We start from the raw sequence: 105,612 nt of genomic DNA on the forward strand, positions 1-105,612 counted from the left end.
CAAGTGTGTCTTATGCTTGCATTTTGTTTCTGATTATGAAGATAAGTGATTCAGTGAGAATAGCGGTATTTGCTTTTCGATTTATAATAAGAAATATGTTGACTTTTGCTTGGTTACCGTATCGCTCCTAGTTCACGTTTACACGCTACTGTGACACAAGAACACCTCGATCATCTGTCACTTCTTTGGAATGTGTAGATAAAATCCACTGCAACATCAATAATATTCTCGTTACTTATAATTTAGCAATAAGTTAAATTAATTCAGAATATGAACAGTTATGTAACATATTCTGCTGTGAAAATTTTGTAGGAGGACCCAGTGATAATCTTCCAAATAAGTTGAAGTCTATATCTTTGATCAAGTGTCCGCAGTTTACATCAAAATGCCGCTGCCGATGCAGTCAGCTTTGTACCAAGTGAGTGTGGAAGGGGTTGAGAATTGACAGAAAAGAGAAGTTAATTGTTTTGTGAGAAATCTCGAATTTTGTTTTGCTATGCGGCGCCTCGCGAAGTATTTCAGTGACAGCCATGCAAGTATAGTTCGTGATTTTCAATGAAAATCTTAATATGATTTGATAATAATGTGTCGTAACCTCAAGAGGCAGTATGTCATTCGTCTATTTGCATACATTGAATTGTTTTATCAGAGTTGTATCGTCGTTAGTAATTCTTCACGCTTGCGTAGTACAGAAAAGTGCAAAGAGGAATCGATTTGGATATAAGCAGATCTCTAAGGCAGTAAACGCAGAGCTGTAATATAAACACATACTATTAGAGATTGGTGCTGTCAGTGAAATGCGTGTTTTTCTTTCGAAGAGAGATGTTGTTTTTGTTACTATTTGATTTTCTTTGGTCATAATTAGTAAACTCTGTGATCATAACTTTGACCGTGTAGCGTATACTATGAGGTTAATTATCACTCATCGGTGTTGGATAGAGTCTGTTTAATGTTGGGAGTATTTGGTTTTCAGAGTCCTGTTGAGCCAATGCAAGTAGATGCACCTCCGGAGGATAACGATAATAATGAAGAGGAACCATATATTGTGGAAAACCCAACGTTGGTGAGTAGTAATACAGACTGCTGATTTGAAATTACATCATCTATATAAGGGCGTGTATAAAGTATATGGAATATAGCGTATACGGTATTGCTGGTGTGAGTAGAAATGAAAAATCTAAGTTTGATTTTGGTCCAGCTGTTTTATGCTGCCCAGTGGATAAAAAAAGAAAAGACTGGGTAGTATTACTGTAAGGAAGTTGTTCAGAAACATGTTAACCAACACTGGCATTAAATTATACTTTTTAACTGGGTTGTTATCGTTGTCATTAGCTCCTTTATGCAATTGAAGATATGGATGTTCATCTTTGTCCTTTGGCACATTGTTCTCAACAGTACTCTATCTCGGCATAAGACACTCTGTTGAGAGATTTGGCACATGCTCTGCTCATTTGTGATTTGAATGTGAGCTTGTCAAGAACAAGTAAGGTGTTTTCCGATTGAGCCTGTAAGATGTTATTAGTGTTAGATGCTGATATGCAGTTCTACCTGCATTTGTTTACATATTTTGTTGGCCTATGGTTACACAAAGTATCGGAATAGCAGTAAATCTTGAACATACTTTACTTAAATGTATTTTGAAAGTGAACAATGGTTTACAGTGTGTGTGTAATTTCCCAAACATGAAAGCCAAAGTCATGCTGTTGACAGAAATAAATTGTATGGTATATTTGTCCCTTATTCTTGTACCTCAGCAATTACCGATAGTGTAACAGTGATTTTCTTGCCTCAGTTAAAGGTTTTGGAATAAATGCTATTGTGACATCCCAGTGTAGGAGGCAAACAAGCTGTAGTATGTAGTGCAGTAAAGGAAAGTGTGACTTAGATTAGATTTACTTTCATTCCAATTGATCCGTAGTGAGGTGGTCCTCCAGGATGTAGAACATGTCAGAAAAACAACAGTACATGACAAATATTTACAACTCAAACAAATAAGCTAATGTACCATTCCACAGGTCCCAAGTGGAATGATAGTCATTTTTTTATGAACACTATGTGAAAGAATCATTTTACAAATACTAACGCACTGAATTTAAAATATGAAAAGTTTTTATTTAGTTATTTATAAGGTAATAAACGTGTAATACAACTACTATAATATCTGTTTATAATGAACACATTACTGCACTGAAATTCTGCAGAAGTTATATTTCTCCCACGTGGAATGTTTCCCTGTACACACACACACACACACACACACACACACACACACACACACACACACACACACATCAGTTGGTTCTTCTGAGAAATTCATCAATGGAGTAGGAGGAGTTGGCCACCTATAAATCCTTTAGGCTTCTCTTGAACCGAATTTCATCGGTTGTTAAGTTTTTTATGGCTGCTGGCAAGTTATTGAAAATGTGTGTTCCTGAGTAATGCACACCTTTTTGTACAAGGCTAAGTGACTTTAAATCCTTGTGAAGATTATTCTTATTTCTAGTAGCCTATTGATTCCATAAATTGAGCTGTTGGTTTGAAAAAGTAATATATTTTTAATGAGAAATTTCATTAAAGAATAAATATATTGGAAAGCAGTAGTTAGTCTCCATAGTTCCCTAAATAGGCTTCTTCAGGATGTTCTTGAGTTGAAACCACATATAACTCCTACTGCACGTTTTTGTGCCCAGAAAACTTTAGCTCGGCTTGGTGAATTACCCCAAAAAATAATCCCATATGACATTATGCATAGTATGCCAGCTTTTTAATTTTTATACATCCTATGTCTGACACAATTCGCATTGCAAATAGAGATCTGTCAAGACGCTTCAGCAGTTCTGTGGTGTGTTTTTCCCAGTTGAATAATTAAATACACACTTTGATGCTAAAATGATGGTTTCTCGAGCAATCACACATTCACAGTAATTGGGATGAAGAATAGTAGAAATTACAGCATCTATAAAGTAAGGTTAGGGCTATTACTGAATGAGGTGGCACATTAATTCCCTGGAAGATTTAATTGTTCCCTGATTGCCAAAAACTGATTATGGCAAATGCTAGAATGGCTTTTGAAGTTTTAAGAAATAAATGCAACAGGAGACTAACGAATTATCTCACTTACTTACACACAAAATATATAGAATAAAACACTGCTGACACTTTGCATCAAATTATATTTCTGAGTAGATACTCTGTGCAGTGAGGCAACAACCTTAAGTAACAATTTGACCAGTAACTGGTGCTTGTGCAGTATTATTTTTCAATAAAGAGTAAAATAAGTGTTTTAGAATGTAGATATTTCTTTTGTTCAAAGTATCCATGAATAATTTAGTATGAAAATGTCCATTTTTAAAAGTCGTATCCATCCCTGAAAATGAAAGACCAGTAACAAAATCTAGTCTATACAACACGAAGTTATAGTTGAACAGAACAATAGATGTTTCATTAGGCTACATGATAAGGGCATATTAGATCTGAATGTGCACAGAACAAAACATAAAATTTGTAACAAATGTTGTGTAACTGTGTGTGAAACTGTGTAGATGACTGAAAAGGCTTTTCTGACAATTAAGAACATGCAAATCATAATATTAGTACTGGAATCTGGGGACAAATATTGTTATTGTTCTGTGCACATTATATTGTTAGTTATGGACATTGTCTGCAGTCTGCATGCCTATTTTGTTTTTCTGCATGTAGGTACTTTCCGAGGCCACTTACGTACATGAGGTCTCGAAAGTAGACTGCAAAATTTCTGTCCCTTTGATTTGACAGAGCTATGAAAAACCTAAGGCGGAACAAGACACATACAGTATGTGACATTTCCTCAGAATTATTGAGAGACTTGGGAGAAACCATACTTGACAAAACTATTCTTAGTATAACAGATATGAGACAAGTAAAATACCATCCTACTTAAAGGTGAATTTCTTTATCTGAATTCTAAAGAAGACTTGTGCTAACAGTTGAGAGTAGAACTGAACCATCAACTTGATAAGTTATGGTTGCAAAATACTGACACATATTATTCATAAAAGAAGGGGAAGACTGGTAGAAGCAAACTCCAGGGAAGATCAGTTTGGATTCCAGACAGATGCAGCTACACTCGACGCAATACTGACCATATGACTTATTTTAGAACATAAATTGTGAAAGGCCAACATACGTTTATACTATTTGTACATTTAGAACATGATTTTTGACAGTGTTTACTTTAATACACTCTTTGAAATTCTGTAAACAGCAGGCATAAAATACAGGGAGTGATAGGTTATTTACAGATTGTGCTGAAACTAGACTCCAGTTCTAAGAATCAAGGGAAACAAAAGGAAATTACCAGTTAAGCAGGGACAAACAGGATTCATTCTGTACATTGACTTAACAGTAAAAGAAATCGAAGAGAACTTTGGAAAGTTCAACAAGAAGAAATAAAGGCTTGTACTTTGCTGATAGCATTTTGATTACAGTGGACAAAAAAGAGCTTGGAAGATTGGTTCAGTAGCATGAGCAGTGTCTTGACAAGAGGCTATCACATGATTATTGGCTAAGTAAAGTAAGGGTAATGGGATGCAGATGAATTAAATTGAGCAATGCCGAAGAATTAGATTAGGAAATGAGGCCACAAAATTTGCAGACAATTTTTTTTAAATTTTATTTGGGCGGTAAGATGACTGATGGCAGAAATCAAGAGGATATGTTAGTGGAGACTCCCAATAGTTTCCTGAAAAAGTGGTCTTCTGATTAACCAATATATTTCTGATCTTGATATGTACCCATATCATGTTGCCCCTGCCATCTTTTGGCTGTCAACCATACAGCCTCTTCCTTCAGTCCAGTGGCTTCACTACAACAGTTGCGACTGAACGATCTTTGCAACTGGCCAGCTTTAGGTGATATCACTTTCTTGTCACTGCCTGATGAATCAGTTGCCATGTTGTATCTTTCACCTATAGATTGCATTGATGAGGTTGTGGAAGACTTCTCCAATACAGTTGTGCTGCTGGAACTACTATTTCCCTTTCTACAGGCCCACACCACTGCTAGCTGGTGTCGTGATGGACCAGAGACATTGCAACAGCTATTCAGTATTGTTGAAGGGCCCAGCAACGTCTTGAGTGACATCCTTCATGTAGACCTTCATTATCATTAAGCAGCTTTGTGCTAGTTCACACTATCTAATTAAATGTCTCCTCTTTCAGAAGATATGCCACTTCATTCCAAGTGTTGGCCAAGCTCTGTAATCTTCTAACCGGCAAAAATCAGCAACTGCTCCAGATCTCATCCTAATGGTGGTATTTGTACCAGTGTCTGTTCTTGCTAAACACCTTGCAACTCACTATGCAGCAGCACTGACACCAACTTCTTACTCAGCTACCTTTCAAACGCATAGGCAAAAAGTTGAAGAAATCTCCCTACCATTCACCTACCCCACCCCCCTCAGTCTTGCCAAATTACGTAATACACTTTTCGCTGATTGGGTAAATGCTTCAGGCTTCACATGCTACAGCTCCAGGCTGTGGGGTGTGATTCAACTCATAATCAGGAAATACAACTTCTGAATGTTACTTGGAGACTTCATAGATTCATAGATTCATGTTCTTCACCTGTATTTGGCTAGGTGTTTTCCCTTCGCAGTAGCGAGGTAGTATCATAGTCCTAATCATTAAATTACGTAAATCCCCCAACATCCATTCAAAGGTATCGCCATTTACCTCACCAGTATGCTCAGCAAACGGGTTGGAAGGATGGTAGCCTGACAATTACCCTGGGTTCTCAAGTCACAGAGGCTTTCGTTCCACTGTCAGTGTAGTTTCAAAAGGAGGGACGATTTATTACCAGCCACCTGATTAGGAAACAACAATCTGACAAGTGTTTCTAAATGCCAGCACCTCATTGCACTCTTTTTCGACTTACATAATGCAAATGGCAACACATGATGGTATGATATTTTTCTTACCCTCTGTGAATGGGATTTCAAAGCTCGGTAAAGATTTTTGCCAGAGAGCTAGTACATCACTCAGATCCCTACAGGTTCTAGAGAACGGCATGCAGCTGGGCTCTGTACTGAATGTCACACACTTCCTCATGATCAAGGGGCGTGTGACATCCATCAGACAAATTTTCTCTCCTATGTCCTATGTTGGCGATTTTCGCATTTGGTATAGCTCCCAGTCTTTGACATTGGCTGAAGCTCGTAGGTGCCATATATGGGACCTCTTCTTGGACCCTTTCCCCGTGACTTCCACCTTTCTTCCCTAAAAATGCGAGTTGTGCACTACTGGGACTCCTCTTTGCTAAAAAGCTGACTTGACGGCCGCGTATTAGTCAACTAAATACTAGCTGCATGTAAACGTTTAACTCTCTCTCAGCTTCATCTTGGGTTGCGAATCACGCTAGTCTCCTCCATATTTACTGACCCCTGGTCTTGTTCCGATTGGATTATGGTTGTCATGTTTATGGCTCAGTGGCTCCTTCAGCTTTGGAATTGTTGGACCCAGTCCATCATTCCGGAGTAAGACTGTTCACTGATGCCTTCTGGACTAGACCCACAAACAGTATCTCTTCCAAAGCAGAGATCCTCCCTCTTTAGTTCCAGTGATACCAACTCTTGCTCACTTAAGAAATTACCATCTGAGATTTTCCTAATCACCCAATCAATCAAATTCTTTCTGTATACAGTGGGCATAGTCTCCCTGACACCCACCCTCGGGTGGGATTACCAGTGGGAATGTGCCTGGAGGCTGTCTGCCGTGACCTCCGCCTAACTTCCTCAGAAAGTGCTCCACACACTTCCCCACTTGGTTAGTACCCAGACAACATATTAGGACCAACCTACTTCAGGGATCTAAAGTTTATTGCCTCTACGAATATGAGGGTGCTGCTGTAATTTTTGCTGGTGGCTCTAAAACCACAGATTGTACAGGATGTGCTTTTACATTTCCTGCCAGTCAAGAAGAATATTTGTTGCCAGGAACACTTAGTATTTTTACAGCAGAGCTGGTAGCCCCTAACAGAGGCCTATGTTTATTAAACAGATACACCTCATCTGTATTTTAATTTGTAGGGATTCAACAAGCAGTCTTCAATCTGTTGTTTGGTGTTACTCTTGTCCCTGTGATCTCTGCTATTTCTGACTGCCTGACTTTAGCCATACTGCTCAGTTCTCATTTTCTGGGTCCCCAAAACTTGGGTTCCCTAGGGGGTGAACTGGCTGACAATTTGGCTAGAGAAGCAATTCTCACCAGCATTCACTTTGATCATCTTGGGTGTGAATTTGCAGGTGCAAACAAAACCTCTTATCACTCGTAAATGAAACATCTGGTGGTCTACTGCTGCTTCTAATATACTCTGTACTGCCAAGGAGACTGCTGCTGCCTGGCACTCTCCTGCTGGCTGGGACTCACTTCCATTCCTCCTGGAAGGAATCCATTTTCTTACATAACCTCTGCATTGTCATATTAGATTGAGCCATAGTTTCATTTCATGCAATGAACCACACCCTGATTGTGGTTACAGGATGTTATGGACAGTACCTCACAACCTGGTGGAATGTGCCAAACCCGCCCCCTCCCCTCCATTCTCTATGTCAATGCTAAACATAATCTTCAACAAGTGAGGTGGCCGAAGCTTTGCATGGAACTTTCACATGGTCCTAAGGACACAGTTAACCCCACGGCTCTCCGCTGTCACTTCCTTTAGATTCTCGACATGTGCCGGGACCATGAAGTGGTTTACACCAACTGCTCGATGGCTGATGGTCACATTGGCTTCACATATGTTCATGGGGGACGTATTGAACAGCACTCCTTGCCAGATGGCTGCAGTGTTTTCACTGCAGAGCTGGTGGCCATTTCTTGTACTCTTTGATTGCATCCACTCATGCCCTGGTGAGTCATTTCTTCTCTGTACTGATTCCTTCAGCAGTCTACAAGCTATCGACCTGTGCTAACCCCGCCATCCTTTGGTAGTGACCATCCAGGAATCCATCTATGCCCTGGAATGGTCCAGTTGTTCCATGGTGTTTGTGTGGGCCCCAGGCCACATCAGAATCCCAGGAAATGAACTTGCCAACAGGCTACACGGAAACTGCTTCTGGAGACCAGCATCCCCATAACTGACGCATCATTATTATACCACATTTTTCAGATTTGGGAGACGGAATGGCGTAATCTCAGTACGCACAACAATTTGTGACCCATTAAGGAGCCTATGAATGTGCGCCCTCCATGCGGGCCTCTTGCAGGGATTCTGTGGTTCTCTGCCAGCTCCGCATTAGCCATACGTGGCTAACGCGTGGCTACCTACTTTGTCGCCAGGATCCACCTCGGTGTCACTGTGGCTCACATATGACTGTCATCTACACCTTGCCGGACTGCCCACTTTTAGCCCCTCTGCAGTGGGCTTTTAACCTTCCCAGCACCCTACGTTCGGTGTTGGACGACAGTGCCTCAACAGCAGATTTAGTTTTAAGTTTTATTAGTGGGGGGGGGGGGGGGGAGGGGGTGGTTTAATCGTACCATCTAAGGGTGGCCATTTAGCCTTCTCTCAGAGGCCACCACCTTTCTTCCATTTTAACTCTGTCACACTTTCTTTGCATTTGTTTTTCTTGGTGGTTATCTTTTCCTCACATGTATTCATCCTGCCTTGTCTTTATGGGTTGGACATTTTAATGTATTGCAGAGTAGCTGGCTCATCCTCTTTTATTATTGTGATTAGCCAGCCCAGACCATCTGCTCTAGGGTTTTAATACCTTCTTCTACTTTTCCTTGTGGTGTATGTTTTCCCCATTTTCTGTTCATTCAATTTCTTTTTAGGTGTGGTTCCCCATTCCTTTTCTTCCTTTTACTTTCTCAAACCTATTTTGGATGTTTTTGTTCCTTGAGCTTTGCTTGCGTCAGGAAAAAGTGACTGGTGATCCTGTAGTTTGGTCCCTTTATACTCCAAACCAATCTCCCAACTAGAAGGCATTCTATACCTTTAACTGTCTTCCGCCTTAGTCAGGTTGGTGGGGGTTGGATGCTGGTGGGGCTTCTCCTGCCGCACGTGAGCCCTGGGAGACCCCTTGTCTGCTATGACCTGTGTTCTTAAATTATTGCTCAGTTCTGGCATCATTATTGCTTCCAGTACCTTGATTTTATCACTGCTATGTACTTTCATTATTCAATCTGCTTTCTGGTGGATGTCACTAACTTTCGATGAGCTACCTGTTGACCAAGAGACTGATTGCATCTCTGTTTAGTCCCTTAACCCCCAATCAATCAACAGCGACACAGTAAGGTGCATGTGTCCATTGAACCTTTTTGAGAATACAAGGTAACTGCACATATTCCAGGTGTTTGGAACACCCAATTACTTCCAAATTTATGATAAAACCTCCGTTGCTTCGCATTATCTGCACCTATACCATTGAACTTCACTGTTGAGCTCCACAAACATTTCTCCTTGTCCATAATTTTTTTATGGCGTGACCAAAAGAGGAGTTGTTGGTGTTCTTCAGTGAAAACATTTTGAGAGAAAAAAAATTCTGTCATTTCCCAGTTTGCTGCCATTGTAGTCAGTGAACAATTGTATGAGTGCATTTCGAAAGTATTTGGCTGCTTTTCAGCTTGGTAGAGAGAGATTACATTGTAATTCATCAAAAATTTGTCATAATGCTCTTTCTACACTCATTTAATCTTAGTCCTATTTACGCTTTTTAAAAAGAGGAGAGTCTAAAGTATGTGATGATGAAATTCTTTGTCCTCACAGTAACTTTCTACTGTGACCATTGAAGCAAAATGGATCTTTCCCATGTGTCACAACCTTGTTCACTCGTACATGTTTGTGTGTTGTGAGGTGCTTTTGTTGTACTTTTGCCATTTGAGTGTTCACATATTGCAGATTTTGTGATAAATTTTTGATGCTGAATATTTTTTGAATGAAGGAAAACCACATATTATCATTGATGAAGGGTCTTCAAAACACGCGAAAGTTATTTGGGGTGTATGCCAAGCAAATGTTCTTGACTCATAGTTGTTCATGACATGTATTATTGGCAATGTTAAAAATATCACGTACAGTCCGTTTCTGTATTTCAACATGTTAATAACATTGGCTACATTTTATAAGGTTATACATTGTAGAAAAGTGTGGAATAATAGAAGTCATTCTGACTAGACAGACAGACAAATGTAAATAATTTAGGAGCAATGGTAACAACTCGCTGAAAAGTGGAGGCAGTAAGTCTTCCACAGGTTTTGTTATATGCCTTTTGATGACTCCATGCCTCTAATATTAACGAGCTGTTACCCATGCCTGTAAATTATTTACATTTTACCAGGACTTGCCAGCACCATGTGTAATACAAATACTTAAAACTAACAGACTGATCTACTGCAGCCTTTGGTTGGTGGTCCAGCCTGGCTCCTATAGTTCCCACCTTTTTATTCTCTTTTATATTTGCCATTTTTAATGTTTTCTTTCCTAAAATTTTATTGTCTTCTTTCCTAAAATTTTATTGTCTTGTATGAGCTGCTCGTTTTCTTGGGGTAACATAGGGTGAGTAGTACTGGTCAGATGCAGAGGGTGCTTCTCCCATTGCAAACCATATCTGGGTGACTTCCCAACTGCATCCTGGTGGAGCGACTCTCCCACCTTGCTCCCTCTCACTCCTCTCCTACTTCTCCTTGCTTTTACCTCTTTCTTATTATACCTTGGTTGCAATCGGGCTTCTCAGGATTTGCCTTTTTTATGCTTCCTCTGACGATCCGTGGTTCGATATGTATAGGATGAAGGGACTGGTGACCTCGCAGTTTAATCCCTTTAACTCAAAAACACCAGCATACTAATCTTTTGCCAGAATTGAGTCGTCCATTTGTGAGCCTCCAGGTATCTGTATGTAGGTTTGCTTGGATGTTGTTAGTTCTTGAGTTCCTCTTCAAACTGCACCGGAAACAATGGCCGTTCAGATCCAATTGGACTCTGCAGTAACAATAAGCACTCTTTATCTCCCACCAGGCTGATCTCCCAAGCTTCCTGCTCTTCTTAAACTTCCTAGACAGTTCGTTACCTCCTCTTTTGCCTCCTTGGGAATTTTAACACCCATAACCATCTATGGAGTGGTATTGTGACCACTAACTGGGGCAAGACTGTTGAAAACTTGCTGGCAGCAATTGATCTGTGCTTCTTCAACATTGGAGCTCTCCCACACTTTAGTGTGCACACATCACTTTCTTGGCCATTGATCTGCCCATCTGTAGCCCTGGATTCTTCCCATCTGTTCAATGGACAGTTCATGACAGTTTGTGTGACAGCAATCATTTTCCCATCGTCTTATTTTTGTTCAGCATCACTCACCTGGGTGCCTTCCTAGGTGGGCTTTGACTTACCCAGGTGAGCCTTAACTAATACGGATTGAGATACCTTTTCCTCGGCTGCCATCCCAACTGCTCCATCACATGATGGAGTTTGCCAGACACCATCCTTTCGGCAGCTGCTTCAGCATTTCCTTCTTCTTCAGGTTCTCCCCGATAGAAGACTATCCCTTGGTGGACCCCAGAAATTGTTGCAGCTATTAAGAACTGCCATTGTGCCTTTCATCACAACAGACAGCATCCATCTCTCGACCACATCCTGTCCTTTAAATGGGATGCTCAGACCTGTGATTTTCTTAAGTGCGAAGTGGATTTGTTGGGAATGATATGTTGCTGCCATAGGGCAGCATAATCCCTCTTCATGCAGGTATGGTGAAGTATCAGGTCCATTTTCGGCTGCCATCCTCCTACAGGTGTTCCAGGAATTTCCCTGAACACTATTATCCTCACAAGCTTGGACTCGTATTGCTGAGAATTTTACTCAAGATTTCGCCCATGCCTCAGTGTTTGCTATGTGCCTGTATTCCATTATCTCAGATACCATCTGGAATGATTCCCTTTATCACAGACTGCGAGGAGCAATACACAGAGCGCAATCTTTGACTTTCATTCATGGCTTCCATTTTTCAGCTGCCAAGACCAGCATTATGCATTTCTGTCGTTTCTGTACAGTCCATCCCCAACCATATCTGTACCTTGATGGCCAGTCCCTCAATGTGGTGGACTGGTCTTTGATACCCAGTTGACATGGCTTTCCCATCTTCAACTAAAGCAGACGGGTTGGTCACACTTTTGAGATTTTCGATGTGTCTGCAACACCAATTATAGTGTGGACCACTATACTCTGATACTGCTCTACACAGCATTGGCTCAGTCCCATCTATGTTACAGGAGTCTCGCATAGAGCTCGTCACCACCTTTTACATCGCGGGTGCTGGATCTGATACATTACTGTGGGTTACGATCATCAACTGGTGCCTTTTGGACTAGTCCCATGATCAGCCTTCTAATGGACATGAAGGTTCCACCATTGCAGGTTCTGCACCAACAACAGTTGATTGCTTATGCATCTGCTGCTCCCAGGAGCACCCGAACCACTGTCTCCTCTTTCCAGGTACAGAGATCAACTTCCCACAACAGCAGCCCAGGTGTGGGGGTTACAATCACCATCCACATCTTGTCCCTTTTTTCTCTTCCCCCATTCACAGCTCTGTCTTGATCTATCACAAGGTCTGAAAGCCTCAGCTCATTCTGAGGCATTCCACTGCCAATACGTCTCCATTCTTGGTGTGTTTTGGTTGCCAGTCATGCAAGCTTTGCTTACGTTCGTAAGGATTGTAATGAACTCTGCTCCCTGCCAGGTGGCTGCAGTCTTTTCAGTGCAGAGTGGCTAACCATCTCTCGCCCTCTGGATTATATCTGTTCCTGCACCAGTGAGTACTTCCTCATCTTAGCAACTGTTTGATAAGTTTACAAACTCATGAAAAGTTTTACCCTGGCCATCCCTGACCATCCAGGATTCTCTTTTTGCTCTTGAACTGTGAGCCCGCTCAGTGGTGTGTGTGTTGACCCTGAGTCACGTGGGGATCCTGGGGAATGAATTCACTGACAGGCTGGCCCAGTTGGCTACCAGCAAGCCGCCTCTTGAGATTGGTATCTGGAATCAAATCTTCAGTCAGTTTTATGCCATCAGATTGTAAGGATTTGGAATACAGAATGGTGTACTTTGACTTTGCTGAACAAACTACGGGTGGTAAAGGAGATGACAAATTTGTGGAGGTCCTCCATGTGGGTCTCTCACAGTTAAGCTATCATTATTTGCTGGCTCCGCATTGGCCAAACTTAGCTGACTCGTGGTAATCTCCTCCATTGCGAGGATCCACCCCATTGTCGTTGCAGTGTCCGTTTGATGGTGGTCAACATTTTGCTGTTCTGTCCTAACCTAGCCACCTTGCAGCGCATTCTTAATCTTCCTGACCCACTGCCAGTTGTGTTAGCAGACAATGCCTCAGTGGCTGACCTAGTTTTATGGTTCATTCGTAAAGAGTTTTTTTTCTTGCCACCCTCTCTAAGGCAGAGTGCGTCAGCCACATTGGCCCAATGAGAGTTTGGCAGGATGCCCTGTTGCCTCCTCTGCCCCAAATGGGCAGTGGCTGTCTGGGCTTCGTGGTCCACCCCAGTGCTGCCCTACCCACCCTTTTGCTCTTCTTCCCCCTTCTCACATGTTCTGTTTGACTTGGTACTTTTCCTCAGTTTTCATGTGCTTCTCTTGCCTTGTTTGTGTCACTAGTTTTTCCGGGTATTGTTGGGTGCGGAGATCTGGTAAGTGGCAGGGAGTATGGCCTCCATTTCACTTTCTGCCTTGGGGGTCTCTGGCTGCTCCCTGGATGGGGCGCCTTGCGTGCCTTTTTTTCTTTCCCCCTTCTCGTCTTTCTTATTCCCTTCCCTAGGCTGTGTTGATATTAGAACCTTAGGATTATCTTTCCTCGAGTTTTGCGCACTAGGTATGTCTTTGGTGGGTGGTTTTCTTTAATTGCCTGTTCCAGGTAGGAGGGACTGATGACCTCATAGTTCAGTCTCTCTAATCATTAAACCAACCGACCAAGGCCATGGTGCAATTCAAAGGCAGGCACGAGGATTGGTTCATGGCATGTGGTGATGTTGGGGCAAAAAGACCTAAGATGGACTGCTGTGTGAACAAAGCACCATGGTAGAGGTAAGGTGAAAGGATGAATTTGCAAAGGAAGTCAGCCACTATGACGAGTTCAGCCATGTTGGCAACGGAAAGTCAAAGGACAACATAGCCTATCCATAAGTTGTATGACTAGGTCCACAGTGCATTTCTCATGGATATTGTTATCATTAGCTGTGTGCAGCTGTGGTCTGAAGTTTTCAGTGTGTGGTTCAAATATCTGACGAGGCACTGTGCACGCATCTGAACCCGTGTCAATGAAGTAGTGTAAATCTATGGGATGGTCAAAGAGATACAAGCATCCTTTGGAGGATGACTTTTTTGTAGAAGGGAGCGACTTGGTGATGTGGCGGGGGCCAGTGCACCCAACATGGTTCATGTTTGTCATTTGTTGTAACAGTAAGGCTGCTGGCAGTTGCAAGCAGCTACATCATACTGCACTGGCTACAGTGAATGGGAATCAGCTGGCACAGCGTTTGCTGCAGGTGGTGTGGTGCCATGTGCAATCAGCATTCAGTGCTTGGAGAGGGGCCCCATTACGTCAGCTTCGCTGTCTGGTTGGGTCGTGGCGGTAGTGGTACCTGAATTGATGTGCTCCTGTGCTGTATCACTAAATGAAACCTGTCTTCTAGGGTGAGATTTTTGTTTAACAGATTCACTTTGTGCACAATCATTGTGAGCTCTAGGCGAGGTGGGAGTTTGACAATCGCTAATGTTGGGTCCAACATGTAAGCAGAGTCCACAAGCAAACATTATCGATGCCACAGTAGTGAAGGACATCCTGCAGTGTGTTGCTCATCATAAATCACGTGTCATATCTCTTGCTCAGGGGTGTGTACAATTAGTTGTAGTAGTGCTGTTTTTGTTGCATCATACTTGTTGTGTACCAGTGGTAATGGAATAATGTTATTGATTATTCCTACATGTTCGGTAAGGTGGCATATCTACATCACAAATTCTGAGTTATCATTCACAATGCCTAGCAAAGGGAATTCACACTTGGCCATCACTAAGCATAATGTCATTTTATAAGGCCAGAAAAGTGGGAGTTTATATTTTGGTGTAGTTTTACATTGTCCTGTGAGGTTGAGAAGTAGCTGCACTGCCTGAACTGAAATCGTTTGTGCCATGATTGACTCTGGGAACATGGCGACAACATTGCACAATGGTTGTTTGTACAAAACAGTTGTGTTGAATGTCAGCGATGGTGTAGCAGTAGACATGGATGACACTGTTGGTACCATATCCGTTTGCATAAAAACCAAACACGAGTTGTCCTCGAAGCTGGTCAACATAGGGTCAGCATGCAGGTTTACTAATAAAGGCTCCAATGGTGGGCATTCTGAGTTACAGTCATTGTCTCTTACAAGGTAATGTTCGTCAAGCTTCTTGTACAATATTCCGCACTGTTGTTTGGTGAAGCCAATGAGAACACTGGACCGTAGCCACTGATGATGAATTCAGAGCAGTAGAGCTGTGAGAAACAGTGATCACAGTAAATTTTGTCCATTGTTAATGCACAATAAAGTAATGAGAAATTGTATTTTTCAAATAACTCTGCAACCACTGCAGTCACAGTCACCAGTGTGGATGTCTTTCTCTGTGTAGTGGAAAGAAACACACCCATAACATACAAACACAAGTATTACTGATTTAAACATTATTCATGACCGCACAGTACAGAAAGCCACATTTCTGTTGCGTTGGTAAGCACAAACTGACTGTCCAAAGCACAGATGCTCCACACCTTCACTCGGATACGTTGCTCAGTGATCCTCTTTGACTACATGTCCCCATTTTGAGCCAATTTTCATTTTGTACTCATTTCTTAGTATTATGTCCGTAACTTCTAATCTCGTTAGCAAATTTCTTTCATATAGAGCTATCTTAACTAAGTCATCTGCAAATCTAAGTATCTTTAAGTCTTTCTCCATTTATTATGATACCTATACAAATTCTTTGCACTTGTTTGATGCGTATTCTATGTGGATGTTGAATACGGATAGGAACAGCATTCTACTCTAGCAAATTTTGGGATTATGTCTTCTTTTTGGGCATTTCTTATCTTTATCACCACCATTTGTTCTTTGTATAGCATCTTTATTATTTTTCTGTATCTTTAGTCTAGTTTAATCACTTTAGAATTTCCATTAGTTTGTTTCAGTTAAGTGTCGAATGTTTTCCTGAGGTATACAAAATCCAGTTAAATTTTTCTGTTGAACGTGAAACTTCCTTCAGTTGCATTGTGAAGCCATAGGATAGCTTCCTTGTGTTGCTGCCCTCACAGGACCCAAATTAGTCTTCAGCTAAATTGGCTTCAGTTTTTCAGTCTTGTTCTAATGCATCACTATATTATTTTTGTTAATATTTTTGAAGTGTGAGTTAGTGCACAAAGCAATGCGATCTTCACATGTGGTTGCTTTGGCCTTCATTGGAATACTTACTGTGGTAATTTTCATGTTGTTGTTGTCTTCAGTCCTGAGACTGGTTTGAAGCAGCTCTCCATGGTACTCTATCCTGTGGAAGCTTCTTCATCTCCCAGTACTTACTGCAACCTACATCCTTCTGAATCTGCGTAGTGTATTCACCTCTTGGTCTCCCTCTACGATTTTCACCCTCCACGCTTCCCTCCAGTACTAAATTGGTGATCCCTTGATGGCTCAGAACATGTCCTACAAGCCGGTCCCTTCTTGTCAAGTTGTGCCACAAACTCCTCTTCTCCCCAATTCTATTCAATACCTCTTCATTAGTTATGTGATCTACCCATCTAATCTTCAGCATTCTTCTGTAGCACCACATTTCGAAAGTTTCTATTCTCTTCTTGTCTAAAGTATTTATCGTCCATGTTTCACTTCCATACATGGCTACACTCCATACAAATACTTTCAGAAACGACTTCCTGACACTTAAATCTATACTCGATGTTAACAAATTTCTCTTCTTCAGAAACTCTTTCCTTGCATCACCAGTCTACATTTTATATCCTCTCTACTTCGACAATCCTCACTTATTTTGCTGTCCAAATAGCAAAACTCATCTACTACTTCAAGTGTCTCATTTCCTAATCTAATTCCCTCAGCATCACCCGACTTAATTAGACTACATTCCATTATCCTTGTTTTGCTTTTGTTGATGTTCATCTTATATCCTCCTTTCAAGACACTGTCCATTCCATTCAACTGCTCTTCCAAGTCCTTTGCTGTCTCTGACAGAATTACAATGTCATCGGCGAACCTCAAAGTTTTTATTTCTTCTCCATGAATTTTAATACCCACTCTGAATTTTTCTTTTGTTTCCTTTACTGCTTGCTCAATATACAGATTGAATAGCATCGGGGAGAGGCTACAACCCTGTCTCACTCCCTTCCCAACCACTGCTTCTCTTTCATGTCCCTCGATTCTTATAACTGCCATCTGGTTTCTGTACAAATTGTAAATAGCCTTTTGCTCCCTGTATTTTACCCCTGCCACCTTCAGAATTTGAAAGAGAGTATGCCAGTAAATATTATCAAAAGCTTTCTCTAAGTCTACAAATGCTAGAAACGTAGGTTTGTCTTTTCTTAATCTAGCTTCTAAGATAAGTCATAGGGTCAGTATTGCCTCACGTGTTCCAATATTTCTACGGAATCGAAGTTGATGTCCCCCGAGGTCAGCTTCTACCAGTTTTTCCATTCGTCTGTAAATAATTCGTGTTAGTATTTTGCAGCCGTGGCTTATTAAACTGACAGTTCGGTAATTTTCGCATCTGTCGGTAACAAATTTAGCAGCCTGCCTCTGAATTGCTTTGATTTCTTCCTTTAATCCGACCTGGTGCAGATCCCAAACACTCTAGCAGTATTCAAGAATAGGTTGCACTAGCATTCTTTATGTGATCTCCTTTACAGATAAACCACACTTACCAAAATTTCTCCTAGTGAGCCAAAGTCAACCATTTGCCTTTCCTACCACAATCATCACATGCTTGTTTCATTTCGTATTCCTTTGCAACATTATGCCCAGATATTTAAAGAATGTGACTGTGTCGAGCAGGATATAACTAATGCTGTGTCCACACATTATGGGTTCGTATTTCCTACTGATCCGTATTAACTTAGATTTTTCTACATTTAGAACTAGCTGCCATTCATCACACCAACTAGAAATTTTGTCTAAGTTGTCTTATATGCTCATATAGTCACTCAACTTTGACACCTTACTGTACTCCACAGCATCATCAACAAACAACTGCAGATTGCTGTCAGCCCTGTCCAACAAATCATTTATGTATATAGAGAATAATAGTGATTCTATCACACTTCCCTGGTGCACTCCTGACTGTACCCTTGCCTCTGGTGAAAACTTGCTGTCAAAAACAACATACTGGGTTGTATAATTTAAGAAGTCTTCGAGCTGCTCGCATATCTGTGAAACTATTCCATATGCTCCTGCCTTCTTTAACAACCTGCAATGGGGTACAATGTTAAACACTTTCCAGAAATCCAAACATCTAGAAATATGGAATCTGCCTGTTGCCCTTCATCCATAGTTCATAGTATATAGTGTGAGAAAAGGGGGAAGCGGAGGTCTACACAAGTTATTCTTTCTAAAACCATGCTAATTCTTGGAAATAAGCTTCTTGGTCTCAAGAAAATTTATTTTTTCCTTTATCTTATTGCATCATCATCAGTGGCCTGTACTTCTAACGGGAGATTAAAGTAGCATCATAAAGGAACTTTCTTTGGTAAATGTGAGAGCCTGCTTGGTGCACACCAAAGTAAAAGAGGGGTTCGTCAGAGGCACTTGTCTGCACACTAAGTGTGCTGTTGAGCCAGGTGCTATGCTTGATGAGTTTCCTCCATCAACTGCGGTCTTCGGCAAGCTCCTCCCGTTTGTCGAAGTCAGTGTTAAAGGTGTTCATATTGCACTTGACGCGGTCTTTAAAGCACAAAGCAGGACTTACATGGTGTGTGCTATATCAGTCACTAAGTAGTGTGTGTCAGGAAATATAGGAGTGGTCCATATGGTGTAAGTATCCTAGCCGTCGCAGGTGATGTTCCTAGAGAGCGGCAGTGGTACTTGGTAGATTCACAGTAATCATGACCATCTCACTTGTCACTTAGTCCCTCCATGTCATGCCTGTAATATTTCAGATGTACCGCAGATGAAAACTGCTGAGCTTACTATCTTGTTTGGCATATGCTGTCCAGGTCTCAGCACCATACAAGAGGGTATGCATGCAGCACACGTGCTTGGTAGAGGAGCATTATTGTGGTTGCTGTAAGGTGTTTCTTTTGCCATACTCTTGTGCGGAGCTTCCCTGAAAGTGTTGGACGCATTACCAATTCTCGCATTTATTTTCTCATTTAGAGAAAGGTCTTGTGATACTAGTAATCCAAGGTAGCATAATTTGTAGGTTGTATTCAAGAAGGAGCCGTCTAATATTATGGCAGGCATATCTTTGTCTGCTTCCACCTCACAGTTCTTTCATGAGTTCGTGCGTGGCACACACGGGGTCCCAAGCTATTGCAACTCATTCTTCATTCCTTAGCTGCATTTCCTTCTCCCTGCCCCCTCCTTCCCTATCCCGCTCCATTGCCACCACCTTCCGCTCTCCTGGTGTTCTGATTTATGTCGACGTGGCTATTCCCCTGGTTTCCTGTATTGGTTGCAATTTTGTTCCATTTGCCTGTTCTTTCACCATTTTGGCATTTCTGTCCCCACTTGAGGTTTGACCTCCACTTCAAAATTTCGTGCTTTTAGTGTGAGCTATATTGGGAAGAACTCCCTCCCTAGCACCTACAGTGTGGATTCCTCTCTCCCCTACCTTCCCCTCTCCCATCCCCACTGTACCCCCCTTCCGCCCTGCTAGGTCACCAGCATGTGTAGCTAATCCATGTGGTGGGGCTGTTATGTACCCATATGGCCGAGCCTCCTGACAACACAGGGATCACACTACTGATACCTGAGCTGTTCCCTCCCCATGTATGTCAAGGAGTGGTTGCTTGTCTTCTTGGAGCATTGGAACTCCCAGCAACAGCCACTGTGCCAGACGGCCCTTGCTGTGGCTGGGTGGCACACATGGGGAGAGCCTCTGGCCAGAGTGGGTGGTATCAGGGCGGATGCTTGGCACATGAAGCGTATCAAGCTGCAAAAATATGGCCATTCTCACACAGCTGTCTCTTCGAATGGTGAAGGATTCTTATATGCTGCCTCATATGACCTGGCAGCCTTCCCTTCCTTGGTAACTAGTTGTTCTGACAAGCAACAAAATTTTTGTAAATTGAATTTCTTTGTCTTAGTTACTGAAATCAGATAAGCTCATCACTTTCAACATTTTACTAGTCTCTGACTGGTAGTCAATGATAGTTATAGGACACCATTAGATAAGTGATTGAGGTAAAATTCATTTACACTATAACAGTTTCTTTATTAAACACTGTTATTCAATTAGCCTATGAAAAACTACTGAACTGGCTAGCTTTGTACAATTGAAAGATGAAACTGGTCAGATTTTATGTTGAGTTGCTACTGGCGCAGTGTAAGGCATCATTCGTCGACAGTGTATGACAGCAGGCTTTTCTTTATTGTCACTCCATATAACAAAAGTTTGGGCCCACAGTACTCTTCTTGAATATTAATTCTTCTTAATGACAATGTACTGTCCCCATTTACAACCACATAATACGTCTGGCTGTGTGTTAAAAATCTTGCAGTTTATTCCTCACATTCCCGCTCACCGCGTTTGCACTAGATGAAATGCCTCTATCAATTCCCTCCACCAACTACTTCTGCCCAACTACCTGCCCAGCGACAATACTCCTTACCTCAAAGGTATTCTTTGGCTCTATACAATAACAAACTTCCCTGACTAGGCTTACGTATTATGGGATCTTTCACTTTTGTGAAGCCTATTTTCACAGAAACAGGCATAATTGGTGAAACAAAATGAATAAATCATAATTACGTTATTATTTCATTTTCCTCTTTTATATCAAAGTACTCAGAAAATATCTCCAAAATGTTGCCAAGAGTTAGAGGTTCACCTTGTGTAATATAAAAATAAACATAGATTATTAATATATTTTTAAAACCGTTGTGTTACACAAATTATGAAGTAAAATCTTTTACAAAACCTTTCTCATGTTAATTGAACACAACTTGATCCTGTCCTATCCCACTTCCACAGCTTTGAGCTAAATGTTATCCATACTGTCGCCAATTTGCCCAGCAACCACAAAAACCATGGTTCGGAGTTTTAATTACTTTTATAAGTCACATCCACATCAGACCTCTAAGGCCGAATACTTCAACAAAAATTTTTTTCTCCCACTTCCAAGATAGTAAGTCCTACTATGATATGGGATTTCTCAGTGTGATACAAGTAAGAATATGTTTAACAAGGAGATCACATGTGATCAACCATAGTCGTGTTGAAGGAACCATCCCAGCATTTGCTTAAAGTGCTGTAAGAAACCCTAAATCAGGATGGTTGGACAAAACATGAACTTGACTTGCCTTCTAATCTTACTTATCACCCTTTCTCTCCCCTACCATGGAACTAATAGCACCAGAAGCTGGAATGGCTTCTTGCTGTTTTGTGTGTTTGTCAACAGCATTAACAAAGAGAGGTTACCAGCAGTGGAATTGGCTTTGTGAAACCATTTATACAGTGATGTAGGTTAAGATCCAAGGTATCACACCCTGCAGTAACCCACACTGGTGAGCCCTTGTTTGCAAGTAACCAACGAAAAAATGTTTCGGATTTTAACATGACACTACAGCTTTAAAAATGGTAAAGCAATCAGAATGTTGCCATAGTGTAACGGTTATCGTCCATTCCTTACACAGGAAGGATGGGGTTCAGATCTTGTCAGGTGCATTGAAATTTTTTAAAAATGTTTATCGAAATGATTTTGGTCATCATCCTTGTTGAATTAACTGGTTTAAATGTAATTTTTTATTCCTATTCCATTGTTCCGTCATTTTAACCGGTGTATTAACTGTTTGAATTAGTCTCATTTTACCTTCGTATAATTCTTCTTCCACTTGGAATTTTTGTGCATGTGAATTTAATTATTGTTATTTATTGATTTCAGTATAATTCTTCCCTTTTATCATATATGTTCTTCCATGTGATTGCATTCGTTCTTTTTATTCCTCATTTTGCTGGAACTGTGTTTTACTCAAATCCCTTCTTTCATTGTAATCTTCATCTGTGTTATGTTCTGCATGGTGAAATAAGAATTTGTTTTAAATGTTTGATGATTGTCATCCAAAAAAATATGTTCCTTGGAACAAAAAATACATTTTTCAAAGTGTTGCACAGTCAGTATGAACAGATTATTTAATCTTTTTTAACCGATAAATTGGCATTTTCAAATGTTTGAATATTCTGATAGATAAATAAAAATAATGAAATTAACATGCTCAAAAGTTCCAAGTGGACAAAGAGTGATAGGAGATAGAAATCAGAACAGTTGGAACAGTTAATACGCTCATTAAAATGATGTGACAAAGAAATAGACATTTAAAAAATTGCTTTCAAACCAGTTAAATGATCATTAACATCACTATTTTCCAAGGCTGTAGAGAAATTCTGAAACATTTTTTCACTGATTAGTTGCAAATGGGGGCCCACCAGGGTGGATGGCTGCATAGTGTGATACCTAGGACCTTAACCCACATCACTGTAGATGGTTTCAAAAAGTTCATCCCACAGTTGGGGACCTCTCCTTGTAAGGCCTGAAATTCAGAGCTTAATGAGCAGTACATTCTTCATTGCAAAACTGTTCAACTAGTTTTTTTGTGTGTTGTGTACATATTATTGTAATAACATTATTTCTACAGGACTTGTGTAATATACTTCATTTTCCTTTCCCTTAGGATCTTGAGAATTTAGCAAACAGTTACACTGGGCTTGCACGCTTGTACAGACTGATGTATATAGCAGACCACTGTCCATCTCTGAGAGTGGAAGCTCTGAAGATGGCAATCACATACGTTATGTGCACATACAATGTAGGACTGTATCAGCAGCTGCATAAAAAACTTCAAGAAGCACTTGGGTAAGAAGCCAGTGTGTTGGCTTTTTTTTTTTTTTTTTTTTTTTTTTTTTTTTTTTTTTTTTTCACTAACTCTTTTATTTGAAAAGTTAATTTCTGTACAGCAAGAAACATTTGGTACGTTATACCTATTTTTGTGGCTTTAGTAGCGTGTGAGTTGGAAAATTAAATTTTGTTCATCGGGAGTATTTTGTGTCTTTCTTCAAGTAATGTCTTTGGAATTAGCTCAATAGAATTAGTTCAAATAAATTGAAAACAATACATTTATTGAGTGTGTACTCACAAAGTGGTGGCAGAACACACTCATAAGACTGTTGTGATTGGCAAGCTTTAGGAGCCAGTGGTCCCTTCTTCAGGCAGAAGGGTTGAAGGGGTAAGAAGAACGGTGAACAAAAAGGACTGGAGAGGTCTAGGAAAAGTGGTAGATTTTGTGAAAGCCACCCAGAATTGCGGGTCAGGGAAGACTTACCATATGGGATGAGAAGGAAAGACTGATTGTTGGGGACTGCATCAGACGAGATTTGAAAACTTGAGAGCTTAAAGGTGGAAGACAGGGTAATATGCAAGACAGAGATTACTACTAAAACATTGTGCACAAGGTAATAAGGGTGAGAAGCTAAGTGCATTGTACGCAACAGAGGTAGGAGGGAGTGGTGAAAATAGCCGAGAAAGACAATGAAAGATGTAGAAAACTAAAACAGAGTGAAGCAAAGAGTAGTTATGGTGAAGAAAAGCTGAAACGGAAGAAATTACTGTAAGTTAAGGCCAGGTGGGTGGTGAGAACTAAGGACATGTTGTAGTGCTAGTTCCCACCTGCAGAATCCTGAGAAACTGGTGTCTTGGGGGAAGAATCCAGATGACGCATGTGGTGAAACAGGTGCCAAGGTCACAAATGTCCTGTTGTAGAGCATGCTCTGCAACAGGATATTGAGAGTTGCCAGTATATACCCTCTGTCTATGCTCATTCATCCTAATTGATAATTTGGTGGTAGTCATACGGATGTAGAAGGATGATCAGTGTTTACATAATAGCTGGTATATGATAAGTCATTTTGCAAGGGGCTCGCCCTTTGATAGTATATGTTTTGCCAGTTGCAGGGCTATTGGTTGTGGTAGGAGGGTGCATAGGGCAAGGCTTACAGCAGGGACGGTCACAGGTAGGAGCCATAGAGTAACGAGATGAGTGCAGAACGAGATGAGTGCAGAAGGAGAATAGGGTCTGACAAGAATATTGTGGAGATTGGGAGGGCAACAGAAAGCTATTCTAGGCATGGTGGCCAAAATTTCAGACAGAATAGATCTCATTTCAGGGTGTGATTTTTAGGTCATGGCCCTGTCAAAATAGCTGATTAACACATTCCAGACCAGAATAATACTGAGTCACCAATGGTGTGCTCTGAAACTGTTTTGTTGAGGTATCAGCAGTACCAGGATTGGATGTGATGGCCCAAGAAATCTGCATTTTAACTGGGCTGAGGTGAGAATGGTGGTGTATTGCCATAAAGTGTCTGCATCCGAACAAATATATTTGCCTTGGATGCCAAGGCTGTATGGGAACATTTGACATGGAAAGGATGGCAACTGCCAAAATGTAAGTACTGTTTGTTGGTAGCTTTAATGTGGACGGAAGTGTGTAGCTGGCCTTTGGCGAGGACAAGGTCAACATCAAGTAAAGTGGCATGGGATTCAGAGATTCTAGGAATTTTAGCAGGTTAGCCTCACTGCGATCCCATATGGCAAAGGTGTCCTCAATGTATTTAAACCAAACCAGAGGCTGAAGACTTATGGATCCCAGGAAAGCCTGTTCCAAGCAAACCATGAAAAGGTTGGCATAGAAAGGAGCCACCCTGCTTCCCATGGCCGTATCCCTGATATGTTTGTGTGTCTGACCCTCAAAGGTGAAGTAGTTGTTGGTAAGTATGAAATTAAGGGTGTAGGAAGGATGCCATAGGTTTGGAATCAGGTGAGTGCTGAGTGGGGAAATTTTCAGCAGCAGACCGACCATGTACGTAGGGGGTGTTGGTATAGAGGAAGGTGGCATCAGTGGTGACAAGCAAGGTGTGTGGTGGGAGTGGGACGGGCATGGATTTCAGATGATCTAGGAAATGGTTGCTATCTTTGATGTACGAGGGGAGTTTTTGTACTATGGGTTGCAGGTGTTGATCAACTAAGGCAGATCTACGTTTGGTGGGTGCTTTGAAACTAGCAACTATAGGATGGTCAGGATGGTTGGGTTTGTGGATCTTAGGAAGAAGGTAAAAGGTGGGGGTGCATGGTTCGGGTGGGGTGAGATGTTCTATTGATAGATGCGTTAGTCCTTGCGAGGGTCCTGAGGTTTTGAGGAGGGACTGCAGGTCAGTTTGATACACAATGATGGGATCTTGATGGCACACTGTATGTAGAGATGTCAGACAGCTGGTGTCGAGCTTCACTAACATACTCCTTTCAGTCAAGTACTATGTAAACACTGTTTGGCCTTCTACATTGGCATGACTGCCATCAAATTATCAATTAGGATGAATGGGCATAGGCAGAGGGTATGTACTGGCAACTCGCAATATCCTGTTGCAGAGCATGCTCTACAACATGACATTCGTGACGGCGCCTGTTTCATCGCACGTGCCATTTGAATTCTTCCCCCAGACACCAGTTTCTCATAACTCTGCAGGTGGGAATTAGCACTACAACATGTCCTTGGTTCTCACCACACACCTGGCCTTAATTTATGTTCATTTCTTCACTGTAAGTACTCAGTTTTAGTTTTCTACATCTTTCATTATCTTTCCCGTCTATTATTCGCCACCCCCCTCCCACCTCTGTTACGTACAATGCACTTAGCTTCTCACTCTTATTAACCCGTGCATGATGTTTTAGTTGTAATCTCTGCCTTGCATATTACCCTGTCCTCCGCCTTTAAGCTCTCAGGTTACCAAATCTTGTTTGATGCAGTCCCCAACAGTCAGTCTTTACTTCTCATCCTGTGTGGTAAGTCTTCTGACCCACACTTCTGGGTGACTTTCCCAGAGTCTTCCCCCTTTCCTAGACCTCTTCAGTCCTTTTCCTTCAACCTTCTTCCTTCCCCTTCAGCCCTTCTGCCTGCAGGAGCAGCCACTGGCTCCGAAAGCTTGCCAATGTGTGTGTTCTGCCACCACTTGGTGGGTAGATTTTTATTTATCCAATTAAATAATTTCATCTATAATTGTTTTCATTGTTATGTCTTTTAGTGTGCTTTTTCCAGGTTGGGTGGTTGTAGCTACGTTCATTTTATCAACAACCTTTGACTGTATTCAATCATACACTGTTTTAATGTCAATAAAGAAAATAATGTATCACCATATTGCCACACACAACTTTCAAAGTATTTGGTATTTCTGAACCATATATGGACATCCTTAAAATGTGGTGTGTAATGTTTTTATTTATGTTTTGTGGTAGACCTTGCTGGTTTTAAGTGGTGCAAAATTTTTAGCTGGCATTGGTTGAGAAATTCGAAAGACTTACATTGTTTTAAAGTGTAGGATAGCCTTTTTCCTTGTTTGGAACATACTGAATAAATTTGCAGCACATTCTGAACATCTCTAATTAAGAAAATTTTCAAACTTGGTTATTTACAGCAGACAGAGTGATTATATTCATGTTAGTTGCGGCATTTATATTAATGAAGCAAGTATTAAAAAAAGAAAGATTGGTACTTACCATAAAAAAGGACACGTCAAGTTGCAAACGTGCACAATTAAGACTCTTACATAAAGATTTGGGCCACAGCCTTCATCAGTAAAACACACACACACACACAAGACTGCCAACTCCAGCTTTCCAGCCCGAGATGTCTGAGTTGACAGTCGTGTGTGTGCGAGGTGTGCTTGCTCGTGTGTGAATGGTATTTATCTCTCTTTTCCTGATGAAGGCTGTGGCTGAAAGCTTTATGTATGTGTCTTCTAATTGCATCTATCTGCAACTTGATATGTCTTGTTTAGGGTAAGTAGCAATCTGTCTGTTCCTACACTGTTAAAAAAACTTGGTTAGTTTTGTTGTGGTGGCAGGCATTTACACTCCAAGAGGAATGCTGGACGATGACGCAGTCAAATGTGTGGTTGAGATACATGAGGAGAAAATACTAATGACAATCATGCAATTAATAAACACTTAGGATTTGTCATAAGTTTCTGCTTAACAAGTTACTTCTTGAATTTCTGCATCGTGTTCATCACACAGGATTTCCCTGATCAAATACAGAAAGTTTTCTTACAGAACCACAGGAGGTTGTCCAGGAGGGCAGAGTCTGCCAGATATTGCAGGTGGTGGCGCACAATCTACATCGCAAGATTTGCCGACACTTGATCTCGTGTGGGTTGAATCCAAGTCAAAAAAGGCTGCACTGAAGGTATCCATTTGTTTTCTTTTAAATTGTTACACTTGCAGATGTGGTCTACACTAGTCTCATTTTTTTAATTTCTGTGTTCCTACAGTTGGAGAAACTGGATACAGACTTAAAGAACTACAAATCGAATTCAATTAAAGAGAGTATAAGACGTGGCCATGATGACCTAGGAGACCATTACCTAGACTGTGGTGATTTATCAAATGCATTAAAATGTTATTCAAGAGCCAGAGACTATTGCACCAGTGGTAGACATGTGGTCAACATGTGTCTCAATGTTATTAAGGTTCTAAAGCAATTTTATTACATTATTTTATTTTTAGATGTTACTGTCTAACTTGTGAATTGTTTGCCAGTGTAGAACTTGTCAAATAGCTCCACTGTGACATTAATTTTGATTGCTAGCTATTTGCTCTCCTGCCTGTGCTGTTGCTGCCTGATGATGATGATCAGGAACAAACTTAAGTTGTGTAGTGACTCACCTTAACTTCATAATTGATTGCCACTGTCCTGTAGTTTGCTATCCTGTATAAACTTTTTTATTATGAGAATGTTTCAAGTTAAACTGTCCCTGCTTCACACAGTCAAAACACTATAATCAGTTTAGGTCAGGGAAGGAGATTATTAAGCCTAAAAGCAAAAACTGAACCAAATATTCTTCATGATAGTTTGATGGAGATGCAGTGGTCTCTAAGCACCCTGCTCGACATGTGATATTAACACATTGACGTGGTCTCTCTCTCTGACACAATAGTGCCAAGATTCTTCACGGGAAACAATAACCCAGAATATACTCTTCTGCTTATTCAACATGATGTTATGGAACACACTGAATCTTCATCTTTACGAGGAATTCAGACTTACACTACTCACACATCTGTCTGTAAAGTTTATTTCTCTATCACGTGGATCTTGAAATAAAGTAATGGAGCACTACACACTCAGTTATATGTTTCACTGTACACCTTAACAGGATAAGAAAGATATTACACATTCACTGAGCACACCATACTGTGACCATTCATCATCAGGAGTAAAACTACTGAAAGCAAAAAATGAAATGAGGCAAGACAAAGTGCATAGCATACATGTACTTGTTCATGTGGGACATGGAGTCTTCACTGTGCAGTTCCTTTTCTAACCACATTAATCACAGATATGAAATCCACTTCAGACAACACTCTGCACGTGAACTGCATCTGAAAGCTAACAGCTATTTGATTTTTTTTACTTCAGCATATGGAGGAAGCACATGTTAAACTTCTACTGTGTAATCTGTGCATTTCCTTGGCAAGCTCCTGAGACGTCAGTCTTCATCCATCACCTGCTGCTGAGTCCCCCCCCCCCCCCATCCCCCCCGCCCCCGTGTGTGTTCCCACCACCTGCTGAGGTGCTGGTGACTTTGGTGTTTAGCATCCTAAAACACTAACAACCACCACCAGCACCACCACCACCACCACCACCACATCCACGGTATACTTGAGCCGTCCACATGTTAGGTCTTTAATATTTCCTCATTATTGCATCTGATACCACTTCACATGTTTCTACGTTTTTCTCAGACATTAGCCTTCAGTAATCAGTTATCACAAATTTTATTCTTATTTTACTGGTCAGAGAAATAACAACTATCCACTGCACCATTTTTCCCTCCAACCCACCGAACTCAGACAGAGTGGCATGGTGCAGTGGTTAGCACAATGGACTCCCATTTTCAAGGACGATGGTTCAATTCTGCATCCAGCCACCCAGATTTGGATTTTCAGAGATTTCCGCAAATCACCCCAGGCAGGTGCTAGGATGATTCTTTTGAAAGGGTATAGGAGATTTCCTTCCGCATCTCTGAAACAATCCAAGCCTGTACTCCATCACTAATGACATCTATGTCAATAGGACAGTAACCTGTAAGCTTCCTTACACCCAACTTGGATGAGACCACTTACTTGGCTGAGAGGTGTCTTCACTGTGTCTTTTAAACTTCTGTAGACCTGAAAGTCAACTACTCATAATGTTCTCGAAGCTCTTGGAGGCCATCCATGTGGCTGCTTTCCAGTCACAACCTGACCACATGCCCATCTCTCCTCCAAGTGAGCGTCTCCTACATCACACACTGCATTCTGTTGCTCTGCTGAAAATGAATACAAAATTGGCTTCCCTTGTGCCCCCTGTAACCTTTCGTGTGGAAGCATTAGATTGTTTACTGTTCACAGTAGCGTGGAATGCGAAAAGACTGCGTTGCTACATTTCAGATGTGTCTGCATATATTATATCTGGATATTTAAAAAATCTTTCATTCATTTGTAATAGATTTTGATTGCAGTCATGCCTGCTTTCAGATTAATTTAATGTTCTTTAGTTGAAATAAGCTAACTTACTGAGAAATATGCAAATAGAAAACTCATAGTGAGAGTAACAGCTTACATTTTACCAGTAAGCATCTGAGTTTTACTGTGTGTTAGTTATTAGAAGAATTTTGAACACAATTTTTTATTTACATGTTTTACACAGTATTAGACACTCCAGAAACAAGTGAAAGTAGATGATTTCAGTGATGGTGGCTGCTGCAGAATTTAGTGACTAGAGATGCATTATTTAGAAGTTAACTTCGTGTGTAATAAAATAACCTTGAAATATCCAAGAATGTTTTCTCAAGTGTAGTTTCCCTAAAAAGGTTACTCTTCCTGCTAAAGGATGTGCTAATAGACTGTGTGAACTCTATCTCCCCTCAGCAGAAAGGGGAAACTTGATGACCAAAATACTACAGAAAGAACACAACACAACTTCAGCATGGAATGGCAGTAATCTGGTTTGAGCCTCATCTTGTTCATTTCAGTAGTGCAAAAGTTCATTGTGTTGGGACTGAAAACTTTGATTATTGACCAATATTATTCAAAAATTGACAGAACACCACCGTTTTGTAGTTTGACTTTGTCATTGTCACACATTTACTAACTTTAAATTGACTTGTTGGATAGTCTACACCTTCAGTGACAGTTTGTGACAATACCTGCCCTAAACTTCATTCCACAAATCTGTCTACAAAAACACACAGGGTCAGTTTTAATATTTTGTGCAGCACAGGAACAAGAATAGAAAACATAACCACAATGTGAAGACTGATAAATGCAATTTATATTTGCAACAACCAAAGAAGTCTGTGAAGACACTTCACACATGCATGGTAACGAGAGAGATGATGTGGACAGGTGAATTATTCTGATGGCGGACAAGCTTTTATTATTCTCATTCCTTAATTGAATCTGGAAACACACAAGCTTGCATCAAATTGTTTACCCACTACTTTCTGTGCACAAACATTTCTACATAACAGTTAGTAAATTACAGAAGATTACAGAACTATTTTTTTCTGTATGCACTGGAAATCACCTATTTTGAGTACAGTTGCCACATATGTAATTATGATGTTATGCAAATTCTTAGTGACTTAATTGATTAATGAAGGGCTCATTTGGTCTAGGAAAAATAGTGGCAAAGAAAGTATGGTGTCCAACTTGGGAATTACACAGGTAAAACAGAACAAAAGGCAACAGCAATTTTGATTGTACCTATACTTCTATACTAATTATCTTTTAAGTTAATTAAATAAGATTTTCAAATCTCATCCAGTACAGTCCCCAACAATTAATCTTTCCTTCTCATTCATTCTGGTAAGTCTCCACTGACCCACAGTTCTTGCTACTTTTCTGACACCTTTTGGCAGTAATCCTTGGCGTGTTCTGTATTGCATGGCGCACTTTCTTAATGGTCTTGCAGTAACAATGTGCATTGATTGTTTGGCCTCGTGGTAAGAAATCAATCAGCAAAATGCCTTTTTCTGTCCCAAAAAATGGTGCACATGACTTTTTGAGGTGTCAAGATTTGCTTAGGCTTAACCTTCGTTGGGGGTGAAGTGTACCGCCATTCCATTAATTGCTGTTTCGTTTCAAGGGTGTCATACGATACCCAAGTTTTATCCCCCGTGAATACCAGAGAAAGAAAACCACCGCCTTCTTCGTTGTCGTGTGCCAAAAACTGAAGTGCACTGCCCATCCATTGTTTTTTGTGTTGTTCAATGAGAATTTTGGGTACCTAACATGAGCAAAGTTTTAGAAATTTCAGTTTTTCAGTAAGTTTCATTAATTAGTGATCATGAGATTTGTGGAACTTCCATAGCAAGGGCACTACGTGTGAACTTGTGGTTGTGCTTAATCTTCTCTTAAATTGTGTGAACCAGTTCATCAGTAACCACAGATCGGCGTCCACTTTGTTCTTCATCGTGCACTTGATCACATCCTTCATTGAACAGTCTAACCCATCTTCTAACCATTGAATCACTCGTAGCATTTTGTCCGTAAACCATGCAGATTTGCCGATATATTTCCTTTGGTTTAACTTTCTTTGCATTTAGAAAACGAATCACAGACCTGATTTCACATGTGGCGCATTTTCAATTATGGCTGACATTATAAAGAAGCACTACAAAGCACATTTCGGCAGCAGCAATCTGAAAATGGCATACATGTCTTCTCCATGAGTCAGAGTAAGTGCCGCGCATGCTCGGAACTGCGATTGTAGCGCTGCTGTGAATAGAAATAGAAACAGAACTTACTTTGTGGACAACTCCCGTATTTCTAATAAGGATTGACCACTTGAGAAAAGTTTATATTAATTATCTGATTCAGGTTTCATCAAGGAAACTTATTTTGAATTGAAGTACTGTTACATGTCATTCTGATAGTGTCCATAATAAGAATTCGGTCCTTCCCTGATTTGGAGCTGAAAAAGGCTAGAATATCTTGTTGGTGACATTGCCTTTGCTAGTCAGTGTGGTAGCATTGGACCAAAATTCGTATCCGAAATAAATAAAAAATATGTAAATTATAAATGCAAGTTGAGAGAGTGGAACTTGTGTTTCTCATTATTTCTTATTGCATAAACAGAACCCTATTGAATAACATGTTAAGAAGTTAAGTTTTAAAATATGCAGTCAGACCATCATTATGCTTACCATGCTTTCTTAATCACCTAGTTAACTGTTGTAGAGTTTCTCAGGTATGTTGTTATAGTAAGCTCTTGATCCAACAGGTGAGTGTCTATCTGCAGAACTGGTCCCACGTTCTGAGCTATGTTAGCAAGGCTGAAGCAACGCCTGACTTTACAGAGGTAAGCTTCTGCAGTGATATAATTTTTTTATACATTAGATATACTTAGGAATTTTGTGAAATCACTGCAAAACAAGTTGTTAAAACTGTGGTTTCCCACACACTACTGTTATGATTTTCCTCAATATCTTGCTCGGTTTGCATTTTATGGATCAAACCAATGCAACAGTGTTCTTTAATTGCTTTCACCACTTTCGCATTGCATTACATCATATTCTAATGTAGCAGTTTCATAAGTTATTGTTCCTATGTTATCAATATGCTTTCTCTGTATTTTTCATGCTTTCTAGTTCTAACTTCAAAAAAATTTTGTTAACGTAGTTTAAGTAATTGTATTGCACTGTTTCTGTTTTTGCCTGTTGCATTGGTTACAGTTAAACATACAGTTACAAATAACAATAACTACACCCGATAATTGTTCAAATTACCATACAAATTACAACAATTAAAAATAAAAGAATGATGTGTTACCAAAAGCTACGTAGCTGTATGAAGGTGCTTTATTCACAAATACTGGTTTCACATCATTATAGATGCTCTGTCAGGTTTATCTGTTAAAAATACAAATCACTGTATGAAATTCTTGAAATAGAAATACATAATCATAGTGTTCACATAAAACAAGAAACAATGATGAGTACTCACAATAGTTACATTCAGCTGGCTCATTCAGCAGGCATGCTTCGCACATTTTTACAAGTATCTTTTGGGTGTACTCAATTTTATTATGGCAACCCACCATTGTGGTTTGACTTTTAACTTGGGTAACTTCCCAAAAGGTGGGACACTGCAGTTGTCAATCTACATTATGGAAATATGACCATTGTGAGTACTCATCATTGCTTCTTGTTGAATGTAAACATTATGGTTCTGTATTTCTACTGTTTCAAAAATTTCATACAGTGATTTGTATTTTTGACAGATAAACCCGAAGATGCGTCTATACTGATGTGAAACCGAATTTTTGTAATTTTTATGATAATTTGAACAGCTATTGAGAGTTCAGTGGCATTATTGTTATTCATAATGTGCCTGAGCTGTTTTTGCCCTCCCTAGAAAGTTATGTTAAGAATTTTTTATTGATAGAATTATTGTCTTTTCTTGATTTATGTGGTCAGTTAAATGTTACTGTTGCTTTTGATTCCTAAGCAGCCATTTCAAATAGCACTACTGTTTTATTGTAATTATGAAAGTAAAAATTTTCTTGTTTATGTACAAAGTAATGTTCACTTAAAATTGTCTCTGTTCCATGTTTCAGCTTTCTGGTGTTTGGTTTTAATTTCATTATCATAATGATCATTATAGTCATTCAGAAGCATTATTTCCTCCGTTAGTTCTAAACAAATCTCCGTAATAGTTGCAGGAGCAGCTAACATCCATATGAAGAGGGTATTACTCTTTCTTTAGAAATGATTCTTATAAAGTGGCATTTGCCTCAGTTCAGGACCTTCTCAGGACTTCACATTTCTCTCTCTCTCTCTCTCTCAACTATTTCTGCTAAAATCACTCTAGCTTATGTTCCAACATCCTACAGAAATTAGATTGCTTTGATGCTTGATGCAGTTCCTTATACTTCAGTGTGCCCCCCCCCCCCCCCCCCCCCCCCCCCCACACACACACACACACACACACACACACACACACTCATTTTTTTTTTTCCTTTCCCCCCCCCCCCCCCCCCCCTCCAAGTCTACGAAAAATCTAGTATCAATTTTACATGACTCTCAGCGCTCCGAGACTGCAGGGGTGTGTGTGTGTGTGTGTGTGTGTGTGTGTGTGTGTGTGTCGTCTCTGCTGCTGACAAAGGCCTTAATGGCCAAAAGCTTTAATTGTGTGAATGTTTTTATTGTGCCTATCGCGACTCAGCGTCTCCGCTATATGGTGAGTAGCAACTTTCCTTCTCTGGTATTGTTAAATTCTGGACACTTGTAATACAGCAGAAGTTTAGTTTCCAAGACAGCAACAGGGTTGCGTTTATTATATTGTTGTGTGTTGCTTCCCAGTAATCCATACTTACTGACCAGTTGCTGGTGCAACTAGGTGCTGACTAGTCATTTTTTGTCATCAGTCTACTGACTGGTTTGATGCGGCCCGCCACGAATTCCTTTCCTGTGCTAACCTCTTCATCTTAGAGTAGCACTTGCAACCTACGTCCTCAATTATTTGCTTGACGTATTCCAATCTCTGTCTTCCTCTACAGTTTTTGCCCTCTACAGCTCCCTCTAGTACCATGGAAGTCATTCCCTCATGTCTTAGCAGATGTCCGATCATCCTGTCCCTTCTCCTTATCAGTGTTTTCCACATATTCCTTTCCTCTCTGATTCTACGTAGAACCTCCTCATTCTTTACCTTATCAGTCCACCTAATTTTCAACATTCATCTATAGCACCACATCTCAAATGCTTCGATTCTCTTCTGTTCCGGTTTTCACACAGTCCATGTTTCACTACCATACAATGCTGTACTCCAGACGTACATCCTCAGAAATTTCTTCCTCAAATTAAGGCCGGTATTTGATATTAATGACTTCTCTTGGCCAGAAATGCCTTTTTTGCCGTAGCGAGTCTGCTTTTGATGTCCTCCTTGCTCCGTCCGTCATTGGTTATTTTACTGCCTAGGTAGCAGAATTCCTTAACTTCATTGACTTCGTGACCATCAATCCTGATGTTAAGTTTCTCGCTGTTCTCATTTCTACTACTTCTCATTACCTTCGTCTTTCTCCGATTTACTCTCAAACCATGCTGTGTACTCATTAGACTGTTCATTCCGTTCAGCAGATCATTTAATTCTTCTTCACTTTCACTCAGGATAGCAATGTCATCAGCGAATCGTACCATTGATATCCTATCACCTTGTATTTTAATTCCACTCCTGAACCTTTCTTTTATTTCCGTCATTGCTTCCTCGATGTACAGATTGAAGAGTAGGGGCGAAAGGGTACAGCCTTGTCTTACACCCTTCTTAATACGAGCACTTCGTTCTTGATCGTCCACTCTTATTATTCCCTCTTGGTTGTTGTACATATTGTATATGACCCGTCTCTCCCTATAGTTTACCTCTACTTTTTTCAGAATCTCGAACAGCTTGAACCATTTTATATTGTCAAATGCTTTTTCCAGGTCGACAAATCCTATGAAAGTGTCTTGATTTTTCTTTAGCCTTGCTTCCATTATTACCCGTAACGTCAGAATTGCCTCTCTCGTCCCTTTACTTTTCCTAAAGCCAAACTGATCGTCACCTAGCGCATTCTCAACTTTCTTTTCCATTCTTCTGTATATTATTCTTGCAAGCAGCTTTGATGCATGAGCTGTTAAGCTGATTGTGTGATAATTCTTGCACTTGTCAGCTCTTGCCGTCTTCGGAATTGTGTGGATGATGCTTTTCCGAAAATCAGATGGTATGTCGCCAGACTCATATATTCTACACACCAACGTGAATAGTCGTTTTGTTGCCACTTCCCCCAATGATTTTAGAAATTCTGATGGAATGTTATCTATCCCTTCTGCCTTATTTGACCGTAAGTCCTCCAAAGCTCTTTTAAATTCAGATTCTAATACTGGATCCCCTATCTCTTCTAAATCGACTCCTGTTTCTTCTTCTATCACATCAGACAAATCTTCACCCTCATAGAGGCTTTCAATGTATTCTTTCCACCTATCTGCTCTCTCCTCTGCGTTTAACAGTGGAATTCCCGTTGCACTCTTAATGTTACCACCGTTGCTTTTAATGACACCTAAGGTTGTTTTGACTTTCCTGTATGCTGAGTCTGTCCGTCCGACAATCATATCTTTTTCGATGTCTTCACATTTTTCCTGCAGCCATTTCATCTTAGCTTCCCTGCATTTCCTATTTATTTCATTCCTCAGCGACTTGTATTTCTGTATTCCTGATTTTCCCGGAACATGTTTGTACTTCCTCCTCTCATCAATCAACTGAAGTATTTCTTCTGTTACCCATGGTTTCTTCGCAGCTACCTTCTTTGTACCTATGTTTTCCTTCCCAACTTCTGTGATGGCCCTTTTTAGAGATGTCCATTCCTCTACAACTGTGCTGCCTACTGCGCTATTCCTTATTGCTGTATCTATAGCGTTAGAGAACTTCAAACGTATCTCGTCATTCCTTAGTACTTCCATATCCCACTTCTTTGCGTATTGATTCTTCCTGACTAATGTCTTGAACTTCAGCCTACTCTTCATCACTACTATATCGTGATCTGAGTCTATATCTGCTCCTGGGTACGCCTTACAATCCAGTATCTGATTTCGGAATCTCTGTCTGACCATGATGTAATCTAATTGAAATCTTCCCGTATCTCCCGGCCTTTTCCAAGTATACCTCCTCCTCTTGTGATTCTTGAACAGGGTATTAGCTATTACTAGCTGAAACTTGTTACAGAACTCAATTAGTCTTTCTCCTCTTTCATTCCTTGTCCCAAGCCCATATTCTCCTGTAACCTTTTCTTCTACTCCTTCCCCTACAACTGCATTCCAGTCGCCCGTGACTATTAGATTTTCGTCCCCCTTTAAATACGGCATTACCCTTCCAATATCCTCATACACTTTCTCTATCTGTTCATCTTCAGCTTGCGACGTCGGCATGTATACCTGAACTATTGTTGTCGGTGTTGGTCTGCTGTCGATTCTGATTAGAACAACCCGGTCACTGAACTGTCCACAGTAACGCACCCTCTGCCCTACCTTCCTATTCATAACGAATCCTACACCTGTTATACCATTTTCTGCTGCTGTTGATATTACCCGATACTCATCTGACCAGAAATCCTTGTCTTCCTTCCACTTCACTTCACTGACCCCTACTATATCTAGATTGAGCCTTTGCATTTCCCTTTTCAGATTTTCTAGTTTCCCTACCACGTTCAAGCTTCCGGCATTCCACGCCCCGACTTGTAGAACGTTATCCTTTCGTTGATTATTCAGTCTTTTTCTCATGGTAACCTCCCCCTTGGCAGTCCCCTCCTGGAGATCCGAATGGGGGACTATTCCGGAATCTTTTGCCAATGGAGAGATCATCATGACACCTCTTCAAATACAGGCCACATGTCCTGTGGATACACATTACATGTTTTTAATGCAGTGGTTTCCATTGCCTTCTGCATCCTCGTTTTGATTATGAATCAAAGATGCTATCCCTAGACCACGGGTACTACTAGTCATATCTGCCCAGTTCTACAGTTTTTGAAAATATTAGTTGCCCCTACATTGTATTTTGAATTGAGTCATTAGCTTGCTTACTTTTTCTGCATCTGTCCGTAACTTGTCAGGATGCACTTCCCATAGTTCTGCATCTTTATTACTCCATCCTCAATTTCCACCACGTTGGCAACACAAAATATCATCCTAGAGGCACTACATTTCAGTTGACAAAAGGTTCTTCCAGAATAATTCCTTTTCTTCTTGAGTTATTTTCTTTTGCTTGAATGCTGTATAAAAAATGACTTGCCTCCTCCCTGTGCTTCCCCCACTTCAGGTGGTACAGGCAGAGTGATTTAAATTGGATGAAAAAGGTAAACAGAAAGCTGTATAAAGGAATGAAGGAAACAATCTAAAATTCTTGAAATCGTCTCTCATTGACAGAAGTGAAAATTTCAGAAAAGAATGTACCACGTGTCTTTTCTGAGAATCTTCACACACATTTCCCTGCTATTTTGGCAGATCTGCATCTACACTAGTACTTTGCAGACCATACTGAGGTGCATGGCAGAGGGTACTTTCTGTTGTGCAAGTTATTAGGGCTTCTTCCTGTTCCATTTGTGTCTGGAGCAAGGGAAGAATGATTGCTTAAAAACTTTTGTACACTCTGTAGTTAGTCGAAGCTTGTATTTGCGATTTCAGCTGGAGTGATACATTGGATGTTGTACTATATTTGTAAATCCTTCACTTAAATAAATTGTTCTAGAAACTTGGGAAGTATGCTTTCAAGACAGTTACTGCTTATCGAAAACCATCTGCCATTTCAGTTTTTCAGCACCTCCGTGGTGCTCTCCCATGAGTCAAACCAACCTGTGATCGTTTGTGCTGCTGTTATTTGTGTACGTCCAGCATTCCTACTGGTTATATTTGGTGTTGATTGTATACACTGTAATCAGTCAGTCTGTCAGTTTTATAGGCTGCGTTTTCCTAATATCCTACCAATGAACTGAAGTCTGCCAGCAGCTTTACCTACAACTGAGCCTTTGTGAGTATTCCATGTCCTATCCCTGCAAACAGTTACACCAGGATTTTTTATGGGGTGCCTGATTCCAGCTGTTATTCATTGTTATTGTAATCATAGGATATTATTATTATTATTATTATTATTATTATTATTTTAGTGAAGTGCAAAATTTTATTGAATATGTGCAACTTCTTCCAGATAGTAATTCACTACACATAATTGCATCATCCATGAAATCAATATTTTCATGCATTTCATTATATAACAGATCATTAATGTACACTGATGAGCTAAAATATTATGACCACCTGCTTAATAACTTGTGTCCATCTTTGGAACAAAATACATAACTGATTCTGCATCAGGGATCACACAGTTTGTTGGTAGGTTTCTGGAGCTCATGCACAGGTCATGTAATTTGTGTAAGAAATGGGCAACTGATCTGCATACGTGATGTGGTGCCCGGCAGCAACCCAGATGGGTTCCATAGGATTAAAATCAGGTGAATTTGATCACTGAGACACCAATGTGAGTTCACTATAATGCTCCTCAAACCATTGAAACACAATTCTGGCTCAGGGACACATGCGATTATACTGCTGAAAGATGACATCTCCGTTGGGCAAGACATCAAACATGAAGGGATGCAGGTGGTTCGCAGCTGTCAGTGTGTCTTCGATTATTACCACAGGTACCGTACATGTGCAGAATGTCTCCCATAGCATAATACTGCACCCACCAGCTAACTTCTGTGGCACGCTGCACACGTCGAGCCCCCACTCACCTCGATGACGGCGTTTGTGGAGATGACCATCAGTATAGTGTAGCAAAAACATGATTCACCTGTAGAGCTGACACATTTCCATTGATTGATGATTGAAACCCGATAGCCTCGTGCCCACTGCAGTTGTAATTTATGATGTCATTGGGTCAATGTGTGAACACGTAGGGGTGGTCTGCTGCAGAGCTCAGTGTTCAACAACATACAATGAATGGTGTGCTTTGAACACTTGTGCATGCACCAGCATTATGCTCTTTTGGCAGAGGTGCCACAGATCAGTATCTATCCTACTTTATAGAGCAGACAAACCTCCAAACTCCACATTCTATGAAGAGTCGTGCATGTCCAACCATTTAACGCCTAGTGGTAGTTTCACTGTCCTTGTACCTGTTTCCGTAGATGCTCACGACAGTAGGACATGAATATACAACCAGCTTCACCATTTTCAAGATATTTGTTAACAAGCTCTGTGTAATAATAATATGCCCTTTGTCAAAGTCGCTTACGGCAATGAATTTCCACATTTCCAGCCCAGATCACTGGGATGGTTTCCCATCTGTTTCTGCTCTCTGCGTACACACTTCTGTTACCACGCCACATGGCCGCAATACCACCAGGCGGCATGAAATGTTGTGGTGGACAGTTGTCATAATGTTTTGGCTTATCAGTGTACAACATGAACAGCAAGTGTTCAAACCCTTTCCATGGGCCACTGAGGACTATTGAGGCGATTGAGGACTCATGATCCAAGATAATCCAGATAATCCCTACCAAAAATCTTCAGTGCAACCTAAATTTCACTTGATATGGATTGCATATATCATACTACTGATGATAAATGTAGGTGTGCTACTGAGTTAAATGGTGTTGATATCATTTTTGTAACTTGTAGGAGGGGCTCACTCTAACGGATAGTGTTCGTGTGTTTTTCACATTGTTTCTATGCATTATTTGCCCTCTCCAGTGTGTCATTGTGTATCTTTGCTATTTTATGACTTACAGCTTTTTCTGTTTTTGTACTAATTGTAATGTGTAATTTATTATGTGATTGACAACATATTTTACCACATTTGTGGGAATGTAAATATATTGACAGTGTATCTTGAAGTGGAAGTGTTCACTGAAACCCTGATGTTGCTCATGTAGGTACATGGCAAAGATAGCAATCAGACGATTCTCACCAGGCTGAAGTGTGCCTCTGCTCTAGCGGAACTGGCCACCAAGAAATACAAGTCTGCAGCGAGACACTTCCTGCAAGCAAATTTTGATCACTGTGATTTCCCGGAACTGCTGTCGGCCAGCAATGTTGCAATGTATGGTGGTTTATGTGCCCTCGCTACCTTTGATCGCCATGAACTTCAGAAGAATGTTATATTCAGCAGGTTTGTAACAAAGGATTTTAATACAAAAAAACTTCATTACTGTTGATGCATGGGTACTATTTACACAATGTAACTTAGCAGTTCATGTGGGTGGTACTGGGAGCAATCCCTGCCTTCCACCAACATGTCTTTCACAGGACAGGCAGCATATATGCAAGGGGAAACGTGTGTTTCCATGAAAGTGTAGGTGACAGATAATGATCGTGTATTGAGTTTCTATAAGTGAAGCAGAAATCTTGTTGCTACAAATTATAAAAATACTAGTATAGAAATTTCGTAGCAGAAATGAGTCAATACTGGCCAACTTATAGCAGTACAACTGCACTCAGCACCCCCACAAAAATTGCTGAGCTATATTACACTAATGAATCCTGTTTAATATGTAATAACTACAGTGAACTGTATGAAGATAATCTCAATTGTCAACTTTTAAGGCAGTCGATCTGTGGCAAATGCACAATCAATATTTATAGATTTGTAAAAGTTCCAGCTCCCAGTCTGCCTTTCTTCCAGAGCTAAGAGGGAAAAGATACATTTAGAGACTTGCAAATGCAATCAGTTTTTGTGTTAACTGAACAGTGCTGAAAGTAGAAATTAGATGATGGGATAAAAAGAAATGTAGAATTGTTAAACCTAGTTATAATGACATCAGGTGTGATAATATTTTGATATTTGTAAGGCGTTTCTGAGGGATGAAAGGGAAAAGGGCAAAAGAAATGACAGCAAGGAGACATTATTTATAGGAAATTATTTTAGGGTCTTGTATTGTTATTGTGCAAATAGGCTTTCAGTTGGAATGGATTTTTAACATCAACAACGAAAACTGTCAGAAGTTAAGTGCACTGAGAATTGAGTATTAGATTTGAAATATCCTTCAAAGTGCCTCTGCTACATTCGTCATTATTTACTTTACACAACAGTTTTTATCTCGGGGTATTAATAACTACTTCAGCTGTATGTAGTCCTTTATTATTGGATCACTACAGTTGGTGTGTGCACTAAACGCCACATCTTTAGGTGAACATATGACTAAAACATCAGTGGAAAATCTCGGACACTTTCTACCAAATATTCGTTGTCCATCAGAACAAAGCACCGCTGAAAGGCAGTGTTTTGTTATGACGGAGAATGAATGTTGGGTAAAAAATTTCAAAGTTTTTTCGAGCTAATGTTTTGCTCATATGTTAACTGAAGATGTGGCTTGTAGTGCCACTAAACCGGTAGTGATCAAATAATAAAGGACTAAATACAACTTAAGCGGTTATTAATACCCAAGATGACTATTCATAGCTGTGGTTGCCCTATCTACAAGGTTGTCTGTGCAACAGTCTTCGTTTTAGCTTCTACTAAATAAATATTTTATTTAATTTAGGTGGACTGTGCCAAAATATAATTTCATAAGATAACAAAAAGGGAAAATATCCAAACCCAAGGAACACTCTTTGCCTTAGTTTGTGAGAAAAGACATGTATCAGTAGATGGTAGTAGGATATTACAGGGTGTGTCAAGATGAAAGGATGATTTTTAATCAATAATACCGTGTTTATTACACAACATTTTAACAAGTTTATTGATTCAGCATTTGTTTAAGAGTACTAAAATGCCTGTAAAACATCATCTTATGATTTGAAAATGACAAAATGAGAGTGGTGTCTGTTCCTAGCTGTGCACTTTTGACTCTTTCCAAAGGTGTCGCACACACCCAAACTTCTTTTAGTATGCTAGTGTGTTCCTGGCAAATGGTACCTTGACATTTTCCAGTGTATAAAATAACTAAAAAGAAAGATAAGGAAAAAACCAAATGCTGAGATCTGATATTGATAATTCTTTGAGTCAGGCAATGTTGCCATTGTGAGAAACTAATGACCAGGGAATTGAACACTCAATGAAGTCATGTTTTCACTCAATGAAGTCATGTTTTCACTCAATGAAGTTATCTTTGTTAAGTGTGTAAGCTACTGCCCTACCTTACTGAAACATGGCCCAGTTATGTACTACTGTACTTCACAATTCCACCTCTCACTGTCACTTTGTCAGTGTAAGAAGACATTCATACATCACTTCATAGGTTTTGTCTGTCTGGCAGCAAAAGTTCTGATTGCTAACATAACCAGATAAAAGGAAATGAGTTTAGCCACTCATCATGAGAACCAAGTCTTCACTTGATTAAATTGCTGAGCCATGACAATTTTGTGATGCCAAAAGTGTAATTTATAATAAAATATTTGCTGTACACTGCAATCAGAGAGGTGCACATCAGAAGCGAGTTTACAAGCTGGCTGGTATTAATACCCACCACATATCTCACTTGCCAATCTCTTCTTGTGCTCTGAATGACTTTTGTTTTAGGGTTGAACTTGTTGCTCTGAATTATTTCACCCATAGCAGAATTATGTTGCAGGATGAAAAGTGCCCTCTTTGACCTATATTGAAGTGCTGGCTGAGCTGTTGCTGTGTTGCAAAGCAAGAGTCAGAACATTTAAAAATGTTCTCACAAAAGGTGCACTGTGCTTACACAAGCAGAGCTCCAAGGCTAGTGAAACGGCATCATGCAGGCAACAAACAATGTGTAACAGTGCCACAGTTGCATAATACATGAGGTCTTATTAATTAAATACCCTCAGGTCTTTTTGCCCCACACTGTACTTGGGCAAATATTTTTGTGATTGTCATTTGTGGAGATTTGATCCATACCATATTGAAATGATTTAATGGGATATTGTAGGCACTTATGACAAGTATTTTCAGGACAACTATAAGTTACTGTCCTTGACAAGTTGTGACTAGTACATAGGTTGATCCTTGTCAAGGAACAGGACTTAAGAGAATTATAGTCCTGGCAGCAAAGAATATTGATGCATCCTAGTATACTATTTAGTAATGAGAGCTGGACCCTCTTTAAAACTGCTCGTTCAGTAGTACTTGATGCCTTAGAACATAGCTCCATCAGTAGGAGTTCTCGACATAAAATTTACTGTCCACTGTTACCGGTGTGCCCCACTGGAGTGTTAGTTCACCTGCAGTGTTCTAGTAGCACAATGAACATGCAAAATCTCTCTATCTGCCACTGCCAGCAGCCTATTTCACTTTTGCCTGCCGCAGTGGGCAAAAATGGGTTCATCTGTTGTCAGAGCTTTAACTGAGACACAAAGATACTCAGTGTGGCAAGGCTGTAGTGCCACATGAAATAATAGTAATAATAATAATAATAATAATAATAATAATAATAATAATAATAATAATAAGCTTTTGATAGTGTACCCCACTCATGGTTACTACAAATATTGGAAATATACAAAGTAGATCGTAAATTGATACAGTTCCTAAACATAGTAATGAAAAATTGGAAAACCACACTTAATATCCAAACAAATTCAAATAATATCACATCACAGCCAATACAGATTAAGCGTGGAATATACCAAGGAGACTCATTAAGTCCTTTCTGGTTCTGCCTTGCTCTGAACCCACTATCCAACATGCTAAATAATACAAATTATGGATACAATATTACTGGAACATACCAACACAAAATCACACATTTGCTATACATGGATGATCTAAAACTACTGGCAGCAACAAATCAACAACTCAACCAATTACTAAAGATAACAGAAGGATTCAGCAATGATATAAGTATGGCCTTTGGAACAGACAAATGTAAGAAAAATAGCATAGTCAAGGGAAAACACACTAAACAAGAAGATTACATATTGGATAACCACAGCGACTGCAAAGAAGCGATGGAAAAAACGGATGCCTATAAATATCTAGGATACAGACAAAAAATAGGAATAGATAATACAAATATTAAAGAAGAACTAAAAGAAAAATATAGACAAAGACTAACAAAAATACTGAAAACAGAATTGACAGCAAGAAACAAGACAAAAGCTATAAATACGTATGCCATACCAATATTGACCTACTCATTTGGAGTAGTGAAATGGAGTAACACAGACCTAGAAGCACTCAATACACTTACACGATCACAATGCCACAAATATAGAATACATCACATACATTCAGCAACAGAAAGATTCACATTAAGCAGAAAGGAAGGAGGAAGGGGATTTATCGACATAAAAAACCTACATTATGGACAGGTAGACAATTTAAGAAAATTCTTTCTAGAACGAGCAGAAACTAGCAAAATACACAAGGCAATCACTCATATAAATACATCGGCTACACCACTGCAATTTCATAACCACTTCTACAACCCTTTAGATCACATAACATCAACAGATACGAAGAAAGTAAATTGGAAAAAGAAAACACTTCATGGCAAGCACCCGTATCATCTAACACAGCCACACATCGATCAAGACGCATCCAACACATGGCTAAGAAAAGGCAATATATACAGTGAGACAGGAGGATTCATGATTGCAATACAGGATCAAACAATAAACACCAGGTATTACAGCAAGCATATTATTAAAGATCCCAATACCACAACAGATAAATGCAGACTTTGTAAACAACAAATAGAAACAGTAGATCACATCACAAGCGGATGTACAATACTAGCAAATACAGAATACCCCAGAAGACATGACAATGTCGCAAAAATAATACATCAACAGCTTGCCTTACAACATAAACTTTTAAAACAACACGTTCCTACATACAAGTATACACCACAAAATGTACTGGAGAATGATGAATACAAATTATACTGGAACAGAACCATTATAACAGATAAAACAACGCCACATAACAAACCTGACATCATACTCACCAATAAAAAGAAGAAATTAACACAACTAATCGAAATATCCATACCCAATACAACAAATATACAAAAGAAAACAGGAGAAAAAATTGAAAAATACATCCAACTGGCTGAGGAAGGCAAAGACATGTGGCATCAGCATAAAGTTGACATCATACCAATTATACTATCAACTACAGGAGTCATACCACACAATATCCACCAGTACATCAATGCAATACAGCTACATCCAAACATATATATACAACTACAGAAATCCGTAATTATTGATACATGTTCAATTACCCGAAAGTTCCTAAATGCAATATAACACATACCGTACAGTTAAAAGGAAGTGACCCTTGATCAAGGTCCGCGTCACTCCTTTTTTAACCGGACTTAACGTCTGAGAAAGTGAAAGAAAATAATAATAATAATAATAATAATAAAAGTAGTTGTAATCAGTGTGTACAATCACTCTTTGAAGTGGTTTCAGTTCTGGATACACCCTTGAATGTGTAGGCAGTCTGTTTGTGTACCATGTTGAGAGGGTAACTGCAAGAAGTGGTGGTGGTGGTATTGACTGTATGTTTTGTCAGACTGGCTTCTTTAACACAAGTGTGTCCCATGTATGCTAAGGACAGAATGTGTGAAGGCGATGTAGTTTTTAACTTGTGTTGAAAGATTGTGACGTTTCTGAGATAATTCACTTGCAGTGTGTAACATAGGCAGTGGCCTTCACTGGCCTTACTGATAATGGCTTGTTGACTAGACTTTGTTGCCAACATGTATGGGGACTATGAGCACAGAGGTGGTGCTGGTGGCAATGTAAACACAGGTACTACTTCCAACCAAACATCAGACACACATACCTGTAGTCACAACTACTGAAATGACTAAAATTCTATTTTCAAAACACATTCATTCGACAAAATAATCAACATGAAGAGATTTTTGTACAGTATTCCTTGTCTGTGACTGTCCTGCTTTGGGCTAAATCCAAGTATCGCTTACTGCAGTTTTCAGTCTGACATATGCACTGCTGTAGCACTGTCTCCTCTTGTCAAAGAGTGGTGGGGCTTCTTCAGATAGGAGATATGTGATGAAACCAGAGCAGTGGCAGTGAAAGCAACTGGAAATGCAACTTCGACTGGTTCATGGAGGAGCGCACTCTTGATCACATTAGACTTATATCCTCGTGGGCAGTAATATTAAGCTCCACACTATTTGTTCCACATGGTACATGACATGAAACATGTTCCACTCTGCCCGTGACCTCTGCAGCAGACCGCTAGAGTTTATTGATGGACTCACTGTCTGGTGAGCCAGCCGTCCTGTGTAGTTTGTATTGTTTGAGGGAAGTCTAGCTTACAGGAGTTAAAACTCGGCCACAACAGTAACTATGTGAACACAGTTTAAGAGAGTACATTTTAATAGATGAAATTATCATGCAACGTACTAAACAAGAATAACTGATGAACACATTGAAGAGTGAAACTTCCTGGCAGATTAAAACTGTGTGCCGGGCCGAGACTGGAAAGTCGGGACCTTTGCCTTTCGCGGGCAAGTGATCTACCAACTGAGCTATCCAAGCACGACTCGCGCCCCATCCTCACAGCTTTACTTCTGCCAGTACCTGGTCTCCTACCTTCCAAACTTTACAGAAGCTCTCCTCTCATTCTAGAAACATCCCCCAGGCTGTGGCTAAGCCATGTCTCCGCAATATCCTTTCTTTCAGGAGTGCTAGTTCTGCAAGGTTGGTAGAGCACTTGCCCGCGAAAGGTAAAGGTCCCGAGTTCGAGTCTCGGTCGGGCACACAGTTTTAATCTGCCAGGAAGTTTCATATCAGCGCACACTCCGCTGTAGAGTGAAAATTTCAGTCTAGAAACATTGAAGATCAATTATTACAACAGTAACTGAAAAGACGAGGAACAGATAAAAGTATGATCATGCATAACACATGACAAAACATGAATAAAGAAAAATGATACAAAATTCTCAACAACATGGAATAGGTATCAACTGTTTTGTTAAATGCCGATGGCCCAAACATGTCAAGTATGGCATTTTTTGCCAATGAGATGTTCAGAATTGAGGAAAATAACTTGAGTAGAAATAAACAATTAAGTGCCAGTTTAACCCACATATGCAGCTACTAAAAATGTTTACACACACACACACACGCACACACACACACACAAGTTTTATTGGTTTAAAACCTTGCCAGTTGCCAGGAATCAAACAAATTTAAAAATTGTTTTGGTTGTAGACTCTACTTACTGCCTTTCATCAGTTTTCTGCTGACATCTGGAAGGGTCGTCTGTGTGCACATTTGTCAAGTAGTCCTGCATCTTGTATTTGTCCTTTTTGCCTATTTTCACTTTGACTTGCAGCACTACCCGTTTCTTAATGTAAAACAAAACTAAACATTGCACCATTGTCACACGTAAATGTAGCCTAGTGCCTCTTATTAAAGATACAAACCACTTCTTTCTCAGAATGTTCACCGTACCCACCCCATACCACCTGGATCCCTATTCATCACTGTTGATGCCACCACCCTGTTCAGAAACATCCCCCATGATGATGGCCATGACCTTGCTGCGGCATCCGCAAAGTCTCGGCACTTCGCCAGAAGATGATGAGTATGTCACTCATCGAAACGTCACAGTTTGAAGACACCGCCACTCGGCTGGAAGCCAGAGAACTCTTCGCCAGCTGTGTTACCAATTGTTTCTTTAACAATTTACGACGCACATTAGATATCCCGCTGGGATCTCTACAGTAGTACCAGCAGAGCTTGGAAAAACAAATGAGTTACGAAATGACATGTAATTCACGATACTGTCACTAGGAGACTAGTAAGGAGCAATGGCTGACGATGGAAGACTGACGACACAGCAACGATCGGCAATTGTGTTACTTTTTCATGAAACGGAAAGCCTTGTTGTGACTCAGAAGTGTTTTCGACAACAGTTTAACACACGATGGGTTCCTTGCAAGAAGACCATCCACAGGTTGTATGATAAACTTGTACAGGAAGGAACAGTATTGGAAGCGAAGCGACCTCGGCCTAAGCCTTTTTGTTCGCCAGAGACTATTGCAGCGGTAAAAGTTGCTGTAGAGAGAAGTCCTGGGAAACTGTGTACAAAGGCAGCAGTGCAACTGGGAATATCCAGACGCTCTGTTCAACACATTAAGTGACCTCCATATGTACCTGTACAAGGTGACCTATGCACAGCTCAATGAAGAACACAAGCAGCAGAGACTACTGTTTGCTCAGTAGGCATAGGATAGGGAAGACACTCTCAACAACGTTTGGTTTTCAGACGAGGCACATTTTCATTTAGACGGTGTGGTTAATAAACAAAATGTACGCTTTTGGGGCCACTGAAAACCCACAAGTGCTTCATGAACAACAACATTATGCTCCGAGGATTACAGCGTGGGCAGCAATTTCCAGTCACAGACTTATTGGACCCTTTTTCTTTGAAGAAACTGTGAACAGCGAGTGTTATTTGAGCATGCTTTGCAATAGCTTCATTCCACAGCTTCTAGCTACTGCCTTGCCCTTCAACACACAGTGGTTCGTGCAAGATGGAGCAAGGCCACATACTGCAAACACTGCGATGGAGTTTCCACACGAGCATTTCGACATGCGGATCATTTCACTCAGGTTTCCAGGTCGCTTCAATGACGGACAAAATTGGTCCCCCAATAGTCCAGACCTCAATCCATGTGACTTTTTTCTTTGGGGGTACCTAAAGGGAAAAATTTTTCCGAAACGTCTACGTGATTTAATGGAGCTCAGAAGACTTAGTCTTCAAGCTTGCAGTGAAATTATGGAAGGCATGTGCCGTAGGGTAATCACTTACTTCAGTGTTCGTTTGAAGGAAGTTAGGAAATGAAATGGTGGACATATTGAGCATGTGTTGAGTTAGAACAAATATCCATGGACGGCTCTTCATTGTAGTATATGATCCTTTCAGATTGTATTGACAATAAAGTTTACATTCAAAAACAAAATGGTTACACATTTCGTGCGTCACCCTGTACATTTCCTATTTACCCGAGTATAAGTTAACCCAGAATGTAAGAGGAGTACTCCCATTTTTTTAAGATGCTTCTGAAGAATTTTATTTGTAACATATTCTGACTAAATACAAACTGTTTTATCATGAAGTATCTAAGAAAGATTCTAAACTTTTCTGTTTATTATTTGTCAATATTTAAATTGATACAAGGGAAATGAGATAAACAAAAACAAATGCTATAGATTAATTTTTATCTTCACTTCCTTTTTTGGTTACTATCTAAGCCAGTTGTAATGACCTGGCCTATTTCGGTCTGCTACACGTCAGGATGGGTGAAAGAAGCTGCAAGGGAGAGGGCAGACTTGCACCAGAATGTACCATCAAACAGTAATTGTATTGACAGCCTTATACTGCACTCCATCTGTCCTCACGGCAGTGCTGTGTTCTTGCATACGCAGCCGATCGCAGAATGTGCTGATGTCCCAATCCGCTAGTGATGTCCATTGTCCTGGATCGCAGGTGGCAGCTACCACCATGCCAAACACCCCACCACCCGGTGATGCAGTGTGTGCCACCAGTGGCAAGGAACGAGTGCGACCAGCACAGATCCTCTGGAGTCTTGCCAGCTACCCACCCCCTGCACTTAATAATTGCTGTCCCCATGTTGTGCGCTTGGGTGCAGTAGCCAACACCAGATGTCTACTGCCGAGCAGCAATGCCTGGTCATACCCCCCACCTCCCAGCCCTATCCCAACAGAGCCAGGACCACCTATGAAACCAGCCATTTCAAATATAATTTCTGCACATTTTATGTGGGCATGACCACCAACCAGCTGGCTGTCAGGGTGGGTGGTCACCACCAAACTGTGGCCAAGAGCAGTGTTGACCGCTGAGTGGCAGAACACTTTGCTAAGTGCAACATGGTAGAGTTCAGTTGTTGCTTCACAATTAGTGCCATCTGAATCCTTTTCCTCCCCAGCACCAGTTCTTCTGAACTACACAGTTGGGAGTTACCCCTGCAACATATTCATTTTTAAAGTACTCAGTCTCCACTAACCCTCTGCACCTATACATTTTGCCCTACTATCTCCCCTTCCTCAGTCCTAACACCCTCCCAACTCCATTCCTCTGACGTCATCTTGTGCCACATGAACTCAAATCTCCATTGCATGTGTTTCGCACCTGCCCCTGCGTAACTGCTGCCCTGTCCTCCTGCATTCCTGTCCTGTACACATGCTGCCTTCCTCTGAGCTGTTAGCCAACCTTACCCAACCCCCTCCCACTTTCATGCCTCTTTTCTCTCTCTACCCACCCCGATCACAACCTGTCACCCCAATCTACTTGCTGAGCTGCAGTCACGGCATTGTGTGTTCAGTGGACACAATGTAGAGTACTGCAAAGTTGTAATGCGCTTTTGTGCATGCCTGTCGACAATTCAGCAGCTCCACTATTTTATGAGTTTTCTCCTTCACTCCAAAATTATTTACATAGAGAACATAGATGTTTGTTAATGGTCTCCCCTTATCCTCACTACAGGTGAATTTATCTCATTGTAGTGTTTGTAATTTGGCTTTCATTCTTAACCTTCACAATGTATCCCTCTTTCCTTAACAAGGAAGGAACCTATAGTTACAAAAGTTAAGATAGTATGTAGCACAGTACTTCTATACTTACCTCGCTGCAGTACTAAAACATCTGCTTCATGTTGGTATGTACCGGCCAACAATTGTTTCATTATGTGTGGTCAGTGCTGCCAACTTATTTGCTAGATTCAGTGTTCACTTTATCTGAAAATACTTACTTCCTTGCTCTATACTTCTCTTATGCAGTGTGATGTAGTTTGTCTTTTACATAAGACAGTTTGGGGAAAAGAGAGCAGGGTCCTCTAAAGACATGTTTAAGGTGGCGAAGTGGTGGTAGGGGGGGGGGGGGGGGGGCGGGGGGAGGTGATTTGGAGGATGAATGGAGAGTAGTAGTGGAGCTAGAACCTTTTTTAAAATAATTTTTCAGGTGATGTGTTCACTGACTTCGTGCAGTGTTTGGTCTCCAATGTTTATTTGGTCAGTAAGCAGCTGTTTGCTGTGTGTTAGTTCTCTATGTATGTAGAAGTTGTTTGAAATGTAAAGGTACGTTTTCAGTGGGTGGTATTGCTCACGTACATTCCTATTACGCTTGGCCTGTGATATGCTTGTTTAAGGTGATGTGCAACTGTTGAGTAGTTTGTACTGTATTTTCATGGCCAAATATGTTTGTTGTAAACATAAAGTTCTGCCAGTGTCCCAATGTAAATATTGTCAAACTCTCTGCAGTTGGTCTTCATAGATACCAGTTTGTTAGTATTTGTCTAGTTTTGATTTTAGATTGAGACTTATGCTTACAAAACAAACATGAAGTGTAGGTAGGAATTCCAGGCAGGAATATCAACAATGTAGGGAAAGACAGATTGCTACTTACTGTAAAGCAGGCATCTTAAGTTGCAGACAGTGTAATTAAGACACTTACATAAAGCTTTTGGCACAGCCTTCATGAGCAAAAGAGACACACACACACCATTCATACACACAAGCAAGCACACGTTATGCACACATGACCGCTAACTCCAGCAGGCCCGAGTGCTGCTCTCTGAATGTTCTATATGCAGTTACTACAACTTGGCACTTGCTACACAAGAGTATGATATAAGCTCTACAGAGTGATGATGCAGTGACTCTGTGCACACTAAGAAGTGTACTTGATTTGAGCTTCAGATGGAAATCCCACAATTCTCCATTGTGACCGTATTTCATAATCAGTGCATGGTGGTGGCACCTCCCAACCCCCAGGAGGCGTGGGTCAAGACTTGTCTGGATTGGTGCTGCTGGCTTGGACATGCAGCATCTTTGCAATGGTTGGCTGGTGGAGTGACATTATTGATGACTGACAGCACCATATTCCTTTAAACCCCCCCTCCCAAATGGAGCACAACAGCAGGGATGAGGATTGAACATGGATGCAATTGCAGGAGCTGAGACTGTAGTTGCCATGGAACACCCATCTGCACCCTCGGCGTTCATCCTGAGTATGACTAGAAACCAGCCACCGGGTGAGCACCAGCATCCAGGTGCAGACTCAGGTGTTGATGCAGATGGGGTGCTGAGGACAGTGACGGGAACCTCGGGGGTGTCCTGCCGAATAACTGCACCACAACCACTGGAGTTGCGTCCAGACTGTCAGCTCAGCTGTAATGCTGTAGACAACTCCACATTGACTTCCTTTGGTGTTCCTGAGGTGGTGACTGTGCTGCAGGAGGAGGGGACTCTGTCAGGTGCTAAAGGCCTTGGCGATGAACTGGGTCTGTGAGCAAAAGGGGAGCAGCAGAATCAGAAGTAACAGGCCTAAGCTCGTTTTGATGCCAGTGTAGCCTTGTTGAACTTTTGATGGTGTGGGTGTAAGTGGACAACGAAAGCACAACTGAAACTACATCACATTCCCATCTGCAATCCCTGCTGCTTAAGGTCCTATACGAAACTGTTTGCTGAGGCTGAAACTTACATGTAGATTGTGGAATGCAGAGGCTCTGAGATGAACACAGATAGAGGAGCAGTGTCCTATGAAAGTGACCATTTCGAAGTACCAGTGGTGACTTGCCATCCCTGAGCAAGGAGCGGTAAGATGACTAAAACAGGTTGAGGGCCTGGTCCCGTGAGTGGGTAGCAGCTCATAATTGTCCATCTGTGCCTTGAAGGCTTTGGCAAAATGTTTAACCATCCACTGTATTGGGAATGGTAGGACGTCTTGAGGATATGATGTATTCCATTGTCACTGCAAAATCGATCAAACATCATGTGATGTAAACTGTGACCCATTATCAACCAAAATTACTTCCAGTTGCCCTTCAGTACAAAAATATTGAAGTATGGGACAACACAGTCATCACTGACGTAATGGAGGTCATGTGCACGACGAAGGGCAACTTGCCATATGCGCCCACCACCCATATCAGTGGGTATTCCAATATGGACTGGCAAAGAGAGAGAGAGAGAGAGAGAGAGAGAGAGAGTGTGTGTGTGTGTGTGTGTGTGTGTGTGTGTGTGTGTGTGTGTGTGTGTGTGTGTGTGTGTGCAGCTGCTGCCTTGGTGCAGCAGAACGTGGCCAATCAAAGTAATTCTGAGTGGGAGCAGCCTGATGCTTCGTACATGTGGCCCACTATGAAGTCATTGCTTCTAGCTGTGTGTCCATACCTGACCATGGAAAATGGCGTCTGGCTAACTGTTTCGTCTGGAAGAAACCATAGTGATCCTTGTGTAATGGTTTGAGTACTTTCCACTGGAGGGACTGAGGAACTATTACATGAGCATTGCCACATGGAGGGGGAGAACGCCTGGTTGCACCAAGATGGCTCTATGGTGCACAAGGCAGTGAAATATCACAGGGTTGTGGATTCCATTTGTGCTAAGAGGCTACCCATGGCAAACAAAGTCGAGAATACTGCTTAGCAAAAAGTCTGCAGAAATATTTCCAGTGCACGTCTCCTTAGTCGATGTGGAAACAGAAGCCTTCTGATGAATCAAACTTCGCATCAGAACACACTAGTAACTGCGACAATAGGTCTGCATTGGAATGCTTAGTGGTAGGCCAATATGTCAATTAATATTGGTAATTAGACAATAATAAGGCCCAGTCCTGTAACTACTGCACTTGCCAAGCTGAGGCAGGCTGAGAGGAACCAAACAATGCTGTTAGTGGCCTATGGTCCATAATTAAGTAAAAACAGTGTCCATATAAATACTGATTTAACTGGGTAATCCCATAAATGATGGCCAAAGCCTACTTTCCCAATTGGCAACAACTTGGTTGTGCCTTATTCAGTGTCCTTGATGCAAATGCAATCAGCCTGACCCCCAAACTTGCTCACTCTTTACTACAGAAATGGCCGGACCTTGCATGTCAAACTCAGTAATGCCTGCTATGCCCTGAGACTCAGTTATGGACAACAGTTATCAAGTTTTGGTTCGGAAGCTTCATAATAGAGGACCAAATGCGTGCAGGCCAAACATTGACACTGATAGCATCACATCACTAGAACTTTTGAGCCGACAGTGTCTTGCTAATCCACACAACTCTGACCGATTGTTTATAAGATTGCCCAGGCTGCTGTTTAAGCCAAAGGAGTTCATGTCTAGTAGCTGCGACACGTACTTGGCACTAGTTCATCATACGGGACTTCGGCAGGAAGAATGTCCAGGAATAACTTAACCACCAAACAATACACTTCTGCGCCTACTGTGGACAAGAAATGATAAATGCATTGGTGACTGATGGCATTGTAGGTGCAGAAATGCACACTGTAAGCTGGGCCACATATGCTGCTCATTCGTTGCCTTGACTCAAAAATGCTTGCAGCCACTCGGACAAGTGTGGGTGGCAGTTGTGCTGCTGCTGCTTAAGCTTGTAAAATGCCTTGAAGTGTTGTAATAACTAGTCAGTATGTTGCCCTGTTAACTAAACAGTTTGAGTCAGTGACAAGTCTGGCACTGGAGTGAGGGCAGATATGATATGATATGATATGCACTCTTAGTTAAATAACTAACAAAAACAATTATGGAATAAAAAGCAGCTAATAAATTACTACAGCAAGCAGCAAGTGCCCAACTAGTTGCCTCTGTTATGTTTTTTCATAGGTGTAGTTGAATTCAACACAGTTAGTGAAGTAACACAATTCTGTACTTAGTATGGAAAGAAACTTACCTTTTATAGCTCTCCATTGCTGTGACTGAAGTGAACATGTATAAAATTATTTATAAAGATGTAACTGTTGATTTCAAAGTACACAGAGTAGTAGTGTGATGTGGCAAGTCTGTAGATTTAAAACTCTGAATGTTCTAAATGCAGTTAGCTACAACAAGTGTCCACTGTAAGAGAAAGAAGACTCGATCTGAACATCAGACAGACATGCCCCTTGTGGCTATATTTCATAACCACTCGTGGCACCAGCGCCTCACATCTCCCGGGAGGTGTATCTCGAGTCTCGTCCAGATTGGCACTGCTGGTGATGCCGCACGGACATGTAGCATCTTTGCAGTGGTAGACCTGGTGTGACATTAACTATGATTGATGACCCTGCAGAAAGCATTGATATTACTATTTTCAGCTATTTTTTTTTATATTCAATCATTTGCAGATGGACAATACTGTCAACATTACATCAAATGATCACAGAATGTGGATTGAGAATAAACTAAAGAAAGATGAAAGGAATTAAGAGCAGTACAAATGAGAGCCACATAGTAGATGAAATGAAGGAATTCTTGGAAGCAAAGTAACGCATGGTGGGTGAAGCATAGATGATACAAGAAGTGGACACGCACAGGAAATGGGCATTAGTTGCTAATGTAGTTGTACTAGTATTGAACACTGGCTTTAATGAAGAAATTTCTGGGGATTGGTGCCTGGAGCACAGCTTGCTATGGAATTGAATCTTGGACTGTGGGGAAAACCAGAAAATAAGATACTTGAGGCGTTTAAGATCTTGTGTTAACTTAGTTCTGAAAATTAAGTGCACTTTTGAGATAAGAAATGAGACATTTGGATAATTTGCAAGGAAAATGTGAAAACACTGACTGTATGAGGGTACAGGATGATAAGACATACATATGGAAAAATCTGTAGACAAAAGTTTTGTTTCTGAATTGCAGTACATTTATCTTTCAGAACTCTAGTTGTACACAGGCTAGATGTATTGTATTGTGGGAACACAGTGACCATCTGGTAAACAGTTGTTTTTGATTTATTTTCAGCCTCAGGTCTCACAAATTTGTGGGATAAACAATAAAAAGTTATACTGTTTAATAAATAATAGAACGTCACCCAAAGTTTTCTTAAGTTTAAACACAGTTATGTCCAAACAATGTTAGTTGTCAATGAATGACAGTTCCTCTGTCCCCTCTCCCTGTTGAGATTAGTGTACTGTATCTATTTCTGTGGACGAAATTTCATTGTCTAACTTGTTTTTTTTATATTTACAGCTCATTTAAATTGTTCCTTGAATTAGAACCTCAGCTTAGGGATATAATTTTCAAGTTTTACGAGTCTAAATACGCATCGTGCCTGAAGCTCTTGGATGAGATAAAGGTAAGTCAATTTTAACTCCTGAGATGAAGTACTATTTAATGTGCAAATAAATTTTAAAAAATATGAATAGTTGCTTTTATAAAATAGAACCATCTGCTTACAAATTGCTAAAACAAGAATAGATGGAGTAAGGGTCATAGGCTTAATAAATTTAGGAAGTGAAGGTAGAAATGGGGTATAAACATTGACCTTAAAAGCAAAATAAGCCAGTCTAAATAGAGACTCCATTAGGAAATTGCAAGAAATATCAGTTGAGTTACACAAACAGCTGTAACCAGTCACTTTTTGTTGATGTTTGTGCTACACGTTTCAGATATTATCCCTCTGTCATTTCTATATATTAACTGAATATGTACAATTTTTGTGGGTAATCTGTAGCACTGTTTCCAGCAGTCATGGGCTGGTTTAGGAGTTGCACCTAACCCCCCCCCCCCCCCACCACCACCACCACCACCACCACCACCACCACCACCACCTCCTCCTTCCCCCCCCCCCCCCCTCTCTCTCTCTCTCTCTCTCTCTCTCTCTCTCTCTCTCTCTCTCTCTCTCTCTCCCCCCCCCTCCCTCCCCCCCCTCCCTCCCCCCCTCCCTCCCTCCCTCCCTCCCTCCCCTCCCCTCCCTCTCCATATTTATACATTTCCCTACTTTCCTCCATCTTTATTTTTTATGTGAACAACTCCCACCTCCACCTCCCCATCCGTTTTTCATTCAAACACAGAACTGCATTTAGGTGCCTTCTGTTTGTTTTTTGCACATAGTTGTTTCTGTTCATCACAGAGTTCTGTTTATTTCCTAATGGCATAGCTGTCATATTTGACTAGTCAGCCTCTGACAATTCATTATTTAGAGTGCTATGACAATTAAAACTGGGACTATTAGTTAGTTGGTATGCCCAGTTGCAAAATTATACCAGTGTGCCACAATTTGATGGCCAATAGCATTTTGGCTTAAAAGGGTAGTAATTATAACTAAATTGAATGTTAATTTTATCTATATAAATTTAACTATTAAATATATTTAAATTTTACAGTTACTTGCTCAACATTCTGAGGAATAAGATAAAATTAAGGAAAAACATGGCAGCAGTACAAATCAACCAGATTCAACAAATTGCCAGTCCTTGCATTTAACCTGTAGGCTACAGAACTGATATGTGTACAGCTTGCTCAAAAATCCCTCACACTATACACTTAGGGAATTTAAGTGCTGTTGGTGTGCTTAGGCATCCTGTTCTGCCAGCCCTCTCAATGCAGTCGACAAGTTATTTCTATATCTCTGTCAATGAAAAAAAGTTTTGTATGTTTATCATAAAATATGTGTCCTTTTTTGTGTGCCATCACTTCTGAAAATACCTCATTTTTGACATCCTGAATCATTTTATGAAATGTGAAGATTGTTATGACCACACAGTTTCCAATGAACAGGGACACGAATGGGCACATTGCACGTGACTGTCCAGTTCGGAAAAAAAAGAGTATCTCTGAGAACAAAATGAGGTATCATTCTGCCATCAGTTTTAAATAAAATTTATATATATTATCTACATTTTACATGCAGCAGCCTTTGGGCAAAAATCGACCATATGCAAAGTTTACACAGTGTATTTCTATCTTCGCAAACTTTTTCAAATTTTGTGCAATGCTTTGCTTAGTTTGATGCAACACAGTAACTGTGCTGAATAATGAAAATAATTCAGACATTTATTGAGTGAAGGTACAGGGCTGGTAAGGTGTGCAAAAAAAAAAATTATTTTTTAAATTGGACAATAAGTATTTCTTTAGTGGCCAAACCGCGCTCTCTCAGCACAGGCAGCAGCATTAAACAAGCAGTACAGGGACAACAAAGCCACTCTCAGCACAGGAATGTATAGAGCACGTCTGTAGGAGTCAGTGTTAAATTTTATAATTAATAGTCCAACGTTGTGAGGAATAAAATAAAGTGGAAAAAAATTTTGCTAGCAGCAGGATTCAAACCCGAGCTGGACAAATTACCAGTCTACATTTTAAACTACTCGGCCATGGTGCTGGGAGGACAATGGCTGCTCCAAAATCCCTCATACCCTACTCTTGTACAATCCTTTACACACATCTACATCTACATTTATACTCCGCAAGCCACCCAACGGTGTGTGGCAGAGGGGCACTTTACGTGCCACTGCATTACCTCCCTTTCCTGCTCCAGCTGCATTTGGTTCATGGGAAGAAAGACTGCCGGAGAGCCTCCGTGCGTGCTCAAATCTCTCTAATTTTACATTCGTGATCTACTCAGGGAGGTATAAGTAGGGGGAAGAAATATAGACAGCAAGCTACACAGCAATGCAGAGCGCTTCTCTTGCAGAGTCTGCCACTTGAGGTTGCTAAACATCTCCGTAACGCTAGTCATGCTTACCAAATAACCCTGTGACGAAAATGCGCTGCTCTTCTTTGGATCTTCTCTATCTCCTCTGTCAACCCGACCTGGTACGGATCCCACACTGATGAGCAATACTCGAGTATAGGTCAAAAGAGTGTTTCGTAAGCCACCTCCTTTGTTGATGGACTAGATTTTCTAAGGACTCTCCCAATGAATCTCAACCTGGCACCCGCTCCTTACCAACAATTAATTTTATATGATCATTCCACTTCAGATCGTTTCGCACGCACACTCCCCAGATATTTTACAGAAGTAATTGCTACCAGTGTTTGTTCCACTTCTTTATATGTATTCACAATACATTACATTTGTCTATGTTAAGGGTCAGTTGCCACTCCCTGCACTAAGTGCCTATCCGCTGCAGATTTTCCTGTATTTCTCTGCAATTTTCTAATGCTGTAACTTCTCTGTACACTACAGCATCATCCATGAAATGCAGCATGGAACTTCCGACAGTATCTGCTAGGTCATTTATATATATTGTGAAAAGCAGTGGTCCCATAACACTCCCCTGTGGCATGCCAGAGGTTACTTTAACATCTGTAGATGTGTCTCCATTGAGAACAACATGTTGTGTTCTGTTCGCTAAAAACTCTTCAATCCAGCCACACAACTGGTCTGATATTCTGTAGGCTTTTACTTTATCAGGCGACAGTGCGGAACTGTATCGAACGCCTTCTGGAAGTCAAGGAAAATAGCATCTACCTGGGAGCCTTATCGAATATTTTCTGGGTCTCATGAACAAATAAAGCGAATTGGGTCTCACACGATCACTGTTTCCTGAATCCATGTTGATTCCTACAGAATAGATTCTGGGTTTCCAGAAATGACATGATACGCGAGCAAAAACATGTTCTAAAATTCTACAACAGATCGATGTCAGAGATATAGGCTTATAGTTTTGTGCATCTGCTCGACGACCCTTCTTGAAAACTGGATCTACATGTGCTCTTTTCCAATCATTTGGAACCTTCCGTTCCTCTAGAGACTTGCGGTACACGGCTGTTAGAAGGGGTGGGGGGGGGGGGGGGGGGGCGGCAAGTTCTTTCGCGTAGTGCTGAAAGGAAAATACTGACCTGGCACTGCAAGCAACATGGCAGTGTCAGGGCTGGCAGGGATGACATCACATCAAAGCACGTGCAGTTGAAAACAGACAGCAGAATCCCTTCTCAGAGTTGTTTGAATTGTGACTGGGTGTCATTTCAGCGCTCTACACTGGTTTCTAGCTATCACAGAGAGATAACTACAAAACATGTTTTTGTCCTGTGGCGTAATTTTAGTAAGATTTCCAGCTGCCATTCAGAGAGAAATGCTTTAGCACATGATTACCAGTTGCTGCTGCTTGCCTCACTAATCATATTTACTGTGCCTCTCCTAATCGAGGATTTGAAGTGATGTTTCCTTCCCTTCAACACACTGTCCATTCATTTCCTCTTCTAAGCCTGTATTTATTACCTACCAAGTGCAGTGAGTCAGTAATAGAACCAGTGGACCTGCATCCGGGATGAGTGGGATGCAAAATTGTCAGGCTGTCCAAATTTAGGTTCTAAACGGTTTCCATAAATCACTTGAGAGGAATGTGAAAATAGGTCACACCAGTAGGGACACAAAACATGTCTAAAGATAATATAAAGCTAACGAGAGAGAGAGAGAGAGAGAGAGAGAGAGAGAGAGAGAGAGAGAGAGAGAGAGAGAGATGCAAGATATTATGCCATTGTATATTAACTTCAGGTGGTGTAAGTAATTTTGTGCTGTAGTACAAAAAAGTTTCTCCATCTACATAGTTAATGTTTTTCATCAAATTGTTGCTTTAGTCCAGTGTAGTGCAAGATATCTTTTGTATTACAAAACTTATTATGCAGCATTTCACTCAGATCTTCCAGATTAATTCTTTTTTCTTTTCAGGATAATCTCCTTTTGGATATGTATATTGCACCACATGTGAATGCATTATATACACAGATACGCAACCGTGCACTGATACAGTATTTCAGTCCTTACTTGTCTGCAGACATGCATAAAATGGCAGCTGCTTTCAATACTACTGTTTTAGCCCTAGAAGATGAACTCATGCAGTTGATTCTTGACGGACAAATTCAAGCTCGCATTGATTCACACAACAAGGTAAGAATTTTTTATCCCCAAGTTTCTGCTTTACATACTGTTTTGTTTGTACTGACATCACTAGAGCCATCTGAGATACTGCTTTTCTCTGTTGCCGGAATCAAAATAAGATTTCTAAGACTGTGCCATGTGATGGTAAATTAATAGTCGGCATGTTAACATTTATTTAAGCAATCTGAAACTGTGTAGGTGCTGCAGGAATGTGTGTGTCTGCCCAATCACTTGAACATGCTGTTCAACAAAAGCCTTTGGCCCCTAGAACAGGTCATTTGCATCTAGGCGTACTATATTTATCCAAGTATAAGACAATCATGAATTAAAATGGCCTCGCGTTTCTCAGGAGGCTCCTTGAGAAAAATTTATTTTTAATATGACTAATCAAAATTACAAACTTTCATGGACGTAAGGTATCTGCCTAAAAAGTTTTCTAAACTGGTGCCATTTGTTCATTGTTCACATTGCGATAATACAAGAAAAACCAAAATGAACAAAAAGAAATGGTACATGTTAATTTTTTGTTCACTGTCATCTGTGGTATCACTGTTTTTGGCCATCATTCTCTTCATCCTAACAAGTGAGCTGTGAAACTTACATCTCCGTTGTCACAAATATTTGGCTATTTCTTCTAAATATGTTGTGGTTTCTGAGGTTGTGGTTATAGTGGGACCTGAGAACACAGCCTTTCTTCCCCCTCTGAACAGATAGTGGATTTTGCTTCTATACTGACACGAGAATGTTAAATTTCTCTTGCTTCCAAACATATTTTCTGCCCCCCGCTCTCTCATTGACTCTGTAAAACCCGCAGCTGACATAGCTATTATCATTCCCACCATACTTCATGGTGAGTGTCAACAAAATTGATGCATGAAATATGTATTGCTGTGCGTAAGCGATAGTGAAATGATGGTGGCAATACCTTCTAGGACGCAAGTCGTATGCAACAAAAGTAACTAATATATTAACTCCTGTGATCTAGTTACAGCTGTTGGTGCTATCTCCACAACATGGCTTTTCGCTATAATTTATTCTTGGCAATAACAATTGTAGTTGGTGTAATGTGATTTGTTTCATTTGTTAGTCATTTAATTCTGGTTTATTGTTTTTATCATTATTATTAGCCATTTGAATGTCACCTTGTAGTTTTCAAGCTGATTGAAAGCTCATTATTTTGTTCTCCAGTATTCTAATATGTGAACAGTGACTGAATTTCTGATTTTTAACCCACTGGGAAAATCATGACAGCTTCTCATAACCAAATAAAATATTGACTTGGTTTCAGAATAAAGTAATGGTTTTTGAAAAACAAGATTTTCACTTTTCAATGTTTACTTTATTAAAAAACAACACAAATGTATGTATATGGTATCGATAAATTTGACAAGTTTTATTGCAGACCTGTTAAAGTACAACAGTAGTTTGTAAGTTAATAGAATTTAATGCTATTTCCTCCTGTGTTTCACAAAACTGTCAATTTTTAAGCAGAGCATTAGATCGTTGTAGAGGCTAGTTCATAGCTTCTCATGTATCCCTTGCACTAGTACCACGAGTCAGTTGTCACACAATTGTTCAGACAAGCTCGGTACTGTATAAAGTTCCTTGGCATATTGGGAAATCTCGAGCCTTTTTAATGAAAGCATTGCTATGCCCTAAATTCAGAATTCGTAAAAATAAATGTGTACAAAACCTCGGTAGCCGAAGTGTTGTGTGTAAATGTTAGATGTTCAATGTAATCTATTAAACAATGTAAAAACGTTGACCTCGGCAGCTATACTTAATGTGTGAATATAAGGTGACCTCATATTTTTCGAATGATGAATTTGGGGAAAAAGCTTCATCTTATAATTGGGTAAATACGGCATCTGTATAGCTTCACCCATAGCTAAGTATCACCATGTTCATTGTCATTGATTAAATCTTGGATTGAATCTTTTACCCATCTGATTCCATAGGACAAAACTGAGGAGCTGTTCTCCAGGGTTATGAAGAAAATCAGTACAGGAAATTAACATCAGAAAAATTAATAATAGATCAAATAAAACTTACATGATCCCATGCAGATGACAACTTTCTGAGTGTATATTAACATAATCAAAAAAGGAACTCAGAAGTTTGCCTACATTTTTCAAGAAACTGCCTGACAGAATAGTAGCAGTGTGCTATGAAAGTTCTAAAATTTAGACCTGAAAATGTGAAGATTACTGCTTAAATTCTTTTGGTAGCTTACTGAAAATGGATGCAGCAGAATACTATACACCTTCCTGCCATTAGTCAAGGTGGTGTGGTACAAATGCAGATTAGATTTCTGCCTAGTATTACGTAAATGAAAGATGCTAATTATTGGGAATAATCTCACATTCTTAACAACAAATGACTTTAAAGCAAATATATATCAAGAGGCCGATTTTAAAATTGAGACTGCTGGACAAAGAGGTTGCTTGAACTGCCCATTACTGAGTAAAAAATACTTCGTGAATTGGAAGTTACCCCAGAATATAATGCCATGTGTCATAAGCAAATGCAAGTAAGCAAAGTAGACTTACTGCAAATAGGTAAATATAGCAGCTATCCAGTTTTTAAACAAGATCTTGAATATGGGCTTTCCGTGACATTTTACCATCTCCACAACCAGTAATTGAGATCAAGACTCAGTAATCATTTGCCCATTCTGTGTAATCAAAATGTCAGATTTAGCAGAGTTGTGTGTTAGAATCTGTAAAAACTGAGGCATTTTGTGATTTAGCATCCATTTATTTTCTACAACCCAAGAACTTGTCATTTGATACATTATTTGTGTTGGACTCAACATTCTTCACTACCAAGCTAGTGTCTTCGGCAAACAAAATGTTAGAAGCACCTGCCACATTAGAAGGAATATAGTTTATATACAGGGGGAGATAGAAGTTACACACTCTAAATTCAAATCGTTATTAATGTACTTACAATGCACGCGTGCGTGCACGCACAAACACAAATAGATACTGAAAATGTCTTATATATACTGCCACACATGCCTCAACATGTTTCTCCATGTTAGCTAGATGGTTACTATACCCATGTTGAATATTTCATCTTAGATGTTGTAATTCAGTTACTCAGTTTTGTGAGAGTTGTAATAGACTTCCCCCCCCCCACCCAATTAACCATAGGTCTTGGCAACGGTGGGGAAGCCTGTGTGGCTCAGCAATATGGATAGCCCTACTGTAGGTGCAACAACACAGGGATAGTTGTTGAGTGGCCCGACAAACGTGTGGTTACTGAAGGAGCCGCCTGGTAGAATTTTGCACATAGCGTAACTTAATCATAGTTAACACTAGGTTTGAGAATCATGAAAGAAGGCTGAACACATGGAAGACATCTGGAGATACTGGAAGGTTTCAGATTTATTATGTAATGGTAAGACAGATTTAGGAACCAGATTCTAAATTGTAAGACTTTTCCAAGGGCAGATGTGGACTCTGACCTCATTTATTGGTTACAAACTGTAGATTGAAACTGAAGAAACTGCAAAATGGTAGGAATTTAAGGAGATGGGACCTGGATAAACTGAAGGAACCAGAGGTTGTAGAGTGTTTCATAGGGAGCGTCAGGGAACAATTGAGGAGAACAGGGGAAAGGAATACAGTACAAGAAGCATGGGTAGCTCCGAGAGATGAAATAGTGAAGGCAGCAGAGGATCAAGTAGGTAAAAAGATGAGGACTGGTAGAAATCCTTGTGTAACACAAGAGGTATGCAAGTTACTTGATGAAAGGAGAAAACATAAAAATGCAGTAAATGAAGCAGGCAAGAATCAATACAAACGTCTCAGAAATTAGATCGACAGGAAGTGCAAAATGGCTAAGCAGGGATGGCTAGAGGACAAATGTAATGATGTAGACACATATCTCACTAGGGGTAAGATAGATAATGCCTACAGGAAAATTAAAGAGACCTTTGGAAAAAAGAGAACCACTCGTATGACTATCAAGAGCTCAGAGGGAAAACCAGTTCTAAGCAAAGAAGGGAAAGCAGAAAGGTGGAAGGAGCATACAGAGTCTATACAAGGGTGACGTACTTGAGGGTAATGTTATGGAAAGGGAAGAGGACATCAATGAAGATGTGATGGGAGGTATTATACAGCGTGAAGAATTTGACAGAGCACTGAAAGACCTAAGTAGAAACGAGGTCTTAAGAGTAGTCAACATTCTGTTAGAACTACTGATAGCCTTGGGAGAGCCAGCCATCTGGTTGCCAAGATGTAAAAGCCAGTCTAAATACCTTCAGACTTCAAGAAGAATGACAATTCCAATTCCAAAGAAAGCAGGTGCTAACAGGTGTGAGAATTACTGAACTATCATTTTACTGAGTCACGGTTGCAAAATACTAACACAAATTCGGTATAGACAAACGTAAAAATTGGTAGAAACAGACATAGGGGAACATCAGTTTGGATTCCATAGAAATGTTGAACACCTGATGCAGTACTGACTCTCTTACCTCAGAAGCTATGTTAAGGAAAGGCAAATCTACATTTATAGCATTTGTAGACTTAGAGAAAGCATTTGACAATGTTGACTGGAAAACTCTCAAATTCTGAAGGTGCAAGGGTTAAATACAGGAAGCGAAAGGCTATTTACAATTTGTACAGAAACCAGATGGCAATTTAAGAGTTGAGGGGCACGGAAGGGAAGCAGTGGTTGGGAAGGGAATGAGGCAGGGCTGTAGCCTATCCCCAATGTTATTCAATCTGTATATCGAGCAAGTAGTAAAGGAAACAAAAGAAAATATATGGATTAGGAATTAAAATCCAAAGAGAGGAAATAAAAACTTTGAGGTTTGTTGATGACATTTTAATTCTGTCAGAGACAACAAAAGACTTGGAAGAGCAGTTGAACAGAATGGACAGTGTGTTGAAAGGAGGAGATCAGATGAACATCAAGAAAAGCAAAATGTGGATAATGGAATGTAGTCGAATTAAATCGGGTGATGCCAAGGGAATTAGATTATTACATGAGACACGTATAGTAGACAGGTTTTATTATTTGGGAAGCAAAATAACTGATGATGGTTGAAGAAGAAAGGATATAAAATGCAGACTGGCAATGACAAGGAAAGCATTTCTGAAGAACAGTAATTTGTTAACATTGTGTATAGATTTAAATGTCAGTAAGTCTTTTCTGATAGTATTTGTCTGGAATGTAACTGTGACACAACTTGACTGGAAGAAGGGATCAGTTGGTAGGGCATGTTCTGAGGCATCAAGGAATCATAAATTTAGTACTTCAGGGAAGCATGGAGGGTAAAAATCACAGGAGGAGACAAAGAGACTAATATACTAAGCAGACTCAGAAGGATGTAGGTTGCAGTTAGTTACTCGGAGATGAAGAGGCTTGATTGGACAAATTAGCATGGAGAGCTACATCAGACCAGTCTTTGGACTAAAGACCACAACAACAACAACAATGACAACATTATATACATAATCCTTCAGATGTTCACAAAGAAAAAAAATCTGGAAATTGAGGCTGCTATAGATAATGTGAAATAATGTCCCCCACCCCCTTCACCTCACTCTCCACTTCCCCCAAATAATTCACCCAGTATCATCATGGTGCTATTCCCCGTCGTGCTACAGCCAGCAGTGTCGTTCATAAGCCTCTGACAATGCTGACAATTGCATGATTGTGTCCTGATAAGGCAGCAGTTTTCTTTTCCAAGAAAAAAATTGGGCATACAATTATTTCGCACAAAATCGCTCACCGTACTTCAATCTTCAGTGAATGTAATGGGTTCTTGTGGAAAATGATTTTTCTGAATTGCAGTATGAGTTGTTCTGGATGCACTTAGCTGAAATCGTGTTTCATCAGAGTAGAAGTCGTTATCAACACCCATCACTTTTGCAAATAAAACACAAAATCCACTGACAGTAATGTAGTCTTTATCCTCTGTCATGTTCTTGAAACTTGTGCACAATGTGAGTGCGATATGAACAGAGTTTCGGCTTCTTTGTAGTTCTGTGAGCATTTCCATAAGATATTCCAGTTTGCTGACACAGTTTTGGTATAGACTTTTTTGGTGACCTTAGCAAAGATTGATGTATATTTTCTGATGAGGTCTCGTGTAATACCACAGGTTGGCCGGAACATTCGTATTCATTCACACTACCACTTTCTCTGAAAGGCATGATTATTTGTGAAATTGTGTATTTGAGTGTAATTAGTGTATTTACATTTAACCCTATACAGAATTGCAGCTGTCTCAGCTGTTCTGCTCGGGCCTTACACAATTGCCACACTTGTATTGTTTGGTTAGCCAGATACCTTAATAACCTGTCCTATGCGTGTACGTTTACAATTATGTATATTACAATAATGAATTAGTCTGCTTGCGCAAGCGATGTAGTGAACGCTGTGCCTGGTCTGTTTGGTGAGCGTGTTCAGATGTTTTAATATCTACATACATGTACACTCTTCAGGCCTCTATGAACACCTCTGTACGTGCTGTACTTGGTCTAATCTTGTCTTCATGATCCGAACAAGAGTGATACCTAGGGGGGGTGTAATATATTCCTAGATTCATTTCTCCGTGTGTGTGTGTGTGTGTGTGTGTGTGTGTGTCACTTCTCTCTCTCTCTCTCTCTCTCTCTCTCTCTCTCTCTCTCTCTCTCTCTTCAATGATTCTGTGTCCTCCTTTTTTATTCTCACCTTGAGATAATATATAATCTGTTTAATTGTTTTACAGATACTTTATGCAAAAGAAATTGATCAGAGGAGTACAACATTTGAGAAGTCACTGGCTGTAGGACGCGAGTATCAGAGGAGGACCCGTATGTTGATTTTGCGAGCAGCCATGCTGAAGCATCAGATCCATGTTAAAGTCAGTATCATTACTTACGTTGTTTTCTACAGTCTGTTACGCTTCAGATAAGTACTTCATAACAACAATAAGGCTTACTTCTGTTTTCATACAGCAAGCACATAATGTTCTCTATTTTGATTGATTTTGAGGGGAAGTATTGTTTGTTCTGCTGAAATGGGTATGTCAACTGTAATTAAGTTTATTTTCACAGAAAGTGTGCATTTTAGAACTTCTTTTCCACAAGAGAACAGAAGATAGAAATAAGTAATGAATCAAATTTCTCTGCTCACACTTCCTCACTTACTGAGAGCAAAGTTGAGTATTTGTTGTGTTTGTTACTAATGCAGTAATTCATGTTTTCTCCATAAATTATGCTGTACAGAATCTTAACCGTTTGATGTGGACATCAGGAGGCTCCATTAGTTCATGGGCAGTTCCTAAAAAAAAAAAAACTGAAAAAAGTGATTATTTTCTGTATTTTCACCATCACCAGCAGACCAAAACTCAGATGCAGGTTCGGAGATGGCTATGCACAGGAAATGGCTGTAGTTTTTATGATGTATTCCTAAGATCCCAGTCTTGTACAACTTTGAAAATTTTCCTCATATCTGTATCAGTTTTAGAGATATAAAGATTCAAAGTTACGCTACATGTACACTTAAAACCTGGTGAGAGGTGAAAATGTAGTTCATAAAGTGATGTAGCACGGTGAACTAGGCAATAAAGTGACTACTTTATCATCTGTGAACCCCATGCTGTAGTACTGAAGCACATGCAAAAATTTTTTACACATAAAATCCAGTCTGAGGTGTATAATTAGTTTCGTGTTATTTCAGTTTCACATAAGTAAACTATCTAAATTTTACTGACCAATACATTGCTTTTCATAAAAGTTACATGGAAAAGAAGGGAACCAGCAGAAAAATGCTTCTGTCAGAACACAAAAAACACAAGTGTGTTCCTGTTTGTTCAAAAGACTGCCTGAAAAGTGGAGAACCAGCTGCCTCAGTCTACATTCATCAGCCCCTTTAAAAATTTTCCCAAACATTTTAACGTGTGAACATTTTTTTTCCCCCTTAAACTCCCACAACTCCCCTAACTCATTCATGCCCATTAGTCCATCATTGGAAGTCCCTCATACCCTTGCTCTGTCTCTTCCTGCTAATATGCCATTCCTTCCTTCCTTCCTATTACTGCTGTCTCTCTCCTCACTGTCACTATCCTTCCCTTCCTTGTCATTGTCATATGCTCTGTCTCTCATTATCACTGGCTCTCCTCCATTGCCATTTTCTGTTTCTTTTTATTCCTCCTCTACCCCATCCCCACCCCCTTCTGGTAGTGCCTGCTTCAATCTTTTCATAGCAGTGTTGCATCATGGTCAGCTATGTTCCACTACCACTGTTCCCTCTCTTTTTCCCACACTGCCATTGTTTCCTGTGTAATATCTTCCAGTATCTATTACTTTTCTGTCTCTGCCACTGCTACTGCTAGTGTTTTGTCCTCTCTCAGCATAAAAAACTGCAAATTTGTTCGCATGCCAAAATTTTTGGGAAAATTTTTAAAGGTGCTGAGGAATGTAGAATGAGGCAGCTGGTATCCCACTTCTCAATAAGTCTTTTAAATAAACAGGAACATACTCGCATTTTTTTGTCACTGACTGGTATTACTTCTTCAAGCTTAAGTAGGTAAGGCCTGCACATTTTACTCGTGCCCTTTATTGCATAAATATATGTGCAATTTATAGTAGTTGCATAAAAATCATAAGCAAGGACATTTAACATGTACAAACTTTGAGAGGAATGTAATGAAGCCCTCTGCAGTGTAAACAATGCAGAACATTACATAGGTATTTGTGTGACACTGAAGAGCACTGCGTGGGGAAAGTTTGTGTTTATGGAATTCCAACATTGTGCTGGTAAAAGGATCGGCAGCTGTTTTCAGTGTTACTATTTATCATTAATAAAAATGTAAAATATAAATATTAAGCTAGATAAACAGTGTCTTGACATTCTGTATTTCAAATCACAGTAGTTCACTGCAGTGGTTACAAAATACCTGAGTGTTTCTGAAATGATCAGTGAATTAATGTTTGTGCATTTTGACGTATTAACAACTGTTCAACTTTGAACATTTCGTCCTTAACACAGTGCCTACTGTAGATTGTCACCCATTAGTTGAATGTGGTTGGAGCATTTGAGAGGCTCCATCTGCGTTTGTGAGGCCTCATCATAGCACAGCATTAATATACTTCCGCTAATTTTCAACAGTACCCTTTAGTGTAATATTCGGTATTTGGCAGTAATAATTTGACAGTTTATATGGCTTTTACATGAGGTTCAAATAGTATGACTGTATGTTTGCACAGTAAGCATAAAGTTCTTTTACAACCTTTAAAATCCTTTTAAATTCACAAAAGTGGTTTTAAAACACATCTAAAATCGACAGCAGTGATTTTGAGATCTTCTAAAAGTGATGGAGAATATGTTCCCATCACTTTGCCTCTGGATCCCTATTTGTCACTGTGAATGCCAATTCTCTATACACCAACATCCCTCATGCCCATGGTCTTTCTGGTATTGAACACTACTTCTCTCTTAACATCCTTCATACTTCAGGTGTACTACCTTATTCCTCATACACCTTAGTAACTTTATCCTAACACGCAACTACTACTACTTTGAAGGAAAGGTATACAAACAAATCTGTGAGACAGCCATACACTCTCTCCTATCCCAGTGTGTTTACGGGCCATCTAGAGGCTAGGGCCTTAATCGTGTGTGCACCTTCCTAGATGTTGACCATCTGTGACCGCTCCACCCATAACTCTGTCCACATTAAACTACCAACTACGGACAGTACCTGCATTTCGACAGTCTCCATCCCTTCAACACAAAATTATCCCTTGCATACAACTTGGCCACCTGGGGATGGCATATCTGCAGTGGCAAGAACTCCCTTACCCAGTAGGTTGAAGGTCTCACAAAGGCCTTGACAGGCACTACCCCCAGACCTAGACCACAAACAGATTTTTCGTTCCATATTCCCACATGCCCTCGGTCCTCCCACTGCCCCTAAGAATGAGCTACAAGGGAGCACAATCTTAGACACCAAGTACCACCCTGGACTGGAATAACCGAACCACATCCTCCATCAGGGCCTTATCTATCATCATGCCCTGAAATGAGGGACATCATTCCCAAGACCCTTCCCACCCCTCCTATAGTGGTAGTCTTTCACCCATCCTATTCCACCCCTATGCTACTCTAAATCAAATCCCTGTGGAAGACCAAGGTGCAAGAACTGCCCAGTTCAACAACCCAGCACTTCCTATTCCACTTGTCACAGGCTTATTTTTCCCCATCAGATGCCAGGCCACCTGTGAAAGCAGCCATGTCTTACACCAGCTCTGCTGCAGTCATTGAACAGCTTTTCATATTGTTATGATGATCAACTGGCTGTCCACCAGGATGAGTGCCCATTCCCAAACTGTGGCTAAGAGCAAAGTGGAGCATCCTATGGCACAACATGCAGCTGAACATAACATGCTTGATTTCATGCTTCATAATCCGGACCATCTGGCCCCTCCCTCCACCACCACCTTTTCTGAACCCCGCAGATGGCGGTTATCATTACAGTACATGTTTGCACTTACGAAATCATTCCGGCCGCAACTTTTGGTGAGCTACTGTCTTCACACCCTCCACTCAACAGTTTCCACCCCTCTATGTCCTACCACTTCCTCCTAATTCGTGTCCCCTCACACTCGTTGTGCACTGCTCTGTGCAAACACACTCACCAATCTTTTCTGCTTCTCTGCTCCTCTCCTTTTCTGCTCCCCATTCCAACCCACCCTCTCTCCCCCACAGCCTCCAGACATTGCCCATAGCAGCCTTGGTCTGCCACCATCCAGTCCTTGCACACTCTGCCAGGCAGTGCTCACTTCTCTCTCCCTCACATGTACGTAACTATCTCTGTCCCACTCTGGATTGCTGCTTTCGTTTGACACAACACAGTTGCAGTCTGTGCGGAGATAGCGGTCTTGTGTGCGCGTACTTTGCGCAAAAGCTCAATTTGTAACAGTCTTTTTGATGTGCCTGTCTGGAACTGTGTGTCGTCCTTGAGCAGAACTCTATCCTTTCCATAATGTTGCTGATTTTCCAACCTGGACCTTCGATTGTTTGGTTTTAACAATAGATATTTGATTTAAAAACATTTATAATTCCATTAGTAACCACTGCATTGTATTGAATGTATCCACAGGCACTGTCATAGTTTCCAGAATGAGACTTTCACTCTGCAGCGGAGTGTGCGCTGATATGAAACTTCCTGGCAGATTAAAACTGTGTGCCCGACCGAGACTCGAACTCGGGACCTTTGCCTTTCGCGGGCAAGTGCTCTACCAACTGAGCTACCGAAGCACGACTCACGCCCGGTACTCACAGCTTTACTTCTGCCAGTACCTCATCTCCTACCTTCCAAACTTTACAGAAGCGTGCTTTACAGAGTCGTGCTGTAATATTCTTCAGCATCTTAATTAAAACATGCAAATGCTTTACCCATAGTCTGTTCACACAGTAATTGGCACCCTCTTAAAAATTCACACCTCAGAATTTCTTTTGAACTCAAAACTAGATGAAAATCAATCCTTTGTACACTGGCAGTCGATTTGTCTCAAGCTTGCTTCGCCTCCTGTCCGTCCATCATCCTCCCCCCCCCCCCCCCCCCCCCCCCCCCCCACACACACACACACACACACACTGAAAAACTTAAGTTGTGTAACTGACAGACTGTTGGAGTTTCTGAGCCTTTCATGATTTGCTGCCAGTTATCCAAAATTGCTCTTCCTTTAAAAGCATCTGTCCAGAAAATTTTTGATGTTACTTAGACTTCTAAAGGCACGCTGAATATTTTTGTAAAACTATGCATGGCAATGTGCAATCTCCTATTCCCAAGGAGTTTGTTGACAAGATTGTTGAATTACCAGATTTTTTTGTCATATATTATGCTATTTGATGTACTGTATCCAGTTTATATGTCACCCATGTACAGATAGCATGAAATGTTCTCTGTATGTCTGTTTTAATTGTTATCACTTTTGATAAGTGGAAAGGAACTAAGGAACTGCCCAGAGCTAATAGTCCTAAGAACTTACATGCTAACCATTTGTTAAATACTATAACAAAGCAGTGGGAATGAATCTGGCACTCAGATTCCATCTGGGACACTTAGAAGATGAAGATCAAATGATAAAATTTAGATCTTGTCGGGCCCGAGTTTCTCCTGGTGTATACGACATTCAAATAACTTACAGGAATGCTTCCAGAAGACGTCATCAACAACCACCAATATTTAGACAGGATCATACCTTGCCATTCTTGAAGTAAAAATGCAGTGCATGAGCTGAGCATAAATGCCACACATGCTCAAGACAGTCAAGCAAATCTGATGTTGCAGAACATTGTCTTGTCTCTGGTCGTCTTATGGAATATAACAATAATGGGTCACCAGCATACACTTCCAGCTGTTGGGATAGTGTTATTAAAGAAGCTGTTGAAATTAAATTCGCAATTAACCTTGCAAATAGATTGTAGTTTTGTTTAAATTCTGCATTGCATCCTCGTCTTTCCCTTGCTAGAGAGAGAGAGAGAGAGAGAGAGAGAGAGAGAGAGAGAGAGAGAGAGAGAGAGAGAGAGAGAGAGAGAGAGCTTTCTGGAGTTTTTCTGAAAACAGGTTTAAAATTCCTTTGCCCAGCTTATTTGCTGCAATTTTATCTTGAAAGTGGCGGGGTGTGCTCCTGTTGAAATATGGGCGGTTGTCAGCAATGTCACCAGGCTGCATTCCCGTAAGTTATTTGAATACAGGTCTTGTTGAACAGATGACACAAGAAGGAAAACTGTGCAGTAATAAATTATGTAAACATACAGCTGTTGTTTGCGTGGAAGTAGACCAACAGTGTGTTGTTGTGGAGAATGCAGATTGCCCCAGAGTGTACACTTCATTCACTTGAGACAGAAATAATTGGTTTACTAGTTCTGTAGCAAGCAGATTATAGTTTTAACATGGTAGCTTTAGTCATAAATGACCAGATGCATGTTGTGTAGCTATTTTCTTAATGCTGAATGTGATTCATATGGCAGTATCAGCTGGTTCTTCGCGGTATTGATACCACTGTAGTAGCAACCCACAGAATGTTCCTTGCTATAAATTCTTGAGTCATCTCTGTCTTCATTGTATGACCTGTCTCCTCGTTATACTCCTAATGTTTTTAATTACAAGGAAACAGAATGGCTGATTGGAACTTACCTTCAGGGTTCAGAATTCGAAGTACAGCTGAGAGACAACATTAAAGTAGGAGGAGGATGTTGACGATAGGTGGGCCGCTCTCGTCCTGGACTCTGAGTGAGCTTGCCCCTCCATTCTAACCTTCTTCAACCTACCCTTCTTTCCTCCATGAGTAAGAGACAAACAGTTCTGAAACCTAGATTTTTTTAAAAATATATATATATCCATAGGTGTCTACCGGCAGCAATTGGAATTTCACCTACTCAACATAAGTACAGGCCAGTTGTATATTTGGTTATACAGTAGTAGCATGTAATTTTAGTGTAATGGTCTGTGGTCTTAATTAACACTCAGTTTCTAAATCTACTATTATACCCCACAATTCACTTTAGGGTTTCTGAAGAATGCTTTGGCTGAAAGCTTATTTTTATAACAGCCTTTTCATTGTGCCTGGCAGCAACTGAGTAGCATTTTATCCTTTCCATAATATTGTTAACATTTCAACGTGGACTTTGCATTAGTTGAGTGAGGGTTTTGTAAGGCATCTGATTCATGGAGAAAAAACATTTCCTTAATGTTATTCCAATGATTCAGTCTGGCATCGGCTTTTCCCCATGAATATTTTCATGTGGTTCTCTTTGACATACAGACAGTTCGTGGTTCTTAGGTTTACATTTTTTATTTTTTATTAATTGTGGAGCAGAAGTATAACAGGACTTTCCCTAGATTTCTATACTGCATTGCATGTTACTTTTAACCTGTAGATAGCTGGTAGTCTCAGAACTAAGAGTTGATCGTCTGTAGGCCTTCATTACATTTCCTGCCATTGTGGCATTCTTACATACAGTGTTGTTACCTTTCAAAAGTCTCACAAAGACACAAAGGAATTACAGACATTGGCTGCAAATGGGCATTGATTGAAGACCACGGGGAAGTTGAAGATTCATGCCGGATGGGGATTTCAGCCTGGGTCTCCTTACGAATCAGACCTAAATTCTGACCTTATCCACACACTACTAATGTAGTACACCTTGCCCATTCGCCACATTCCTTGCAGCATTTCACTAATACCTGTAAGAGTTCGAGCCTAGCAGAACTTCCAGTGATATTCATCAGTTCTTGTGTGCATAAGATCTCTAGCCATGACAGCACTGATCCACATTTTGCAAATGTTGGTTTGCTTACACTGTTGATGTTTGGCTGAAAAGCCCTTACACAACTTCTATATAGTCCAGATCCTCTGCATGCAATTTCTATATGTTTGGAGCCATTAGGAAAGACATTCATGGCTGTCAATTAGCTGGTGGATGAAGAGGTTCGCATCCAGGTAGTCATGGTTCCATAGGCAACTGGAAACATTTTTCAATGAAAACACTGTCTTGTCTCATAGTGGGATAAATCTATTAACAGTTAAGATTATTACTTTTCCTTATTTTTTTTCTGTAAGTCTCATTTTCGTTTGACAACAGTATATGTGCATGCTGATGTTCAGAGGAGAGGTGGTGCATTTGCTGTTAGAAGAAAAAACAAACTTTAAAGATAAATGTTTTATGGCTATTTTGGATAGTTTACAAGGCCACATCAACATAGGAACACATATAAACAGTAGATAATATTACAAAATACTACAATTCACAAATAACTTTCAAGAAACTGTAACTTTTCGTGTTTGTCACTACTGCTGTTTAGCTTTATTGGTACGTGAACAGACAGATATGTAAAACACTGCCATAACAACCCCCCTTTTTACTGGAGGCTCCTTGGGAAAGATACATTTTTTGATGTATACTGACTAAGGAAAATTATGAATTTTTGTTGACTTAAGATAGCTACCTAAAAAGTTTGTTACACTTACTCTAAACTTTGCAATTGTCTGTGGTATGTGAAACTTATATCTTTGCTGTCACAAATATTTGATTGTTTCTCTTCTGAATACATAGTGATTTTTGAGGATGTGGTTTTGATGGAACCTGGGAAGACAGCTGCACCCCGCACCCCCGAGTAAATAGTGGATTTCGCTTCTATACAGTACTGATGTGAGAACATTACACGTTACAAAGTATCTTGTTTCTGAGCATAATGTCTGCCTGCCTCTGTAGGGTCCCCTCAGGGGGCTCAGCATTTAGTTGCTGGGTACGGGCCTGGCGACGCCAAGGTTCCTGAGCTGGGGACTGGGAAGCGCCACCATTCCTCAATACCGTAAGCTCTGAGCGTGCTTCAACAACCACTGTAAGGCGTGACGGTGGAACGTTGTACGGTACAGAGCCCGGGGATTTTGGCTTAACTGCCTGGGTCGCGAGGATGGTATAAACCTCTATAAAAAACCCTCAATCTCGAGGTGTGCTGCGCGCCGAGGAGGCGCATGGCTGTTGCGGTAGAACAGTTGCAAGTGGGCGACCTCTGGGGAACCTGCTGCCCCCCGATTGTATTAGGCTTACCCAGGCAAGTGGGGGGGACTCTGTCTGTATGGATATTCCTTCCCCTAGCTGCTCGTGGGACCACCATGAAACAAATACGAATAGTGCGCAAGCACGAGTCTCTACGAATGGAAAGTTCAATGCTTTACAGTATGACCCCCAATCGTTCCCTTCCCTGCCTACACCAGGGGAGGAACGGCAGTCTAAATTACCTGGTGAGACGTATTCTCCTCGATTTCTGGTTTGCAGCCGAACAGATGGGGACTCATTGCTGACCACAAAGCCTCAGTTTTTTGTGGAAAATTTAGAGGACAAGTTCGGAGAAGTTGAGGGCATGTCTAAAGTGAGGCCTGGAGCAATCCTCTTACAGACAGCATCCCCAGCACAGTCACGGGCATTGCTTGCCTGTGACAAGCTCGGTGATGTTGCAGTCTCCATTACGCCTCATAAGAGCCTCAATATGGTTCAGGAACTTAATTTTCATCGTGACCTGTTGTTGCAGTCTGACGAAGAGCTCCGTGCGAATCTGGAATGTCCACTTTGTACGACGTGACTTCAGGGGACCTATAGATAGTAGGGTCGCCACCGGCACCTTCATCTTGGCTTTTGAGGGAGACACCCTGCCCGAGAAGGTCAAGGTGATGATATATCAATGTGATGTTAAGCCTTACGTCGCTCCTCCCATGTGCTGCTTTAAGTGGTCGAGGTTTGCGCATATGTCATAGAGATGTGACGCCAACCCTACCTGTCAGGATTGTGGACGTGCCTCCCACCCCAAAGTCCCGTGTTCGCCGCCCCCTGTTTATGTCAACTGCAGACAGAAACATTCACCTTGCTCTTCAGACTGCATGGTTTATCAAAAAGAACGGAAGATTATGGAGTATAAGACCTTGGATAGTCTCGCTAACACAGAGGCTAAATGCAAGTATGACCGACTTCACCCTGTGCGCATTTCATCGACGTTTGCTGCAGCAGCTTCGATGTTGCCATCCCTGGCGACGAGCCCCCAACCTCAGCCGCTTCTTGTCGGCCCTCCAGCCCAGCCATCTACCGTATTTACTCGAATCTAAGCCGCACTCGAATCTAAGCCGCACCTGAAATATGAGACTCGAAATCAAGGAAAAAAATAATTCCCGAATCTAAGCCGCACCTGAAATTTGAGACTCGAAATTCAAGGGGAGAGAAAAGTCCTAGGATGCACCTTCAAATTGAAACAAAGTTGGTCCATTGTAATATGAGACTCAATTTAGGTCGAATGAAAGACGATACAGCTACAATAGTTTGGTTCGAGTAGTAAGCTTAGCAGTTAAGCTTTACCAGGTAGCCATTGCTATGCGTCAGGCGCTCCATCCGTATTTATACGGATACCCTTCCTTTTTCACGTGCTTCGTCTGGTTTGAATCGATTACTATTTTGCTTTGATCTGATAAGTGCCGTTTTCTTTGTTATAGGTGTTTACATCACTATAAGATGAAAATGCATTACTGTACTGCGTCATGCATTGTTTGTCGCATCTGATAGTGCGTGGTTACGGCCTGTCGCCGCCCGCGGCATGGCTTGCTTTTGTGCGCGCTACCGCCGCTTACGATTAAAAAAAGAGAGGAATTGTCTCATTAGCGAAACAATGGCAAGCGACTGCTACTTGTTGTTACTTACACTGCTGCTTTCTTTGATAATGATCAACAAGAACCAAATAATAGACTGCGTATGATAGAACATGTTCTGAACGAGAGTTAGGCGAAAATTTTTCTCCATTTGAAAATCTTTGCGGCCGCTTCTTTAGTACATCAAATTCTGCACAGAAATTAGTCATTTTAGATTTAAAAATCTAGACAGTTGCCGTGCTTCATTTCTGACTGTATCACTATGAGGCATAAAAATAATACGAATATAAACAGGACATGATACGTATTTTCTTCCGCGTTTCCTGTTGTCTCACTCTAGTTTTGTAGTTTATTAGGCAGACAGGATTTAAATGAGATAGCAACAAACATGAAAGAATACATGGCAAAATGTTTATATTCGTATTATTCTTATGGTGAAGAGAATACTGCATGTGATTCGCATTTCATCAGGTTCCTATTAGCAACAGTCTTGCCAGTCGAATTTTCGTAGTACATTGAAATTCTGCTACTTTCGAAGATGAACAATACGGAATTTGTATTTACTTCGTTGGATAATGTATGAAAATGCAGTGGTCGAAACTCAGGGCGGAGAAAAAAAAGCTCGTCTTCCACCCTTTTTTTATTTATTTACTGACGCAGAGGTTTTGGCGCCAGTATTTATCTCGTTGCCTACAAAGCATGCCTGTGTAGCGCTACATATATTCGATGGCAGAAATTAGTTGTGGCGGCACCTACCAACATTTTTCAGAACTTCCGCTTGCTTTGCACTCGATTCTAAGCCGCAGGCGGTTTTTTGGATTACAAAAACCGGAAAAAAAGTGCGGCTTAGATTCGAGTAAATACGGTATTCCTGTCCCCCAGGTAGTTGGGGAACACCCTCTTTCGTTGCTCCCCTGTTATCAACATCGGGAGTAACAACCCCTCCTTCTTTGGGGACTTCAGTCCCCACCTCTGAGCCGGAGAAATGCCTGCTGCCTCCGGCTCCCCTCGCGCGGAAGGGATCGCTTGGTGCCCTCCCTTCCACAGTTACTGGTCCTCCAGATGTCAGCCAGTGGCTGAAAAAGCCACCACCTGAGGGCCGTAGGGCTTCCAGGTCTTCCTCGGTCCTTGAGACTGGGTCGGAAAAGCCCACCCAGCCTGATAAAACGAAGGACAAACGGGACCCTACCAAAAAGAAGAAAAAGCAAAAGGAGAAGGACATAGAGACAGGAAAGTTCCACTGCACCTGAAGATGATGTAGAGCATCTAGCGTCCCCTTAGGAGCTAGATGTTGCTCGACCCACAACTCCTATGGAAGTGGCGGTGAGCGCTTCTAAGGCATAACATATCACCCCCCCCCCCCCCTCCCACCACAGGTTCTTTCATGTCTTCAGTCTGATACTATTATCCTTCAATGGAATTGCTGTGGTTTTTTCCACCACCTTGCTGAGTTGAAACAGCTTTTGTGCCGCTTCCCTGGCCCTACAGGAAACATGGTTTCCTGTTCGGCGGACCCCCTCCCTCTGTGGCTACCGGGGTTACTATAAGAACTGCGTAGAATATGACAGGGTGTCTGACAGTGTCTGTGTTTATGTTCTTGCCACTGTTCCTAGTGCCCCATTGTCACTTCACACGGCTCTCAAGGCGGTGGTTGTTAGAAACCGGGCAGGAATGGAGCTTACCATCTGTTCCCTCTACCCCCCACCCCGTATAAGATTGTCCCTCTTGTCGACCTAGCTGCCTTGTTCGCCCAGCTGCCTCCCCGCCATTCCTTCTTTTGGGGGACTTCAATGCCCGCCACCCTTTATGGGGTGGGGCCCAGATCTCGGGCCAGGGTAGGAACGTTGAGGCCCTCTTGGCACAGCAGGACATCTGCCTCCTTAACGCTGGTGCTCCCACATATTTTAGCTTGACTCGTGGCACATATTCGGCCGTCACTATGGCCATTGTTTCTGCTGCCGGGGCAACTGTCCCCTGCTCTTCCAGTACCCTAAGGCGTAAGTCAGTCCCTTGGTGGACACCAGAGATTGCAAAAGCTATCCGGGACTGCCGACGAGCCCTGCAACAACACCGGTGTCATCCTTCCCTAGAGAATCCGGTTGCCTTTAAACGGCTGTGGGCCCGGGCCCGGCGGCTAATCCAGCGGAACAAACAGGACTGCTGGGAATGATATGTTGCCACCATAGGTTCTCGCACCTCCCCATCTCAGGTGTGGTCGCGGGTTCGGCGCATTTTTGGCTTTCGTTCTCATGCGTCTGTCCCTTGCCTTTCTCGTCGGGGTACACTTTGTACTGACCCAATTGCCATCGCCGAACATCTGGCAGAGTACTTCACTCGTATTTCCGCGACAGCAGGCTACAGTGCAGAATTCCGCACCATTAAAGAGCAGGCTGAGCATACGCAGTTGTCGTTTCACATGCACTGTTAGGAATGATACAACACCCCGTTTAGTGAATGGGAGTTCCAAAGTGCCCTTACAGCTTGCCCCGATGCCTCTCCAGGTCCAGACCGAATTCACAACCAGTTTCTTCGCCATCTCTTGACGCACTGTCAGGGTGAATTACTCGCCCTGTTTAACCGCATCTGGACTGAGGGTGTTTTCCCAACTCGTTGGCATGATAGCTTTACCATCCCGGTGCTGAAAACTGGTGCAGATCCGCTGGTGGTTGATAGCTATTGCCCTATCAGCCTTACCAACGTTATGTGCAAACTCCTGGAATGGATGGTGAGTCGGCGGTTCATGTGGATCCTCGAAGCTCGGGGCCTCCTCGCCCAGCAACAGGGGGGCTTCTGTCAGGGCCGCTCAGCGATTGACAATTTATTCTCGCTAGAGTCAGCTATTCATACAGCTTTTACTCGGCAAGAACATCTAGTTGCTGTTTTCTTTGATCTTCGGAAGGCATACGATACCACCTGGCACCATCATATCCTTGCTACGCTGCACGAATGGGGCTTACGGGGTCCACTTCAGATTTTTCTACGGAATTTTCTCTCCAATCGCTCCTTTCGAGTTAGAGTTGGCTCATATTTTAGCTCTACCCATATTCCGGAGAATGGTGTCCTGCAGGGCTCAGTTCTCATTGTTCCCCTCTTTTTGGTGGTGATTAATGGTCTTGCGGCAATGGTGGGCTCATCGGTCTGTTCCTCTCTATATGCTGATGACTTTTGTCTTTATTACAGTTCCTCAAGCATCAGCGTCGCTGAACGGCGGCTGCAGGGAGCTATCCGTAAGGCACATTTTTCGGCATCCAACCATGGTTTTCAGTTCTCAGCCTCTAAGACCCGAGTGATGCATTGCTGTCGTCGTCGAATGGTCCACCTCCATCCAGAACTCTACCTTGCCAATGAACTCATTCGTATTGAGGAGACGCATCACTTGCTTGGCATGCTGTTTGATGCTCAGCTCACTTGGACACCTCATCTTCGCGAGCTTAAACAATGGTGCTGGCGGCACCTCACCATCCTTCACTGCCTCAGCCACACCGTTTGGGGGGCTGCACGAACAACCCTCCTACGTCTCTATAAGGCCTTAGTCCAGTCCTGTCTCGACTACGGGAGCGTGGTGTACTACTCAGCAGCACCTTCAACGTTGCACATCGTCGACCCGATTCTCAATTGTGGTGTCAGACTGGCGACAGGTGCCTTCCGCACTAGCCCAGTGACTAGCCTTCTTGTAGAAGCTGGAATCCCTCCCCTACGATTCCACCAACAATAGTTGCTTGTGTCATACATTGCCCGTGTCCATGCCTCGCCCGACCACCCAAACCGCAGGCTCCTTTTTCCATCTTCTGCACTCCCCTCCACACGATCGCGGCCTAGGTCGGGTCTCCCGATCGCGGCCCGCGTTCGTTCCCTTCTCTCATCACTAGAGTCCTTTCCCTTTCCTCCATCCTTCCGGCCCTCTTCTTCTACCCCTCCAAGTCCTCCGTTCCACCTGCCAGTCTTCGTCAAAAATTCCTGGCTCTTCTTGCCTTGTTTCGCAGTGCAGTCTACATCGATGGTTCTGTGGTCGATGGACGCACTGGGTTTGCTTTCACCCACGGCGACTAAGCACTCGACCACTGTTTTTCTCGAGACGCTTTCGTGCGCGGTATTAAAGATACTGTTCCTGCTCTCGCAGAGTGTGGTCGTTCAGCGACGTTTGTGTGGACCCCGGGCCACATCGGCAGTCCAGGAAATGAACGTGTCGATCGGTTGGCCAAGCAGGCCACCACTTAGCCATCCCTGGAGCTTGGTCTTGTGGAAAGAGATCTCCGGTCAGCCCTACATCGCAAGATCTGTGATGTCTGGAGCTCTGAATGGTCTGTCTTGAATACGCCAAATAAGCTCCGCATGGTCAAGTCGTCCACGGCTGTATGGAACTCTTCCTTGAGGGGCACGCATAGTGACTCAGTTGTTATCTGCCGTCTGCGAACTGGACGTGGTTGACCCACAGCTATGTCCTTCGTCGTGAGAACCCGCCCAAGTGTCGCTGTGATGTAGGGCTGACAGTGGTCCATCTTCTGATGGACTGCCCCCTTTTAGCCCCCTTGCGGCAGTCCTTTAATTTACCAGCTGCACTTCCTGTAATTGTCAGTGGCGATGCCTCTATAGCTGACTCAGTTTTACGTTTTATCCATGCAGCTGGGTTTTATCACTCGCTCTAGTGTGGGCGCTCTCGCATGATTTCTCAGGCTGCACCCACTCCAGTGACTTTTAATTGTGACGTGGATACCAAAATAGTGTCTTTTATGGTAACAAGTTGTGTTGGTACCTCTATCAACACTCTCCAGCTGGAGGTTCTTCTTTTGTAGTTGAGAGGTTGACCTTTTACCTGATCCATCAACCACTGTAGTCTGTTTTACTCTAGTCAACTATTTGCTCTGCTCCTTTTAAGTGTCCTCTATTTTGTGTTACTGCAGTGTTCATTTTAGCTCTGTACCCGTTGGTGTTCCCTCTCTCTGGGTGCAGAGGTTACGCTTTTACTGTAAAGGCCTTTTAGAAGTTTGTCTGTTTGGAACAGGGGACTGATGAACTCCATGTTTAGCCCCCATCAAACCCCAAAACCAACCAACCTCTGTAGGGTAACTACCCTTCAGGAGAAGTTAAGATTTTGAGTAATTTATTGCTTACTGATGGCTCGGGAATGGAGACAAGTTTTAATTTTTATTTTTACTTTTTGATCTGCTTTTGCTTATGGTCATTAGAAATGTGTTCTTTACACAGAGGAATGGTTACTAACTGTGCTCCCCTGATTATCGCGAGATGCTCAGTTGCTCAGAAAACAAGAAAAGTAAAATACGAGCCATATGTCTTCGTTGTTAGGTTGCTATGACTATTGATTTAAGTCTGTGTATTCTACCCGTGCCATATACAAGCAACCCAGCAGGCCAAGTGAGCCCATGTGAAGGCAACAAGTGCCAAGTGTACATCTCAGATCGGCTAAGCTAACTGAAAACAGCAGAGATTTGGCTCGGTGGATCAGCATGTGCTGATAATCCAACTGGACTGGCAGAGTACACCAGTGCTTCTCTGAACATCAGCATGCACATATACAGTTGGCAAACGAAAATGAGACTTACGGAAAAACAGTAAGTAAAAGTAATAATCTTAACTGTTAATAGATTTATCCCACTATGAGACCAGACAGACAGTGTTTTCGGTGAAAAATGTTTCCAGTTGCCTATGGGCATAGCTAACTATGGTACATTTCAGTAAGTTTCTTGATGGTGATCCATTTACCTACACGCATTTCCTTCCCCTCCTTGCTCCTTTCCCCTCGCCCTCTCCTCTCCCTCTCTTGGTGTCCTTGCTTACGTTAGCCCCCGCTATCCTCCTGGTTCTGTTGGTTTTACAATTCGGCTTTGTTGCATAATCATTTCCGCCTTTTGGCATTCTTTGGTCCCCCTTTGGGGTTTGACCTCCATTACAAAATTTCTACTCTGTAGTGTGAGCCATTTGGGGAAGAGCACCTTACCTAGTGTCTCCGACGTGCGCCCTCCTAGTACATTCCACCTTTTCTTTCACGTCGTTGTCTGATGCTAGGGTGCATAGCCAGCACGGTAGCCAGCCCGTGTGGTACGGTCGCTATGTACCCTTTTGGTTGAGCCCCCTGAACACAAAGGGATCAAACTTCTGATACCTGAGCTGTGACCACCTCATGCATGCCTTGGAGTGGTTGCTCGTCATCCTGGAGCATCGGAACTCTCGGCAATGGCCGCCTTGCCAGACGGCCCTTGCTGTGGCTGGGTGGCGCCTGTGAGGAGAGCCCCTGATCGGAGTGGTTGGTATCAGGGCAGACGCTATGCAAATGAAACGCATACGGGTCCAGAACTCTGGCCGTTCTTCTGCAGCCATCTCTCTGCGTGGAACTGATTCCTCAAGTTCTGCTTCTCTTGCCCCTTCGGCCTTCCCTTCCATGGCTACCCCCTGGGAAGAGGGTCAGGCCCGTCGGCTAGGGGCGAAACCTTTCCTCTGTTATCTAGTTCGCACCAGGACCGATGGAGATACTTTCACCAATGCCAAACCTTTATTCTTTGTGGAACACATTGAAGACAAGTTTGGCAAAGTGGACTCCCTGAGCAAGATGCGGTCGGGTTCGTTGCTGATCAAAAGTGCTTCAGCTGCCCAATCTGCGGCCCTTCGTGCCTGTACCCATCTTGGCGCAATTCCTGTGTCCATTACCCCTCACCAGTCTCTAAATATGGTACAAGGTGTGATTTTTTTTCACAGGGACCTCATCCTTCAAACTGATGAGGAACTTCGGGACGATCTCGGACGGCGGGATGTTCACTTTGTTCGGCGTGTTCAGAAGGGTCCTAAAGACAATCGCATTGATACTGGTGCCTTTATCCTGAAGGGGATACCCTCCCTGAGAAAGTTAAGATTATGGTTTATCGATGTGATGTGAAGCCGTACATACCACCTCCTATGAGGTGTTCTAAGTGCTTGCGTTTGGGACAATGTCTTCCCGCTGTTCACAGGCCCCTCTATGTGGTGACTGTGGACGTCCACTCCATGAGGGGAGTCCCTGTGTTACCCCTCCTGTGTGTGTAAATTGTCATGGTAGTCATTCTCCACGTTCACCAGATTGCCCAGTATATAAGAAGGAAAAGAAGATACAGGAGTATAAGTCCCTCGATCATTTAACTTACACAGAGGCCTGTAAGAAATATACACATCTTCACCCTGTGTCCATGACATCTAGTTACGCCTTGGTTACATCTTCACCCCTTCCTCCCCCTTCCTTACCCCCATCCCCGGACCCCTCTCTTCCCCCCCTCCCCTGTGGCTCCCACACCTTCTCCTCTGGGTGCTGCTCCCCCTCCCCAGCCGGAGAAGTGTCCCACTCCTTCGGCGTCTGCCAGTCAAGGGCACCTCTCCCGGGATGCCCCTTCCCGGCACCTTCCAGGTCAAAGGTCTGCTGCCGCGCGACGACCGCGAGAGCCGCGGTCTGTCGGCCCCCAGGTCGCCCGGTCTCTTTCTGTTCCTGATCTTGCTGCAGCTGGCTCCTTTATGCCACACAGCCCTCCTCGATCTCAGCCTGAAAAGAAGAAGAAACATAAGTCCCGGGACAAAGAGCCTCTGGTGTCACCGGAGGTCCCTTCCCCGATTTCACAATCAGATGCTGACCTATCGTTCATGGATGTCGCCCCCTCCTTGTCGGTGACGGGTGGGGACCAGGCGGTATGACTGGCTTTAGCGTGTTCAGCCCCCATTTAAATCTGTGGTTCTCCAATGGAATTGTAATGGATACTATCGTCACCTTCCGGAATTGAAATCCCTTCTTTCTTCTTACTCTGCAGCTTGTGTGGTTCTCCAGGAATCTCATTTTACTGATGCTCACTCACCGACCCTTCGTGGGTTCTGTGTTTTCTGTCGAAATCGGGTCGGACCCCTGCGGGCTTCTGGTGGCGTCTGTACGTTGGTCCGTACAGACATTGCTAGCACGTGGATTCCTCTTCAAACTACACTGGAAGCGGTTGCTGTTAGGGTGCACCTAGACTCTGCGGTCACAGTTTGCAATCTTTATCTCCCTCCTGACAGGACTCTTACACCTGCTGCCTTAACTGCCCTTCTTCAGCAACTTCCTCCTCTCTTCCTCCTCCTTGGGGATTTTAATGCTCATCATCCCTTGTGGGGCAGTGCCTTTCCATCTAGACGAGGTCTTCTTATAGACCAGTTTATTGCAGACCACGACTTTTGCCTTCTTAATGATGGCTCCTCTACTCATTTCAGTGCCAGTCATGGTACCTTTTCTGCCATTGATCTTTCTCTTTCTTCTCCCTCTCTCCTCTCTTCATTACACTGGTCGCCACACGACGACCTTTGTGATAGCTAACCTGCTAACCTTGCTGTCCCGCGCTCATCTGGACCATTTCGTCGCCGGCAAGTCCCATGGTGGAGAACGGCCATTGCCACTGCCATCCGTGATTGCCGTCGAGCTTTGCAACACTTTAAGAGGCACCCATCCGTAGCCAGCCTTACTACCTTTAAACGCCTCCACACTAAAGCCCGTTATTTAATGAAACAGAGCAAGCGGATATGTTGGGAACGATTCGTTTCTTCCCTTGGTTCTACTGTCCCTCTGTCACGGGTATGGGCTACACTTCGCTGTCTCCAAGGTTGCCATCGGCAGTCCACCCTCCCAGGCCTTCACCTCCCAGATGGCCTTTTTACGTACCCATTAGTTCTTGCAGAACATCTTGCGACCCATTTTGCAGTGGCATCAGCATCAGCCTCCTATCCGGCTACTTTCCTTCGCCAGAAACAGCGGGCTGAAGCTTCCACCTTATGTTTTACCCCTTGTGAGTCAGAATCTTACAACGAACCTTTTACTGAATGTGAATTTCTTTCTGCTCTATCTTCTTCTCATGATACGGCCCCTGGCCCAGATTCCTTTCATAACCAACTGCTTCAACATCTCAGTGCTCCACAACGGCAACATCTTCTTCGGGTGTTTAACCGTATCTGGCTCCAGGGTGACTTCCCTTCTCAGTGGAGGGATAGCATCGTGGTTCCTGTCTGTAAGTCTGGTAAGAACCTCCTATCTGTTGACAGCTATCGGCCAATTAGTTTGACCAATGTTGTTTAAGTTACTTGAACGGATGGTAGCCCGTCGGCTCAATTGGGTCCTCGAATCTCGGGATCTATTGTCCCCTTACCAGTGTGGCTTTCGAGAGGGACGGTCTCCAATCGATCATTTACTTCGCTTGGAATCCGCAGTTCGGCAGGCTTTTTCCCAGCGCCGCCATTTGGTTGCAGTGTTTTTTGACCTTCGCAAGGCCTATGACACGGCCTGGCGCCATCACATCTTACTTACCCTTCATCAGTGGGGTCTTCGGGGCCCACTCCCAATCTTATCCGCCAGTTCCTGTTCCATCGGTCATTCAGAGTTCGAGTTAGTACTGTTTTTAGTTCTCCACGGACCCAGGAGATGGGCAGCCCACAGGGTTCTGTCTTGAGTGTCCTTCTTTTCCTCATTGCTATCGATGGACTTGTGGCCTCTGTCGGTCCTTTGATCGCCCCTGCCCTGTATGTGGATGATTTCTGCATTTGGGTTAGTTCCTCCTCGATGGCATCTGCAGAACGGCAGCTCCAGGGGGCTATACGGCGTGCCTCTGCATGGATCCTTTCACACGGGTTTCAATTCTCTTCTTCAAAATCGCGGGTGGTCCACTTCTGTCACTGTACTACGATCCACCCTGATCCAGAGCTCTATCTCGATGCACAACTATTGCCTGTGGTCCCACAGTTTTGTTTCCTGGGTCTTCTTTTCGACAACAAGCTCACTTGGCTGCCCCATATCAGACTTCTGAAGGTAGCATGTTTCCGTAAACTCGTGTCCTTCGCTTCCTTGCCCACTCCTCTTGGGGTGCGGACCGTACCCTCCTTCTCCATCTTTATCGTGCTCTAGTTCTGTCTCGCTTGGACTATGGTTGTCAAGTTTATGGTTCAGCTGCTCCTTCCACACTGCACGTGCTGGATCCAGTACACCATCGTGGTATCCGTTTGGCTACCAGTGCCTTCCCTACTAGCTCTGTTGATAGTCTCCTGGTTGAAGCTGGGATCCCCCCCCCCCCCCCCCCCCCCTTTCTGTTCGGCGGTCCCAGCTTCTGGTGTCTTATGCACTCGCTATCCGTTCCTCTCCCACTCATCCTTCCTATTCTATCCTGTTCCCAGACCATGGACGTCGCCCACCCGACTTCTGCCCTCAGGCGGGTTTACTGGTTGGGCTCCGCCTTGCGTCTCTTTGCTGTGATTTTCAGCTTCCTTCTTTGTCCTGTCTTCCTCGCTCCCTCCCCTCCAGCCCCCCTTGGTTAGTTCCTCAACCTCGAATTCGGATGGATCTCTGCCGAGGTCTGAAAGATTCCATCCCCCTGGTGGTGTTCCGTTCCTTTTTCCACTAAATTTTATGGGAGTTTCGGGATGCTGTTGTTTTTTACACTGATGGCTCTAAATCTGCTGATCATGTGGGGTATGCCTTCACGTCCTCTGTTGGAACGGAAGATCATCTGCTGCCACCTACATGTGGGGTGTTTACTGCGGAATTGATGGCAATTTCCCAGGCTCTTACCTTTATTAAACAGTCCCAACACAACTGCGTTTTGTTATGTACGGACTCAACGAGTGGCCTTCTTGCTATTGACCGGTGTTTTTCAGGCCATCCCTTGGTCTCTGCCATCCATGACCATCTCGCTGATATTCACCGTGCTGCTTGTTCCATTGACTTCCTTTGGGCCCCTGGCCGTGTGGGTATCCCGGGTAATGAGCTCGCTGATCGTTTGGCTGGGGGAGCAGTCACTTACCCCCGTTTTCTTTAACCCCTCCTGCAGCGGATTTACGGCGTCACATCAAATCCAACTTCACACAGTCATGGGCCAATTCTTGGGAGGCTACTCCCCTGTCTAATAAACTTCGTGCGATTAAGATGACACCAGGACTGTGGCGTTCTTCCTTTCGCCTCTCCCGAAAGGACTCGACCACACTGTGTCATCTCCGCATTGGTGATACCAGGCTGACCCATGGTTTTATTTTGCGTGATGAGCCACCCCCACTTTGTGGTTGTGGAGCCTTCCAGTCAGTAGCCCACATTTTGGTTGCATGCCCCCTTCTTTTGGCCCTGCGTGATAAGTACAGACTCCCCCACACTTTACCTTTGATGTTGGCTGACGATTCCCGGATAGTCTCTCTGGTTCTCGGTTTCCTCCGGGAAAGTGGTTTTTATTCTCAGTTTTAATGTTTTTAATCTCTCTCTGCTGTTGGGGCAGGGCGGTGAGTGTTTGGGTGTCTCCCACTGTAAGCCGTGTTCGGAGATTCCCGATTCACCTCCCTGACCGAGATCTTCTTTTCTTCCCCTTTTACTCTGTTTTGACCCCCTTTCTTTTTTTAAGGATTGGTTAGTCTCCTTTTCCCATACGTACTTCTACATTCTAGCGGTTGCACGTTTTAAGTCACAGGTGGTCTTGCCTATGCTGCTTCAGCGTAGCGTTGGGTTCGTTCTCTTGCTGACTTCCCTCATTTTGTTTTTACCATTGACAACATGACTGCCCTTTTACGTTTTTAGCCTTTTCCCTTTTATTGTTCTGACTTTCCTGAGATGTCACATTAGCGGAATGGGTCACATTTGAAACAAGGGACTGATAACCTTGCTGTTTGGTCCCTTAACCCTCAAACAACCAACCAACCTACACGCACACACCAGCACATCCTGTCCCAATGCTTTTCTGGGCTTATCCAACCCTGTCTGAGGCAGGGTCACCTGTGAAAGTTGTACTATCGTAGACTAGCCCCGATATAATTCTTGCACAACCTTTTGTGTGAGTGTGACCATCAACTGGCCATCCTCACAAATGGGTGGCCACTGCCCAACTGTGACTGAGAGCAGTGGCAGAAGTCACAGCTGAGCACAATTTGCTAGACTTGAATGGCTACTGCACAGTCTGTACCATTTGGATGTCCCACTCTCACTATCAGCTCCCCAGAATTTTATAGCTGGGAATTGTTCTTCAACATAATCTTTGATCCATGCCTGTCTCCACCTCTGTCACTATTATTCTGACTCAAGTAATCTAAACCCACAGTGGTCTCTCCTCATAGTCTCTCTCTTCCATGTTCTATCTCCCCTTGCAGTCCACTCCTGCACGTACTTGTGTGCCACACATAACTCTCACTGCTTCCTACAGAGGGAGCACACCATTACCGCAGGTGTGTGTGTGTGTGTGTGTTTGTGTGTGTGTGTGTGTGTGTGTGTGTGTGTGTGTATAATGCCCTTTAGCTGAGCAGTTCGCCCTTTACACATGCCCCTTTTTTGTCTGTAAAGATATGACCTGTGTAAGTACTTCAGGTGATTTAATTCACTTAGACAGGAACACACACCTGATTTGGTTGCATAAGGCATACCTGAAAGTGTATAGCAACATTCACTTACTCTGAGAGAGCCATGTGGAACTATTCCTTTATGACTGATGTTATCGTAAGAAATTATTAACTGTGTGTGTGGTTCAGTCTGAACTAAAATGGATTTTATTTTCCAGAGCCCACAGAGGGAGACCACTCAAGGTGGGGAGATGGCTGTCGCCCCAGGAAATAGCACCACTCTGCCACCGAGGAACTGAACGAGACAGTGGCAAGACTGTTCCATACTGACTCGAGATAGCCTATGGAGCTGCTGTGGACAGTGTTCATAGGAGTCGTGCTGTGCTGCTACCGATGAGGGTGTATTTAAGTGTGACTGTGGGGGCCGCTGGGTTGGTGCAGCACTAAAAGACATAATATGCTATTCCATTTTTTACAAGCCATTGGCTACAGCGAGATCTTTGCCTGGGTTTTACAAGGCAGTTGATGTGATTGTTATGATGACTTTCGAAACTTGTTGTGTCATGTGAAATCAGCACCGCAGCCTGTAACATTTACTAAAGCAGATTAGTGCGATTAACTGGTGCACTGCCAGTTGCATTCTTCGACTTTGTTTTGAAACAAGACTTGTGCTTATGGGCTAAATACAAATTAAACATTATGTTGAGACTTTTACTATGTTCAAATATGTTTATGATTTCTTAAGTGCTCCTGTATCCATTTTACAGTGTGAGTAAACGGGTTAAAATAAATATATAGAACAGAAGGTAGGTAATATTGCAAAATCTACAGCACTCGTCGAAGCATCTGTTACTGCAGAGCAGTGTGCAGGTGTGGGAATTTTCATCCCGTACTTAGTTAGTGCTACTTTGGGACTGTTGATTTTAAAAGTGTGTATTGCTGCTATAATACTATGTACATGGCGTGTTTTTTAAAATAATTACTGTTTTTACATTAAACAAACAGTGCATTTTTTAAAAGATTTTTACCTAAAAGCTTGTACCTCAGTCTATTCTTCAACACAATATTTGGCCATATTATGGCACTTGGCATGCCAACCACCAACTTACGAATCTGGTTCTCATAATAATCTGCCACATGATTTTCTAGCCACTAATGAACACAGTTTCTGGTAGTTTAGATGTTTCGTAAGACTTTCACTAAGAACTCTTGTTGAAACCTGAGAATAAGACAAAATCATAAAATGTCTATTGAACTTTCACGTCAGATTCAAGTCATTTAAGATGATTACCCTCTTCATATTTGAGTGGTCTTTTGCCAAAATGAACTAAGTGACAGTTAGTTTTGAGAAATAAAGGACTGAAGTTAGGAGTTCACAGCAACTTATTTATTCAAAAATATTTATGTATATACATGTGGTCTGGCGCATAATAGGTGTGAAAAACTTTTACAAGCATTTTGAGCCTTGCAGCACATCATTTGATTACAGTTTGAAACTTAAAACTACAGAGAAACAATGTAAAATATCCATGTACGTCAAGTTATTTTGTTGTCACATCACATTAATACACTTCAGTACGAAATATAAAGTAAAGTTTTCTTGTTTTTGTATTATATTCATATATAGATCTATTTTGCAACTGAAACACACAGATAGAATTTCAGAATTTATGTAATACAGCATTATTAAGCAATTTTTGGAGTTAGGAGAGAACATTGGAATATACTTAAGGCGATGATTATGCTTCCCCATTACTCATCTTCTTCATTACTGCCACTGCTCATTCCTGATACTTTAGCCATTTTGAGACCCTTATAGAATTCATGGTATATTGGGGGTATGTACATTAGAAGGCTCTGAATATCTTTCAGTTTCTCAGGGCATAGAGTGCGCCCTAATGGATACACCGTAGGTAGTGTAATTTGACTGAGAGAACAGTGGCGAGCTTTTAAGCGTTTATTTAAATTCACTGAAGAGTATTCTTCCATGTCATTGTGGCTGTATTTGTACTCAATTATCCCCGGCTTCTCTTTTGAAAATCTCATTTCCTAAGCCGTTCAACCTTTTCTCCAGAGAGACTTACTTTTCTGTTAGTCATTGCTTTTTCGAGTAGCATAGTACTTTTGAAGTCACTACAATCCATTTTTACAACTTCAAATTCACCTTCCTTCACTCTGGCATTCTCAATAATACAATAAAGCTGTTCTGGGGCAAATCTGGATAATGCCGTAGTTTCCTCTCTGTATCCCCAAAATCACTGTCATTCAGAAGATACGAGTGACCAGGTTCAGCAAATTTGTGTGTAATTTCCTCAATATTAGTTTTGTCACTCTGAACCAAATACATCCAAATTGTCATAATTTTAAAATTCCCGTTTTGCCCCCACACGAATCCGACCATACTACCATCATGGCACCAATATCATGAGATTCGACATACTTCAATACACAAGAGCCTACCTCTTGAGCTCCCCTTGAAGCAATACTTTCATTCCAGCAATGCATTACTGCCTTTCCACTTTTAAAGTCTTGAATTCCATGATTAAAGCAGGAGAGTTGACGATTATAGTATGCAACACCTGTTGTCAATTTTGGCAGCAGTAATGCTTTCTGCAAATCAAATGAAGAAACTGTAAGATTATCTTCTGTCTTTGAGTTCTCCATATCCCTTTTCAGACAATCTCTTGCAGCTTCAGCCTTCCTGTGGTGCAATTCCTGCTCCTTTCTTAATCTTCATAGCTTCTCAGTGTCTGCCTCACCAGCTCTGTCTCCTCCGCTGTAATTAGCATGTTTAGCCTGTCGCATGTTTGACGTGTATCCTTTTGAGGAGCCTTGAAACTGAGGTTGAAGTCTCGTTTAAATAATTTTTCGTACAGCGATTGGCTGGGAGGTTTAACATTGCGATCTTCTTCTTTCAGCTTATCAATGAATAATCTGTACATGAAACTAAGATTAAGTCTACTGTCCTAGTACTTTTTGACAAATCTCTTCTGCAGTAGTGACTATGTACTGGGAAAACTATTAATATGATTATGGATGTGAATAATAACTGAGTCAGCACTTTTGTTATGAGGTACGTGTTTTCCACACTGGTCACATAAAGAGCTTGTCTTTGCTTTGGCTATGGCTATGGCTCGATGCACTCTGCTGCCAGAAATCTGTAGTGTCTTTAGATCAGTTCCTTTGCACGCCTTCACATCATTTCCAATCGCACTAGGAATATAATAGTTCCTAGAAAATTTCCTCTTGTCGGTTTTAGAACACTTCCTTTTGATGGGAACATTTTTAACTGAACCATATATTATTGATGTCTGCACATCCCAAGACCCACTTCCATAAAATGTGTCAAAAGTTCTTTTCTCCTCGCAATTTATTTTTTGCCAGCATTTTTGTCTACATGAACAATTAAAATCAACAAATGTCTTTCCTGGGACAGTCTCCCCTTTACTGTTAATGTAAGTTTCCCCACTATTAGGCTTCTTCTTCCTTAGGGTTTTCTTCCATTGTTACCCATTTCCTTTTATTTCTTTTATTGCCAGAAATTTCATTTTCATCTGAAAAACAAATTACTTAGATCTATAAATTCGTTTTCAAAACTGATTTATTAAGAATGCCAATCATGATACCAAGTTGCGATATTCCATTTCATTACTTTGGTAACTGACAAATATGCAAAATACAATTCTTTCAGGAACTCTTCTGCCAGAGTCAACCATCTCAACATTAAATCGCATTTCACGCCCTAAATAAAGAGGCATTTCTTTCCACGGGGTCAATTTTTCTCTCCCCTCATTTATGGCAGCACTGGCCGAAATATCGACACACACACTCACTATCGATTGTGCAGTGACCTTAGATTTATTACTTGTAGTCTTGATTCATTCTGGCATGTGAGGTAAACAACATAACCTCCAATTAACGAGTTTATTCTATAAACTAAAGTATCACTAGTTATTAAAAGCCACTTACCATTTGATGATTGAGAGGCACCATCACTAGGTTCATATATGTCAGAAGAACTAGAACTAAACCACTCATCTTCACAATTATCATCGTTTTTTGCCATTTTTCTTGAACGTGTGCTTGGGCTATATACCGTGGTAGCCATCTTGTGATGTCGCATGGTTCACTTTGGAATAAGAGAATGAATAGTACCAACCTTCTGCCAAAGAAATTCCTTGCTACAGCAACAAAACGAGGTGAGTTGTCAGACAGTTCGTTTTGTCATAAGACAGAATAAAACCCTATCATTTTAAAATGGTGAAGAACTCAATTTTTTTTTTTTAAATGTCATTTAGTTCATTCTGTCATAAGACCGCTCATTTCATCATGAACATTTTTGCAGCCATTTTTTATTGCTCCAACCTTATTCCTTCCATTCCAGTGCTAATGGCATTTTCTCCACAAACTTCACTGAACTGCTGGGGAATTTTGACCACTTTGACATCTTTGGTAGGCAGAAGAGAGTCGCTAGACATACAGGACACTCAGTGGGATTTTCAGTTCACACATTCGATGTAAATAAAGCTCTATGCTTCTGTAGTGGTGTGTCTGGGTAGCCAGTCAATGCAGGTAGTCAGCAAGGATTGCTGACTGCAGTATTTAAAAAATACCCTTTAAAAAAAAAAAATAGAAGGAAAAAAGAGTTTAATTCAACTGGGAACGATTTTCAAGATATTTAGATTCAACATCACAACCTTCTGGCTCCTAGTCTAAGCTCTCCTCACAATGCTGTTTGTTCAGTTAGTAAGTATGCTCTCCTGTTCTCTCTCAAATAATTTTATTGTTTTATCTTTCTTGTAACATTTTTGAGGTATTTCATATCCAGTACTTACAATTAATACAGTTAAGTTCCTCAGTTAAAATTCATTGAAATATTATCATCAGTGAGCATTTTCAAGCAACCAGTTCTTTCATAAGTCACCACCTATCGGTGTTAGCTACTTAACCTTCCAATAGTATCAACTGTTGTGATTCTTCATTAGTGCATTAACTACCCTCAAGTGGCAAAGAGTGCGACCCTTAGAGGCAGTGCAAATTCTAATATTATTGAAGGTTTATTTGGATATTGGATTATGTTGATATTTATTTATTTATTTACTTATTGCATATCCTTCCACATGAAAGAAGGCAGTTTGCTTGCTATCACCCTCCCCCCACCCCCCAGAAATAAAATGGACCTGATGAATGATGGAGAACATTTAATTTGTGCTTGGATACAAGCAGGCAGCCACTGAACTAGAAATTATATGTTGCAGATTGAAAAGTGACAGAATGTGATGTTGGGAGAGGGGGTGGTAAAAGGTGATTCAGTTGATACATAAAAAAGTTTTAAAAAGTGAGGAAAAGTGATATGCAATGAAAGTTATCCTCTTTCTTTTACATATTCCCTTTAATTCTTCTTCTTTTTTCCCTATCACCACCCCTTTCCCTCCCCAGTAATTTGCCTAACATTTTTTATTACTACTTCTCACATTATGTCATAATTTGTTGTTTATACTCAGTAAAAAGTGTGTTGTTACAAAAGTACAAAGTATGTAATGATATATAAAATCCTTTTCAAATGATTAAGAAGGTACGATGCTATATTCATGTAGACAAATGCCAAAAACTGTATCCCGAGCCACTTCCTGGTGGTGCAGTAACCAAAATATATGATACTTATGTTTTATAAATTGCATTAATTGTAGACAGTACATTAGTTTTAGGCACCTGTGGACTGTCACCATGCTGAGGTTCGCCTATGACTAACGTATTTCTCTATCAGTGTTATAGATTGTTGAGGGGAGAAGGGGATGATATTTCCCCAAATATTACTTGTAATGATACAGAGACAAACGTGCCTCGGTAGAGGTTACTGTGCTTTGTAAGAGACCCTCCTGTGATATCAGTGTTATTCTATCAGTGTATCAAGTTGGCAACGAAATGGCAAGTTTCCATATGATACCGACAGCACTAGTGCGGGATCCGGCAGATCCATTGGTGCTCATCCACTGAGTCGCACCTCCAGCAGCTCTTTACTAACTGCGCCCTCTGCTGCCACAATATAGGACGGCCAGCAGCAGCTGCTCATCCCACTCCCATTTGCACTTGGAGGCACTACGCTGCGACACCTTCGTTCGTGCTTAATCCTTGTTGACAGTCAGATAGCTGGACACTCTGTTTTTTGCTGTTTATTTGTAATGAGTCTTCATACACTTATAGAAATAAAAGTGAAGTAAATCTGTTTGCTGTGCTAACTTGTTCGCTAATCCTATCGAGCTGTCCTACAATGACAGTTGTCGCAATACTCAATATGCCATCTCTCCTTATTGTGTACGAAGTCGTACGCAATACCTTCCTAAATGTAGTCCCCTTTTAGAAAAATACACTTTTTTGACAACCCAAAAATATGAATTAACAAGCTCTCTAAAATACATCTGTCTTATGACAACCTCTTAATTTAAGCAATATTTTTACTTGTGACCATAACTTCATGTATGGGAGTATGAAGATACTGCCGGGAGCCATGTTGAGTGAATATGGGGACTTTGGGAGCAATTCATAACTCAAATTGTGCAGTTTTGCATCAGCTACTCAAGGTGAGTGTCTTGCATGTAGACATGATACAGCATCATTTTCTTTTTTGTTGGGTGGGTTCATGTTTCCTTCAATTTTGTACCAAAGAGATCCAATCTCACTGTAGTATTTTTGTGATCATTTTTCCCTTTCCTCAGAAATTAAGAGTATAAAACTGATTGTATTCAGAGCCATAACTTTTCTGGGAGACTGATATGCCTTTGCCTTTTTCAGACAGGTTCAGTGGAAGCAACCCTTTCTTCTGATTTTACAGGGCATGTTAATGAAACCAGGTCTCATAAATGGTGACAACTTGATAGAGCAAGTCCTTCAGATTTTGCTAGATTGCTTTGAATTTGTCATTCCTGCTTGTTGTCCATTTTCAGCACTCTTTCATTAGCAACAAGATAAATCTTTAAACATAAATACATTGTCAACCCACCTTCATATTGGCAGCAGGGGACTGCCAACACACCTATGCAGCATACTACACTGTCAGAGAAAATTATTGCACTAAGCATGGTGCATGAGACTCCAGTGAACATTGTCTCAGGTTAGGTACATGACAATATGTAAATAATTCTGATTACAGAGCAGCACATGATCTCTCACTTTGGGGATTCATTGTGACGTGAAGCTCTTACTGGAAGCTATGAGAACCTCTAGATGATGTAATATATAATGAAAGAGGACTTGTGTATGTTACTAAGATATTTTTCTCTATGAAGTTTGTATGTGGGTGCACAAATCAACAATAATAATTGCTTCCGGAGTAGCATAATCAATTTGCTGCCAACTATATCTGTGTGGTTGCAGAGTATCATTTCCTCTTCTCTGAGGAAAAATTTTAAGTATTTGTTCTTTCATTTACTTCCAGGCTGATCAGAATACCGAATCAAATTGTTTAACTTTGTGGTCCCCCCCCCCCCTCTTGAGATAACAGGGCATGACAATATCTAACAGGTGTCCACGAAATTCAGTGACAAATAAAACAAAACAAAAAATTATACAGGATACAGAAAAAGTCAGTTAACAAAAATAATGCAGTACATTGTTTTGTAAGTTTAATAGCTTACACAAGGTAACATGTCCTACTAAAATTGTTCAGTGTTCTCCATTGTTACCTAAACATTTAATTCACTGTTTAAACAGTAATGCCATATAACTCTCCATTGTTACCAAAGATTTTCACAGTCTTTTTCCATCAAATCCCTTAAAATCTGTAAGTTTAATGGTTTTGTAGGGAAAACATTGTCTCTCTCTATATTGCACACATTGAGAAATCACATGGTGTTTGGTCCAGTGATCTTGGAGGCCAATAGATTTTATCACATCTTCCAACACACTCTTGAAAACTCGTCCAAATATGCACGGATGTGTAATCTGTAGTGTGGTGGACGAAAATGAGGTTGTTTCATACAGCTTGAAGTACAGAGGTATTATATAATTCTGTGATAATTTCTCCTAACATTTCAAAATACCGTTCCACAGTCGCAGTACCACTGAAAAAAAGAAATGAGGGTGTATTGCTCCTTTTCAGAATATACTAGTCCAAAGAACATTTTACTACTACTCAAGAACAAATCATGGATTTTCATGAGACACTTATATGCAAGTGTGTTTGTTAACTCTTCCATTACCTTAAACTGTGCTTCATAAGACCACAGCACTGTTTTGTAAAAGTTAGGATCACTTTTGCTACAAATTGCATACCACTTAGAGAATTCACAGCTTTGATCAGGATCATCCTTGTTTAGGCAGTGGAGTAATGTAGAGTTAGGAAGCTTTAGATGTAATATTCTCCTTAAACTTCTCCTCTTCGTGCAAGTTTCATGTGAGACTGAACGAATGTCTGTGCAACAAGGTGTAGATTTTCTTCGATAATTACTAGTTTTGGGTGGCCACTGCATGAAAAGTCATTTAGAGACATTTGATTTAATTTGTAGATAGCTCTCGTGCATGGTGGCTATGTACGTGGGAATTTTTTGACAAAACATCATCTGCATAATTTCAATCAGACTTCCACCAAGTCTGTAAAGCAAACTAGCTTTATTCAGTAGTCAATTTTCTGTTAATAATGTATACTTTTCACGTTTACAATGAATGCTCTAATGACAGAAAGGTTCAGATTTTCACTAGTTAATAACAAACAGTCCACAGCTCATGGTCTTGCGGTAGCATTCTCACTTCCCGCGCACGGTGTCCTGTGTTCGATTCCCGGCGGGGTCAGGGATTTTCCATGCCTCAAGATGACTGGGTGTTGTTGTGCTGTCATCATCATCATCATTATGGTCAGAGGAAGGCAATGGCAAACCACCACCTCTACAACCTTGCCTAGTGGGCGGTGTGGGTCTCCCACATTGTTCCCTACGCTCCTCGGAGTATGGGACATCATCATCATCAACAACAACAACAAAAAACAAGCTCTGCCATCGGTTTTCAAAAAAAATTCACTGCGCACAGGTTTCACAGTTTTTCAGTGTGAGGTTGTTATATAACCCTTTGAATGTCAATGTAGTGATCTATCATTAGCCCTACAGATGCCAGTACTGCCAGGGCCGATTCGTCAGTACATGGTTTACTTTCACTCAGATCATGAAATTTGCCTCTAGATGTGGCTAGTGTGCTTGGTATTGATGTTCAGCATTTTGATTTACTTGTACATCAATAGTACCAACTTTTTTGAGCTTCCAATGAAATATCAACGATCAATAACTCTGCTACTACATTGTTTGTTGACGTCAAACTTTGTAATACTTACATTTTGTTACTTCATCTGACATTGTTGTTATTGTGGAGTATTGTTGTTGAATATTGTTTCTGTAGTATTTTTCTTTAAGTTAATGTTTGCGGTTTGTTTATTTCATTTACTTCCAGATTTTTTTATAAAAATGTATCCAACTATGAAATCCAAGAGTTATTGGAAAATGCTAGTGATAGAAAGTATTTTAGTGAAACTAGCAGTGTTTCAGAAAGTGATAGTGATGTTCTTGCTATTATATTGATTGAAAGTGAAGACAGAGTGGAAAATGCACAATACATTGAAACAATTGCACTTGAAACACTACAGCAGGTACCACATCAATTTCACAATGTGCCTAGCATATTCCATCTGTGGGATCTAGCACAGTTGACTCTTTATACTTATTTTTTCACTGCAGCAGTATTTCAACTAATTGTCATCGAAACATGTCATTCGCTAAGCAATTTGTATCTGAATGTGCTGCTAGTTTGTCCAGCCCATAAAGAAGTGGAAAAGCGCCTCAAGAGTTGAGGTGAGAGATTCTATAGCTTGCTCACGGAATATGGGACTCGACAAAAGGCCTACATTGTTTTCATACTGGAGCACAAAACTGCCTAAGGCATGTCCATGGTTTGGCAAAATGTATTCTGCTCCAAAACATGAGTGTTAGGTGGTACAGAACTATGTACATTGGGCAGACTGTGATGTACTGCAGAATTGTTATAATTATATCTATGCAAATAGTAATAAAAATTTCATTTTTTTTTTTTTTTTTTTTTGTCATTGCACACAGAAAATTGTATAGAGTTTGCGAATATTGGTGAGTTTTCTTTGAATCAAGTGGAGTGCTAATTGCATGGAAACAAAATCATATTTTTATTTTTCTAGAAAAAGTAATACTTATTTCATCACATACATATGTTTTAAAGTGGAGAAATTTGCCAGTTTGGGCACACCATAAAAAACTGGAATTCTTTTCATGGCTTTAAATGGAATGCAGCGTGAAATATGTCAATTTAAATAGAATACTACATGACAGTATAAAAATATGTGACATATTTAGAATTCACCACTCATAATGTTAGACTGCAAAAGGGTTAATCACTTTGGCCATTGACAGAAATGAGCTGTAGTTAACTGGCTTTTTTTATGTAATAAATGTTTTTTCTTGTAATGGTCACTTTCATGCCACTTTCTTCAAGGGGGTTGGTGGGGAGGGGGGGGGGGGGGGACTGTGACTGGGCTAAGGGCGTTAAACATCTCCGGGATTATTTGTTTCAAAAGAAGGTGTGAGGTCAACCCTGCTGTGTTACAAAAGCATCTTAAATTCACATTAAAACACGTGAACAGTATTGTACCTAAAAAGCCCCATTTGGCGTGTAGAGTATTCATTTATGGTTAAGACAGGGGTTTGAACCGTTACTTGTTAGATAGGCAAGGTGTTGGACAAACGTGAAGGTCAATGAAGGACTGGTACCTTTTGCTTGAACAAGAAGATTTTCGCCGCATGTGGTTCAGCGAATTGCCAGCTGGTAAAACGACACATAGAATCTGTGACATACCTACCTAACACATTTCCTGTGTCGAAAGGGTTTGATAAATAAAAATCTGAGTCTTGCTTCCTCAGAGGTAGTTTGAACGATTACCTGTAGTGGTGCCCATAGCAGTGGTGTCCCCCTCCCCCTGCTTGTGTACATCAGTTAGTGGGTCATATCATTTAAACTATGGTATATTTATAGAAAGTTATACAGTAAATATGTACACTGATGAGCTAAAACATTGACCTGTGCCAACCACTGGATTGAATACCACGTGGTGGCACTATGGGCATCAGGTACGGTAAGGAAAGTATACGTGTGGAGTAGACATGAAAGAGTGAACAATCTATTGATGATACAGCCCACAGTGGGGTGTAACTTCGACAAAAGGCAAAATCAAACAACGGAAAATCCAGGAGGAATAACAACAATATTATGAAAAAGATACATTGCTACCCACTATACAGGGTGTTACAAAAAGGTACGGCCAAACTTTCAGGAAACATTCCTCACACACAAATAAAGAAAATATGTTATGTGGACATGTGTCCGGAAACGCTTAATTTCCATGTTAGAGAACATTTTAGTTTCGTCAGTATGTACTGTACTTCCTCGATGAGGCTTAATTCCAACGTGATCAAATTGTAAATTTTCACAATCGACATGTGTGGGTTACGAGAATCCGCATGCAATTGTGCAATCACGTCATCAACACAGATTTTCTGTGAACGTTTGGGCAGGCATTGTTAGTGATGTCTTGATTGGGCCCCATGTTCTTCCACCTACGCTCAATGGATCACGTTATCATGATTTCATACGGGATACTCTACCGGTGCTGCTAGAACATGTGCCTTTACAAGTACGACACAACATGTGGCTCATGCACGATGGAGCTCCTGCACATTTCAGTCAAAGTGTTTGTACGCTTCTCAACAACAGATTCGGTGACCGATGGATTGGTAGAGGCGGATCAATTTCATGGCCTCCACACTCTCCTGACCTCAACCCTCTTGACTTTCATTTATGGGGGCATTTGAAAGCTCTTGTCTACGCAACCCCGGTACCAAATGTAGAGACTCTTCGTGCTCGTATTGTGGACGGCTGTGATATAGTACGCCATTCTCCAGGGCTGCATCAGTGCGTCAGGGATTCCATGCAACAGAAGGTAGATGCATGTATCCTCGCTAACGGAGGACATTTTAAACATTTCCTGTAACAAAGTGTTTGAAGTCACGCTGGTACATTCTGTGGCTGTGTGTTTCCATTCCATGATTAATGTGATTTGAAGAGAAGTAATAAATGAGCTCTAACATGGAAAGTAAGCGTTTCTGGACACATAACATATTTCCTTTCTTTGTGTGTGAGAAATGTTTCCTGAAAGTTTGGCCGTACCTTTTTGTAACAGCCTGTATACCTGTAGTGGAAATAATGAGTCGCAGATGGGCGCAACAAAAAGCCTGTGAAACAACTAAGCCTGTGACAGATTTTTATTGGGTAGTGCCTGGCAATGACCATCTTAGAAACAGCAAAGGTGTCCACAGGTTACTGTTAAGAGTATCTATCACAAGTGGTTGAAGTACTGTGAAACCACAAGCAGGAAAGAAGGTGCTGGACATTCTTGCCTTGCCTTGTCACAGAACGTGAAATTCGGAGAAATGCCCACTCTGCAAAGAGCATGATAGGCATCAATCTGTTACAGATTTGATGACAAGAGTAGAATGAAGTGCAGCCCAAGTGTTTCAGAGGACAATATTCAGTGCACATTGTTGAACTTGGGACTCTGGAGTAGATAGCCCTTATATGTTCCTATGTTGATCCAGGAACATAATTACTTATAATTGCAATGGACACGGGACTGTAGATATTGAACTGCAGATCAATGGAAACATGTTGTTCAGTCAGAAAAGCACGTTTCTCATTACATCAGGTTGATAGTCGTATCTGGGTATGTCATTGTCCAGGTGAATGGCTGCTCGAAACTTGCACCATGGCATGGTTGCGGGCAGGTGTGGCCAGTGTTATGCTACAGGGAACATCCACCTGGCCCTCCACGAGACCTGTGATAGTAATTGAAGACGTCATGACAGCAGTAGACTATGTGAAAATTATTGTGGACCATCTGCCTCTCTTCATGGTCAGCGATGCCATTTTACAGCAGGATAACTGTTCATGCCACACGGGCAGAATCATGATACACTAATTTGAGGGGGCATGGTAGTGAACTTGTGGTGGTGGTGGTACACTCACAAAATTCACCTGATACGAGCCCAGTGGAATGCATCTGAGAGGCTGTCAAGTGCCATCTCCACTCCCATACACTACTGATCCAGAACTGTGTGACCTGTGCTCAGCTACCTGATGCCACATGTCTCTGGAAACCTACAAAGGGCTTGCATCCTTGCCACGCAGAAATCAATGTTGTATTGCGTTACTCGAGGTGGACTAACACACTGTTAAGGTGGTGGTCATGAGGTTTTCGCTCCTCGATGTACACAATTTGTTTGGGAGTATGGCTCCAAGCTGGTCATTTGCAGGCACTAAGTGGACAATAGTGGTTTACACTGAGGTGACAAGTCACGGGATAGCAATATGCCCATATACAGGTGGCTGTAGCATCTCATAGGTAGAGTATAAAAGGGCAGCACTGGTGCAGCTGTCATTTGTTACTCAAATGATTCATGTGAAAAAGTTTCCATTGTGATTGTGGCTGCACGATGGCAATTAAAATATTTTGAATACAGAACAGAAGCTGGAGCTACACACATCATATTCCATTTCAGTAACTGTTAGAGAATTCAATATTCCGAGCTCTACAGTGTCAAGGGTGTGCCAAGAATACAAAGTTTTGGACATTACCTCTCACTATGCACAACATAGTGGCTGATAGCCTTCACTTAACAAACGAAAGCAGGGGCATTTGCGTAGAGTTATCAGCACTAACAGACTAGCAACACTGAAATAACTGCAGAAATCAATGTGTGATGTGGGACAAATGAACCCATTGGGACAGTGCAGCTAAATTTGATGTTAATGGGCTATAGCGGCAGACAACCAATGCAAGTGCCTTTGCTGATAGTACGACACTGCTTGCAGCTTATCTCCTGGGCTCATGACTGTATCGGTTGGAGCCTAGATGACTGGAAAGCAATGGCCTGACCGGGGGACCCCAATTTCAGTAAGTAAGAGTTGATGCACCCCCCCCCCCCCCCCTTGGACCTTATCATTGGTGGGGAGGTTTGAGTGCCACAGCAATACGGATAGCCCCCCGGCAGGTCCGGGAGCAAGAATTGGCCAGAGTTATGCCTGCCTGTCGTAAGAGGCAACTAAAAGGAGTCTCACACATTTTGGCCTTTATGTGATGGTCCCCTGTAGGGTTTGACCTCCATTTTTCAAAATTTTCCCGAAGAGCGAGCCAATTGGCGAAGGGCGCCCTTACATGGTACATCTTGCCCATTGTGTATTGAGATCTTTAGCCCACTTTCTCATCATCACATTGCAGTCCCTCCCAATCGCCATCTCTTGGACGAGGACACCCTCCTGGGTGCATTTTCCACCATGCACTTTGCAGTGTCACTTTCTGTGCTGATGATGACCATGGACTTCTTTGTAGCTCATATCCAGCACGGTAGCCAGTCCGTTGTGGTAGGGCTGCCATGTACCCTGTTGGTTGTAGCCAGCTGACAACACAGGGATTGCTCTGCTCACACCTGCACTGTTTACTCCTCATGTATGCCAAGGAGTAGATGCCTGTCACCTTGGGGCATCAGGACTACCAGCAATGGCCATCCTGCCAGGTGGCCTTTGCTGTGGCTGGGTGGTGCCCGTGGAGAGGGCCCCTAGTTAGACTGGGTGGTATCAGGGCGGATGACATGCCCTGAAGCGTAGTACATCATCTCTTGCTGGTGGTCCACCACCAGCAGTCTCTAAGTGGGCAAAGTGTAACTTTAATGCTAAGAAATATGACCCCAAGTTGTTCCC

The 105,612-nt window shown here is 41.5% G+C and overlaps 1 protein-coding gene across 2 annotated transcripts; it reads left to right on the plus strand.

The window, feature by feature from the left end:
* The first annotated feature begins 265 nt into the window (after positions 1-265).
* LOC126473970 (COP9 signalosome complex subunit 1) lies at positions 266-91,814 on the plus strand. Of its 2 annotated transcripts, none has more exons than XM_050101355.1 (11): positions 266-418; positions 974-1,063; positions 22,905-23,086; positions 27,335-27,467; positions 27,553-27,750; positions 32,550-32,627; positions 40,728-40,963; positions 56,719-56,824; positions 61,142-61,360; positions 68,079-68,213; positions 91,014-91,814. In XM_050101355.1, exons 1-11 carry the CDS (start codon positions 386-388, stop codon positions 91,092-91,094), a joined length of 1,491 nt encoding a protein of 496 aa, XP_049957312.1. In that variant the 5' UTR covers positions 266-385; the 3' UTR covers positions 91,095-91,814. The 2 variants fall into 2 exon arrangements, with proteins under 2 accessions (XP_049957312.1, XP_049957311.1); XM_050101354.1 differs by having other exon boundaries at positions 394-532.
* Positions 91,815-105,612: the final 13,798 nt, after the last annotated feature.

The sequence above is a fragment of the Schistocerca serialis genome, chromosome 4 (assembly GCF_023864345.2).
Source record: "Schistocerca serialis cubense isolate TAMUIC-IGC-003099 chromosome 4, iqSchSeri2.2, whole genome shotgun sequence".
Classification (NCBI taxonomy): Eukaryota; Metazoa; Arthropoda; class Insecta; order Orthoptera; family Acrididae; genus Schistocerca; species Schistocerca serialis.

What these genes read in the sequence shown, in the direction of transcription:
- LOC126473970 (XM_050101354.1), top strand. Translation starts at nt 497, where the DNA reads ATGCGGCGCCTCGCGAAGTATTTCAGTGACAGCCAT. An exon ending in CAAAAAAGGCTGCACTGAAG is followed by an intron (nt 27,468 to 27,552) that starts GTATCCATTTGT and finishes GTGTTCCTACAG; the next exon opens with TTGGAGAAACTGGATACAGA. An exon ending in CAACGCCTGACTTTACAGAG is followed by an intron (nt 32,628 to 40,727) that starts GTAAGCTTCTGC and finishes TTGCTCATGTAG; the next exon opens with GTACATGGCAAAGATAGCAA.